This window comes from Aplidium turbinatum, chromosome 12 (genome assembly GCF_918807975.1).
Source record: "Aplidium turbinatum chromosome 12, kaAplTurb1.1, whole genome shotgun sequence".
Taxonomy (NCBI): domain Eukaryota; kingdom Metazoa; phylum Chordata; class Ascidiacea; order Aplousobranchia; family Polyclinidae; genus Aplidium; species Aplidium turbinatum.
Window position 1 is genome coordinate 14,668,277 of NC_137483.1, and position 133,795 is coordinate 14,802,071.

Genomic DNA, 133,795 nt, shown 5'->3' on the forward strand with positions numbered 1-133,795 from the left:
CTGAAGAACATGTGAATCTCATAGACCCTGATATGAAGACACTGCTCTGGTTGCAACAATTGGGAGATGTTACCTGAATTGCTGCCTCATAAGCAAGAAGAAGATAGGGTGATAACGTTTTTTTAAAGTTATGAAATTATGAATGAATTATTATCTAGCCTAATCTGATTGTGATTTGATTAGCAGCATGTATATACAATATTGGACACACTGATGCAATAGTGTTGTTGAGTTCATCATACTTCGTTCAAGCTTATACATTAGTGGACGGTGGTAGTGTTGTTGAAAATATAAAACACCATTTTTATACACTTGATTATATAATTTGGCATTTATCTGAGATATAGAGATTTGTCGAAACAAAAAAAGTATATACATTAGGGTGTGGCTGGTGCCCCCATATAAATATTTTTCTGATTACTTTTTTTTGGTGGTGAGGTTCTACTCAAATAACAAAAATATGAAGTTTCAGCTAAAATAGTTGATGTTTAGGACCACCTCATCCCAATTAAAATACTCAAATTGGAGCCTATACGTCATACACTATATCGTCCCCATATACAATCGTGCAAGAATACCGATTATAGCCAATAATAAAATGGCACAGTAGCCTATACAGTATAGTGAAACTGTATGAGGATATGCAAAGTTTGTTGAAAATACCAGCAAAATACGCGATTCAGGAAAACCTAAAGGATTGACAATTACAAAGAATCAGTGGAAAAAACAATGCCATTCTGGCCCAAAAATGCTCTGAAACACTCCGACATGATGAGGACAGACAATTTCTTATATCAATGCAGACAGACAGATTGGCAGTCATGGCTGGTGTTGACAAAAATCTTAACCAAATAAAAATGCAGCAGTAAGACGCAATGCGGCACAAAAGCGAGTGAACATTGAAGCAGCCATGAGTACGCTGGAAAAAGATAGTAGTTTACAGCTAGAACATTTTAATGAACCCAATGAAGAGGAAAAATTTTCACTTGGGCCTTCAGCCCTTCACAAAGAAAACATCGCCGTATGAAGAAAACAGGTTAGTAATTTTAGTGAATAAGCTCATATACTGCTGTAAATAGAAAATGAATGCAATTTAGCAATATGCCTAAATCATATTAAATGTAATTTCTGTAAAAATTCACACTGTGCTCCAAGTGAATGGCTTTTAATTCCTCATGATGTGCTGAAATGTCGAAAGTTAGTTTCTTCTGCAGTAAGGAATGAACTTGCCCAGGGCTGTAAAACTATCGTCAGTTGTGATATCACTTATTAGTAGCTGCGACGGAGATGTTACCAAATTTAATCTTGATGCAACGCAATCATTCAGGCGAAATTACTTTAACTTGTACTACTGTATTCTGTATAGTAGACAACTAAAGAAATATAGTTTATAATATTCTGAATTATCAATTCTCATCAGTATGGTCACATTAACTTATTTTGCTTCTGCAGATATCGTGTTGAATGCATTGATAGCACAGTTGAGAACATTAAAAAATCATGGGTTCCTCCAACCACAGGAAACTTACAGTACATTGGGATGGAAAGCTAAACACCTCTTTGGTATCCGAATATGATATTGATGATAGACTTCCAGTTCTAGTGTCTGGTAATCAGCTTGTGCATTTAATTTTTCCAGTGATAAAGCTATCTGTAACACCTGTATTCATATATATGTTGTTTTCATCCAGGACAAGGTGGCATAAAACTGCTGGGTGTTCCCAGTTTGCCGAGGCACAGTACTGACCGAGCTGGGAAGTTGATTGCGGATGCAACATGTAATCTACTGGACCAATGGAAATGCACAGATTGTATTAAGTGCATGGTTTTCGACATAAGTTCTGTAAATACTGGGCATTTAACGGCTGGCAGCATTTCCATTCAGGAAAAGTTTAATCGGCAATTTCTTTGGTGTGCATGTCGTCACCACATTAGGGAAGTTGTATTAAGCCACATATGGATTGATTTAAAATTGAAATATCAAAGAGTCCTGAAATTTTGGTATTTGCAAGATTCAGAGAAAACTTTCGATCATTAACAGCCGGTGACTCAACTAACTTTAATTATGCTCCACGAGACGAACGATCTCCTCAAATCATTCAATTATTCAACAAGATACTTCAAAGCAAATCTCCAGTAAGAGGTGATTACAAAGAATTATTGGAACTAGTGATTTTGTATCTGGATGGTGGAAATATGCAATTCACCATCCAAAGTCCTGGTGCCCTCCATAAGGCACGTTGGATGTGTAAAATTTTGTATAATATTGTTTAAAAATGATCATTTTAGAGGAGAAAATTATCACTGAGTTGCGGAAAGGAGCAATATTTGCAAGTCATCAAGTTGAAAAGATCAATCGGTTTATGGAGTTCGTTACTTTTACTTACTTGCCATGGTGGTATACTGCTCAGTTTTTTGAAGATGCCCCACACAATGACTTGACACTGTGGAATGCATGTAACCAACATTCTGATCAAGATGTATCCAAGTTTGCAATTCGTTCTTTGCCAAATCACACCTGTTATCTTACTGAGGAACTAGTAGGGCTTTCTCTGTTCAGCAACCAAGTGCACAATGATGAAAAGAAGAAAACAAGAAAATTGTGGACAAATTAAACACTTTTGAAAAAGTAACTGTTTTTTTCAAAACAACATGGAATTGGATTTGGGAAGCCAATTTTGCCCACTGTCACAGAAAGTTCCACTCTTGTCTCACTTGTTGGCAGTTCAACCTGGCAATTTTTCAACTTGCTGAATATTCCAACTGATTTTTTCAGTTTTCCTGTAGAGCAATGGGATGATATTCCATCGTACTCAGCAGGAAAGGAAATTATTAAAAACATCCATGTTGTTAATGATAGTGCAGAAAAAGGGGTAAAATTGGCCACTGACTTCCTGTCTACCGCAAAAATGGAAAAACGGTATCAAAATGTGCTGCAAGTGGTGGAGAACAATCGAAACGAAGCACCTAATTAGCGACACCATAGCAAGCCCTCAAAGTCTTGGTTTTTAACGTTGTGATTCAAAAAAGTGACTTTATTTGTTGTTTAAAACATGCCAATACACCATTTTCATTGTAATGGTTTTCGTAATATTTTCGACGAGGGGGAGGTGGTCCTAAACGTTACCCGAATTACTTGAAACTTCATATTTATGCTTCTTAAGCATAACCTCACCCATACTAAAAAGTAATCTTGGTTTTTTCAAGTTTTTATAATTTGGGGGGCACCAGCCGCACCCTAATATACATCCCATCACAACACCCCAATAACCCATTTTAAATGGAAAAAAATAATTAAAAAATCATGTTTGCCATACTTTGGCAGAGAAGTTTGAGAATGTTTTTTTCGTCAAAAGTTTGACATTCTTTAACCTGCCTAACATAATAACATAAAAAGTTTCCTATATTTGTTGTACCGGTATTCATAGTATTGATTCTTGAAATTAAAAATACAGATTGTTATCTTTCATTTGACACCAAAACTGAGTATAAAAATGAACATGTCAGAAAATTACACCATTTCATATAATTTTATAAATTTTGGGCCAAAGTCACCCTCAAGGGCCAAAGCCACCCCGGTTTACGGTACTGTAGAGGAGAGATGAAATCACATGGTATCATTCATACATTAGTATGTCTAGCTTAGTGTATGCACAGAACAATATTCACACAGTTACATAACTGATTGAAAACTTTTGTTTGATAAGGATTCAAAACTTGATTTACTCTGGTCTAGCCTAATACCATATTTTTGGGTATAATGATAATATATATACAAATTGTTGTAAAACAGGGTGTTTATTTATCGGCTGTGGCTATGTTTACACTATATAGTGTAATAATACCCTCAATAGTGTTGCCAGATAAGGAATTCTGCCCTAATTTGAGAAAAGTTTAAAGCTGTTGAAAACAAAAATTTGTATTTTGGAAATTTTTGTAGTCCTGGGCAAAGATCAAAACCCTAATCTTATTCCTAACTCTAACCCTTAACTTAACCCTTCCTGATTTTAATCCTAACTCTGGCAACACCTGATTGTAACCATGGCAACAAGTGTGGAAAAATAGCCACTTCCTTATTTATCTTTCAATCACATACAGTATATAAACTAACAGTATAGCAAAAATTGAGAAAGCAACAGTGCCATATAACGTTTTTAAGCCATAGAGTTTTTATGTCATTTTACGGAGCAACTTGTTTGGCAGGCAACTGCAAAACTCTTTAAACAACTTGAAACGTATTTCATGTAATAGGCTAACATAAAACTGACAAAACTTTGTGATTTTTTTTGGATGACATCACTTCCAAAAGTATGCATTCGTTGAAAGTTTTTCGTTTTAATTTGTCTGCTGGATTAAAGCTAAGCCCTGGAAAGCAATCCTTCTTTGAAACAACCAGCAGGTAACATAATTTGAGAATAATTTATTAAAGATGGATTTTTAAATGTTCTTTTTTGCAATCTTTAGGCCAATGTGTCAAGTAGCCCAAGTGCATGACTGTGCATTTAACAGTTAGATTGCAGTTGTAATGAGTGTATGATTTTTAAATTGTAGTTGTATGATATGCAAAACTTTGTGTTTTTGCTTTTGCTAGGTGTGTCAGTTCATCAGATTTCAAAAATTTCTTCATGCCTAAAGTGGCGCCAAGAACTGATTCACAATCTTCCCTATTGACAAAAAAAGATGTGAATCATTTGTACAAACTTCAGTGTAAGTCAAAAAGTTTAATATGGTTTTAATAGTAAATTTTTAATAAAAGTTTGTCAAATATTTAATTGTGCATTAGGCTGGACTCCCACTCGGCATAAAATCATAAAAAATCATAAAATTTGGCTTGATTTGGAAAAAATCATAAAATAGCATAAAATTTAGACACAATCATAAAAAATCATAAAATTTAGTTGATGGAGAACTGAGCATGTAAAAATCAAAAATTTTGTAATAGTGTGATGTGTAATAGTTGTGAAGTTCCAACCATGATGACAGCATAAAATACCGATTGTGATGGCCGTCTGTGGAATGCGCTGATTTAGGATAACATGTGGTTGCGTAATCAAGTCCAGCGTTGCCTGTGGAGCTGGAATTAGATAAGGAGCGTAACGTATACTATATACTCGAGTATAGGTCGATGGCAAAAAACTCCTAACTTCATATTTATGACAAAAACTCAGTCAGCGAATGAACGTTCAGCGCTGGTAGACATTGAATCAATATTAAAAATATGCTAATGTCCGCCAGCAATTGTTTATCTCAGACGAAAAAGCATATCCAGTTGTGCGAAGAAGAAACTGTAACTTCTGACGTGAGCGGTTGAACTCAAACAAAACTAGGCCAGCAAAATGTGCTATCATGGCGTTCTTGAAGCAAAGATACTCGCAATGTGTGAGAATTATTTTGAATTATTTATTGTTCCCTGCATCCTGTTCATACAGCTTTTCGTAAAGGAATATTAAAGCTTTCATTTGATGTGGATGGGTTTTTCCATGAAGTGCATTTCTTTTTCAAACTTTCAAGTGCACGTCGTGAAAATTATGTATCATTGGAAGAGGTAACTAAAGTTACAGCTCAATATGCCATGCAACATGTTCAGACTCGATGGCTCTCCATGAAATATGTTGCTGTCAGAATTGTTGAGCAATGGCCAAATCTAAAACATTACTTCCTGCAGTTTTTGCCTAAGCAAAAAAACTTCAAGTCAAACATTGCATCCACCCAGAGATACAAAAGGATTTCAGAAGCATTAAAGGATCCATTGACTGAAGCTTATATTTCATTTGTATCGTTTGCTTCTGGTGACTTTGACCGGTTTTTAGTCCTATTCCAATGTGAAGAGCCACTGATTCACATTCTTTACTCAGCAATGTGCTATCTGATCACGGCTTTGATTAGTAAATTCATCAAAAAAAAGAGCATATCATTCACAGAATCAGAAAATCTTTTGCTTGATGTCTCAAACAAAGAACTTCAGAAGCCGTTGAACTTGATTGATGCTGAAACACGAGCAAAAGTGTTACTCAGTGATGTTGCAGTCCTTACTGAAGCTGACAAGAAGAAATTTAAATCTGAGTGTACAAACTTTTTTGTGGTTGCTACAAGTTATCTTTTACATCATTTGCCATTACATTCATCTGTTATCAAGCAGGCACAATTTTTGCACCCAGAAAAAAGAAATGATGTTGGAGCCACAACTTCTATCGCCAATCTAACTTGGACAGTCTCCAATTGCCTTGAAAAGTGCCTTGCAAATGCTTTTGCAATTGATGTATTTGTTTCAAGAGAAGAGCTTTGTGATAAGGTAAGACTGCAGTGGTTACGATATCAATCTGAGGACATTCCAGATGAGTTTTACAAGAAGACTGATCTTGAAAGTTGCAATAACACCAATTCTCAATCTTCTTATTGGACTCAAGCGCTAATCAAATGTGGTTTAACACCCCTACCAAAAGTGTCTTCCTACAAGAGAATTGATTATTATTGGACAAAAATTGGAGGCCTGTTAGATGATGCTGGGATAAAAAAAATATGCGCAACTGTTTAGTCTGGCAAAGTGTGTTCTAACATTAAGTCATGGTAATGCCAGTCCTGAAAGAGGTTTCTCCATTAATAAACTTTTGATTGATTCACATTGTTGTACTCTTAAAGAAAACACAATTGTTGCACTGAGAATAGTGAAAGATGAACTAAATCGGTATGATGACGAGGTAAACTTTCCCATTAACAAAACACTAGTTTCAGAAGTGAAGGGTGCTCGTGCAAAGTATGTAGCTGACCTTGAGCAGCAAAGAGTTCTGAAAGAAAAATTGAGAAAAGAGAAAGAAAGTGCTCAGGCTACTGTTGAAGCCAACAATATGGCAGAAAAACAAAAGAAAATCGAAACAATTGAAGATGAAATTCGAAGAACTGAAGAAAGCATTAAAGCTGCGGATGAAATTCTTGGAGATGGGCATGCAAAGCTTCAGGAGGCATTGTCAAACAAAGCGTTGGACCAGAAAGTTCTTCAAGCAGCTGAAGCAAGAATTGACATCGGCCGTGATTGCAAAAGAAAATGTGAGAAATTACTTGCTAGGCTCCAAACTGAAATTAAAAAGAAAAGATCGTAAAAGTGAATTCTTTACCAATTAACTTTGTCTCAACAACTTAAGGTGACTTTGAAATTGAACAAACTTGCCATTTTCAGTCTTATTTTTTTCATTTCTATTTTGTTCGTGAAATGTTTCAACTGCCTTGCTGTGAGTGTGAAGTAGCCTAAATTGTGCTGACTTGCAATCAGTATCTCTCTCTCTCACTTGTTTGCATTTTCTTGATTCACTGTGGTTGTTTGATTTACTTGATTTTTTTAGGTTTTTTGTACTTAATTATATTTCGGTTCTGGCTGATTATTTGAATTTTATGGTACAGTTTCATCCGATTGAAAATGTCTGAAAATTTTGTTTACATCCTATCATTTTCCAATTCAGTGTTGTGAAGGGGCTGCTCTAACTTATACTGTAAATGGCCGCTATAGTTTTCCAAAGGGTCACTTTGGCCACTAGTTGAGTAAGGCCTAGGCGTGACCTACTAGAACACGGCCAAATATGTTGCTATTTGAGGAAATTTCTAAGAGTCTGAATTGATACAATCATAGCTATGATCAAACCTGTCATCTTCCCATTACCAGAAATAAGTAAAATAAGCAATATTTGCACCAAGACATATGTTTGGCTTGTTTAACTGGAGATTAGGTAGCCTATGTACGTTGGTCGTTGGGCACAGTTTACACAATAATAATGTAATATGTAAGACTTTTCAACTGCACCCTGGAAGTAGTATCGTTTGGTGTAATTGCATGTTTCATTTAAAATATCAAGGATTTTTTGTGGATTCTGTGTTGTAAGCTGTTCATTGTTCATTTGATGTGTCAATTTAAATTTTAATTCGTTTGTTTTTCGCCGAGTTTAGTTTTGCAAGTGAAATATGCCTACGGTATTGGCGAAAGATCCTGCTTTATAAAAAAAACCTAACGACTGTATGATGACTGATGAGACTACCGACAGGATGCAGTTGGAAAGTGTTACATATTTTACATTACTATTGCAAAAATTGTGCTTAACATACATATCTAATTTCTGGCAAAACAAGCCAAAAATATGTCTAGATGCAAATGCTGCTTGTTTTACATACTTTTGTAAGTGGAAAAATGACAGGTTTATCATGGCTATGATTGTAACAACTCAGACTCTTAGAAATTTTCCCAAATAGCAACATATTTGGCCGTGTTTTAGTAGGCCGTGGCCTAGGCCTATATTATGTTTTCTACTTCTACACAAAAGCTGTATGTTTGCTTTGACGTGATGACTTGCATTGACTGTTTTTTCTGTAATCGCTTCTTATGCTTAAAATGTAGGCTAATAAGAAAAACTTTAAAAAAATTAAATATAACAAAACATCGAGCTCTGATGTAAAATCATAAAAAAAGCATAAAATTTTGATGAAAAATCATAAAATAGCCCAAAAAAATCATAAAATTTTTGGCTTTTTTGGCATAAAATCATAAAAAAAATAGGAAAACCTTGAGTGGGACCCCTGATTAAGTGAGGTGAAATACAGTATATATATATAACAGTTTTTATTACGGTATTATTATAAGTTTTTAATAATTGTTTAAATTTATAATTTTTAAAGACCTTTCATGTAAAGTTAATAGTGGTAAGTTATTACATTCAATTTCAACTCGCAGAGTGTCTTTTTGTATAAATTAGAAAATAAACCATTTTCATGCAATTGAACTGTTTGCTCCTTAGCATAATGATCCCACAAGCTTGTTATTTTTTCATTTCCAATAAAGACCATGCTTTGCAGTTCATCAAGTTAAACCAGAAGCAATGGATGACTACAAAGCATTGTGGTATGAAGAGATTTTTACTTGATTTTATAACCTTATCTACTGTGCATTTATGCAACCAAAGTGAGCTTTTAAAGTATTCAGATTACTGTGTGATTTGAAAAAGTTTTTTTGTTACCATATGTATATAGAAAACTATTTCTACAACTGCATTTTTGATAAAATACAATTTATCTTTGCAAATTTAAACATTTGTAAAGGTTTTAGACATCTGCAAGACTGAAACTAGTGTACACTGTACAAATATACTATAAAACTACGGAATGGCCCGTTTCGGTGAGTCCGACCCCTATTTGGTGATTTTTTCAATTTTTTTTTTTTTTAAATTATTGGGTACCGTAGCCCAATTATCATTGACGTTTTAGGGTTAGGGGTTAGAGGTTAGGAACTCACCGAATCAGACTCACCGAATAGTAGCAGACCCATAAAACTAGGTAGTTGGTATCAATATCACAGGGGTTGGGAACCTTTTTAGGTAAGAGAGCCATGAAAACTACATTTTTTTAAATGTATTTCCATGAGAAATATGCAATGCTTAAACACTTAATCCAATTACCATGCAGTGGCAGCTGATTTGTTGTAAAAGTGGGGCCACATGTTTGCTTAAGACAAAAAAGTTGACAAAATCATATTTAATTTGGTGTATACTGAGCATATTTTCAACGCTAAATTGTAATGAAAAATTAAGATAAAATTTTCTGCAAGCCAGATGCTGTCATCAAAACAGCCACATGGCATGTATGGCCCACGAGTCATGGGTTCCCGACTCCCGCAATATCACATCATGTACTTGTATTGTATATTGCACTATTACAGTATACAATATACAAAAACAATGAAAACTATCAATACTACAAAAAAGTGCTCAATGCTAAGCAAAAAAGCAAAGCAGAGCAAATTAAATCAAATATAGTTATTACTATCTGAAGCCTTTACAAATTGTTTCACCTAACGGATCATCAGAAGGTTTGTAAAAACATGTAAACAGTGAAGAATCGATAACTATACAATAGCTATACTATACAATATACATATACATAACTATACAATATACTAACTATACAATATACATATATACCTAAATGGTATTCCCTCAACATTCTTGAGAGTGGGTTAATAGTTCTAATTTGTTATCGACTCCAAATTTTCTCTGTGTAATTCAGGTTCTGAAAATGTGTTTTTACTAGTAACTTTGTTGGGTAGCCTACCTAAGTATGTCTGTAAGCTTTGTGGAAGTTGAACTATGATTCAAAACCATGTCTTCATTTTTGTCTCATCGTATTTTAAAGGTTTAGATTAAGTGGATAAAAAGGCAAAAACAGCCATATATGCTCTTGATCGGTGTCGAACTGACACCCTTTTGATCATTCAACCAGAGTTAGCATCACTTGGCTATGCAGGCGTCTTTGAATTAACAATAATGCTGGAAATTATCCTAAATTAGCATTTAACGTTTAACAGCGTCTATGAACCAGCCTTGTAAAACCATACATGCATGAAAGTAATGAATAATGATAAATAACTAGCTTGCTAACTTTGTCCTTTTTAACGTTGATTTTAAATCTGCTGATGTTGAGTCAATGAAGACCAGTTTTGTATCAAACGTGTAGTTTAGATACGGATGGGCAATTCAGAATAATTCACTATTCCAGAATTATTCCGAATTACTAAATCGAATCCACAATACCGAATCCTATTAACTTTCAGGCTCCAACAACGCAAAAACTAAAAAAATTTCATGCAATGTTTATTTGCAATTTTAGACACAAAAGCAACACAATCAAAGTAGATGTTTGTTGCAGTGCAACACATTAAGGCATTCCAAATGACCGCCAGTCAAGCGGGAGCGCAGCTTAGTTGCCGTCAAGCCCGCACTGGAAAAGCATCGCTCGGAAGATGCTGATGTGGCAAGAATGCCGAGATATTTCAGAGTCAACTCCTTTAGCAGCGGCTTCTGCTCAATGTTGTTACGCCACCAGTCAAACTATTGCTGAGTCGCATACGCACGTGGATTCAAGAAAAGCATTGCACGATTGTGCATGTGTACAAAGCGTGAAGAAAATTGCGCGCTTGTTTTCTTTGATTGCACATGCGAGCGAGTAACGTAGGGATGCATGCGCCATGCGTGCACAACGCGTGCAAAATGTTTTTGAAAGTGCGGATGGCGTCAGTGCAAAGAAAAAAGTGAGTAAACCACACTTTTTTTCCACTTCACTGTCTCAAGCTGACAGCTTGCAAAGTTGCAAGACTTGTTTAAAACCGAATCTTGTTACCCGCTTTTATTGCCATTTTGGATTCGGATAGTTTAGGATCCGAATCCTTCTGGATTAGGTATTTTGATTTGCCCATCCCTATGAGCCTCATTGTATGTTCCAGTGCCCAATATCTTCCTCGTGTTTCTGAAAACTCATCTCTTCCAACAGAATTGGTCGGCAGTTGGTCGTGCTGGTATGGACAGCAAGATCAAGTCGGTAAGTGTGCAAACCACTTTCGGTCATTAGACCATTTGTTTTTAATCAATGGATCAAAACCCCGATTAATTTATCAGTAATTTATTTTTCGCAAGCATCACTGGAAAATGGAAATTGAGCGTTGCCAGATAGTTTGCATTGTAATATTGTTTATATGGATTACAACTGTTGTGTTGTGCAACATGCGTAAAATAATTATGATACTTAGCTATCACTGTACCAGTGTACCTACTTGCAAGTTTGCAAATTCAAACACGAAAAGTTATTGAAAAAATATTCAGCAAACGCTGTAACAACTCCATCTGGGACGTATTGACCATCATAAATTAAACTTGTTTACGTCAGAAACAGAAGCTCTGTTGTTGTACTACCTAATTTTTATCGTATGATGCATGTTTGCACAGCGGTCTGCAGCATACCTTCATAATGCAGCTGTTGCTTTAGTCGCAAGCTGCAGTTGACTAATATTTTTTTTTTATTGCCAGCCCATGTTTAATTAAATTTTGTTGCAAATTACAAAAATTTACCGTTCGGTGTTTCCCCAGTTCACCTGTGGCGATACACTGATGGTTTCCCTGGTATCCGGAAGACAAACCTACTGCTCGGTGAGACCGAATGGTACCAGGCCATGAGGCAGGAACGCATGAAGATGCTCACATCAAGAAGCAACCAGTTGTTGTATGAATTCTCATTCTGGAATGAGGTGGTGCCACGTGACGGCCCGAATATTTACGAGCTGCGAACTTATCATCTTAAGGTATGACGCCAGCTTTACTTTTACTACTTTTCGTCATCATCATCATCCAAATTTGGTTTTGTCCTCATTAAATGGGATGGCCGATGCAACAGTTGTCTTTACTCCTATTCTCCCCATCTTATTCTGGAGGCGTTTTTACTTGATTTAAGTTACGTTAAAATGTTAATAATACCAGTCCAATAGTGTCTTTTCTTACATGCTGCTTTATCCAACATTGCTTCCAATGCCTACATTCTGGAAGCTTCGCTGTGAAAACTCCAAATGTATTCTTAGAACTTTGAATGTTAAAGAATATGCAATAACTCCGGAAACTTTATATTGTACATTCGCTTGTGTAAAGCAAAAACATTGACAGTTTGAGCATCTTATACAAGCTATTTTTACAGCCTGGAACAATGATTGAATGGGCCAACAATTGGTAAGTAAAAAACAAAACGTCTAATTAAAGTATTGGTGTCCCTACTTTTTCTTACCTTCTGATACCTTCTTTCAGGGCTCGCGGCATCAGAGCCAGGCAGGAAAATAACGAGGCCGTTGGTGGATTCTTTTCTGAGATTGGAGAGCTCAACGTTGTGCATCACTTGTGGGGTATGTTCAAGAGCACTTTTTTATTGTAATATTTTGTCAATAAATGAGTTTACAAAAATCTTAAGCTCTCTTCCACTCCACTCCATGGAGGGTTGGTAGAGACTATTATCAACCTAGCTTGTGGGCTACATAGTTTTCAAAGCGATGTTTCTAATGTCTTTCTCATTTGCTTTCAAATGACAGCTTACTCAGACTTGCATCATCGGAAAACCACTCGCCATTCCGCTTGGAACAAGCCTGGTTGGGATAACACTGTGTATTATACAGGTCTGTTGCTACACATTTCATCATATGAAGTAACGATTATGCTAGGCCAGGGGTCACCAAACTTTTTTGTCTGAGGGCGGATTGCTGCGAGATTAACAGCTGCGGGCCGGATGCAAATTACGAAAAGATATACATTTATTTAGAATCTCCATTGACTTGAATTGAGCACAATAAATAACAAAGTCAGTTGTGGAATAGCAAAGTTGTGATGAAAATCGAAAGGTTTGCTAGAAAAGTTATCCCCTGCTGTGGTACACTACAGGGCATCGGGCTCTTGAAAAACATTACATCTTTCCAAATTTGGCCTAGGCTGTCCCCATTTGTGGTGGCCTAATGGTAAAAACAGAACACCAACATGTAAAAACTATATGGAAAAATCATTAGCAGGTTGCGTGTAGCTCAACAGCAACGTCAGTCCTTTACAAAAAGTTTGGTAACTTTTTTCCTTAACAGTTGTAGTGCAGCTGTTATTTCCGCAGTACGTGGCGGGCCGGATGAAATCAGTTCGAGGGCCGGTTCCGGCCCGCGGACCGTAGTTGGTGACTTCTGTGCTAGGCTATGCCGGTTGCGTTTGTTATCTCACACGTGTAACCAAACAGTAAAAATGACGGATTTTGCTGTCTGGGTTATGGGATTATTGTAAAAAAATTTTTCTATGGTAATTGCCGCAATTGCAGCAATTGCCGAGTGGTTAGCGCGTTGGGTTCGCAGTCGAGAGCCTGCTTGTTCGACTCCAGCCACCCGCACTTGCTGTTGTTTCTCTGGGCAAGAAACTTTACGATAATTGCCTCTACCCAGTGATCGATTTCGAGTAATGGGTAGTACCAAATTTAAGTCATAAGTAGAGTAGACAACCGGAAAACAGACATTGCCGTCGGCTGCAGCGTGGGTCAGGTGTACGTCGGAAGGCGTACACCGATGCATAGCGCTCAAGTCCGCTTTCCCGCAATGCAGGATAAAGATAAACAAACAAACAAACAAACAAACCACACGTACAGGAAATGGGTCTGTTTTTCACTTTTCCAGACTTGGGACATTTGAACGTTTGTACTCGACTGCGTGTTTTATCGTTGGTCGTCATTTTTGTTTAACTATCCTGATCTTTTATTTCAGTTCCATTGATCCGTGAAATGAACTCAAGTATTTTGATTCCCTTATCGTTTTCGCCATTAAAGTAAGACAAGCTTTTGGAAGATTTTCATGAAATGAAGTATGCGAATTGCTGGGTTTCTGCGAACTCTTTCAAGAAATCCCATCTTGTGTTTTTTCACCATTTTCCTTTATTGCGTTCTTCCCATTTTCAAAATAGCATCGCATGAGAAATTGCTTGAAGAATCGAGGATTAAAGACTGCATCAATTTTGTCTGAAGAGTTTTGTTTGGATAAACATTTGAGATGTCGTTTGCAGTTTACGCTCAAATAAACTCCTGCGGATTATTTCACCACAAAAAATTTCAGTGAATAAATCACAAAGAATAACCTATCAAGGCTTAGTCAGTCCGAGGATAAACATTCAAAACCAACCAGTGCAAACGCCTTTCAATGCAGAGAAAAGCACTCTTGCTGTAAAGATGTAGGGATTTCCAGTAAAAATGAAGGTGTATTGGTGTTATGGGGTTACTTTATGAGTTGAATGCACTGGCAGTGGATTATTATTCACGGAAGAAATGAATCGACTGAATAAAACGTTTAATTAATGCGACTATTTTTCCCTTCATTAACCGACCTTAATCCTCGAATTAAAGTCGATTACAAAAGAATTTTGCACAAAATTATTCTCGATTAGTAAATCAGACGATTAACTTAATCGGCCGTTGTTGGTGTCTTTAACTCTTAAATTGCTAATTGTGGAGCCTCCACTCAGATTTAAGTTGTGTTAGTAGTTTTATCCCTTCGCAGCAGAACTTTTAACTCTCATAGGTTTTCAGTTAAAGTACTGCAGCTTGGAAACTATACCTCCAGGAGAAGTGTGCGTAGGGTGAACTGCAACCTGTGCACTAAGTTTCGTGTTGCTCTGAGCACAAGTCTGTCAAACGTGTTATCTCGTTGTTAATCTTCATGGTACGATACTACATGTGAAGATGAGATGTGCCATCATGCATGGTAAACTTTATTATCCACGAATAAAACTTCCCATTGTAAATGGTTGTCAGTAGCGTGGATGGACGGGTTTAGAGAGCGCTTTGGGTCCCAAACATTACTAACAGGCTGGTAACTTTAAAAAAATATTCTTTTAGAGGTAGGCTATCTCATCTGCTGTCATCAGCCTCGAAAATTTTATTGAATCCTGGCCAAAAGTATGCTCAATGAACCTGATGGCTACGTCCTATGCATAACTGAATCTTCACCCCAGCTCGGTTAAACGTGGGTTCGACACCGCTCCAGAGCGCGCGGCTGTGTCTCAGCAAAGACAATTAATGGCAAGCCAAACTAAGAGGAGCAGCTGCCTCGAAGACTATATGTCACTTCGCTGCTTCCTGTCGTCTGTTGTATCGCAGTGTACTATATGTTACCGCAATGGGCGCAAATAAAAGCATGATTATTATTATTAAACTCAATAGCGTAGCAGCTGATTGCTACGATTTTGGTTGTTCCAACTCCGCCATTCATAAATATGATTTTTAAGCGGTCTGCCAGTGCAGTGCGAAATTAGGTAGAAGTTATTTGGCCAAGGAGTCGTCAAATTGTTTTTACCCTGTTTGCTTATTATATTAGCCTACTTATTTTCAATACACAATCTATCCAAAGAAGCCCTAGTTGTTGCAAATCCTAATGCAGGCAGAGAAAACTAATCTTATGCTGGTTGAAATTAGCAATAGCAAATCATCGTTTTTCTAAAAGGAAAAATTAGAAAATAATCCTGGCTTTAAGAAAATCCTTCCCAGCAGCCTACGCCACTGCCTGTGCACAGTCTGGGAAACGCAACAGCGTCAAGATATTTTGATAGGTAGCCTAGCCTCAAATCTTGTAGGTATTTTTATTGCACTTACCGCAAAAATACAACGCTGTTATTTCGAACAATCTAAAAGCTGCAACGCAGGTGGTCTATAGCAAATTGGGACTAATTAGATAGCCTGAAACTCGTGTCAGTTGAACAAGCTATTTAGTCAGTCAGTCAGTTGAACAAGCTACATTAAGTTTACAGAAAAAAATATCAAGATTTAGAATATTATACGCTTTGATAACAAGAAAAAAGAATAAAAAAAATATACAGTTTGTTGGCTAAGGTGGGCCTATAATAATCTTAAAGTGTCCAAAAGCTCTATTCATGTAAATCAATCCTCTCCTCCACCGAACAAGCGCATCAGCAGCTTCACATTTGTAGAAGTGCTTAAGTGGATTACCAAAATTGCGGGATGGTAAGTTATTGTACTTCTGACATGACGAAGTGACTTCCACTGTTGTGCTTTCGTTCAGATGTCATGTGAGTTGACGACTTGGAAGATGGAGAGTGGTGATGGCTCTTTCGTGTAAAGAATCTTTTGATCGGACTCCACCAAACATTCCTCATATCTTCTCGTCTAATCGAGACGAGCAAAAATATTCCAAATCCCTAAAAAAGTTAAAGTGCGAGTTTGTAGGGTAGGCTACATGAGACAAAATACAGCGTTAATTTATTGTTAGGCTGCTTGTACTGCAATAATACTCTGTATCAGCGCCGTTGAGAAGATAATTTGGGCCCGCTACCAATCAGATCCTCCGGACCCAAATCAAGATACTTCTATGAAAAATGCACTACATCTAACGGATAAGAGGTGGTATCTTCGAGTTCTCGGCCCCTCAGAATGGTCACGGGCCCTGGTCTAAAAGCACCCCCCTCTGTCAACGCTACTGCTCTGCATTGATGACGTAATGGACTGTAAAGTGTGCACAAGTCGAGATATTACGTTGATGCCACACTATCTTGGTGTTAGATTAATTTAATCCAGCAAAACGGTGTTTTCTACCAAGCCATAATTAAGTCACCTGCAGAGTGTTGAACACCGCAAACAACCAGCTCATCACCGTGTAAAACGTCGGGTCCACTGAAATCAAAAGGATGTATCCAAAGACCCAGGCCAATCCAATGATGAACGTCATTGTGGCGGCTATCAGTAACGAGTCCTTGGTGACGCGTTTCAGTTGGTCTGACTGTAGAAAAAACGTAAAACTAAGTCATTTTTTGACAAAACATTTATTGGGTTGACCAGGGGCGAGTTTAACTGATAGGGGGCCCGGGGCACTTTTAGATCGGGGGGTTCCCGTGCAAAAAAATTTTTCGCGCCGAGCGCGCAAAAAGCTTTACAAGGTAACTTGGAAGTTACCCGCAATGTTGCTAATGCATTTACGCCAAGCTCAGTCGCCACCTTGTGACTAAAATTAACCTTGAAAGAAAAAGGAGGCATTTTGCAGAAACTTCAAACGCTGAAAGAAAATAATAATATTAACACAAAATCATATTTTTCCGCGTCGGGAGGACTTTCAAAAGGGGGGCCCGGGGCAACTTCACCCTCTGTCCCCCTTAAATCCGGGCCTGGGATTGACTGTAAAGGTGATTACAACTGATTACAACTGGTCATTTTTCATTGATTCAACGTCTTGCAGTGTTTTGTTAAAATTTATCTGAAATAGCCAATATCACTTACGGCGCTACTCTGTTGGTTTAATTCATAGGTAACAAGAACAAAGGTAACCAGGTTGTAAGTCAACAGCAACCCGGCAGGAAGGAGAAACCCAAAGTAGAGAGGATAACCTTTCAACCAGCACACGTTGTCTGCGTGATATGGGGACTCAGCAAGAGCGTCTGTCACTGTCAATATCAATAAATAAAACATAAATAAAATTAAAAGAACTTTAGGCATGGCGTAATTGAAGCCAATAAAATTTTTAAATGAAAACATATGAAAATTGCTGCCACGGTCAGCTCAAACAGAAATCAAGTAGGCTAGGCTAACAAAGTCAAGGTTTTAAAACAGTTTAGATGACACTGAGAATTGAAGCTTACCTGAGCCACAGAGGTTCGGGTTGCTGGCTTCTTCTGCAGAAGGACCAAGTGATGCACTAGCCGTGATAATTACAATAAGAGCAGGAAGAACGTAGCTGAAGATGTTGCATCGGACCAGAAATCCACTTTTGTGTTTAGCAAATACCTGAAGCAAAATTTAATAATTATTGTAAGTTAATAATAGCAAACGACATGGCGGTAGCAATCATCGGCGTATGAGCAGATCTTTCAAAGCTAGATTGGAGGGCAGGAAATCATTAGACACTCAACAGTCTCGTCGTCCAGGACCCTCAGACCATGTGTACCGTGTGGAGGCCGGTGGATTAGGCAGTGGTGGATGACATTGTCTGCGGTCTTTTCAGTGGCACCACACTCACATTCTGATGAAGGAGCCAGGCCCCACTTGTGCATGTCCGAACGAAAGCGGCCGACGCCAGTTCGCAGGCGGTTGAGCCTGACCCACGCAAGCCTTGCGAGGGACATCCCCGGTGGACGAGGATCGGCGCCTGGTTTGCTCAGGGTATCTTTTCTGTCTTGAAGATATGGTACTGACGGGAGGGACCACGAGAAGGTGTTTGTTCTTTCCGTCCGATTCCCCAAACGGTAGCAATGACAACAGTTAAGACAAAACGAGAACACATTAAAACAACAATGTTCTGTCACTCACCTTCACTAAAGAAAAATACATCTCGAAACTGTAAACAGTCATCCAACACCAAGTTGTGAGGAGAAAATAGTGTAACAAAGCAGTTACTACAATGCAACCAATTGCGTTTTCAACGGCATTTGATGCTCCGGAGATGAAAATGATGTAAACGATAAAAAGGTTGCAACAAATATTCAAAAGAATTTTGCTCGTACGATATTTTCGAAGATCTCTGTAAAAAAAGTTGTTACTATCATGATAATATAGGCTATCTTCGATTATAACGATAACCCTTGTTAAGTCTTCGATTTAATATTTCGATTCGTAGCATGACACATCAATCAGAGATCAAAGATATGACTCAGTTGTAATCTCCAGATATCCTGGCGCAATTAACAAAAAAGCTAAAGCTAAGCATAGCAGTATGAGATGGAGGCGCAGAAGGAGCGGTCGCACCCTCGCTACAAAAAAAAGATCATCGCAAATTTAGGCGAAAATATAAAGCAACTGGAATCAGCTATCGATGTAGGAAGCGATGGCTGCACTGTCTCTTGGGGTGTGCGCTTGAGCAATACACTTTAAGGACAGATCTCTACTGACGTCAAAGAAAAATTTTAAACAATTTCAAACTTTAGCCGTCGTCAGTTTTTAGGTGAACCACTGAAAACATAAAGTACGCAATACAGAAAAATATCTTTTTCGTTTCATAGTGGCCTAATGTAGCCAGCAACTCGTTGGCCTAATGTTATTGGTTGTTCTTACTTTTTCAGTGCCATCACAGCGATAGTTATGAACAAGCCAACGATGGACAATGCGCATCCCACCAAGCTTACTACTTGCAGTTCAAAGTTGGCTGGAACATTTTCGGATCTCTGAAAGCGTCACGAAATTTAAAAACCTTCTCTTGACCTAATCTGACATAAACAACGTTAGAAGATAGAACAGTATGTCAAATTTCAGTAGTTCTGCCAGGCGAGAAAACTTCCTGGAAGGAGCCCCTGACAACACATCTGGGGTAGAGGGCTATGGTTGACATTATATTAGCAAAATGTTAACTAATTTGTACACTTTTCTCGCTATAAATAACTTAGGTTTTACTCACGAGTTCTGTTGTTAGCTATCTTGGAGGTCGACAACCCGTGTGATGCCACCGCAGCACTGGCCCGCCAGGTATGTTATGTTAGCATGTGGCACAAAAGGTGAAACTATTGCTTCATAAATATTTGTAAAAAAATCCTTATGAAATTTATGCGTGGTGACGTTTGTTCTGTCAGTTTTTTTGTCAATTATCTCTACCACATTTCGATGACCTGTCCGAAGATAGGATAGCCTACTTTCTTTGAATCGGTCCCAAGCACTCTTTGGTTAGCCATCGGTTCTACGAAAGTCACAAACAGTTGAAAACGAACAACGCTTAGATTCTATATCTTGTTCTTTTTAGTTTGTCCACTCTACTACATAAAAATCAACAGCTAAGCAACAGTTAAACGTTAAGCCAACAAAACTGATGTCATACCACAATTAAGGCAAAGTTCGTGAGATGACTGCATTGGCACTCAGGGTGGTCTGAGGTATCGTTTAAGCAGCAGCCTTCGGATGACCAATCATTCAGAGAAAAGTTCCAGAAAACGCATTCAATAAATGTTTTATTGACCTGAAAAACCTTCTGTTGTAAGGTTAAACCACGGATGTCGAAATATTAAATATAAGCCGTTGTGATTATAATAACACCAGAAAATATTAAATAAAAAATATGGTCAAAAGCACATTTATTTTTTGCTATTTTTAAGCTGATTGATTGATTGTACGGCTCTTTAGTTTCGGCCCGAAAAAGCTTTTTCGAGAGCTTAATTTTGGCAGTTTTGCATAGCTGTAATAGAAGTCTGAGCCACTAACGCAGGCCAATCAGAGATTGACACAGTACAGTTTCTAAAATGCTCGTGAATAAGAGCTTCATAATCTACAGACTCACTTGTTTAGCATAGGCTAAATTTTTTGTAAATTACTTGATACATTTCACTGATGCAAGTTTATGAAAAAATTCTTACCAAAAGCTGCACTCCTTTCAGCGAAGATTTGCCGTATTTGGCATTCACGTTAAGATGGCTGATTGTCACTGGCTCGTCCAAATCATCTAAAGTCAAATTGTCGCCTAAATTGACCGACAAAACCTAGTAAAACATGTAAAAATTAGTAAATGGATTGATTTTATGAAATAGAATATCCATCTTCAAAAAAAAAAAACAGAAATCTGAAGACCTATTTGCAAGAGATTTGAATCTCTGACGCATTATCATGGACTTAAATTTACATCAGCCAGCAAAAGCCAAGGTTTGAACATAGATTCAACATTTGCAGATGTTTTAAAAGGACATGTTTTTTTCGTACTGTCATTTTTTTTACTGTACATGGCACGGTAGTCATGTTTTCCTACGTCACAAAAAGATTAAACTTTAACATTTTGTGACATACTTTGACATGCCACTGCAGCTCATTAGCTTTCAGTTTGTACTTGCATTTTCATATTCCTTTAATTTAAAAACATTTTTAAGATACGTTATGGTGTGTAGCAGAAGAAAACATTTTTTCTTGTCTAAAACGCTATTCATTATTACATAACTACAGAATTTTCATTATGTTCCAGGACTGGAGAGTGTTGCTCACATAGTTGTGTGGACCACATACTCCGAAATGTAGGCTAACCTTCGTTTCCTGATTGTCTGTTTCTGCGTGACCCATTTTTTTGCTCTTTTATATTACCCCAGCCAACAAAATCCCGTACCCTATCAACATTGATTCAACGTCTGCAGACGTGAAAATATCATAAAAACGACGAGCTTAGTGGAGATCGATTGAGCTATAAGGAATTTAAAAAATAATAATAACCATTGAACGTGATTAATAAACTGGCCCACAGACAAGCCAGTAGCAAGCCACAGACAAGGCTAGCAAGCATATTAAGTTAGGTACATTTGATAAAACAATGATACCTGACTGTTTCGGCAATAACAATTTAGTCGTTTGGTAAATTTTGAAACATAAAACCACAAGTCGACAGGATGTGGCACCAAAGTATAAGGATAAAACAACATTTCCTTTGGTATGCGACTTACGTTAGAAACTGTTGTTTCAGACTCAAACAATTCATCGGTTCTGTAATAAAGAAAAGCTGTTCTGAGCCCTGATGTTTCCGGGCTTACGCTTGCTTGTTGTTCTCTTGCTTTTTCCACAGCAGCAATTGGTACTTTTAGAGAAATTGGTTGAAACGACGAATTTCCGTCCCTTGACGATCGTATGGTAGGAGAGTATACCAGTGATTCGTTCACCGCGGCATTTATCTGATTTGTCTAAAATGATAATTTTATGTCAGACAATTTACTGCCGAATAATTTTCTACTTTCTCGCTAGCATGGCTTTTTTAGGATGACATCAAATCAGGCGGAGTTCGTCACGTAGGGAACTGCTAGGATTGTACTGAGAACTTGTTTCAACTGAAAAACACCGTGGCCATATAAGGGCAGCAGTTCACTTTTGCAAGTGGAAATTTGTGCTTTCATAACACGCTTCTTACATAATTGCACTGAAATATTGTGAAAATCAAAATAAACTTTACCAAGTTTAACTTTAAAATTGGGAACACATTTTGTGTACCTGTACATTGTAACCCATACCGATAAGCCACATAAGCTACAATTTCATCACAATTGCAACATTTTATGCATGAAAACTTCTGCCGTCTTTAGCAAACTCGAAACATGTAAAAGTTTTTAAAATGTAACACGAAAACACAAAAAAAAACTTTAAAAAATCGTGGTTGCAAAAATAGCTATTTAAATTTTGCTGTTTATGGACTTCCAAGAGTAATCCAGAAAACAGCACTCTGATAAATACGAAATTAAATGGATGAAATATCTCTCAAGTCAAACTTGTTAAAATTGAAACGAAACCGTAATGATATGGTAGTTAAATCGTAGCAATCGTGATCAATCGTAATAATACAATAATCTGTCAAAATCATAGTTTGTGGCCATAAGCTATTTTATGATCAATGTTGGCAGGCCACTAACTAGAAACAAAAACTATTTCGAAATTGATTTGAAATGACACAACATTTCGTTTCGACGAAATTTCATCTCATTTGACGAAACGTCATCTCAAACCTAAAAACTGCAGTAAAAATCAAGCCACTTGACCTTGCACAATCATATAAGAAAATCGATAGTTAGAGCAAGGAAAGGTGGTCGAATAAATGCATTGTAGGGCTGTAGGCTACGTCGCAAAATAATGAAAACAAAATTTTGTGTAGTTTCAGCGCAAAATGTTTTTTATTTTCGATTTTGTTTCGTTTCCTTTCGCCGAAAGAAAGCTTGTTTCCAAGAGTCGTAGCAGGAATAGCACTGATGCAATTTTTCAAACTCATTAATTAAGAAAAGGGAACTGCCAGCATTCGCTTTCCTGTACGTGCGTCTATAAACATGGTGGATAGGGCTATACTTCACCTGCAATGCAAAAGCACTTGACTGCCAGCGAAATAAAGTTTGATTTTCACTGAAGGCCGTTCGTAGAGCAAGTTTTGGTAGAGATTGCGCCAATATTAAACTGAGATTTCTTGTTTCACTTGTGTTTGCTTGCCAGTATCCCTGCACCAACTGGGTGGCCACTGTCATCAGGGTCCGGTAAGACGTGTCTGTGGTCAGCTAAAAGATTAAATAAAATGTAGATCTTTTTTATACGCAAGTTGGAGCAACGGCTTTTATGCTGACCTTATTTTGTCACAAACAAGTTTAGGCTATGTATCGATACAAAATATACCAGAATTACCTATATGGAGACGTGCATTGTTCCACTATAAGGTTAAGGTTACTATATGTGGTAGCTAAACAATTAAATGGCGAAGTTGATTTGATAAAATATCATTTAAACTACACTCCGCTAAATACAAAAATACAAAATTTTACTCTAAATACGAAATTTTACATTATAAACATAATGTAAAGTAAGTCATTTAAACTACAAGATAAAAGGTATAACAACCCATTTTTCATATTGCTTTTATTAAATCAAAACTGTGTTCATTAAGTCAAAACTCTCTAACCTTGAATTGCTGATTTGAGGCTTCTCTTAAAAATTCAACAACGCTTGTCACGCTTTCTGTGGACAACGCTGATGAGTTCGCAGTTAGCACTTGGAGATATGAAGCGTATACTTCCAATTGCTCAGGTGTGGTGCTGGAGTTAAGTGCCTAATAATTTAATTTTTTTTGTGAAGGATTTTGTTTGTGCGGCCTGATTTGTCACATTTTGCAGATTTTGATTATCGCTACTACTAGAGCAGTGGTTCTTAACCTTTTTTCTATCAAGCCCCCCTTCAATAATGGTCATGTGCTTCGCGCCCCTCTAGATTTTAAATAAGTATCATACTAGAAAAATTGCATTTTTGTCTGTTTATTGTACACATCAGTGAGATACTTGACACTGCTTCTTAGCGATTAGATTTTTAATGCGAGGTTTAACTCCAGAGAGTGAAAACGTAAGTCTTCTTCAACTCTCAGCCTGTTTCTGTACTTGGTCTCGATAGAAACGAGAGCAGAAAATGCAGCTTCACAAAGACACGTGGATCCAAACATTGTTAGAATGCGAAGAGCCCGAGTTGCGATAAGAGGGTAAACAGGAAGGTAATTGGCTCAGAACGTTTCAAGTTCCAGTTCTTTTTGAAGTCTTCTTTAGCTGTGGAGTTGAACTTCATCTCAAGAAACTCCTCTTGTCCTTCTTCGAAAATATCAACTACTTCGCATTGAAACGGGTTTCTGATGAACTTCCAGGTTTCACGCTTCTCATCCAGATCTGGAAAGTATTTGATGAACTCCGCTTTCAATTCATTAAGGTGGGATTTTATTTGTTTCTTCAACTCAGACTGAAAGTTACCATCTTTAAGAGCAGAATCCAAGTTACTGAAGCTCGCTGGATTTCTTTGTTCAATTCGACTCTTCCAGAGGTCGAGTTTGGCTATAAAAGTTCGAATGATGTCATGATGCTTAATGATGTTGATATTTTTCCCTTGAAGCTTAAGGTTGAGAGTATTCAATGCTTCGAAGATGAAGACATTAAAGTAATTAAAAAATTGAAATTGCTGTAGAGCTCGCGCCTCCCCTGAGAGATGCTTCACGCCCCTCTGGGGGGGGGGGACCTCCCCGGTTAAGAACCACTGTACTAGAGTGTTTGACTGACATTTTCTGAGATGTTTTTACTTTTTGCTGTCTCTTAATGATATAAAAGCTTTTTGCTGGCTTGGGGAAGCAGTATCAAATGAAAAAAAAAGAAAAAGTTGAAAAACGTGCAATCAGACTGTTATTGAAAAATTGACAGTCTGACTAAAATCTTTGAAATCAAATTGTCTTTGTTTTTTAACATCTGATGATGTTAAAACCTATTGTGTCGTCTGTGGAAAACAGAAAAGAAGGCAAAAAAATATAATTTTTAGAAAAATTCATTTAAACAGTCGCCCAAAGTTAGCAAAATCTGGAAATTTCTGCAAAATGTGACAAATCAGGCCCTATATCTTTAGGTAGCCATGGTTCAACCTATTCCACATTTTTGCCAGTAGTAAAAAAAGTATTTCAACCGACTCCGCATACGGTTGAATATCACTTGGAATATTTTGAATATATAATATTTCATCGAGATTAGCGAATGACATGGGCTGAAGTTCCACAGGCCCCAGCGTGTTGATCTCGAAACCGCTTCGAGTTGTCGTTTGTAGATTTGTCCTATATGCTCTATCAAAAACTGACAACTTCATTGTTTGCCCATTTCTCATGCAGGTAGATTTGATAAATCATATTGTTTCATTATGCCATAAACTTTAAAGTTTAGTGGCCTATCGTTTTCAAGCAGTGAGATCAAACGCAAGTCATAAGCTATGTTGCAGTTTCCTTGCTGAATACAAATCCTATCCAAACCAGCAAGAATTGAGTTTTTTGTATCGTTAACTTTTCACAACGTTGAAGCAATGTAAAAATGGCAACGTTTGCTGGCTGGGAATTGGTAGGAATTAATTAACATACTCCTGATATGACGGATTCAACGCTCGTTCCACACGCTATGCTCCTGAAGGTGGTAAACTCATAGTTGGCGCGTTCTTCAGATGTTGCCACTCCTTGGCACAAAACCGAAGCTTTCGAGAAACCTGTAATTTAGTTTCCACGTTTAATTGTATTTGTTTATTGCTTTCGTGTATCGATTACCAGTGGCGTTGACAAAGGGGGGTCCAGAGGGTACTTTTGGTACCAAGCCCTGGAAGATTTTAGGGGTTTGTAACTTTTCCAAGAGGTCTGGAAACTTAAGAAAGTCATAATGTATTCTTTAAATGAAGTGCATTTTTTTAGAAGTGTCTTCATTTGAGACCCAAGGATCTTTTTTTGTTACCAGGCCCAAGTTATCCTCTCACCGGCTCTGTCGATTGCACGAAAACAAGCTGTAGGCTATCAAGTTTGAAATATATACCATTAGCTATCGACTCTTTCAACTTTCAATGCGTATGACTTTAAGATTAATTCTGTATTGCACAGGAAGAGAAAAACAATGACGTTTTAGTCTTGATGTATTTCATCCATGCTTCTTTAAAGGTAACATTTTAGGTGGATTGTATAATTTTAAATTTAAAGCTTTCTGCCCCCAAGTCACGGAGCATAACGAAAAATCGTGGAAACATCTAGAGTTATTCCATAGTGTTTTACCTGAAGGGCATATTTCTTTGGAGGTAGCTATCATTCCGGCCCACGTTTCAGGAAAAGAAAGTCCACAAATCGTCTGAGCTTCGCAAAAACCTAGAAATATATCGTGCTATAATATATCTGGTTATATAAGCTTAACCCAGACAGCAAAATGGTTGAAACGCCCGGTCAATCTAGTCCAAAAACAAAGAAGTTGAAAGAACCAACATGTAGATAGGTTACTCAACTTATGTTTAGCAAGCGTTTCGAAAACTGAACTGTTTTCATCTTTATTTTTCATCGATTTTAAAATAGCAGTTTTTATAACTTATTAATAGCACTGGAGATGAAAACAATTTTGTTTTCGAAACGTTTGTTTAAGATGAGATTAGTGCCAACATTTTGGGTTTTTTGTTTGGTTATGTAAGGTTCGTAAAAAATGAAATGTATCGAAGACATAACCAGTAGACATAACCATAACTAATACGAAATGTAAAATTTTTCATCTTATTGCAAAATTCCGTTGACTAGGCTAATTATTTTTATAACTTCTAGTGAACACTTTCGCAAAAACTCATCACAGCATGCTCAACATAGTGAACATCAATTTGTTCGTGTTCTTAGTGCTATGCATATGTGTTTGGAAATTCCTAGAAAACTATAACCAGACAAATCCATCAGATTGAAAAGCATTTTCCATCATAAAACTGTGCACGCGCTGCACGCTTAGCAACCGATGATTTCACGAAAACAACTGAACAACGTCAGAAAGCATTGATGGCTGTGGTTAATTTCAAGCAGTACTCACCAAAACATTTTTGTAATGGATTTCCTTTATGATTATCAAAGCAGCGGCACTGAGGATTGTTAAGGACTGTGGTGCAATGTGCGTTGTCCTCACAAAAGAGATCTTCTGGGCAGTTTCTGGTAACTAAATTTTGAAGTTGCTATTACAAAAAAAACTTAGCAGTGCCAAAAAATTGTCTTTGAAAATTTCAGAAGACTGATTTTATTGTCATTGCTATCACGAAATTCACAACTAGACAAATTTTCTGTAAATTTTTAAGACTCAAAACACGACTAGGCCTAAGCATAGACATAATCTCACGAATAGAGTGTTATGTTACATGTGTGTGGCTGAGCTCAGAGACATTACTATTTCGACATATGTTTCAATCTGACTTTAGGTTTGAGTTTTCTTGACCCAATGAAATTTTAAGTTTAATATGAGTGCTAATTACACTGCTGGAAAGTGTAGTGCGTCAAGTGTTGGCTTTACATCAAAATATCGCTTTACACTTGTTTGAAATAGGCTACTGTATAACATGTGGTTTTATAACATGTTCCAGGAAAACGCAAGTCTCTTGCTCTTTGCTACATCAGATAGCGGCAACTAGCCTAATTAATTCTTTGTGCTGGGTTGCGAAATTTTTACCAAAGTTCTATGTCAATTGTGATTAATTGGAGAAACAATAATTTTGTTTATCTCAAATAAAATTCATAAGCAGGATCTTCATGTTAAAAAGGTTTTGCAGGCTGAATTTTATTTAAAATTAGCATTGTTCCAAAGATCTCATAACTTTTATTTACGGGTCTTTCGCCTCTGCAGGTTACTCACTCCTGTTGTAGGCCTACTATGTAATTGGACTACGGAAGTATAGGCTATATATAGCCTAAACATGCAGTCGTATTTCCTGTGCTCGACGTGTTTTCGAGTGCAGTAAGTTTAGTTTTCCGGTGTAGACTACATGTGCTTCAAAACAAATTTAGTTTCAAAACGTCCCTCGACTTCTGTTACAAGACAAAGGTGACTTTGAAATTGAGTCGCCGTTTCTACAACTCACCCAAAACAGGGCTTTCTAAGAACGCTTCCACTCGTCCTTTCAAAGCACTGCCGTTCTTCTTGTAATATTTAAGCAACATTTGAGGAGTGATATTGAATTCTTGGTTGTTTATGCTTGTGAGTTCCAACTTAACTCTATAAATGTTGCAAATGCATTAAAATTAGTGTAGCAACCCAGCATAGTAAAAGAAAGCAGGTTAAAATTATGAATTAAATGGTTAAAAATAAAGCTGTAGTTAAATTTTAAGTTTTATCAAGTGTCAAGTGGTAGGCTATGTAGCCTACATTTAAAGTCCCAGCTCAACGTTGGCTTATTATAACAGCTGTGCAGTGCACAGCTGGTAAATTATGTCGGATAGGGAAAACAGGCAAAATGTGTCAACGGGTTTCGATGTAAAGTACAGCAAATGCGAAAAGAGGACCTATTTTAAAATATTGCTTGCAAAAGAGGAGTTACTCATATACCTCAACTAGTCCCATGCATCGTTGTATTGCGATTGAGCATGAAAATTTAGCTCGTCCGTTGGGCTATACTCTATTTTTGTTTGAGTGTCACAATTTTCCGAAAATTTATGGATATTCTACATGCAAAACTCAGTGGAGGATATTTTGGTGAGTAGGCTACTCTATCAGATTAAAATGAAAAAAAGAAAATTCAAAAAACCTCCAAAATCTCACCAAAAACGTAATAAAAAGTAAAATTATAACCCGGTGTTTTCCCATGACCCAGTAGGCTACCTAACTCATGCATGTAAGGCTTGCAGCAGTAAAGCTGTCAGATTTGTTATAGCCTACTGTTGAGAATTTTCCCAATAAGGTGCCTATAAAATAAAATATTACATTTTTCAAACTTGGCCTAGTATGGCTACTTTTTAAATTTTCAAATTTTCTCAAACCGTTTGCTATCAAATTATTTGTTTTCATTGCACAATCTATGCAAAGTATCTCCTTGCTATTGGAAATTGGTATCGTAATTTAATGTAGACTGGATACTGAGTATGGTAATATGCTATGCTGGCTATTATTAGCCAACAGGCGTTTTTCTAAAAAAAAACGCTCAAAATGTTTTTAGAAATGCCTCCTCATGAAAATTATGTGTAACTTAGTAGGCTGCGCAACTGCTTGCATCTAATTATTCAGCTGTGGCTTATTCTCAATTTAAAAATAAAGCACAATATGACACTTAAGTTCAGTTGAAATGAATACATTCAGGTCTATGAGTTAAATGCATCTAAAAATTACCGTAGGACGTTTTCATTTTGAAAAAGATGCAAACATGACTGGCTCACATAAACCGTCACATTGTCCAGGAGGAGACTGGCAACGATGTTACTCCAGAAAGTTAGTAAATCATCATCAGGAGAGTAACCTGAGTTTTCGTCAAGAGACTCAGAGGAGGAGTCTGGGTCGGTTGCCCCTTCCGTCTTCAGTTGATGATCAAAAACAAACGTTCTTTTGTCTTTTTCTGCGAAGGTATTCGCGATTAATTATATATGTCAATTCATGTTTGTTTGTTCAAATTTTTATTGAAGATTGAATATCAACTGGAATCCATCGTTTTGTTTTTCAGAGTTTTTCTAGCAAATTTACAAGCTACAAAGATCCTTTGAGTTTTTTGGATTTTAAGCGGATTTGTTGAGCAGAAAAATAAAGTTTTATAGTTTGGTAGCCAATAGCCTAATTTTTTTTTTAAACATAAGCCAAACACATCTTTAACTTGAATTTATGGCGTATTAATTCATAGTTCCTCCAGCAGCATTTACATTAAATTGTACCTTCGTCAAAAAGACGCTAGGTCTAAAAAATGCAACTTTTTACCATTTGCAAATTTTAAAGCAGCAGGACAAGAAAATAGATTGCGATGGTGAAAAGGCCAAATGGTGTCTTCCAGCGCAGCTTCTTCGCATAACGGCATGTCATCATCTCTTGTGGCATCTCCTGTTCACAAAGTATAATTATAAATCTGAAGAGAATCAGTCTTGCAATTTGCAAATTAAGTAAGCTAGTCCCACAATTGTGCATTTGTAAAAAGGGCAACTTAGATTATATGGTGTTGGCCACAGTAATCTAACCTTAACAATTTGATGTTACACAATGACAGATTAATAGCGTATTAGACTAATATCTTATCAATAGCAATAGTAAGCTACTACTATTAGTCTATAACTCTACAGTGCAATAGCTTATTCACATTATAGGATATAATAGCCTACTTGAACACAGTACAGCATAGAAGCCATCACTTAAACCTACATTTGAAAGTTTTCAAGCATCACAGTCCACAGTTAAGATACAGGAATGGCTCTTTGAGATTCTCAACAAAAATAATAAAAAAATCACTTCAATTACCTCTTGATGGAGGAGACTTTTCAACATGGAACGAGTTTGTTGCGGAAAAGCAGAAAACAAAACAAATGTTTAAGAACAAGTGTAGTTTTATATGCGTCATGATTGCAATTGCATGAAAGCTGTAAATAGTAAATACACCATTACCATTGGAAACTCAGAAAATAAAAGAAGTCGACCATGTGTCCATTGCATTCTTTCGTTTAACTTTAGAGTAATGACCCCGATCGAAAGAAAATGGAAAACACCATACTCGTGTTTCACCCTCGTTTAGGTTCTGGAATCGAACTTCCAACTTGATCAGTTATATTTTATTTTTTAGCAACATAACCCTTATCTGGTTCTGACTGCAGCGTGAAGCCTTAAATAGAGACTTATGTTTTAATATCGTCAAATAGGCAACTTGTTCTTAAATGCCCTTTTTATATGAGTAGGTTAGTGAATTTTCAACAAATGTGCCTTAAAATCGCCTCAATCAAGTTTCATTTTCAATACATACACTTACATACGCCTAATCAGTAGCGTTGACAAGGGGGTCCAGGGGTTACTTTTGGACCAGGAATGATATACGGGTCCGTAAGCTTTCCATTGAGCCTGGAAACTTGGAAAAGCTACCGCGTACTATTAGGAGATATTGATTCAGAAAATTGTTTTAGTGTATTTTTCTCAGAAGTGTCTTGATTTGAGAGTCATGAAACTCAATGATACCGGACCCAAATTATCCTCTCAACGGCCGTGCGCCTTGTGTTGTTTCTGCATAATTTCTCAATTGTGTTTACGATCTTGGCTTCCTTTCAAAACAAAGTCATAGCCTAACTATGTTTGTTCAAAATTAAAACTTGTAATTTGTAATATCAAGACTTCACACAGGCTAAAGCTGATGCAAGATCAAAAATTGTTTGAAGCTGGGAACAAATAAATTAACATTTGTTCTAATATTTCAATTCGCAGTCATTCGATTGCTCCTTTCAAAACGAATAAATTGTACTTTTCGCTACAGCCTAATTTCTTCTCTGTCTTAATAGTTAACTTAACAAAAGCGAGCTAATGAATTTTTTATCTTCTTCACTCCTGATAATAACAACAAAGCAGGCTTATCAAGTAGCCTAATCGTGCTAGCTAACCAGTTTTATCTCGTATGTTTTCCCTTCCATGACACAATCCCATGAAGTATGAGCTAACAATCGTCAGCGCGCGCGTGATAATTTGGATTATTTTGGTACAACCGTCAGCAGCTACAGAGAAAGCATATGTAACAATAATTGATTAGGCTAGCAAACCTCTGGCCACTGCTTCATGCAATATCAAGTAGGTAATTCCCATATTTCGCAGACATTTTGAAATTATTACTTTATTGTTTGTCTAAATAAGGCATTCATGTCCGTTCCATAATTGCATGTTTGACTGATCTGCACTTGCATGACTGGTAAGCAATTTTCTGCCAATTTTTAAAGACAAGCACTCAAACTTCATGGTTATTAGCTGGAAGCGTTTCGTTCTTCAAATCATTTGCTTAAGTTCTTACGTTAACTACTTTGTCAACGTGATGAACTGCACGAGCAATATGGTGTGCTGCAGGCCCGGATTTAGGGGGGGGCAGAGGGGGCAGTTGCCCCGGGCCCCCCGACTTTTGAAGGGCCCCCCTATGTGGAAAAAAATGTGATTTTGTGTTATTTTTTTCCTTTTGACCTTTAAAGTTTCTGCAAAAATGCTGTGCAATACTGGACTGATGCTACTGTAGACGTAGAGATAGTTTTTCGCGCCGAAGGCGCAAAAAATTTTTTTGCACGGGGGCCCCCCAATCTTAAAGTGCCCCGGGCCCCCCATCAGCTAAATCCGGCCCTGGTGTGCTGTTGCTTAGCGACTTTTCCGCTTAGCTTTGCTAAAGCAATCCCTTGCTTACTCAACTCTTTTGTTTTCAATAAATGCTTATTTTCCGAAATTTTTGAACAAGTTCTCAAAACAGTCACTTGCGTAATGGACTCACAAATGCAATAAATATTCGGGAAACCAGAAACTCAACGAACTTAAGTTGATATTTTTGTCAACAACACAAGACCCCCAAATTTCAGCGTTTTACAAAACTCTGGGCGAAAATTTTGGCTCCACTTAACGATTTTTTAAAGGTTAAAGGTTATAGGCTATTAGATTTCCTTATGCCTTCTTTTTGCCAAATTCTGTACCTTATTGAAAGAGAATGACCACACATTTGGAATATTAACCAAAATAACTGTTGCACAAAGGTAACATTGTGGAATCTCAAAGCCAAAAGATGTTTATCGTATGTAGCTAAATAAAGCAGAATTTTAAACCAAGTTTTTTTAAACTCTCCTTTAACAAAATATCAATAAGCTGCACTGAAGATTCTTTACTAATACAAGGATTAAATGCTTGTAAAGAAAGCTGCACATTGTAACATGTGTGAGTCATTGAATAGATTCGTGTTTTATATTTGCACGCCTAAATTTCATAACATTCCCTTGTTTTGAAGGTTTTGACGTCAAGAAGTATTGCCTAACTTCCGTAAATGATGCGTCGACGTCATGGTTCAATATTAATAGAAGAGTCCATGTTTTTGCTAGTATGTTTATTGTGACGGTGAGTAATAGGTTTTTCAAAGTTTGATTGATTGATTGAATCTTTATCCTCGAACTGGGAAAGCTTCTTGAAGAGCTTAATGCTGGCAGTTTCGCATGCTTGTAGAAGCTTTGATTCACTGACGCAGGCCGGGTTACCGAGATTGACTGAGGCTGAACTTGCCTACTTTCCTCAGCGTGAAATTGAATTCCTTTAAAGTTTCGATTTTAAACAAATTATATATCTATATGAAAAAACTATATTCAATATGAAATTCAACAAAAATCATTGGACTACACTTGCAGCAAAATTGCCATCATTGCTCAATTTGCAGTAAAGTTGTATGTTTGCTGATGGATGATGATTTCTTGTCTGTTTGTTGTGTGGAATCCTGGAAGAGCCGCTTTCGGTCGGTGATAAGGTCTCCTCCCTTGACAAGTCTGCATCACTGCGTCTGCGTTGATTCCAGTCATGTTGTGAATCGAAAAATTGTAATAGCAGGTAATTTTAGTACAGCCGACAGTAGATGGAGGAAAAATCGTAAACACACAATGTAGGCAATGGAAATAACTCAACAAAGCATTCAATCCATTTCGCACCTTTGGCAATGCAGAGTTACGGATTACAGCATCAAATAATAAAGATTTTGCTAGGTCTAATTTGATGCAAAACATGTAGCCTATAAACGGTTTTGAGTCATGGTGTATAGAGTATAGTCATTCGGTTTTGAGCCATGGTGAAGCGTAAACAATTCTTACAAATTTCAGTGTGCTAAAACCACGTTTTTAACTTGCAACCGTTGGAGGTAGGCTGCTGGTTTGCGTAGCAAATTTTCAAACAACAAAAGTATTTGAAAACGTGTTTCGAAAGTTGCAATCAATGATCTCTTTAAGTAGATATCATGGGGTGATGCGTTCCGGTTTGCAGCTAAGTTTGCTGGATAGCTTTCTTTCAAAATTAGCTTACCAACTCATCCAAAATGTCATTGTTGTACAACTTGTCTATGTTTGTTCCACATGCCCACAGCTACTCATCAGACATAGCCTACAATGATATTCCCATAGGACTTCAAACTTATCGATAATATCATTGGATTCGTTGATACATTTGATAAACTACCAACAGCTAGCGAATCCTTTGCAATATATAGGGTAGCCTACCGTAGAATAAATTTTGTTTGTATGATTGAGCTGGTGAAACGGAGTTGTTGGAGCGTTCTGTCCCCAGAAAAATAAAATCTTTTTTTTTTATTCATAGTTCTTATAACAACATGAGCTTGCGAGTATAGCCTACTCTTTCCAGCTTTCTGTAACTTTGATTACATCTTCCTTTAACTTCATTAAATTCATCAGCTTTTTGTCCATCCGTCAACGTCGTGTGAGCCTCTGGGGCCGAAAAATATTCAACAGTTCTTTATCGCTGCATAAATACGTTAGTAGAGTGGATGTCGCTTAAGACTGTAATCTACATAATGCAGAGAAGCACAGGTTTGAAACTGCTCAAGTAGGCTGCTTGGAAATGCTGGGATAGCTTTCTTTAGAATTTCTTATCTGGCTTGACTGCAATTGGAAATGACATAAGCCTATAGTCAATCCATTAGGCTGCTTAAAAATGATATAATATCTGTACGACACTGCACCATGAACTTCAACTCTAGTACATTTAAGCAAGGACATCCATAAGCAGAAAATAGGCAGGAAGGGTTTACTTCCTTCAATCTTGCTTGGACGCTTTTCCAGATACGTTGGATTCATTATTATCAATCATATCCTCGGCCAACGCAGTTTTTCATGTCAAAATACAGTTGGTCAAGCAAAAATAGTGCACGCTTAGCCAAAGCAGTAGGTTTTCAAGTTAGAACAACATAAAACGTTCAGTGATACAGAAATCAGCAGGCTTGACAGCATCAGACTGTAGGCTTTCAGGTTGAAGCAGTTGAACATAGCCTGACTTAATACGAGAATGGTTTGTTCTTGATGAGAGACATCTAAAGTAGCATCTATAGTGATCGAAACATATTTGTAACTGTACGCATTTCATTCAAAAATTTGTTTATTTTTAAGTTGATAAATTTTTATTTTAGTAGTAAAAATGACCCCCCCTCAAAAGCTATAAAACGAAAAACTACTCCTTTTTCCTTTACAATGTTATGCTAGAGGGGAAAGTTGCCCGACTTCCCCCCCTCCTCTCGGAGCCCCTGGTTGTATCCACCGACAGCAAAACTTTTAAGCGTTACTTAAGCTGACCATCTCATTGGATGATCGAGAATCACATAGCGTAAGTACATCAGTCGATCAGTAATCGGCCATTCTAATCAGTGGATTAAAGTTGGTGTATAAGGAAAAAATGTTTTCCTCCTCAGATTAAGCTGCCTAAGCAGATTTGCTTAATCGGTGAATGATACACTGTTGGTGCATTTAACCTAATTGTCAAATAATAAGTAGGCCTAGGCTATTATTAATAATACAAAAGGTGCTCAATGGCAAGCAAAAAAGCCAATCAGATCAAATTACATCAAATAAAGTTATTACTTTCTAAATAGAATTTAAAACCTCTACAGCCTGTTTCACCTTAAAAGAGGGATCATAAGAAGGTCCTGAAAAATATACTGCCCAACTAGCACTGAGCTAGTTGATGCTGCAGTTTGGTTATTATTGATCTAGAAAAGATTAACTTCGATTATTCGTTGAAAAATATTGTAATACCAAGTAAAGAGCGATACTTTAAAATGATGTTAGGTAAGGTTGAAAATGTAATTAAACGTTTACGGCGGAAGACCTATACCTTAACCAGGATGATTCTTAGTCTGAGCATTTCAATAACCTTGGCTTTATGACTGAACGGTGGCATCCGATGGAGGTAGTTCTTTGTAATACTGAGTTTTTTTACAGGTTAAATTAAGGTTATAATACAGGTTGGTAATACAGCTGTTAATCCACATTGTGAAGTAAAATTTTAATGTTTAAAATCTTTTCAGGTATTACCGATTTATTGTTTTTGCATATTTTTCAGGACCTACTGATGATCTCCCATTTAGGGTGAAACAGGCTGTAGAGAGTAGAGGTTTTAGAAAGTAATAACTATATATGATGTAACCTAACTGTTATATTTTATTAAAAAGAAATACTGCTCACTTCATATCACATAAAGAAACACTCGCATCTTTGGTGCCTGGGTACTAAACTGCTGGGCTGGGAGTAAAATGCTTGATAAAATAATCCCATTCTCATTAAGTAATATATGACGCGTCGTTTTGTGGAACCTATTTAAAAAGCTTTTGAGAAATCAAGGCATAGCTGCTATCAAAGAGAATGATCATCATACAAAATATTTCTATCGGGAGATGGCAGCAGTGTTCATTAAATAAGTTAACGCTGAAGCAAGGCAAGTGAGCCATAGAATTTTTTAGATTATTTTGCGCTTGCAATTAGAGCTGTTGAGTCAGGCGAAAAATATACGACTCCGACTCCTCGGTTTATAACTGGCTGATTCCGACTCTGGACACGCCAAAATCTCTCCGACTTCGCGACTCAGCCCTGCGTACAATAGTACTTTTTAACGAAACGTGAAGTGTTGAAACATGAAGTAATCAGTGGGCTGTAAATTAATTATCGATATATTTAAAACCATGCTCGCACTGTTTCGAAATAAATTTGATGAATGATGATTTAATTCGATTTCCGATTTCACACCGTTTACAATTGCATTGAAAGCTATTGATTGGATACGAATGGACATTTATCTGGCTCAGGAGCTACTTTGACTTGAGAAAGCTGCATTCGAAAGTGCTGATGCAACAAACCGGTGTGTATAGAACAGAGTCTCCCAAATGTGCCGCGGCACACCGTCGTGGGAAAGTCGCAAGTGTGCCGCAAAAGTCTGGTGCTTTGAATGGTGCAGCCGTAGCGCAAAACTGCAAAGTGTCAAATTTGTTGAGAAGGAAGTTTTTGCTTTCGTGCTGCAGTAGACAGACACTTTTGCATTAATCGCTTGACCATCAGACAAATTCCAACTGATGCCAGGCCCTGAATCAAGACTGTTTCTGCATCAGCCGCATCTTTCGCCTTGCAATAAAAGCAAATATTTCACTGGTATAGCCTACATTGATTAAAATGAAAATAACTTCTTATGGTAAATTAATGCGCCGCGGTAAATGTCGAAATTCTTTGGTGTGCAGTAGTTCAAAAAAGTTTGATAGAAAAGCACTGGGATAGGGATGTACAAAGTGATTACGTTGGAAATGAAATAAGTCTCTGTTCAGGTAAACCTAAGCACCGATATTAAGAAGATGAATTGAAAAAAATGTCAGATTTAAATACTTCCGTTGGCCACTGAAAACGCTGCGGTTGGCTACATGTGGCAAGTTCTGAATGAACCCCAGTGTATGCGCAAATTTTTCAACATTGAGCTTTTAATAAATGTGTTGAAAAAAATCGAGAAAGTATTTTGGAATCATGTTATCTTGGATTGTTCATTCAATTAATTCTATAAACAATTCTTTCAAATGAGGAATTTTTCTATTTATGATGACGTAATGACGATATACATTTTAAACAAGTTCGAATTGTGCGATGAAATTCACAGCGATTGGCGCTCAATATACGGAATGAAGTCATCAGAATCAACACCATTACGAGTGAAATTGTATAATAACATTAAGACGTGTCTGCCATCTGTCCCACTGCGCATAAATTATTTAAAAGTTTAGAAGGGACCGAAGCCTTAAGCCTTTTTCATGAGTCTCGCTATTGATTGTTCTTGTAATTCTTGGGCGAGGCTTGGCAGTGTGCATTTCAAACTATGCTGGTACGTTGGGAATATTTTTCGAAGGACTTTCTCAGCAGGCTACTATAGTTAATAAATTATTTGAACACTTCATGTCAGGATCAATACCTCAATCGATATACGAAAAAGGAAGTCTTCATTTCTTTCTTTGAAGGCAGTGATTTTTATTTGGTAGTTGTTTTGATGAGAAGCATAGGTGGCCTTTTGTTTTACCAAAATTTGCTAGTCAGTAGAAAAGAAAAAAAACAGTGAATTTATATCAGCTTTTGTAACTTTCGTGACAGAATTTGCTTGATATAATAGCCCCCTATATATGCTTTACGTCGGCGAAAGACTTTGCACTGAAAAGTGTGTGATCTGAAAGGCTTGCAAGGAGGTAGTCCACAATAAAGTAATCGTTATTGGAGACTCAGCCTACAGGTTAGGGTAGGGCATGCTTTCCTATTCCTAGCTTGCAAAATTAGTAATTACTCATTTTTTCAATGAATTCCAACGCTAACGTTGGCAATGTTAAATCAATGCAAAATGACAAATTTTGCTGGCTGGTTATGTCTAACTTTCTGTTGTTTAATTTCCCTTTTTGCATGCTAAACATTTTTCCATAAAAACAAGAAGAAAAAAGATTTGAATAGCGAAAAACAACCGAGGTGTTTCATTTACATTGATATCACGTTTACTTACGTCGTTGAACCCAATCAGCAAAAGGTGCTTTTTTCATATCCCTGGACGCAAAGGCTAATGGTAACTTTTGCTGGCTGAAAAATGGCGTCAGAATGTTTATCAGAGATATTAGAAAAATGCTGGAACAAGGGTTTATTACGCAAAGCAGAATTTCAGCATTGGTAATCTCATCCACAATCAAGCCGAATAAGAAATCATGACTGTTGCTAAAAAGTAGTGCGCAAATGCAATTTTCTGAGTCAGTTACATCGTCTTAAAGGAGTGACACTTTGTTGTGAGTTTCGAAAGGGATGGGTGCAGCTTCTGTTTACAAATGGAAACAAAATATTATGTACTGTAACGCACACACAAAATGAAATAAGAAAAAAAATCGATCCAGGAACAAGGGTTTTGTCCTCCGTTTTAACAAAAAGTTTCAGTGGTTTAACGAAGTAGAGCATGGGCGCCGATCGCTCTCTAAGATTGGTGGGGACATTTACTACAAAAGAAAGGGCAGACGAGCGAAGCGAGCTGAAAGATTGGGGTCTGTTCAACAAACAAACAAATAGGCCTACAGTAGATAGGCTACAAGTCTAATGCGATGTATTTTAATTGTCAGTGTCAGCATTGGACAGCAGAAGTCCAAACACTGCAACTCGGCAACGAGTCTCCGGCGAATTAAAAACGAAGTCCTTGGTCGATCTTTGGCTTGTAATGAAGGTTGATCAAGTTCAAAACTTTATTGTGCACATAGCAGACCATTGCATGATTTGGCCGTTTCTGTGTCATGGTAGATCGTAACAAAGTTTTGATACGTCGCAAAGTTGAAAATGAGCGTTCAGCTGAACACGAGCGGGCTGGTGATATGAGCAAAAGTTCCATTTGCGGAAACATTTGCCGAACAGCGGATGGTATCTTCTTGAATATCATTCGAAAATCTTGTGCAAGGGACTCTGTGTCAAAGAACTGAAGATAATCGTCTACCAAATGTGATTGTAGCTTTTCACTAAAGAGTGATTCTTGTAGAATTTTGTAGTGCTCAAGATCGGTCGACTTGAAATAGTCAGTAAGATTTTGCTGCGAGCTGTCAATGACTGCAAAATACTCTGACCGATCGATCTTGAAGTTTAGGAGGTTGACCATGGCCATGTCCATACTGAAGACGATTTGGAACGTGACAAGTCTTTTAAAAATTGGGTAGGGTAAGAGTTTTTTCAATTGAAAAAAAGCTGCCTGCCAGCCTTCCAACTGCTGATTTTCCTATATACAATTTTTTGCCAAACCGTTAAAGACATTTCAGCAGCTCTTAATCTCAATGTAATAATAACTGAAAAAATAGCTTTTTTCTCATACAAAAGTAACACAAGCTACACTTACTGCACTACATGCTTGTATGACTCTTTCAAAGTAATTTAAAACTCTGCACTGTGTGGCCCTGGCGTAACCAAATTAAATACAATTTGCGAGTTACACCAGGGTTTCTCTGCCTAATAAAACATTTCTATTACGGTTGGGGCTTCCTCGCATAAAACAAAAATGTTGTCCCCTCCTTTCAATATATTTTAAACGTTTGACTGGTAAAATTGTGACATTCGGGTAATATTTTCCCTTTTACGTTACAAAAATAATGTAAAAAGATGATGGGGACATGTAAAAAGATGGTGGGACATGTAAAAAGATGGTGGGGACATGTCCCCACTGTCCTATAGGGATCGGCGCCCGTGAAGTAGAGTACAGCATTTAATATGTTTTGGATAGCAGTAGCACTGTCAAAGCAAACAACAATGTTGTTATAGATTGTAGAGTATTAAACTGAACAAATACTAAATCCATGGCTTAATGCCCTACCCCTGCTTACGCAACTGCACACAGCTGACACTGCAGAACAGAATAGGTTTACGACAATATATATTTTTATTTAGAGTATTTTGATGCCGGCGACTTTCCTAGATGTGCTGCAAAAGTTTTGGTACGCCGCAAGCTACGAAAGTTTGAAAACCACCGAGGCTCAGGTTTAGGTCTTTTGCGACAAAACGGTTTAAATTTCCCTGGTAAATGTATTTCACGGTTCAGGTTTATAGTAACTTATTGCTCAATGTATGAAGTGAACTAGCTTACACATTCAAAGTGATTTTAAAGCATCTCAAGTTGAATGTTCGTAGTTATTGTATTTTTATGTGATTTTGTCAAAGCTCAATGAGAATTAAGAGTGCCACTGATATCAAGATAAGCTCATTAGATCATTCTTTACTTATGGCCACTTTGACCCAAAAGTATGTTAATTAGCAAAGATAATCACTTTCGTTTTTTAGTAAACTCAACCTTTTTGCTGTCTTGGCGTAGCCTAAATATTTATGTTTATTTTTTGTCTCTGTTGTAATGTCGATCAATTTTTCTCTGAGTTCAATTTTGCAAACTATTTTTAGGTGCGAGTTTTTAAGTTTAAGTTTTCAACTTTAAGTTCTAGACGAGTCAATATAAGGTTAAACCCCAAAAAATTGATACAAAAGGTTTTTCAACGGATTCTGTTACCTATGGGCCTACTAAATAACATACTAAAAGTCTACCAAAATCGGACCCCCAGAAAGGGGTAATTTTCAAGATGGCGTCCAAGATGGCCGCCGGGATGTTGTATTGCCTATATCTCAATTGCTATTCATACTAGAAAGGCGGTTTAGGTGTCTATCCCTAGGTTTTCGGGGTCAATGAATCGAATTAAATAGGTTAAATTACAATAGGCTGATTATCTGCTGAGATACGTATGATTTGTATATAATATACGACCTGGGGGAGCCCGGGGACATTTCGGACGCAGCGATAGGCCAACATCAGACGGAGCAGAGCACGATATTAGCAAATTCACTTGAGGCTTGAGATAAACCGCAAACAAAATCATCTTGACTTCCATTATGTAACACGAGCTTGAGAAAAGCGGTTTTCCAACATTTCAGTTTCTATACTTTTGGCAGCTTGATAAGCCGAATAGTGGTAAAATTTTCAGAGACAACTCCTCATAAAACCACAGAAGTGCATTAAAAAAACAAGCTCTGGCAGCTCTGAGTGACTTTGCCTGAATAAATCTTTTTGACTTTAACAACGATAAGTTCGCTTGCATTGTGATGCGACTATGCACGCATTCATGTGATTATGATGTCACAAACACAAGAACAATAACAACTTGAATACCACCATCTACCAAATACGCAAAATTATTTAGAAGTATGCCGCATGTTTCCTTGAAAATGACCCCTTTCTGGGGGTCCGATTTTGGTAGACTTTTAGTATGTTATTTAGTATGCCCATTGGTAACAGAATCCGTTGAAAAACCTTTTGTATCAATTTTTTTTGGGGTTAGGTGCCGTTTTTCCGTATATTGACTCGTCTATTCATCAATTTTTCAAGTCCGAATAATAATAATTATAAACAGACGATTATTTCTGAGCTCGAAGATGCTTGAACTTTCATTTTGTATGTTTCGTTTAATCTATAATATGTTTTGAGTTGAGCACAAAGCAAACTTAGTTTATTTAAATTTATACTTTAAAAAAAATACTTGAAGTTTTCTTTAAACATCTTTGTTTCCAACAGTCCGTTTTGAACCTACCCCTGACCTCATATTTAAGAAATCTTCAAAACATGTTAAAAAAATCTTCCCGATTCAACTTTTACTCGATTTTAGATTTTTCTACGTTTTCAATCTTAATTTCACAACGAAACGAAGTTGTGCGTATTTAGAAATGGAGAAAAGAAAAACATTTTTAAAAAACTTATCACGAAACGAAAAGAAGCAGTGCCACTGTGATGCTGAACCTTGGCACTATAGGTAGCCCAATAATACTAATTAATTATAATTCATTTTTCGGCGATAACAACAACAAACGCGTTTTTTTTGCGATGTGACCCCATTTTTTTTCCTCCGCCAATCAAGAACGCAATCGGAATCATTTGGAACGACCTATAATTCGACTTTCATCAGCAGTAGTAATGGTGCCAGCCAGCAAACCAGTCTCTTTTTGCATTGATGCAACGTTTGCAGGTGCTGAATCAATGTAAAAAGGACTGATTTGCTGACTGAAAACCATTTAGCCACAGTCAGGCATCTTTCTGGCGTTCTCAGGCTCACACTTTGCTTTTTTTTTATGCAGTATTGTTAAAACGATGTAAAAAATGGCAGATACTGCTGATTGGATTGTTGGATTCAAGAAAAAAAATCAGCAGCGAGTTTAAGGCAATTGTTTTGTAATCCAATTGATTACAACGCAACAAAGGCCATTGTTTTCTGCTGCTTGTTCTTTCTCAAGTCTCAACGGCAGCATGTTTGATTGTTTTTTTTTCTGGGATTTCAAGGCAGAAAAGAGGCTTAATGCAAACGAAGAAATTGTGTTGAATTTAAGTAATCAATGTTGGCCAAGCCCACTGGGCACTCAGAGACGTTTTAGTTTTGGTAAACTAAAGCAGAAGGCAGCGTTAGATTGCGAAGTAATTTCGAATTGCAGTCTTGATGTGATTAGAATAGAAGTTTTGTGTTGTTTTATCGCTGCATAAGACCATGTGAATCTTTCACAAACTCAGTAAATATTGTTGGCATGAAATTACGAAATGCATAGTAACTGAAAAAATGACGGAAATGAAGAACTTCTTGACATAACATTGTTTTGAACATGGTGTGTTTCAACATCTCAGTTAAAAAGGTGGGTGTTTTCTGTTTTGCATTGCTTTTCTGGTTTTACTTGCAAGTAATTGTTTCTTTCCCAGCTAGGCCACGATCGTTTTATGCAAAAATAGTAACACAATATTTGCTTGTGGCAATTGCTGATAAACAAGAAAAGTTTGCTGGTATACACTGGAAGAAGCAAGCATAAAAAGGTTCAAGCAGCATGATGAAGCAATCAAATCTTTCAGTCGGAATTACTACAGCTATGTTTGCAGTCTTCATTTTTGGAATATCGTCAGGTAATGGTAAATCATTATTTTTATTAAAGTTAGAAAACAAATGCGAATGTAGTGGTAGCCTACATTGATTGAATTACTCAAGGCGTATTGAATAGAGGAAGCTGGTAGGCTAGCCTAGTGGATGCAGATCGCAATGAGATAAAATTTATTGTTCTGTATGTCTTTAACCTATTCTTAAAAAAACTCTATTAAAATTGCGCAGTAGCTTAATTCGCATTGCGGAGTGCTGCTCTTGTAACACATGTTGGATTTGAGGTCAATGCTATATAATTGATGTAAGTTTTTACATGCTGCTGTAGTGGTATTGAAGATAGTTACAAATTTGCTGCTTTTGCTGGTTAATTGCAAAGTTGCATTTTTTTTAAGAATTTTATTAATGCATAGTTGGGAAAGGAGACTTAAATGGCCTATTGAACGTAGAGGTTAAGTAAGATTTCGATATGCTAGCCACAAGTACTTCAATTATACACTAACCAGAAAACTGACTGTTCTTGGCTGGGTTATCTTTGCTTTTATTTCATGCAGCCTGATCTCGAATCACATTAAAATTCGTGTTGGCGAGTGTATTATTGCTTCCTTTTCACAAAATATATCCTTGGCTGAGCGTGGGAACGTTGAAATAGAACAATGTTTTGACAGTTGTATAGTGGAGGGAGGTGTGAAACAGGAAAATCTGCTGAAAACCAATTTAATGCAGATGTACTTGTATTATTTTAATGATTTCTGCATGCTCGATCATTAACATTTTGCCTTTCATATGCTGTATCTTACCATCACACAGCGTTCAGCATTCAAGTGGACCTGACAGCTCTTACTGATGAATCTTTTTGCTTTGGGCTAATTTTTACTCAAATATGCAAAAATGCTGAGTTTTGTCAACAAGACTTCGAAATCGCTAACACAATTTGTGGTTTACATTTTGTAATAGAATTACTGATGGTTAAATACAAAGTTAAATTGGAAATGTTGATCTTTGTATTCTTATTTTTTTTTCGACATTTTTCTTGTTTTAGCTTGTTGGTACATTTGAAATGTATCATGGTTGTATCTTAAAATCCAAGCTGTTTATAATTTCCCTCGAGAACGATGTCATCGAACTGTTGCGAAAGTCTGGGTTACATTACTTGTATGCCGTCATTGATGACCTCACAGCAAATCACAAACGACTGCAGTTTCGGACTAAAACAGTCATTTTTGCAAACAAAAGAAGTTTAGGTTTGAGATTCGTCTTCCGTGTGAAAGTTTTAAAAGTGGTAGGATAGACCACTTAAACTATTTGGCAAGACCTAGTTCATTGTATGCAGTAAACGAAACATTTTCATACCAAAAAGAACATTCCAATCAAGCAAATAACATTTTGTGTTCTTTTCTCTCTAATCAGTTTTCCACAAGTCGCCTTTTAAAGAAATGTTACAAAACTTGCTGATTTTAAAAATTGCTCGGGCAGCGATTGTAAAACGGTCATGATTTTCACTGCAAAACCTGCCACTGATGCAACTCAGAAAAACATGCCTGCATTGTGGTAGAAGCTTAAGTGCTGATACTGTATTTTATAAATATTTAAACTATTTGTTAAAATAATTTAATCGTTTGTTTCGATTGAGGAATCACCAACACAGGGAGAGCGATGGGTTTTTGTTACCCACTTGAACTTTAACGCAATATGCGTGCTAGTTAAATGCGATTGAAGAACACAATACACCATATGGCGTTTTTTCTGCGATTTTGGAATGCCATTTAGTTTCAAGCAATAAAACTACCCTCCGTTGAGATTTGATCGATTTCACGTCGAAACGCGTCAAACCGACGTCATTTGTAGAGAGGATAATGATTTCTTAGAAAAATGAACGGTTGTCGCAAAGGCGATGAGTTTGAGTGTTTTCATTTGACTTGAAAATTTGCAACTTTTACTCCGTTGAAAGTAACTCCTTTTTGTCTTATCGTATCTGTCAAAACAAAAACAACAAATCAGTACATTTAGATTCCGTAGACCCAGAAGAAAAGTAGTTCTTCTTTATTAGTTGAAGTAAGTCCTCTCCAGACGACAACTTTTGTCAGATGAGGAGTCACTACGGTTTTATGTTCCTCAATTAAAATTTGACTTGTGGCCTATTCGTTATTGGGATGTAAACAGTGGTGATTCGCGTACCCCTCACAGAGGCAGATCAGCATTATTCAAACTGCTTGATGTGGCATTCAATCAGTCTCTCTGATTGCTGCGAAATTCCGATTAATGTTTGGGTGGGAAATAAGGTCGTTGAAAGCAAGTTTTTTCCACTTTTGAAAGCAAGATATTTTGAACATTTTGAAATCTTTGAAAGCTTGGACATCTATGGAGTAACCTCTTTGGAATTTTGCATTATTGCTGGATTTTTATATGAAGATAACAGCACTTAGCAGGGCACAGCGATTCAATGAACAAGATTTACAGGAATCCGATTAGGGCAATTAAATTCATCAACTCATTCTCAGCAATAAAAGCTGTTTGTTTCATTACTTTAACGTTGCAAGACGTTTCTAAATCAATGACCGGGAGTTTGTTTCAAATCTTCAACATTTTTGTATCGGCAATGTGGAATGTTGAATCAACGCATCATCTTCGTTTGAAAAAAGGTTATCGAATTTCAGAAACTTACGGAAATGCAACGTTACCAAATGTTAAATAAAAAGGACAAGCTTAAGTTGTATGCTTTTTTTTATTCCAATTTGGATGTTTAATCAGGCGAGAAAAGCTCGTTATCGACTTTTCCAAACCGCTACTAACACATAATGTTTTTATGCTAATTTGAAATTTGTAGTGAGGTGCGGTGGACTGTCATCATGAAGTGTTTCCTGGTGCTATTAACACCGCGTTGTTCGTTTGTTTAATGCAAATCGATCAGAAAAATCGATATCTTTCGAAATTGCGCAAGCCTAAGTTGTGAACAATGTGTAGGTGTTGGACGCAGCGAAAGCTGTACTGTTGTAGCATCTAACTAATAAAAGCGTTTCCGTACACGCTGATGTTGAACGCTTGCCGATGATGAAGTTATAACCTAGCGTAGTTTTGTTTGAAATGCATTGGATGGGATTATTACCCAATTATTGTTGAAGCACATGAGACTAACACTTGACAAACCTAAGCTATTTTTTCATTTGTTCAAGCCTGATCAATGGACTGTTGTGTTAGTTTTGATATCCCGTACAGTAGGCCATGTACAGTTTTTAGAGGTTCTGGAAACAAACACATTTCAAAATAAATTGTGTTTTATTTTCACAAAAAAGAAAAAGAAAAAAGAGTTTGTTTCAAAATAAAATGTTTTTGTTTCAAAGTTCCTCGCGAATATAATTTCGTTATAATTTTTGAACGCCAGGGAAATGTGGTAGCCTACCTTGTGAATCCTGAATAAGCCATTTGATGCTATCCAGCCGCTGAACTAATTTCTAAGTTATTATGATCTTCATCAAACCAAACGGTTCCCATTTGTAGTGCTGCAGTTTTGCATTATATTGTGAGTGATGTCAAATTTAATGCCATTAGTCTTATTAGACCAAGTCGTGTTTTGATCTTCAGCAGTTGAACTCACTGACCCCAGTGCTTGACATGATAAACCAATCGATGTTCATTTGACGCTGGCCAGACTTGTTTCCCGTCGAGCCTTCAGACTTGATGAATTTAAGTTAACCAATTTACACTTCATATTTCCCGTTTAACGTTTATTTGACATAAACAAATTGATGTATTACATGATACTGCATAGTGTAAAATAATGTAAATGATTTGACAGCCCACTGTATATATATTTTTTGATATTTCAATAGATGATAGTACCTCTGTATTCTTCCTCTGCATCCGAAACAGTTCGTGAAACAATACCTTATTAGACAATACAGTGTGTTGAATCTACATTAAGGTATATCTGTTTGGCGAACAGTAACGATGATAGTAATCGTAGTATATTTGTATCAGTAGGAAGTTGATTTTGAACAGTTTGATTTACTTTTATGGTGATCTTGCTGAAGCCTAAGATAAAGCGAAGCAAAATACAATGCGCCTAACATTGTGAAAGCATGGCTTTGGTCTTGCATATGTTTTTTTTTTTAAAGAACACAAGACAAAAATAACTCTAAGTAATTTCCAATGTTAGCAAAACTTACAAAAATTAACATAGTTTAACGTCTAAGAAACCTACAAATGTGTAAAATTAGACAAATATTGCTCATTTTTGAGTGGGGTATCGATTCCTTTATCTAAACGCATTGTTTTGTTTCAGTTTCAGCACAAGTTGAGTTTACGATCCAACCCGCTGTCGCAACGGGAAAGACTAAAGGTAGCACTCTCTTCCTGACGTGCTTCTATCCTAAACATATCACGGATGTTCAGTGGGTTGGCCCCAAAGGCGACGTTTTGCCTGCGGATGAAGTACGTTGATGGAATGCTTGCAAAATTCTGTACTTGCAATGTTAATATTTCTTTGAAACTCAATGTAATATATTGTGAAAAAACGGTATAGGGAAGAGTTTTAATATTTATGTAAAACTATGTTTATGTAACATAAAGTGGCTAGTTTTTATTTAACGAAAACGGAGTTGCTTCCGTTATGCTGCTGATTTATTTTTATTTTTATGCTGATTAAAGTTGTATCTATAATGATGTAAATTGGCATGAAAAAGGGAAGGCTTACGCTCTACAGTGGGCTCTCACAGGCTGAAAATGATGATGATGATGAAAGTTGTATCATTGTCAACTGTCAGGGCAGGTAAGATTTTGCCATATTGTGTACCACAATGATCCTTTATCCAACTTTTACCACAGGTGATAGACAATGGAAACAATGGCGGGGAATCTTCTTTAGATTTGAAAGATCTTTCCGCGGCTAACGATGGATTGTACAAATGCCAAGGAAACACTATGAACAGCAAAAATAACACCGAAGTTGTGGTTGTGTCTAGACAGGTTTCTGTTTTCGGCAAGTGTTTAATTTTGTTCTATTCTTTAGAAAATAATTTCTTTCAATGTTTTGTGATGTATTCAACATAGAAGCACGAAGGGAACCTTCACGATTTAGAGAGGAAAAAACTGACCTTTTTTTGCACACCAGACAAGTGTCCTACATGGCGTTTGTCATAACAAGCCATTTACAAAAAGTACAAGTGCAGTTTTTGTAAAATTTCATTGTGGTGGATTCTTCCCAGTGCAAAGTTAGGTATTCTATTCACCATGGAAGATTTTTATCATGTGGTCTTTTGACCCGGGGCGTTTCTTCCGAATACAGTGCAAGACAGTCGATTTGCTGGCTGACTTAAAGCATCTCACCTACGTTCAATAGGACATCGGTTTGATCCCTGTGCAGGGCGCATGGTTGTGTCTTTTAGATTTCATAAGGTGTTTGTAGACACAGGCGCTGTTGTTTTTCTCTTTGATCTTATTAATCCAATTTTTTAACCACCAGGTATAAGCACTAATACAACTACGGCTTAAATTTTTGCTCACCAGTTGTATTAAATAAGCTTACTTATTAGTTTCTAAAATTCTTTACTCAGGCTGTTTCACCCTTGTTTGGAATCGTCAGTAGTAGTAGTAGTCCAGTTTTAATCCGGTGATGTCCCCGTTACCGTAGGTGGCCGGATTCACCTCCAAGTGCCGCAATCGCCTTCACACCCTGCCTCCACATCGATCTATCTAACGCGTTCTCTCTTGTCAAGCCCACCTTGCTGCTTTCCTCCTCAACTTGCTTTTTCCCGTTTTCTTAGGTTCTTATTCAAGTCAGTTCTTTCAGTTCAAATCAGTCAATTCTTACAAGTTACATTGTTTATCACTGGTGCTGTTCTGTTGCAGACCCATTGAAATTTGTGGACACCGAGAAGGTGCAGGCGTTTGAGCGTGGCACAGACGCTTCTGTGTTTTGCAAAGCTGTGGGTAACCCACCCCCCCGGTATGTTTGGAAACTTGGAAACGTAACGATTAACAGCGAAGATCCTTCAGGTATGTGGTCACCAATGCAATATCGTAATGATTCATATACGCCAAACACATGATGGTTTGGCGGTTCTCTGTTCTGGTGTGGCTATTCCCGGACAAAAAAATCCTTCGTTTTTACATTGATTCAACGTTTGCAGACGTTGATTTAAAGTAAAAATGACGGATTTTGCTTGAGATTGCCTCTGCTATGTATTGCCGAAAAATGAAGGAGGATAAAACAAAACAGAGTTGACATGGCAAAAAAAAAACACAATAAGAAATCAACTAAAGTAATGTCTTGATAAAAGCTACCCTAGTACCCATTGCAAGTTATGCATCATGTAACATGAGTCGTGTTGCACAAAAAAGATAATAAAAGAGCTAGTTCAATGTTTCCGGTCCTGTACTGATCTGGTCAAAACGAAATAGTCTTGAGTCAAGACTCTTGACCTAGTCTTGCTTTCAGTGAAACACCATCTGTTGTCTGCTGTTTGGTACGTTGCATCACCGAAGGCGCCTGAAAATGGATTTTAGGTGCTCTGGCTTTCGCGTGATGGTTGAAGATTTAGACTAAGTTGATCGAGAATGCAAAGCAGCCGACTTGTGTGTCCACTTTCACGTAGGCCAAAGATTATTGTGATCTAATGCACTGGATATCCCAACGTGTAAGCTTTAATTTGACTGGAGACTGATCTGCTGCGTTTGATAGCAGTCAGAATCTCTGGTATAAGGTGCTAGTCTGAGTTGTATTTAATAAGTGTACTATTTTGTGTGATTTTGCATTATTATGCTACTGTTATCATGCAAATTTTAAACCGGAAATTGACAGTTGTGCTGGAAATCCTAAAAGCATCTGGCAACACTGATAACAAAGAGCGGTGGCCAGGGATCTCACCACTAGGCTATGCAGTCGGCTGCTTGCTGTCGTTGTTGATGAGCTACCTTGTCAATTCAAACCTTTACAGTTACCGTAGCCTACACTAGGAAGAATAAATAGTGAAAATTCTCGTATTTGAATTTATATTGAACCATAGGCATACGAAGCCGAGCAACGTTATCAAGTTTAACATATTCAAGTTTATTATATTTACAGAAACACAAAACTACGCAACAAATTAAATATCGAACGTTTTCGACATCACAAGATGTCCTCTTCAGGAATCAGGAATAGCATATATACAATTTAACTACATCTGAATAAAATACAATGGTTATTATTACTATAAACAGGAAAAAACAAAATCTTCACACTACTTCTGACTAGCTCAAACTCAACGATATAGGCTCTGCGAGAATCAAAGGTAACTGCATCAAAAGGTGTTAAACAGATCACATGATGTGGTAGAAAGGCAAGGTGCGAAAAAACTAATTTTAAAATACAAAGAGCAAAAAAGATGAGCCGAAAGCATACAATTGTCTGTTCAAAGGTGGATTGTTACGTTTTATGTACAAGGCTTCTAAGATTTTGGTTTGATACTCAGACCTGCCTCTGGACATAATCTCAAATTGTTTGATACAGGGTGACCCAAAAAGATGCGTACCCATGAAAATTTCAATTGTGACTTTGATTGAAAAGCTATTTATTTCAAATTACAACCACACATTATTCAGTTTATGAAAGTCCATTGACCAGAGTTTCAGCTTTTTCTGTCAATTTTTAGTCAATTTATGGCTTTCCCAAGTGAAAATATCGAATAAAACATAGGTACGCATCTTTTTGGGTCACCCTGTAGAAAAAGATGTAGTTAAATAGTTATGTTATCCCTGAAGAGGACATCTTGTGATGTCGAAAACGTTCGATATTTAATTTGTTGCGTAGTTTTGTGTTTCTGTAAATATAATAAACTTAAATATGTTAAACTTGATAACGTTGCTCGGCTTCGTATGCCTATGGTTCAACAACACAAACTCTCTACCGAAGCTCTATCTTGAATTTATATTCTCTACAGACCGGTTGTTTATTGACCCGTCCAATAACTTGGTGATCAAGAATGTCCAAAAAAGTGATGAAAAAACGTACCACTGCGGTGCAAGAGAGTCCAACCACGGGCAGGCGATCGACGTGGGAATCTTTGTGGACGTTCAGTGTAAGTTTTAGTTGAAGAATTTTTTCTTTGTTTTAACAGTCTTGGCGCACTACATATCAAGTTTTTTTGCCTGTTGAGCTATTGACCGTTAGCAGGTATTTACAGATTTTTTACTATTGTTTTGCGAAATTTGTGATCTTTGTTTGTTAACGTCACTCACGTTGGGCCGATGACAAATCTTGTCAATCAAGTTGTTTTTCAGTCGCTCCTAATGGAATCAATGTTCCAGAAAACAAGGTGGGAATAAAAAACAATGACGTCACGCTGACTTGCCTTGGTTCGGCAGAGCCAGAACCCACATATAGGTAACTCAGCTGGCAAATTTAGTCCGTTTTATATTACGATAATGTAACGTCTGTGGAAGTAGAATCAATCTAAAAAGGACCAATGTTGCCAGCCTGGAAATTGTGATTTAAAAAATTATGGCTTATATTTGTCTGGAACTATAGTAGGTGTGGCGACTGGATTTCTTTTGAAAATGAATCATAACTACTCAGACTTTCGTCTGTAAACGTTGAATCAATGTAGAAATGACGGATTTTGGTGTCTGGGAAGTGTAATAATTTGGCATGAGCTAAGTTGGACAATTTGAATCAATAAATGCGGTTTCTCAGTATGCAAAGGTTTCAATAGTTTTATTTTATTGTGAAGCCTATTCGTTTGGTAAAACAATCTACTGCAGTACAAATTGGCTTTAAAAAGAATGCTGTTCTCAACGTCTATTTAGGCAAACTCAGTGTCATGAAGAATGCTGCTGACATTGGGCAGCTACTGTTATTACAATTGTGTTGATTTTTGCATCCGTTAAACGTTGGATTGCGTTGTGACTACGCGTAAAGAATCACTTCGCCGTCTCCATTTTACTTTCTGGACGGTTTGCCTGAAAAAGTTGTGTTTTATTAAGTATCGAATGTTCTAAGGTAGAACGGTTCTACACTGTAGTGTTCCCAAGAGGAAAGACGGTAGTTTATGGGCCGGCGCTTTTTAATCTTTCCTCTTTCTGTTCTTGTAAAACAATAAAACATGGATAACTCTTCTAAGTTTAATGAAAAGAGGGGAATTTTACCAGATGCTGTAGTTTCATGAACAAAGTATTAGTTTCTCTTTCACTGGCTGCGTCTACATTTCTTGGAAGAAAAGTCCTCTCTCATCAGACCCTTCTTTTAGTCCACATTTAGGGTTGAAGTAGCATTTCTGTTCTCATTTTGAACCTGAGGTCATGAAATATCAGCAAGCATTCTCCAGCCAGCAAATCAATCCTTTTTTACGTTGATTCAGCATCCACATACAAAAAAACACGGGTTGTCTGGCTGGAAAGTCGGCAAGCGTACCTCTATGGCTGTATTGTTGCCGCCAGGGCAAAGTTTCGAAATTCTCTGGACAGCTTCGTCGCTGTGGTTCGTCAACATCAAGAGCAGACAAGTTCACATCGGAAACGAGCTTCATTAGATTTTGATTAAAAAGTTCTCCAAGCAATCGTGAACCTTTGAACTTTCGGTCAAAGTCAATCATTTGCTTATCTCACTCAAGACGGCAAATCAACTGTTTTTTACATTGACGTTGAGTCAAGAGCGGTTGATATGCTGTCTGGGACTCTGTTATGACGTCTGGATGTATAGAAGTTTAGGTTTTCAAATTGTGGTGGAACAGCCAACTTTGGCACAGTATGGTTAGCAACGCGTTGTGATTTGACTTGATTTAAGTGACCATATCGGCTTTTCGTTTCAATATTGGTGTGTACACAAGAGCAGCAATATTGAAAGGTTTTGATAACAACTTAAAATTATTGTGTTAAAGCAAATTATCTATGATCATGTAAAAACTACTCAGCGTCAGCCGTCTAGCCCGCCAAATCATCCTTTTTACATTGATTGAATATCTGTAGATGATAGGATGGTCAATGGTCACTGGTCAGTTTATTTTTGTTTGGATGCGAAACGTACATAAAACTAAAGCGTACAGTGTGCATCCAATGAGAGAGTGCGAAAGACCCTAGCCCTGAAGGCGTAGGAGGCCGTCGAGTCTGCACTCTCTCATTCAAACAGTTATACGAAAGAATGTATTGCGTTTTTAAATAGCAAATTGACACAAAAAAGAACGAAGGAGCTCGATTAATCGTTGTAAAAAGCACCTATTCGTTGGCTTAGTTTAATTTCGCATTTTTTTCTCCAGGTGGCACCGTGGGAGCAGTGACGACACTTCCAACATCACATGGATCACCGAAGGATTACAAGACGATGGAAAAACGCTCTTACTCGGTATGCATCAGTAGTCATCTTGTTTTGTCCAACTTGCATCCGGATGTCTGGAGGATGGATGTCTACCATCTTGTTTCACCAGGTCATCCAGAGTCATGCTCCAGTGTTTGGATGATTGAAACAAAAACTACAAACTTTTAAAACGCTCCGCTGAGTGAAGAATTTCATTTAGTTATCAATTTGAAGCAGTTTTGTTTCGTTATGAGTGCGAAACGAAAGCCTAAACAATCTCAGCTTAGAAAGCACCGCGTAAACTTCCGTTGTATTATTTACGTATTGTTTTGTTTAAAATAATTTCGAATTGTGTTTTCTGTAATAAAAAAAAAACGTTTCGTCGAAAGGACATTGATTTTGAAAAGCCGCTAAACTCCCTGCGAAAACTTAACTTGAACAAACCCAACCAAGTTTTTTCTGGATTTTTTGACCCCTAATGACTTGGAATCAACCAAATCCAATTGTCGTTTTTTGCCATCTGGGAATCTGCCACAGCTATATTTAGCAGTGCTACACTGCTACACAGCTCCTAGCTAGCAAAATCTGTGCTTTTTACATTATGTCGGTTAACGTTGAATCAATGTGAAAGGACTTGTTTTACGGAGTTATGAAAAACACTCACAGTGATTCACCAGCAAAGTGGCCTTATTTTTGAAGTGAGTTAATCGAGCTGAAATTTTAATTTTCTTCTGACGTCACAGATTTAATATTGGCAATTAGAGCAAAATATCGCTCTCAATGATGCTTGACATATTCAAATCGAATTTGTGCACAAACCTGAAATCAAAACAAACTAACACCTTTTTTTTATGAACATGTGACAGCATTGATTGTATTTTAGAAGTAGAATGATGTTTTCCACCTGACAAACAAAGGCGTAGTTGGCATCAGCAACTAAGAGGTTTTTGTTTCATGGAATATGTCACTGTGAAACTACTTCTATCTTTAGAGCGGGGTTTTTGAACAAAGCGTAGCGCGGAGGTAAATTACACTAGTCCATGAGTCGGAAATAATAATATTCAATTAATCATGCTTTTATTTGCGCTCATTGCGATAACATACAGTACACTGCGATCACAGATGTGATACAACAGACGTACCTGTTTTAGGTACGTTTGCGATTCTGGCAGAAGTCTCCGAATATTGTATTGACCTGAACATTATTTACTACATTTGAAGACAAATCCCCGCAAGTTTATTCCCAAATTAAAATCTTATTTCAGATGAACTAACTCGACATTATTTTGTTTTCAGAAAAGGTCACCGAGTCAGATGAAGGAGATTACACGTGCGTTGTGTCGAATGAGAGAGGGAACGACACTGGCACAGTGATGGTGGTTGTTCATGGTAGGTTGTTACCACAGAATCTATTCCCTCGATTTTTTTGGTTGCTCATTGTCAAAATAGCACCACAAGGCGCCACTTCACTGCCACGTTGTTGCATCTACAGAGTTTTCTTTAGTATTTAATTGTAGACCTAACAGTAATAGCCCATATTGAATATTCAGATAAAATCCCGTCGGGTGAAAGGGAAAATTCTGAACTTTTTTAAATGTATTTTGTTAAAAGGTTTAATTTTTACTTCATGTTAACTGGTTAAGACATTATTTTTTTGTGAGGCCATGTCTTTTATCATCACTTTTAGTGTGCATTCTCATGGTTTAACTGTGGCAAAGTATACTTTAAGTTTCCTGTCAATTTTACTTCCAACAAAATAAATTAAAATGATTTCACTGGAAAACTAATCTTACCTTTACATTTCAAAGACCAAAAGATTGTGTGTCTCCATTGTCTGTAGGCTATTACCAGTCACGGTCGACTGGGAATAGTATATGGAAGTTCACTGCAAATGCAGAAGCTACACTGTAGGCTAGTATGGTCTGCAGAATACAAATTCTCCTGGTGCTAGCGAGTTATCCACCTTGTAGTCTAGGTTCTTTCTACCGTTGAAAGATTCTACATCGCAGATATTCATGCATTGTCACTTTGCACTATGCGTTATCAAATATCCTCTTAGGTTTTTTAAGCCTCATATCAAATAATAAAAGCATAAGGATAACCTGTGATGTAAAGTTGCTAATGAATAAATCAATCGTTTCAGAGAAAGAAAGCAGAAGTGCTGTAGCTTTTAGCAAGATAAGCTATTGATGAGAAAACGCTGTATCGGTGTAGCGATTAAATGGCACATTTTGAAGCTGGTCGAAAAAATATACTTTGACATTTTAGCAAATGCGTACTGCGTAGGTTTTTCTATGTTATTCAAATCTGCCATTCTAATTACAGGTAAAAAAATGGCTACGTCAGTTTAACGTTGTATGTTCGCTTGAGTTTTTAAAGGTTGGTTTGAGGTTTGTTGGCGAAAAAGGAATTCGTTGACAAAATATCGTCAACTTCGACGAGAAGAATAGCGGAGCTAAGCGAGAGTATTGATTTTTTCACTTTAATGAAATATTCATGATCCCCTAATGAAATTCAAGCCCAAGACTCGGTCACACCAGCAGCAAAATAGCCTGGGTTTGCTGTCTATTCTCAATCCTATTCTCTAATTACCTTCAATTTTCGTCTTAAGAAGTCCTTCACTTCGATAAAAGCAGCGGAATTTTTTTCGTTAAGTGAAGCTCTCAATCTTTAATATATCTGCAAAACATTCACCTCACGGAAGGCTTTATTTTTTTTTACTCCTGGCCGACTTTCAAGACAAACTTCTACTCTTCCCATGTATGCAGATTAGAATGTGTGGAATTATCAAAGCTTCATTTTTTTAACGCCGGTAAATCTACCCCCTTCTGGATGCAGCCTTACCTATCCCAGAGAAAACTTTACCCCTAGATTGTTTTATGGTATCCAGACTTTACCGCCTGATGGTTGAAATTTGGATTCAGTGGACGGGAAGACAAGGAACCCAATCTTCGTGCACACCTCCAGATGAGAGGCCTTAAGTTATAGTGCTTAAGCAAGATTCCATACAATGCTTTGCACACTTTCCAAAACCAACGAACCATGCAAATTATACATCCATGGTCTATATTACATCCCATGCAAGCAGCAAAATTTGATGTTTTCATCTGTGATGGTCACAAAGGTCTAGTGACGTTAAAACGATGTAAAAACTGCAGCTTTTACCAACTGGGATCATAACAACTTAGCAGTGACGGTACCTTATAGGAGCTGGACAAACGAAGCTCACTATATTACCCACATACGTCATACGTATGTGACGTAGATGCCCTGTCTTTGACGCAGACTTGACGCGAAAGTCGGCTCACTTACTACATTTTCCTCTGAAGAGGACGATTCGACTTGTCAGGCACGCTCTTGCAGCTTTCCAGCTGGCGAAGTTCCCCCCTTTTACATTGGTTCAACGTCAGCAGATGACACAGCAATTCGGGCTTTGCTGGCTGAGTTGATTGTGGTTTATTCAAGGCGGCAATTGAGCTTAATTGCGTTCTTACCGTTTGTTGCATACCTAAGTAATCATCATCTTCAAACGTTGGTTTGGTGCGGTTTGAATTGATTTTGTAACCGCATTTCATTTGTAGTGTGAAGTTAATCTTGTGGTTCTGTCAGTCTCCAGCGCAGTATTGCCGGATGTTTTCAAAATTTTCAGCCCAATTAACATAAAAAAAAAAACAGCTCAAAAGTAGCCCAATCGTTACAAGTGAAATAACAAGCCTAAAAATGGACCAAGTTTGTCGTGCAAAGTATGTGCGGTCATCAAAACTAAAAATTATCAAGTAAGAAGTGAAATTTATTGTATGAAAGTTCTTCGAAATAAAACGAAACCAACAAAACAACTCGACCACAACCAGCAACTGCTAAAAATTTTTCGCAACCTGGAAACAAACCTAGCCCAATTCCACTGGAAAACAGCATAACTGGCAGCTCTGCTCCTATGAGAACTTGTTTGACTGACTGAGGTATTGGAATTGAAGACTTTTTACTGTTCATTTGCTCAAAATCTCTGGGGAATTTTGCCCACTTCAGCTGTTTCAACTAGGCGCAGAGTTAGCATACCGCGGCGGTGCAGTAATTTTTTTTACGTATTACGTATTAATAACGTTATTCGGTGGCTTTCTCCTGTCAGGACGTTACGAGGAAATTTGCATCTCATATGGTATTGCACTACTGAAGGTTTCAAACATGATTAATAAAAAAAAGTTAAATTTTAATCTTAATGGAATTACTTTAAAATCTTGCATTCGATTCTGCAAAGATTGTTTGTGTTTTCCTCAAAATTTCAATCTTAAATTTCCATCCAACTATGGTGATCAAAGTGGTATATTGGAGGTATTTTCGTTTCAGTCCCTCCAGTGATTACCGACCAGGTGAATAAAACCGCGAAAGAAGGGACCTCAGCCACCATCCAGTGCACTGCTTCCGGCGTGCCAGAACCAACTGTGGTCATATACCGCAACGGTCGAAGAATGAACGTGTCTTCGGTACGTTATTTTTTTGTTTTATTTCATCACCAGATCTAACTTGCATTGCAAACGATCGAATATTATTAATCTAATGTGAAGTTAATTTGTAATTTTTTTTATTGTGTCTTGACGTAATTTGCAGGAATGTGATGATGACTCGGCACAAATCAGAACTGACACCTGGCAACGTTTTTTTTTACTTGTTTTGATGACAAAATTTCAATTTCGAAAGCACAAAACTGTTTTTTATAAACACTTTTCATTAATATTTTGATAACGTTAAGTACCATCGACGGAGGTTGTAATTTTTTTCTCTTTCTTATATGTAAAATCGACGTACTTGCGTTCATATGGAATTGTGTTTTACCTGAAAGGAACCAAATTGCATTATTGATGACGTCATATTTCCTATTGTCAGCTTTCAGCTAACTTGGAAAATTAATGCTTACGTCTGCAAACCTTGAAACTATGGTTCAAAAAAGATTGATGTTCTGGCTTGGTTAAATTGCTTATGTTTCAAGTGGCAGCAAATGAATCGTTTTTTGCATTGATTCAACGTTGAACCAATGTAAAGAAACGGCTGTTTTACTGTCTGGGATTGTAGTTAACTTTGTATTTTTTGTGACGAAGCTGGGTGACACCACACCCGTGGTTCCGGACTATGCAAACAACGTGGGAAAAGTGACTTTTCAACCCGCCTCAAGCACAGACGACGGCCCTTATGAGTGCGTCGCCACTAACAGCGCCGGTACCGCAAGTGGGCAGATCGTGCTGACAGTTTTATGTAAGTTTTCTTTTACCTAAACAAGTTGAGTTTGATGTTCTGAGTTATCGGTTGGCTTTCCCAGTTAGCAAAAAGTTGACAATTTTTACATCGTCGCCAAACATCGAAACCATATAGAAACGGTAACGTTTGTTAAATGGATTATATTTGCTTTTATTTTTATTTTGATTGATTGACTTTGCATAAGATTTATATTTCATGATATCGAATCAACCCCATCAAGTTCAAGCCGAGTTTTCTACCGAAGTAAAAATGACCAAAATCTGTGCGTTTGGCCAAGATTTTGTGTAGATCATTAGATTACATTGCAGGTACCAGGTACTTCTGGTACTAGGTAGGTACGGTTACATCACAGGTAGCCAGCCAGCAAATGCCCTTTTTGTCCATGAATTATTCAATGTTCGCATACTTTGAATCAATGCAAAAAAAATGATTGATTTATGGCTGTTGTTTTACCAATGCATTTCTTTCAAACCTTCACAGCAGCGACAATTTAACCGATGCAAAATTATAAGGTTTGAAAGGCGTTTTTTTGCAAGTACCGGGTGTTTGACGTATTATCTCATGCAGATGCTCCCCTCGACACTACCCTGCCTACTGTGTATGCTTGCCCCGACAAAGAAGCAGTACTGTCCTGTCGGTTTGACGCCAACCCCGCGCCTGACCTCCAATGGGGAGTAATGGTCGATGTACCGCCACCAAACGGCTCGTTACAAGCAGCTGAGTCCGAGTTTGTGAATCCCAAAACAAGAATGGTCAAGGTTTTCCAACCTTTCAATTCCACGTCGAGTGATCTTAAAAAAGAAGATGACTTCTTGCAGTTTCGCGTGAGTACTTTTTGCTGACTAGTCTCCGACTCTGCGGCCAACTACGGGTGGTTTTATTTTTTGCCGCAATGCTAGAGAACGTAGGCTATGCATATCACACGCTCTATCATCGCACAAGTTAGACACCGGTTTTGCGATGATTGTTTAATCGTAGTAATTTTTACATTGTTCCAACATCGCCGGTCATAGAAACGATGCAAACAGCTTTTCCCAATGAGCATCAATCATTCAGAAGGTCATAGTCGAAGGCAACAAGTTAAGTGGAGTATTGCATACAATTTGCGGAGGCATTGTTCCATTGTAAAATGAGAATTACTTTTTCTGCCTAGATTTCCCAAGTCAGCGATGACTCTTATGGCAAATATTACTGCATGGCGAAGAACGAACTGGGAAGAAATTCTGCTGCGTCTGAGCTCGTCAAAGCGAGCGTACCCGACCCTCCAACCAATGTGAAAGTAAGTCAGAAGGAAGATTGACCGTGTCGTCATTTTATTGATCTTATGCTCGGAGATGTTGAACAGCGTGTCGCGTTTCACTTTCTTTCGTCTATTACTAATTTCACGCAGTTCCCTAGAGTGATTTCGGCTACAGATTCCTTACACAAGCATGGTAAACTGGAATGTTGTCGTTTTTTTATTCGCGGGTTGAAATTAACTTAAAGTGAAGTTTTAAGTCAATATCCCAGACAACAAAATCCGTCATTTTTACATTGATTCAACGTCTGCAGACGTCTCAGCCTTATACTGTCGTTCGGTATTAATTCTCCGATCTACAAGTGTTTGAAATTGACAAAATGCGTGACGTCTTTTTTGCATGTTGTAAGGAAGTGAGGTTTAGAAAATATCGTTGGCTGCCACCCCATCCAGTGAATCTGCCCCTTTTTACATTGATTCAATGGCTGCAGACGCTGAATCAGTGTAGAAAAGCGACCGATTTGCTGACTGGGACGTAATGAAAGTAGGCCACTAGTGTTCAGCATACGTTCTCTATCCAAGCACCCAATGGATCGCTTAAAACATTTGCAGAAGGTCAAGAAGTGATCATATTATCACAGGATCGTTATACAGAAGTTTTGAGCAACAGTAATGCTGTGGCCCAGCGGAGTCTTCTTTACCTTTACAAGAAGCTTCTCTTGACTGACCTTTCGCAAAACTTGTTCCTTCGAGTCATTTTGATCATGTTCAGGTTGATGTTTAATTCTACATGCAACATCACCCGGCCAAGCCTTTGTCCGCATAAAAAATACTTTTTGAATAATCTTGGTTTATCCTAATTCTATTTGAATAAGCTTGACTAAATGATGTATCTTGTGCGTCGATATCGACATCGAGCTGGACTACTGAAATGTCTCGTGTGAAAATGTAAAACGGTTGGTTTAGACTGCTGGCAACATTGTTGTGCTTTTCATACAATGCAGAAGATGCCTTAACCCTGACTGCTACGACGGTGTGATTGTTAAAGGCAATTATTTTGATTTTTATCCTTACGAGCGTCAAGTAAACATTAAACAAGTCGAAAGGACCTGAGTTATTGTTTTTACTTGCAGCATGTTGGTGTTTCAACTCGTAGTGCTGACATCTTCTATTCCCCGCCTGCCAATATTCATGTAACCATTGATAGCTACAGTTTCGGAATCAAAAACATGGAAACTAATTCTACAGAATACCGGACCAGAGTTGCTGGTGAGAACCTTGCTTATTAGTCTGAGTTCAGCAACAGTGCAAGTTGGGTCCAAGCAGAAAAGTCCTTTTTTTACATTGATTCTAATTGTCGTTTGCGTGCAGACGTTGAATCAATGTAAAAAGATGGGTTTCATCAGCTCGTTTGTGCCATGTTCTTGATATCAATCGTTTGGTGCACAAGAATGATAAATTTTACAATTGTTTCTTGTTTTATAATTTTACTTAAGGTGAAATAATTTTGACTTTTATGGTGTTACCTTTTGTTGGTTGTTCTACTCGGCTAGACTAATTTTTCTATGGACGATATAAAAAAAAGTAGAAAAATAGCATAGTTCGTTTCATAGAAAGTAAAATCGACCTCTTATGTATGTTGGCTGTCAGGACGCGCTGTTCCTCTGTCAGCTGATTTCTGATATCTCAATATCAAGGTTCGTTTTTTGGGCTCAACAACTAGTTTTTGTTTTCATGCAAGATTGAAGTGAATGCTCTTAAAGAACAGAAACAACTTCGTAGCTCTCTTGTTGCAGGAATGCAAGGAAATAGAGTCGGTGAGAAGTTGATGTTTGCAGCGAAAGGTCTGCAACACGACACCAACTATGAAGTTAGTGTGTCAGCGATCAACTGCGTCGGGGAAGGTCTTTCAAGTCCACCCGTGAAATTCAACACACATCCAATAGGTTGGTGGACTTTGCGTGGTGCATCGTCGGCTTGAGTATGAAAGAAATCTGAATTGCTAACTTCGTTAACAAATTGGTCTTTTTTGCTTTGATTCAACGTTTGCTGTCTGGGGTACCACTTTGTGCGATTGAAAAGAATATAAAGCTTTTATACTTTTGCTAAAATGGCGTGTTGTTGCTTAACAAGCTCACAAAATTCCTCACCGAAGAGTGAACGAGTTTCTTCCTTTCCAGTCAAGCCAGGTAAAGTTATCATCGTGACTCCCCGTAGCGCGGCGAGTTCCAACAACCTCACCATCCAATGGGACACGAACGGTGACGGAGGTGGCACCCTGCAGAAGATCACCATCGAATATAATCCGGTACCTGGAAATTTGCTTTAGTTGAACTGGCAACCGGCCGTTAATAGTTGTTGTCGCATAATGTTAAAAAAAGCAGAATCAAGACAAGTTTTGTAAAAAAATTATTTTGTTTCTGAAGGCAAGATGTTGCATCAACCGAAAGAGATGTTGGATATCTATTAGGGTGATTCATAAATTGAAATTTTTTTTAATTCAATGGGGCACCCTCTTGTATCGTGTCAATACCTGAAAAAATAATCCTGTCAAATTTTTAGAGCAATCGAAAGCATTTTTAAGGTTGCTACCGACTTTGAAAGCTGCACATAATACACAAATGGGTCATTCCCTGTCAACTCAACAGGGTGTGCAAGCTCGACCCTCTTAGATTTTCTTGAAATTTACGCTAAAGTTTCATATTGATGTATAATGAACACAAAAAAAAATTTCAGCTCATTATCTCAAGACGTTTAGAAATTACAGCCCTTCAAAAGTCACCAAGGTCCCTCAAAATGTGTTCGCATGTACAATTGTACATTTTCCTCCATGTTTGGGTCTTCATAACTTTTAATCTAAAGCATTTACAAAGCTGAAATTTGGTATTCTGATTAAGAAGCAGCCCTAGTTTTCATATCTACCACCAAAATTGCTAATTTCAAATTAGTTTTAGATATAGAACTTTTTAAAAATTGAATTTTTTACATTTGAAATTTTTTTATCAATTTTTGATGTCCGCTATCTCCCAAACCAATAGTCACAGAACTACCATTTTGCATATCATTAATCTATACTAGTTGATAATTAACCACCATGAGACTGACACCAAACAAATGTAAAATTATTGAAGTTTGGAGGGTGTAAAGGTGGTTCGGGCTTCATCTTTGCACCCTCCAAACTTCAATAATTTTACATTTGTTTGGTGTCAATCTCATGGGGGTTAATTATCAACTAGTATAGATTAATGATATGCAAAATGGTAGTTCTGTGACTATTGGTTTGGGAGATAGCGGACATCAAAAATTAATAAAAAAATTTCAAATGTAAAAAATTTCAATTTTTGAAAAGTTCTATGTCTAAAACTAATTGGAAATTAGCAATTTTGGTAGTAGATATGAAAACTAGGGCTGCTTCTTAATCAGAATACCAAATTTCAGCTTTGCAAATGCTTTAGATTAAAAGTTATGAAGACCCAAACATGGAGGAAAATGTACAATTGTACATGCGAACACATTTTGAGGGACCTTGGTGACTTTTGAAGGGCTGTAATTTCTAAACGTCTTGAGATAATGAGCTGAATTTTTTTTTGTGTTCATTATACATCAATATGAAACTTTAGTGTAAATTTCAAGAAAATCTAAGAGGGTCGAGCTTGCACACCCTGTTGAGTTGACAGGGAATGACCCATTTGTGTATTATGTGCAGCTTTCAAAGTCGGTAGCAACCTTAAAAATGCTTTCGATTGCCTTAAAAATTTGACAGGATTATTTTTTCAGGTATTGACACGATACAAGAGGGTGCCCCATTGAATTAAAAAAAAATCAATTTATGAATCACCCTAATATCTATTAATACGTATTTTTATTATTTTCATATAGATTTTTGTCGCATAATAAAAAAGTATGTTTAAATATGAAATAAAAATGAAAATATGAAATAAGTTTTTATGTGTCTGTGGTACAACAAAGCGACCTCTCTACCAAAGCTCTATATTTATTAATATAGAACAAACATTTACTACTTTGTGAGTACCATTACCATTAGCTTACTGTATGTAATTTTTGCTTCTTAACACGACTTTTTGCCTGCCTATTATTTTTTGATTTTGAATCCAAAGAGTAAATTAACTTGGGATTAAAAACCCTTAACGTCAAACTTTTCTTTAAAGCCTAAATACCATTTGTTGCGCATAAGATGTAAAAAAAAACTTAAAGAACAATTCTTTTGTGTGTAAACAGTGTAGTCCACTCTATAACAACTCGCGTAAGGGCTTTTGTAGCAAGCAAGAGAGAAGTGTTTTCATCTGCAAACGCTGTTTCTTCGATTATGTTTAATAGCGGACAAATCAAGACGTTGTTATAATCTAATCCCTGTGGAATAAATTGACGAGAAACTGCTTTTAGATCTTTAAGTATTTGGTTGCACAAGACATTAATGAAACAAGATTCTCATATGACAGGTTACCCTTGGGAACAACAGCGAAGTTAAAGATCCCCGTGTGGTAACCATCGACAAGTCGAAACCGGAGTTTACCGCTAAGTCTTATCTTCTGAAAGGTACGTTTGGATAGAAAGATTTTTTTACAATATTGGATGTTGGGAGTAAAAATCCTCCAACGCTACAGCTTGAAGTATCGTTTTTATGCAACCCCAGACAGAAAATCAGTCGTTTTTTTACATTGATTCAACGTCTGCAGAGGTTGAATCAATGTTAAAAACGACTGATTTGCTGTCTGGGACAAAGCTGATCTTAAACCCAAGGTTATTGAGCTTGAAATCTTTGCCAGTACAAAAAGGGTTGATGCAACCATTCAGCCAGCACATTCGGTCATATTGCCTAGATTCAAAGTTTGCAGACGTTGAGCCAACGTAAAAAAGGCTTGGTTTTGTGCTTGGGAAATGATACCAACTGTCAATCCAATGTTATCGCTTGATAATTTAATTTGAAAAAGATAATTAATTTCTCAAAATTACTCTGCTTTTAAGCATCAACAAACGCATTAATAGCCATGGTGCATAAATGTTTCAAATGTACGACAGTCCTTGTTTAAATTGACAGACCTGGAGCCTTCGACGAAGTATCAAGTGACGCTCACGATATCGAACGAGGTTGAAACATCGGAGGCTGCCATGTTCATGTTTGAAACTCCAGCCGGTGAGTGCTTTGTGATGGGAAAATTACTGAAATTGTATCTTACCGTGCATGTTAATGTGCTAAAAAATTGAAAAAAAATCACTCTGCCAATCAAGTTTTCAAATAAATGGCTTTGCAAAAAGTGAAAATACAAGAGAGAATCTAAAATATAAATTAATATCTGCACCAAGCATATTGTATTGTAACTATTGACTGGTCTGAACGCAAGTGCTCAGTCATATATTTAGCTTTAAACTATTATGTTTGTTAAAATTTCCGTATATTGTGGATTTGTTGTATCGCATTGTGTCGTTATATCTGATGTCTGCATAATAACTGTTTTCAGACGAGTTTGCTTTAAGCAGAACAACCAGCAAGACAGGTTAGTGGTAGCCGAGAAACCGAGACAACTTTCAACCGTTTGCAAAACCTTTTTCACATTTAACCCAAACTCATGATTGTTGCTTCTGCTGTGCCATTGGAGTGTTTTTCTTTGTGATAGTCTTGATGCACGGTGTGACTTTTCACTAGAGCTGAGCGACTCGAATTTGTCATATTTCATGAAACTTTAGCACGTGCAGACGTTTGACATGTCAGTAGAAACAACGTTCATTTTCTCCAAGCATGCTCCAACCTAAAAGTAATGACTGCTACCAACAGGTGAATTAGGAAGCGGTGAACAAGAAGCAACTAGATATGAAGCAACAGTGACAGCATCAACGCCAGGTACCTTGCAGCATTTGCATCAGATGAAGTTGACTAAAATAAAGTTGTGATTGATTTAGTCGCCAGGTTTTGCAGCAAAGCGTAAACTGAAAGTAGTAAGCCTGTTTCTAGCTAGATGTTAATCTAGCGTGCAATGTGCTCTATTCTAATAGAGGGCCATGGGCAGAGTTTCTTAAAATTTTCCAGTGCGCTATAAATTTTTTCAATGAGAATATTTTGAGGCTGCGTTTGCAAAGTAGCAACTAGCTAGTGATATACGAACTTAGTGAATTGGTAGAAGTAATTTCAAGGTATTAAAAAGTACGAACAAATTACGGACTTAAGTCAAACAGCTTTTCTTTCGCGCTTTTCCGGTAACCACACACTTTGCATTTCACTGTCGTCATCTAATAATTATTTTTGATGTTTTAGTCAAGACAGATTTGGCCATCACTCAGTTGCGGATGTAGAAATAAAAATGGAAGGCAAAAAACAAAAATCTTGTAAGAAAAATGGATAGTGTAAAAGTTGAAATTTAGAGAAATTTAAAAATAGGCTGGGATCATCGGGGTCTTGCCCTCATTTGACAAAGTTTTACCTTATTTTGGTCGTTTTTTTTTACTCTGATCATGTTTATTGTTTTCGACTCTCACTTTATTTGTATTCATGTAGTCTACAATCAAACAGATCATAGATAGATACGTTTTTCTGCAGAAGTTTAACGTAAAAGTTTTGTTCTGACTTAGAAGCGTTGCTCGTGAGCAGGAATCACGTCACATTGCGCAAATGGTTTCTTGTTGCTGTACTGCACATTTACGCACCTTAGAGAGAACACTGACCATGGCTCAGGCTTTTGCATTGTTAGAAGTTTACTAGGCCACCTTAGCATAGACACAAAGCTCGAATGCTTTTAAAAGCAATTGGGGTTTTCCGACGATGACGTCAGCCAATTAAAACTTATTTATTCAACCAGCGTTTTCGGTCATTAAAGATGCAAGTTCGAAGGCTAGCGCGCCACCAGGAAAGATTTATTTCAAAACAGATAGTCCGCAAGTGGGCTTAACCAGTGAAGCAGGTTTGAACAGTCCGTTTTCATACTTGTGTGGTGGCTTTATCTTTATAAAGACACCCAGGCCAAAAGTCATTAGCAACAGCTCTAACATCACTGCATCTAATTTTCAACACCCATTTCTTCTGTGCTGTTAAGTAAAAAGACTCGTGTTTGATATGTTAGCAGAGACAAAGTCTACTGTCTCAACCTAAGCGTAATGACTGCTACCAACAGGTGAATTAGGAAGCGGTAAACAAGAAGCAAGTACTCATGAAGCGACAGCTTATAAAAGACCAGCATCAACGCCAGGTACCTTCCAGCGTTTGCACCAGATAAAGTTGTGTTTGGTTTAGTCAACAGCTTTTGTCTAAGCGTGAACTGAAAGTAAGTAAGCGTGTTTGAACGAGATATCAGTCGCCAGATGTATTCTAATAGAGGGTTGTGTTTCAGACTTTTATATTGTAAGCGTTAAGGTTTTTGCCTTGGCATAGACGCAAGGCTGGAGTGCTTAGTAACTGAGGTTTTTTGACAATGACTTTATTTAATTGGAAACTTCTTTATTCAACCAGCGTTTTCGATAATTAAAGATGCAAGTTCGAAGGCTAGCGCGCCACCAGGAAAGATTTATTTCAAAACAGATAGTCCGCAAGAGGGCTTAACCAGTAAAGCAGGTTTGTAAACTTTTGTGCGGTGAGAGTGTCTTTATATTGACATCCAAATCATTTACAACAGCTTTAACACCATTGCATCTAGTCTACAACATCCATTTCTGATGTGCTATTAAGTAAAATGACCCATAATACAGTGAGTCTTGGAGTGACCTGAGCTATTCTAACTTGGTCGACCACCCAACTACGTGAAGACAAGCTGGTGTAGTTTAGATCGAATGCAAGGTGATAGATTATTCGATTGGATATTTTTCAACGACAAACGCTACAATTAAGTTATGTGTTTCAGAGTTAGTTCGAATCACGAATGTTGGAAATCAAAAAGAAACCGCACAGGAAAGTTATTCTGACTTAGGTTAGTTGCATAGTGATCTGTATATACAGGCCTTGAGAACGTGCGAACTAGAGGCATGACTGAAGGCCGACGTCATTTCGATTTCAAACTCTAAGCTAAATTGACTTTATATCCCTTTGAAATGATAGTTTTGACAATCCAAAGTGTGATCACTGAATCTCAAATCACTGCAAAACTCTTGATTTTATTTAAAAAAAATGACAAACCTTTTCCAATTACCAGTGTTGCCAGATGTTTTTTAGATTTTTAGCACAAGTGCCAAAATGTAGTACTTTAATGCTATTGCTACCATTCAAATACCACAAAATTAAAGAAAATATGCACAAAAACTATATTTATTAACTAACACTTAAACTATCAAATTATAGCGATTTTGGCTACTTAACAGATTGGCCTTCAGTCAAATTTAACGCTGCATGTTGTTATGGCCTGTGTATAAAGGTCGCCATGGTTAGTTGGCAAGTTTATAAGGTGTGGGTTCAATTGTCAGAGCAGAGGATATGACTAGAGTCTAGTTGCTTTTTTACAGAACAAATCGTGCTTTTAAAATCAAGGAAGCAGATTGAATACCAAGTTTGTACCATAAGTTTTGGTGCTACATTGTAAAGGTTTTACTTCCAGAGTTTCATTATCATTTTCATCACATGTTTCAGACAAAAGAAAAAAAAGTTTTAAAAACGCAAAGTCGAAAGAAGAGAGGCTCAATAAAGGTATGCAGTGCAACAGTATAAAGGTTATTGAATTATAACCCGACTTTAAATCATGAAAGCACATGAAGAAGAAATTGTCTAACTAATGTGTTTGCTTTCTGCAAATGTAGCTTGCAAGCGTTTGGAATGCGGTACAATGGTAATGACTTAGGCCTACCCTTCAACTCCAGTTATTTACTTTTATACAAATCCATTCTTCCGAGCTTTTACTTTTATTTTAAATGACTTAGATCACGGCCACCTAAAGATACGGCCTGATTTGTCACATTTTGCAGAAATTTCCAGGTTTTTCCAACTTTGGGCGAACGTTATAAATTTTTCTAAAAATTAGATTTTTACGCTTTCTTTATTCTGTTCCCCAGATGACACAATAGGTTTTAACATCCTCACATGTTGAAAAACAAAGAAAATTTGATTTTGAAGATTTTAGTCAGACTGTTAATTTTCAATAACAGTCTGATTTTGCGTTTTTCAACTTACTTTTTCTCATTTGCTACTGCTTCCTCAAGGCAACAAAAAAGTTTTATGTCATTAGGAAACCGCAAAAAGTAAAAAACATCTAAAAAAATGTCAGTCAAGCACTAAGTAGCTGTAATCAAAATCTGCAAAATGTGACAAATCAGGCCGTATCTCCAGGTGGCCATGCTTAGATTTATCAAAAAAAGCATAAACCAGTGTTAGGACAGCAATAGGCGACCATAAAAACAACTCTATGGTATGGAGACAGGTTATGCAGCTTGATGTAGGTTATCTACCTACCAGGTGTACTTTGCAGTGAAGACAGACAAACATACTGACGCTGTGGAATCAGCAAAACCAGAAAGTTTTATTGACTTTGATACCGACGCTCCAACTGCATTACGAGGTGTGTTAAGCAGTTATTGATGGTTTTCATGAAAACTTACCAAATAGCCTACTGAAGCTACACGCCTTAAAAAGAAAGGTCGATTATTATCAAAGCAGCTGAATGGTAAATACTACTAACAGCATTGTGTTCCAATTTTTACACATCACCACAACTGTTTTAAATAATTGTAGCTTTGTATTTGGGTGAAAGTTTGCAGGTAATCGCTAAAGGTTGGGCGTCGTTGAAATTTACGTTGCTCGAAGCTGCCAATCCCAACAAGAACTTGCTTCGACAAGCAAGAACGAGAAACTTCCTTTGGTTAATGCCGCCGGTTCAAAGTGGTTCATTGACAATCTTATAAAGAATTGAATATTTGGGCTTTGCATCTAATAAAGTCATTTAACTACTGAGAAAAATGGAGCGTTGTCGTTCAAAGCACTTTGCACCTTCTTGTGGCAGTTTGAAAACGTGCACAGTTTGGTCTTGACTAAATTTCTCTTGGAATTTTTATACTCTATTATTTTCGTCAAGCAGTGGAAGCTGAAAACTGTGTCGTCCCGGACGCAACTTTCCAAAGGGCACCATTAAAAAATCCCCTTTGAGCAACAAAGGAAAACGTAAATCGTAGCTAAATTAAGTCATTGGTTTGCCATCGGCTGACTTGGTGCAGAGGGTTAGGCCGATGGGTTTGATTCCCACCACTGCTATTGCTCTTTTTCCTTCTGTAATTACCAAACAAAGCTCAAAGGGGATTTTTTAATGATACCTTTTGGAAAGTTGCGTACCGGACAGCAAACCAGTCGCTTTTTACATTGATTCAACGTCTGAAGATTTGCGTCTGTAGACGTTGAATCAATGTGAAAAACGACTGATTTGCTGGTTGGAGTGGATAAGTGTGAAGGCCTGCTTATCCAAGCTTATTTCGTACAGTTCCAACAGAGCTTCCACTCAGCACGAACAAACAAGCCGAAATATCTGCTGGCAAGGTCGACCCGATCATGATCGGTATCATCGTTGCTGTCGTCGTCATCCTGTTGGTTATTCTTGGTAAGATGATGCGTAATGAGTCAGCGCACGTATTGTAGCAAGCTAAACCAATAGTTGTTGACCTTTTTCATTATTGGCACCACCTGGAAATTACTAATTAGTTCTTGCGCCCTCTTCTAGAATCACTGAAAGTGGTAATTACCTGTATTCCAAAATGTGGTTTAAAAGTCCGATAAACAAGCCAGGGCTTCTTTCGCCATTTCACAACTAACCCCAATAATTCAGCACCCACTAGTAACAGGACTTGCACTTCTGGTGAACAACCTCTGAACCAACATCCCGTATGCTTATGAATGTTGATATTCCCCCAAACATTACCAAGGAATGGCTATCATAACTAACTCTATGGCTTTCATAACATTGCAGATATCATATGCTGTTCTTCTCGACACTGCGGTCTCACGCACTGCATATACATGAGCTGCTGTGCGCCACCTGGTGCTGGTAAGGAAGGAATGAAAGATGCGGAAGAGGGCTCAGCTGAGTTCCGGTACGTTGCATTTTACCGCGTGGTCTTGCATCTTTAACGCATTTGCTACAAATATTAAATTTGAAAAAAGAATTAGCGTTAAGGGAACGTTCAAATATTAAGTAACGCCTTTGAGGGGGAGGGGGGGTTATGCAAAGCGTTACGTTAGCGTCACATCGGGGAGGAGGGGGTGCAAGCAAAACGTTACGTAACGCTTTCGAGTACGGAATGGTAGTTTTTTTGTGCTGAATTTGTAGTGAAAAAGCGTTACATGGGGGAGGGGGGGGATTGAAAAAAGCGTTACGTTGGCGTAACATGGGGGAGGGGGGGGGTCAAAAATTCGGAAAAAAAGCGTTACGTAATATTTGAACGTTCCCTAAAAGCAAAGAAAAACAACAGGAAAGTCTGGTATTTGTTTTCATGGTAAACATTAGTTTAAGGCTATTTATCATTTTTTTTTTGATGGGTGATTAAATGACTTAATTCAATTAAAAGGAGAGGAACAGAAGGGCAATACAGGTGAGTTGAGTTGAATGGTGGTGCCCATCAACCGAATGGCGTGGTTTTCATTTTCATTCATTGCGCATCATATGCTGCTGCAGAAAGGACAGTAAGGCGGACGAAGTTGCGACCACAGTGGCAATTGAGAAGCAACCTTTAGCCGACGACGTAGAACCCGTTGCGAATGGGACAGAGTACGATGCGAGCAAAGAAAATTAACAATTTTTTGTCGACTAGCTTCTGTTTGGTCGATGAAAAATGGCCGGTTTTGTTTGCTTTGATGTTGTATGAGTGTCGTCTTTTGGTTGCGATGTTGTGTTGAACAGTTTACAGCTCAATAACCACTTGTAGGTAGGCCAAGTTGATTCTTTGCCTCGTGTCAGGACTGCTATTCTCTTCATTCTACCAGGCCTATAACTAATCCTTTCGTCGTAAAATCTAACATTTTCTTCTTCACCTCCAATTTCATCATTTTGCCATCCTCCATGTGGAAGAGTGTGGCCTATCCATAGTATCAAATAAATATCTCCTTTCTTCAACCTTTTTCTCATTTGTAAGATGTTCTTTTGAACTAACATTCTCTCCGAGCACATTTCGCACATCTCCAGTGCACGAAATACCTGCCTTTGTGTGCATTGTATTTGACAATACATTTCAAATCGTCTTATTATAGGCTACTCCATTTCGTAGGTCAGCCTACTAGTACTTGGCTATTGAGCTGCTCAGCAATTAGGCTACTATAGTCCATGCTACCATCTTTCACTAGTTACTGATTTCGCTATCTCTTGCTTCGATCTTTAGCAACACTGATCCCGAAGCATGCTTTAGTAAGACATCTGTTGAATTCTTCAAATATTATATTAATTGGCAGTTCTGCTTTGCTGTTACCCACCTCTTTCAACCTACCATCCTACATCTTTTTATCGCTGTTTTCAGTTTATTTATAATTTTTTCATCCTTGCTTCGATGTTTTAGCTTAGCAAAAAGCCTATGTTATTAGTTTGCTTTTGTCAGCTCGGCCATCTTGTAACACTTCTTTTTACATAATATGATAGACAAGAAATGGGTGTGGTGAATGAAGAGACGCCCCTCCATGCTGACCAATCAAATGGCGATACCGCTCCTGAGCAGAAACAAGAAAAAGCACCCAAAAAAGAGTAGGTTGTGGATAAATTGTAATATAAATAAAGTCATAGATCGATTGTAATCATACGCCAAGAGACACAATAGCATGTAGTTCATTTCATTTAAACCACATCCATTAAATCTCACGCCATTTCTCGTGTTTTGCATTGACCAGGGACAGAGAGCTGAGTCCAGGGGACGTGAAAATGGAAGTTTCCGCATCCGAGAAGGAACCACTTGCATGACGTCATCACGATGGCTGGTGTTCATGATGTCAATCATCACGTTGATTACGTCATATTTTTCATGGACATGGCGGAACTGCAGCGAAAAAACACAAAAACGAAACACTTTTTGCACGCTTGGTCATTCAAGCACGGGCAGTTGTGTGTTGTCGCATTCCCACATTCATCATGGGCCGTTTCTTGATAGCATTTTGTTTGCCGCTTTTAGTTTGCGAATGAACTCTTTTCCGTAATTCCATTTGTTGCTGAAACAAATTTTTCTCATCACTGACTTTTTTAGCTTCGTGCTTTATTTAAAGGAACGTTGTGTTAACCATGTCTACACTTTCAGCTAATAAAAAAACAACAGCGAGGAGATTGCTCACAGAGCTGATGGCTTACGAATCGAGCACACTTTTTTTCCAGCGACAGTTCAATTTTATTATTTTGCCGACAAGCCGATATTTTCACATGAACAGCTGGCGCTCCAGCTATGTGTTGCATGCGATATCAACAAATTGTGTTCCGTACCTTTTCAGTCGTAAATGCGTTGTCAAATTTCGTGTTTGGTGCAAATAAATGTAAGACAATGGCAGAGGTTTCTGTTAAAACTGCTCCGTATCTTTTCGTTTGACCTGTCACAAAACCACCACACACCGTAGAGACTGATGTTCATTCTTTTTCTTCACGTTCTGAAGACTTCGTTCCATTGTCCGGATAATCTGAGCCGTTTGGAATGTGGTTCGACTGAAAGAATGTCTTCAGTTACATTGAAGAAAACTTTTTTCGGCAATACGAAACTAACGCAGAACATGTCCTTATTTGGAGCGACATTTCTCACAAAACGTATTTTGCTGCTTTCTTCCGGCATGGTTTGACCAAGATGTTGATGGATGCGAGGTCGCAGCTCTTCTGAAACAAAAGACCAGATGGTTACTACCAGTGTCAAATTTTGACAATACGTATTATATTTGTTCCTTTGCGAGGGGTCTAGGAACCGTCATTAGCAAATCCCAAATCCCTTAAGCATTGATCCAGAATGTGCAGCCATTATTATTCACGTCCTTGTGTGAAATATGCAATCGCGAACAGCAAAGCTGTCGTAATCTGAGCAACGTATTTAAGCACGCAAACAAAATACACGAAGACGGCTGACTTTATTGGGGGCCCCTTCATTGACCGATGTAGCGTACCAAACGATCAAATATCCAGCAATTAACAACAGAAATATGTTGCATCGAGAATGGTTTACTAATATTAAGTCGAGGTTAGCAATCTGCTGTTGGGTTTCAAAGACAATTAAACTTGAATTGAGTCGGTTATTCTCAGCGCAAAGGGTGACTTTGCGCTGAGACAACTAGCTCTTTAGCAATAGATCTTTACAGCAATTAAGAAATATATTATTCGGAAACTCTGGTCCATCACAGAAAGTAAAAGGGGAAAGCAAAGACCTTCGTGTCTACCATATGGCAAACCAGCAAATCTTTTGGCAGACTTTCTCACTGCTCAGCCTAACACGAATCGTTCTGCTCGAGAGAAATGAAAACCAAACACCGTGCAAACCTTCAGCTGTCGAGGACGACGCGAACATATAGAGATGAACAGTGATCTTTGGGATGCAAGTCTCCTCCTTTACAAGTCCTTGAAAGGCATCAAGAAATTCCACAGCGATTGCAGGAAGATTCATCAGCACATGGATGCCAAACTCGCTTTCTTTATCAAACCTTCATAAAAGCAATCACATTTTTTTCTTCGAGCTTAGAACTGGTTTTTAACGACCTTCAAAATACAAAGGTTGTTGTCAATACGGTAGTTTAAGTTTATGCAAAAATAACTTTTGAAAGGAAACACTTCACACGACAAATTTCTTTGAATGTGTGTTGGTCTTACAACACTTGCTGGTATATTCTGCTCCTGACCGCTTATGGTCATCCGCTACCATCCTGATTGTGCCTACTATCGCGCAATGTATTTGTCACAATTTCTTTCTATCTCTTACCAGGAAAGAGACTTGAAAAGGTTCAATGACGTAGTTTAATGGGATATTACCGAAAGGCAGTCAATTAAATGTCGAATAGTTCATCATCATCATAATCCATCGTCGGTTTGTTCCCCACTAGTGGGGGTGGCCGATTGTTTCCGCGCAGCAATTGTTTTAATCCCTTTTCTCCATTTCACCTTTTCCCTTGCATCTTCCTCCTTCAGTCCGACTTTTTTAAATTCATCCTTCACTTGTTGTTTCCACGTTCTTCTTGGAAACAACATTTCACCAGTTCTACTGGTGAAATGATAATGAAAATTCTTGAAGGACTTTAACGAACGGCTTCTCAAATAACTCTAATTTCGAACACAATTTATATCAGCACCAATTCTCATCTACTTGTATTCAATTACTTCAAATCTCAATCAACAATAATCTCTGCACCTATTACCAATTCACAACTCATAACACAACTCTCATAATTAACCCATAATAATAATAATACACAAATTACACCACTATTTATAGCAGGTTGTTTGGTCTAGTAACTTCGAGAAGGTTACGTAATGTTACAGAACTCATTGTTCTGCCAAACTGCATTACACGTAAACACCTTTGTGTGTCATAAACCCTGCACTTGGCAAAACATGAGAAGCAAGCAAAAGAAGCTACTAGATTCGCACGTAGGGTAGTATGTTCTAGAAATACGTCACGTAATAAAAATTTCGCAATCAGAGATCTATTGGTAAACATCCTTATGACGTCATGACAAATGACATTTGGCAATTGTGAAAAACATAAGAACATTCCAGGTTGGTTCTGAATGAATGTTCTGGAAATACATTACATAATAAAGACTTCGCAATCAGAGGTCACTACAGGTCAGTAACCGATAATAACACATCGCAAAAGAATTCCACCATTAAAACAGCACGTTCGTTAGGATATAAAGCAGCTCGTCGCGAGACCTCGCACATTGATTGTGACAGTATTGTTTACTTCACTGTGACGCCACCAAACCAGAATAAATCGACTTACTTCAGCAAGTATTCCCGCAGGTTGTTGGTGATGAAATCTCTTCCATCCACATTGAAGGTTTCCAACGTCTTGACCTTATTTAAAATTTTGTTTCGCTGCAGCCAATGGTACGAGTGTGGATTCAAATCGTTCGCGAACACTTTACAACCTTTCAAAAAAAGTTTAAATTACAACAAATTTAACATTCATTCTTAGCGGAGTGCACATTCAACACGCACATACATATGGTTGAAGATGTTCAGAAATCCGTTGCCCATCTCTATTCCTTAATTTTCTAGTAACCTTATGTGGTGATTGAAAAAAGATTTATGTTGTTCTCGTAATTTAACATATGACTAAGTGAGAATTGCCAGAAAGCTAAAAATAGTAGACCACAAGAAGTAACGGGACATCAAACTTTGACGCAAAACTCACCGTTTAAAAAAAATTATACCTCACTGGTTTTGCTGCTTCCAGCATATTATTACGTTTCATGCTAGATGCATCATAACAAACCATGCGGTACACTACAGGTTAAAGTAAACATTAAACTACATGTTACAGCACCTTTTTTAGCAAGCGGTATGGCAAACGGCCCCACCCCAGCGAACACATCAAACACTGTATCGGAGCTAGGGATGGCGTCAGTTATTCGATTATGTTCGGTGGAAAGGCGGGAATTCCAAAATACCTGCACAACACAAAAATACCCGATCTGCAGTTGAAGGGAAACAAAACCGCATCGTTCGTAATATGCGTCAGTCCTCAGCCATATAATATAATACTGCAAGGTTTAGCATGGGAAAGTTTTTTCTAAGGTTTCTTTACTGGTAAAATCACGCCAGTCTTTTTTGTCAAGTCACCACAGCCTCATGATTCAACAACAATCTAAGTCGAGATCAACAGTCGAAAAAATGGGAGCACGTCTTTTAAGTGCAAACAGTTAGGCGCCCGTCAAATAGGCGCGCACGCTGTGGCGTCAGAATATTTAGGTACGGAGCACTGTAGCGCCCGGTTATTTAGGTGCTGTTCCTAGTAAGGTCTGCAGATTATATCAGCTTGGCAGGTAGAGCAATGCTTTTCACACAAAATGTTACATTGAACAGAAAAATATGTTGTTTTGTTAATGCGCGTGCATTTATTTGTTGTTAGTCATGGCGTCAGTGAGTGAAGCTGCTTTATCCGGCAATACTTTTCACACAAAGTGTTATATAGAACAGAAAAATATGTCATGGCTTCCGTGAGTGAAGCTGCTTAAACTGGCAATGCTTTTCACACAAAATGCTACATTGAACAGAAAAATATATTGTTTTTTTAATGGGCGTGTTCGGCATTTATTTGTTGTTAGTCTACAGTAGGTTTGCGTCGGCGAAACCTTTATCAATAAATTATTCAAGTTTCCGAACATGAGTGAATTCACTTTTAGTTAAGTTAAATAACTACACTAAACATCAGTAAAAAAACATACCGTAGCCTATATTCAAGCGGGTGGTAAAATTTTTGGAGTGCAGTGCCTGACTATTGACTATGTAGTATGCAAGTATAGCAAAGAACCCACTTAGCAGGTTATTTTGTTTGAACAGGTACACGAGGTGTAAGGATGAAGAATTTTATTAAACAATTAATAAATACGGAAAATAAGCAATTAAACACTGCAAATAATAAAACAACCCAGCTAAAAACACAATGCAGACTTTACTGGGAATAGCACCTAAACCTAAATGATTGGGCGCCAAAGTGCTCCGCACCTAAATATCCTGACGCCACAGTGTGCGCGCCTAATTGTCTGCATCTAAAAAACGTGGACCCGAAAAATTTGTAGAGGAAGAGTGATTTTAATTACTGGTACCCGCAGCAATATGTGGAAACGCCCTCAAAAGCTTTATTATTTGTATTCAATTGCAAAGCGCTAAACCCTGCTGTGTGGCTTGGTATAGGTGTGATTGGCACAATGAAGTCGACTTTCTATCGAACTTGCACCGTGTTTTCTTCGTTTTGGTCTCTGCAAACTTCACAATAGGTTGTATCCTGTTACCGGGAGAGGTTGCTTTTCGTAATTTGCATGATCTGCATAGTGCATTACCTTGGAAAAGTCGAACTCAAAAATTCGGTTATGTTCCACAACACGAGTGACGAAATCTTCCTCGCCAGCTAGAACCTCCATTTCGAAATTACGAAACTCGTTGTTAATGTTATTCACCTTGCAAACAACACTTCGTGCCGTGTTGACTTTGTCGATGAACACCTTCAAAGATAATTGTGCTTCACGTTAATCAAAACATAGCTAACTGAATTGAAGCCACATTAATTTATGTCTTGAATGTGAGGTTTTTGGCGAGGACAGGCGCACTTTTCATCCTGCAGGACACAATCTTAAGGCAGCACCTGTCATCGTTCTGTCTTGGTAGATGGAATAAACATTTTAACAGCAATTCATAAGAACAAGTTAAGCATGGAAAAATCAAAGTCACGCTATTCAATAATTACAATGTTTGAATCGAAATAAATATCAGTCTGAACCCCGACATCAATTTTGATCAAACAAAATGCCCCCAAACTTTGCAAGTGTAAATTATGATCAAAAACTGTTTCTTAGTTTAAGATGGGACTGTGTTTACACACATTATTTCAAACGTGACCCTTAAATTTTTAATAAACGCAACACTTTTAAGTTTGAAACGTACATATCATCACATCTACTTGCCTGTCCAATAATGTTTTTAAAAGGGAGTTGGTGATCTCTTAAGTTGAGGTGAACAATGTGACCAATCTGTGAAAAGCCCTTTGGAGCAGCAGATTCGTCAAGATTCCCCTCACTCACAGGCAAAATCGCCTTGATGACGTCCCGTGGCTTGAAATGCTCATATCAACAGAAATAAGACACGGTTACATCCAAATGACCGTCGATGGTTTTGTATATAAAAAGTGCCTGTTTTGTGGCCGTGAATCAAAGAGTGACAAACACTACCTTAGTTCCGTCTCGTGATATGTTAGTTTCCGTTTGATTCCCAAGTTTTCCAAATTTTTCCATTCTTTGGCGTCAAACTCCACTCCAGGATTTAGTAGAATCAGCTTGTGCATGCTGGTTTTGTCTGGACAATCTATGACGCATTTCATTTGAAGAGGCGGGAGCTTGCTGCGCAACATGTTCTTGCATTGCTTAATAGACCGCACCGGTACTACGAGAGCAGGAAAAGTAACCTTTTTTCGAAAAGCATCCCTTTGAAAAAGAAAATGCAACCGTGAAAAAGTAAGCTATACCGATAAAATATATACTACTACGTCATAAAACCTTGTCGTACCAACACAACTTTATCATCCATAAGTGGAACGGTCATTCAACTTCGAAGTTCAAGGTCTAAAAAAATAGCTTTGCTCGTCGTCGTCGTCGTCTGAGCTGAGCTTCTGGGGCCGAGGGTCTATCCTTTTACCACCCCAGATTCACGATGTTCCCGGACTACACTGGAAGGCTGCTAGAGAGCAGCCAGTCTTTAGTTTCATCATCCATGACGCGCAGACCTTCCACTCCGTTAGGTGGCTTGAAGATGGTACAGTCATTGATGATGTGGTCTGCGGTCTGTTCCTCGGCACCACATTCACAGGAGGAGGAAGAAGCCATTTCCCATTGGTGCATGGTTGAGCGGAAAAGGCCGACGCCCGTACGGAGACGGTTGAGGCGCACTCACGCCTGTCTCTGTAGTGTCAGGCCGATTGGGCGTGTGTCGGCGTCGGGGATGAATGAATGGAGTCTGGTGGTGCTTGACCTCCATTCAGAATTCCATTTATGGTCCGCCCAAGTAGCCGCAGAGATGTCTTGTTCATCAGCTTCGTTGATCAGAAGCCGAGCGGCTGGCACGAATGGGTGTCTTGATTTCAGTCGGCGGGGGTGCCCGTTTGGGAAGGCAGAGATCTTGTGGTGGAGAAGATGATTAGGCTCCAGTGCCCGTCGACCGAGGGACAGAGTGGCTTCTTCGCGACGAAGCTCAGCAGGTTGGATGCCAGCGAGAATGGGGAGATTGTCCAATGGTGTGGGACGCAGGCATCCGGTCACTGTGCGCAGGGCGCTGTTTATGGCAGTGTCGATGTTGTGGCAGTGAGCACTGCGGCACCAGACAGGTGCACAGTACTCTGCTGAAGAGTAGACAAGGGCTAAGGCTGCTATTCGCAAAGTGTCAGCCTTCGCCCCCCAGCTAGAGCCTGCCAGGCGCTTCAGTAATGCAGCGCGGGATGTCAGTTTCTTGCGCAGTGACACCAAATGGTGGCGGTATGTGAGCGATCTGTCTAGTGTCACCCCAAGGTACCTTGGCTCGGGGCAGAAGGACAGAGGTTTTCCGTTGTTGTGGACATGTAGCTCACGATCAGCTTCCCGATTGTGTAGGTGGAAAGCTTCCGCCACAGTTTTGGTTTCGCTGAGTTTCAGTCGCCAGTTCTGGAGATAAGCTGAGATGGTTTGCATGTCCTGGCTCAAGGTGTCTTCTAGATTTTCCCACGACTTTGTGGAGTGGAGAATTGCCAGATCGTCCGCATAAGCGTATTTTGCGGAGACCGTGGTTGGCAGGTCGTGGGTGTAGATGTTGAAAAGAAGTGGAGCCAGGACCGATCCCTGTGGGACGCCGTTTTTCAGGCGTCTCAGTCTGCTTCGCCGTGGGTTGCCGGTGGTGAGGGTGAAGCTTCGATTCCTGACAAGTTCCATAATCATATGGACCATATGTCGGTCAGGAAGCAGGCGAAGCAGCTTGTAAGTAAGGCCGCGATGCCATACGGTATCGTAGGCAGCTGTGAGATCTAGAAAGACAGCGCCGGCCTTCTTTTTTGCCTCAAAGCAGTCCTCGATGTCTTGGGTCAACAGTGCGACCTGATCTACAGTGGATTTTCCACGCCGAAACCCAGCTTGCTCTTTTGGAAGGAGCGGGTCGATGATTGGGTTGACGCGGGCATAGATCAGTCTTTCGAGGATCTTGAAAGAAACACAGAGGAGGGATATCGGACGATAACTCCTTGGGTCCTCTGGTGGCTTGTGAGGCTTAGGGATCGCAACTACTAAAGCTCTTCTCCAGATTTTTGGGATTGTGAGGTGGTGCAGGCAGGAAGAGAGGAATCTACGTAACCAGGACTTTAGGGAATGGCCAGCATGGAGCACAAGCTCAGGGCAGATCTTATCGGGCCCTGGAGACTTGTGTGGTTTCACTAGGCGGAGGGCGGTGGCGAATTCCTCTGGAGTGAAGTCTCCAGAGATTGTTTCTTCTGGTGGTGTTTCCACTCGCCATAGGGCAGACACTTCCTTGGCAACAAGGCGGGATGCCTTGCGGTCCTTTGTCTTGTACACCCCGTTCTGCACTAGCTGGGAAGCGATGGCATTAGCAGAAACGGGGCACTGACGAGGGGAGTTTGCTGAGCGCCCAGTGAGGTTGTTGATGATGCTCCATGCTTTGCGGCTTGAGTGTGAGAAGTCGATGGTTTGGACAGCTTCGTTCCACCGCTCAAGCTTCTTTGTGTCCAGCCGCTCAAGTAGTCTGGTGGCGGCGGTGTTTGAAGCAGCACCACTTGTGGCGGCTAGGTATGAGCGGTAGAGAGTTTCACACTCAGAGTCCCAGCATGGTTTATAGCTGGTTCGATGGCCACGTGGTATTGTGGCCTTTGCCGCAGTTATTATGGCATTGCAGAAGTCCTGGTATGCCTCGTCTGCGTTGCATGTTTCAGTCGGTGGTAACTTTGCAGCAGACTCATTGGTCAGGAGGCTGTATTGATTCCAATCGGCTTTTTTGAAGTTCCATCGCTTCACCGGTGAACTCGGGACAGGAGCCACAAGTTTTGGGGCGGTGATGAGGGACGGCCGGTGTTGGGACCGCGGGAACTTCTCAAGCACACGTCTGTCTGGAAGAGAGCTGGTTCGACATTAATAGCTTTGCTAATACCGGTACTGTAGTTCACTCAAATAGACTTTCAATGTAGTCCGGAAAACATCGACAACTCAGTAAAATGTTAAACCTTCGGCCCTAGAAGCGCAAAGAAAGAAGATTCAACCCATAAGCAATTTTATCACAAAAATATAATACAGCTAATTTTAGTAAAACTACAGTAACCGCCCAGATGCAAGTGGTATTTACCGATCCAATACTTTCATCCCTCTGACACTCAGTGGAGGAACCAATAGTTTATCTTCTTCTTGAGTCATATTTCTTAACAGTTTCTTTATGAAGAATTTCAAGCCTTGATGAAACATTACCTACTAAATTGCTGAAATTATAATAGTTCAAGCGGTAACCAGTTGAGTACCACAAAAGAAATGATTGAAACAGCGTAAAAAATGTCTCCAGAAAAACAATTTAAATAAAGGAAACACGTATCGATGTAGAATCACCATTTGATAGAGCAAAACAGCATAAAAAGGTTTGTGGGACATTTTGATGCGGCTATCTAACAGATTCGTTTCGGTACACTTATCACCAATCGTGCTTAATTACTTGACTGCACAATGCATTGCAAAGTATACACGGTCGCATGGCCTAAAAAGGCAACTTTTGCAAGCCAGTAGGTTGAACGTTAAGTTTCCTTGGAGCAATGATCACTCAACCAAAATCAGAGCACTCAAAAACGAGTATGAGAGTTTCCAGAGCATATACCAACACTGTCGTATGAAATATAGTTGGAACTACCATTAGTTGTAATACAGTAGAATTCGCCTATAACAGCACCTCTAGGGGATTTGCAAAAACTGACGTTATAGCCGAATTGATGTTATAGACGAACTACCGCAAACTATTCCACAACTGTCTTTTGATTAAAGAAAGGGGTGTAGGCTATAATCCAATCAGGGTTACTGTGTACCACCAAACTGACAAAAGGCACGCAGAAAATACAGTAAACAAAGAAATTGTTTAAAAAAAATAACCTACAGCAAAAGGTACAGGAAATTTGCGCAATAACTTACAGCTCGTTACATACAGTAGTAGAAAAGTTCATTGTTTATTAGCAAAAAAGGCATTGATCTTGAGCTGTTTCGGTTTTGACACAGCTGTAGAGCTGCATTTACACGTGATAGTTTTTTACGCGCGGGAAAAAAAAGTTAATTCAGTTAATTAGTTTATACAGTACTGCACTAACAACTGTTGCTTTGAGTTGTTTAAAGGTCAGCTGTAGAGCTGCTTTTTACACGTGATAGTTTTACACGCGGGAAAAAAGTTAATTCAGTTAAAGTCCCTGCTGAGAACGACGTAGCAAAACAAAGGGAAGACATTTTGCAAGCAGCAGCGCTAACTGGATTAAAAGACTGACCGTTCGTGGTGAAGATGATGGCTTAAAGTGACGTTATAAACGAACAAAAGACGTCTGGGGACCAATAAAGGGTGCTGTTACATGCGAATTGACGTTATAGGCGATGCTGTTGTAGCCGAATTACAATGTACGTAAAATATAGGAATTCTGCCGGGACCGAGCGAAATGTGACGTAATAGGCGAATTGACGTTATAAACGAAGCCGTTATAGGCGAATTCTACTGTATTTTGAAAACATTGAATTATTTGATTGTTACACAAATCATAAGCCTATACCAGCACCAACAACTCAATTCTATTGCCGATAGCCACAGGGTTTGCTGCATTGCAGTATTATTGCTCAAGAATAGCCTATGTGCAATTAAGAGGACAAACATAACAAATGGAATAAAAATCTTAAAACGACAATCCAATTTGTTTGCATAAGCAATTAACCAAAGTTTTACATAAAAGCATGTAGGGTTTGTTTTATGATACAAAATTGTTCAGTAGAACTTGTCAAACTTTTATCAGTGTAGTACCAATTAATCAATGGCTTATTTGTCAGAAATAGGAACAGTAAATGTTTGAACTTTGAAAGTTATAAATACACTGCATAGTACGACAGGATGAACCAGAGTTTTCAATTAATTTTTCAATGAAAAGGCACAGTTGTTAAACTCTTGAATATACTAAGTTTAAAATCTGAACGTAAATACGTTCTCTTTGTCAGCGTTGTATGTAAATATTGTCTAATATTTTCTAAAAATAAGAAAACAAAAATGCAGTTCAACTCAGCAACAATTTCTCAAGCCCTTCTTTAAATGAAACTGGTAAACTTCCGATTGATTTTTGGGTGTCTTTGTTTATATATACAGTAGCTAGATCTGCCACTGATGCTGCGTCATTGTCATAAAAGGAGCTGAGTGCAGATAGGTCAATTTCATTCCAAAACTTTCCTGAAAACGTCAAACCCGATGCAAGTGGATTCATCCGTCCAATTGGAGATTTGGGTTTGAAGAAGGCCGCGTTGAAGGTAATTGCTGAGTTTCCTATTTTGCTGACGCTTAACGCGCCAAGCGGCATTTCAGGATATGTCAAAGATTTTCTGAACAAAGTTTGGAATAGTTAGAATAATCACTTTCACAGCAATAATTGGCTTATATTTAATTCTATTTGAATAAGTTTGTGCAAGGTGATTGTTAAGGCGTGAAACCACGTGACTCTTTGTTGTGACCTCCAACGAAGTTGTGCAAACCTTAAAAGTTGATTGAAGGCCGAGTTGTATACGCTCGGTAGTTTGGTCAGAGTTGTTGGTATAACTTCATACATATAAGTACTGTAGGTTGATAAATATAGTTTTTGTGTATATCGTGTGTGCTTCAGTGCTATTTTTGTGCTGGTGTACTACTGACGAGCTAAAATTGGACTCGATTTCAGCTCTTGTGCAAGAAATTTGAAAACGATGTGAGAACACAGGTAACAGTGTTGTCATTTTGCGAAAGTGAAACCAGCAGTTTTTTTAATGAGTTGAGATTACTAGGGCAAGTTTTATTTACTCAAAAATTCACTTTGTTTCATGTGTTTTGTATTTGAAAGAAGGCTGCATTAACAAAACAAAAAAAAATCAGCAAAAAAACATATTCGACTGGTCTGAAAGCTATATGAGCATTGAGCAGGCAACTAACTTTACAATAAACATCACGTTCACCAAAAACAAGAGTTCAAAGGTAACATAATACAATGTTTCACATTTTCGGCATTAAATTTTCTGTTCTTGGCCAGAAGTTTGCGAAGCATCGAAAAAAGTTTTTGTACAGAAGCAGACGGGAAACAAAAAGTGGTTAAAGCATCAGCTTTTTTCAGCGTTTAAAAGAAAACATTTGGACTGGACATGTCAATTACATAAAATTGACTTGTGAAGAAAGAGGCGTTCTTCCCGGCTATCAGCACAAGGCTGAGCACTCACTAGTACAGCGAGCAGTTGCGATTCGCTAACCATAACGGTGTAGCTTCCACGCTAGCCATCCAGACCATCCAATCAACAATATGTTTCTCGGCAGCCGATTTGTAGCAAGAATTGACAGCGATAGACACCGTGTTTCGCCCATGAGGCTAACACGGTGTCTATCGCTGTCAATTCTTGCTACAAATCGGCTGCCGAGAAACATAAAATTGACTATTAACCTAAAATTGATTTCCATAAAAAATTGACTTTATATTGATCAAAATAATACTATTTTGGTTGATATATTCGCATTTTGAATGTTTAGTTGATTTCAGCAACATGGCTCTGTGTTTTGTCATGCTAGACAGCTAGTCACTACCTGGTCCAACTCCCAGAGGAAGTCAGTCGTGTCTGATTGACGAAACGTCGGAATAAAAGCAGATTGCCACTTTATGCATCGTGCGATAGTTTAGCTTAAAGGCATACTAAAGGAAAATTTCAAACCGGAGTTAAGCATTAAAATGAGTAAACTGAACATTCAAGAATACATTTCAAAAACAATTACCCAAAAAAATTTGTTTTCAATGGCGCTGGCAAGGCCCAAAGTCCAGTGTTTCATTTATTTTCATTTTTTTCAAAATGACCAAAACGTGCAAACACAGCTCAAGACTACGTCATAAAGTCCAGCAATAACAAAAGCCACGTTACCAATCTGATGTTTTGAGCAAACTGTCTGCTGTTTTGATGTTAAAATGTGCTGTTTTGATGTAAATACATACATAGCCTACAGTCAAATCGCCCGCAGTAACAATTATTGCGTGATCGGTTGATTGCTAGACTTTATGACGTTCTTTACAGTCGCACGCTTCGTTGCTCAGGCCAATCTCGTTTTGAAAGCTCTGACAAAACCACGCGCACAATGGTGGTCAGACCGCAATGGGGCAAAATTTTATTGAAAATCGTTTTATGGTAGCATGTTAAACACAAAGAACGTGGAAAATCGCCAAGTCAGGTTTTTCCTTTAATACCCCTTTAATTTGCACCAGTAGAACGCATTATGTTATTTAACTAAATGCCTGGTGCAGTCCTCATTCAATTTTGGTAGAGAGGTGATTTTTTTAAGCATAGACAAATAAAACCTAAGCAGACGACATTTAACAATGTTAAATACCGTGTGGTTGTTAGGTTTTATTTGACTATCAAATCAAGAATTTGAAACTTACTCATTGCGTCCAGAACTCATGCTTAAAATCATCTCGCAATAACTTATTAAAAAAACTTTCTGGTCTTTCTAGATCTCTGCTATGTTATTGCAAGTAATGTTTTTCTTGTGGTGATCTAAAGATTCTAAAGTATAATCAAGCTGACCAAAAAATGAAACCGACATAGCAAATATTCTAGGGATTTTGTTCCAATCAAATGTTTTCACGCTAAATGTAAAATTGTTTTTAAATTAAACTAAATTGCATTTTGGGTTTTAAAGTGTAATGAAGTCGAGCAAATAAAACGAATCGCAAAAACATCCAAAAATATGTTTGCATACTGTACTGGATAACCACACTGCCTGCACAAAGTGAACATAGACAACAATCTCACACCAAGTTTTCTTTGCACAACAGTAAGATTTAACTGACTGGTAAAGGCGGGGTTTCGATGTTATGTGGAATGAATTAGTGGTGCAATACTGATGAGCCCAGCCTCATAGGCGAAACACGTGTCTATCGCTATCAATTCTTGCAACACCCGACTGCCGTGAAACATATACTCACACCATTTGTTAAGAATATGACTAATTACACCACAGTTTATAAACCGCATTTGTCTATAAATAGATCAAAAGAAAACAGTTTCAATGAGTAAACAGTACTTCAACTAATTACTGAAGTACCTGTAGGAAATATCGGCTTGAGCTGTTACCATTTGGGTGTTTTCCAATTCCAGGTTAAAACGTCTGCACGATAAGAAACATTGAATAAATTAAAAAAAAACTATGTGCTTGCTTTGGTGCAAGAATTTCAGTTTTATAGCACATCATTGCAAAACTAAATTAAGATACAACTGTCATTTTATGAGTATCCCACCTCAAAGTGTATTTATGAAGTATCACTGATGCCCATGATATATAGATGCTATTGGTTATGTGACCGTTGGCATCAGTATCTGTCCAACGACTTTGTATAGGAAGGAAAAATCTGTTAAAATAGATTTTAGTTACACGTATTCAAATCGGACATAGTTAGCCAAATGAAAGTCTCTTAAACTCTGTAATATCTTACAAACTATCACATCTGAGTTCGTGCTACAGGAGGGAAAATACAGAAAGTTGCAGTTTCTGAACCTACTGATTGACTGAATGTTAAAATAAAATTAATTTCAAACAACAATTTTCTGAACACAATCCACACCATTGGTGTCATACTCATAGTACATGCATTTTAAAGCAGCATACAAATGAGACGAGTGAACATATTTAGCATGATCACTCAGTCAAAAGAAAGATTTTTCACTCACTTGTAATTTGATAGTTTCCATGCTTCTTCTCTGTTTTGTTGATGCACGAGTCGTCGCGAAGCATGGCACACTTTAGATCCATTTTGAAACTGCCTACGTAACATTTCACGAAAGTTCAAGTACTGTGATTGCTCCAAGACTGTTGGGTTCCCACCAAGGAAAACCTGTTGTATTCATGTGGCAATATGAAGTTAATGACAAAGAGGAATTCGGCAAGTGGGCTGGAAGAGGTTGTATCTAAGCCGTTTGTAGCAATTTATGTGCATATAATGGTGAAGAATTTTTTTCCAGGTGAGCCTATGAGAGCGAAGGATTATCTTTTACACCAGAATGACAATGCTTTCCAGACCAATACGAAAATATACTAGAGAGTAGCCAGTCTTCAGTAGACCTTCTGCTCTATTTGTTTGAATGAGAGTGGTGCCACACTAGCATGAAGAAGATGGCACTCCCCGTTCCAGTGTGGTTGAGCAGGGAGCAAAAATGCTAAGAATTGAAAAATTAATAAAACTGATTTTAAAACATCTTAATGCTCTTTCAAGCACTGAGTTTCCTAACTGGCCAATGGCCACAAATATTAAATTTACCTGAAAGTTAAGGTGGGTTCCAATGAAGTCAAGTTGGAAATGATTCTGATTATTGATTCACTTTTAGTTAATTACTTGGTTGCAATTTCGCTAATGAGGTAGGCCTAATGGCCTATGCACTGTTATCTGTAAGCTACAATCACTAAAGCAAAGAAATCTGTTTAAAATTTTGCATAACACAGCAGTAATCTTATTAGGAAGTTAATTTAAAAAAAGCAAGATAATGGTCTATTTCAAGGCAAAATGTGCAGCAGCTAAAAAATTAGCAGATAAAAACAAATGCAATATTTTACTGTATTTTAATTACCAACAGAAGAATGGTTGGTTTTCATGCATCAAATCGCTTGTAATTTTATCATGCAAGATTTTTAAAAAGAATGTTTTTGGTGCGCTCTATTGCATATGGCTAGTCAAACTATCTACTTACTAGGTTATTAAAGCAAAACCTCAAGGAATTCAATAGACATGCCTTGGATACTTGCTCAATGACATCACAGTACAGTTAGACTCATCGCGGTTAAATCAGTGATTGTTACTTAAGTAGATATAATATATATCTTTATCTGACAGATCATTTCTATTGAGTTACATTTCTATCAATTATTGAATGATCAGTAAACAGTACCGTACTTTGCTATTCATACATTTATATAATTCTTTTTCACAGATAGATTGAAGTTCATGTTTCTTCTTGACAAAAGACAATGTGTCTGGATTAAAATTAATGTACAGTATATCCAAAAAAGTAAGCCAAGTTATATTGCTATTTGGGTTCTCTAACAATACAACGCAAAAACACAATTGCAATGTTATTTTTACAGGCTAGGTGCTTCATTAAAATGTACAAATCATTAGTGGATAAAATGCGACACAATTTAACAAAAAAAATTTATGCGAAATAAACAACACAAGATTTTCTCGGTGGCTATACTGTTAGTCTTGGGTATAGCAAGCAAATAGAAAAAAAACAAAAAAAACTACACAGATTGTGACAGTTTGTTGTTGATTACATGAGTGGCTTCTAACAAACTCATTTCATTTGCTGTTCTGAGAGACTCAATGAAATGAGTTGCTTTATCGGTGTGCAACAGAGCAGTTATAGGAAAAAGTTCTAACAAATCCTTGCCAGGAGTTGAAGTTAAATTGATAGCATGCACAATTGAATGAACATAGTTCGACACAAGCTTGAATTTTCTTCCGACAAAGAGAACAGCGGAATGGGAATGACCATCTGATGACTTGATCGGAAGAACAACATTTTCTTCAAAGCATTGAGAAAACACCCACAACATTTCTCCACAAATACGTGTGAGTACACTTGGCAATACAAAAATACACGAGCCACCCTTCTTCAAAGCATTGATAGCAAGTAAAACAGCTTTTATTAAGTCGAAACGAATCTTTAACTCCGGCCACTTCATTAGATTTGAGCTAGCCAGTATAAAATTGCAAGTAACAATTTCTGCTTTATGTGATGGTAAACGTTTTTTGTTAAACTCTGAGATGGCAGTTTCAACCAATGTCAGAGCACCGTTTGATATGTTGATTAGATGCTGCAACCAACTCGAATGAAACATGTCTGCATTGTCCATTCTTATTTCAATTGAAAATCCATTATGGCAGGATACCATGCATGACAGTTCTTCCAACAGTGCTTTATTGCTAATTGCATTATCAAAACTACTATCAATAAAAGCTGCATTTTTCTGGGCCATTTGTTCAAATGCATGCTCATATTGAACAATAATGTCAGTGACACAAAAAAGGGAAGAATGAATGTCTTCAACAACTTTTCCAACAACTGCTTGAGTTGTATTCCACCAAAATGGCTTGGTTTGGCAAGGAAGCCACTTTGGTTCCATTGTCCATGAAGCACAATCACTGTTTTCAGACACTTGGACATCCATGTCACTGTCGTTTAAAACTCTTTGGGTAAATGAACCCTCTAGTCTTGGACGTAATTTGATATTTGATCTAACGTTGGATCTTAAAACACCCGATGGAACAATGCACTGTTTAGGATGCACTTTCTTCAATTCACACATGTCAAAAAATCTTTGTGTAACCATCTCTTGCAATGTTTTGATGTCATTTTTAAACTTTTCAGATACTTTCTGATAGCATGCTATATTTCGTTGTATAGTCGTGATTTGCTGATTTGAAAAAAACTTCACACAATCTAAATGCTGTTCTAAAAAACTCACAGGAACATCAGAAAAAAGAGATATACCTTCTTTTATAAAAGACTGAAATGGCATGTGCTTCAAAAGAGTATCAATGAAATTTGCACATTTTTCATGGCCACAAAATTTACGTGCAACAACGTATACTTCAGAATTTCCTGCTTTACTAGTCGCAGGCTTAACAACAGAAACTTCTTTAAAAAGGCAACACAGCACATACATGAAGTTAATAGAATGCTTTTCGAATAAGGTGAACATCTTTACAACAAAATTTCCACCAGCTGACAATACACTGAGTGCACACAACAATTCAGTGTAATGCAATGGAGAGACAATGGTTTCTTGCTCACTCGGGTCATCCTGACAATTCAAACTGCCATCTGCAGTTACCAAATTAACGTTATTCCTATGAAATGTTTTCCTGCAATGGTGTTGGAGTGCTTGTATGAAATCTGAACTTAAAATATTTCCCGTGTTATCTTTTCCAAAACACCACGATCGCAAAGTTCGTGAAATAAGTCTATCGTCTACTATGCAAGAATCTAATGCATTTCCTTCGTAGTATGGATTCAAGGTGTTTGCTACCCAAAAGTGTTTGTTGCTCTTAGCATGCTTGGTCTTCAAGTAATGATTCAGAGCACAAATAAATCCACCAGGCGCTTCACATAAATGAACAGAGCACAGTATATTTTCACATCCTTGTGGAACAACGTTGCTATAAGATAGAAGTTCATAAAACTTACACCATGCTTGGGTTGCTAACTCTGGGTGGATAGACTTCCTTAAATGAGGTAAAACTTTGGCACTTAAGTTTGTTGAGTTTGTGTGGTTACTCCATGATATAATATCAAAATCATTCAAAGAACTTTTAACATCATTAAGGCATTTTTTTAACTGCAACAATTCAGTATTTTTTTGCACATGATTTTCTTTGTCGACATCAGAAACACCAAGTGCCCATGGAACGTCTTTGCCACTGGGACTTTTGTATGAAAAAGTTTTTCTAAATGGTTCATCAACTAACTCAATACTATCTTCTGTCCATTCCATTGAAGTGCTGAAAAAAAAAACATATTTTATAAGTTACAATATTGCAGAAGAAAATTAGCAAGTTAATCATATATCTGATAACAAAACAATTTGTTCTGTTGAATCATATATAATTGATCTTATAGCGGAAAGACCTCATTCGTGAATAGCGCGTCTTGTTGAACTGCATTACTTCTTATTACCCTAAATCAGTGGTTCCAAACTTTTTCAGCTTGTGGCACACTAAAATAATTATAAAACGCTCGAGGCACACTTACGTAAATTTTGAAGCTACTTTCTGGAAATTAGAATGAAAACCGACTTCCTGACGTTTTTTCATCTCAAACACTTTATTTCATTATAATTTGTTGGAAAAAAAATGAATTTCTATGCGCACAATACACATGGCTATCATCTTGTAAAATATTTTGGCTCTGTGACTTTCATAGCTCCCGTCGCGGCACACTCGAGAATCTGTGGCGGCACACAGTTTGGGAATCACTGCCCTAAATAGTGGTTGGTGACTAGTCCAGTTCACATTTACCGGTAGCCAACAACGATGTTCCGGTTTTGTAGGCTACTTGTCGTTTATCGGCTGTTACCATGTGTCACAGAATACAGAAAGTGGGACAAAGAACGCTTGGCAAATCCATGTTGGCTGGGGCAGCTAAGTTGTTCTACTTTGAAATTTCTTCACTGTATGTCAATGCTAATACATATGAGATGAACCTGCAACGGTTCACTATTTATTGCAGGAGCAGGAAACCTTTTCACATGCACGAGTCAAATGAAGTAATGCAGAGGCGGACTGCAACGATGCTTATTCAATAACATAAAACTAGGCAAACTTCACTTCATGTATTCTGTTCATTCTTGCCACTGACCTACTGGAATGCCTGCATAAAATAATGAAAATAACCACAGTCATTCTGAACACTCTGTAGTGACAGTTCACAATGTTTTCAGTCTGGCAGACTGGCACACCACCTTTGTCAACAAAAATAATAGTGTTGCCAGAGAAAACATAAAAAAGTTAATATATAACACACTGTTGCCATATTGATTGATTAAATCTTTATTCTCGGTTGGTTGGGTTTTGAATCTTTATCCTCAGACTGACAAAGCCTTGATAGGTTATTCCTGGTAATTTCTAGGGACGGTATATTACGGGACGCGCAACTCCGTTGTTCCTTCAACATTAGAAGGGTCAATTGCCAATTTGGCATTTTTTTACGCTTTACTGCTGGCTTGCTTTCAACTAAAAACCTTAAATTACTTTAAAACCAACTTCACTCTTCTTATATAACCCATAAAAAGTAAAATATTTTGTAAATTACAAAAAAACGTAACCCTTCTACTGTTGCGGATAAGCCAAAAGCGGATGAAGTTTCGCATCCCTATGATCTACAATCCCTAGGTAATTTCGCATACTTCTAGAGGCTCTTGATGCAAAACCGGTTACCGAGATTGGCAGAGCGAAGTTTTCCGATTTGTTGGAGTGTTGTTGCTGAGGAATTATTCCCAGGGTGGGAAATAACGTTTAGTTGTCACTATTCGATAGCGTTATTCGTTGCTTTCTGAATGCTTATACCCATTTTCCAGTGGCGTACGCAGGATTTTCTCAAGGGGGGGGGGGGGGCTTTGAGAGTAGCGTAGCCAGGAATTTTGAAAAGGGGGCTTTGACGACCGGCAGGCGAAGCCCGACGGTGTTTTCGCTTAATACGACACCCAGCGGCGGGGAGTCTGGGGGGCCTCCCCCAGAAAATTTTGAAAAATTGCTTTGAATTTGGTGCATTCTGAGAGCATTTTCAACAAAAATGTGGGTATGAATATTCCTGTAAAATGGTGCTGTCAGGTGGCTTAGCAAAAATATAAGATCATGTTTTTTTGGGCATTTTTCGGAAATAAAGCTAAGTCTCTATGTTTTCTTGTTGTTAATTCCTGGCTGAGATGTTTGAATAGTTGGTATTGGCAAAACTCGCTCTTTTAATGCAGTTTTGTTTAAAATTAGGCAAGTTTTTTTTAGACTGAAAGCATCATTCCCAAGCATAAAGAGACTGAAAGCATCATTCTCAATATCGTGACGTCACACGCGTGCCAAAGTGGGGTTGTAACTCCCTCCCCCCCTTGGCTACGCCACTGGCCATTGATATCCCAGACGTCTTCATGATATCCCAGTATGGTTTTAGTTACAGTTTTAGTTCTTCATGATATCCCAGTATGGTTTAGGCTTACAGAACACTATTCTACTTTGGCATACCTGGGGTTGGGTAGGTGGATTGGGCCATGTATTTCGTATTGACTTAGTCTATACCAGGGGTTCTTAACCTTTTTTGTCTCGTTTACCCCTTGCCGAATGAAAAAAGTATAATTTACCCCCACCATTTTGGTGGCTCCTTGTGATGTTATCGTGTCCTGTCAACCATGCGAAGAAATGCAAAACATCCTTTTTTGTCTGGATTTACTTTGGCAAATATCAAAAACAAGCTGTTTATTTGCCGAAGACACGATTGTTCTTGAAGGGGTCTTGTGAAAAATAATGTCCACTCAAATGACTTTTGTGCTTTCTTTCCACGAACAATTTTGGAGATTCTTGGCATGGTCGTTGAAAGAGCTACTCGCATGTCGTCTTTCGGAACTAAGCGAGATCGATGTTTTGTTTTAATAGTCAACAATGAAGAGAACCCTGCTTCACACAGATAGCCTAAGTAGTTGAAAAAGATATAATAACTTCAAATGCACGCTTAGTCAGCGTAGGAAACTCTTCGACTAATCCACACCATAACTTGGAAAAGTCACCATTGCACGATAAGAGTTTGGAACAAAGCGTTGTTGAACATTGAAGATCAATCAATTCATTTTTGCAAAGATCATCGTCAGCAAAACTTTCTAACTTGGCTTCGAAGGGAGGAGTTATCCAAAGAGCAGTACCAGTACTGTTAAACTTTCACCTTCGAAGTAACCGTCAAAGTTCCTTTTTAAGGTGCTGGTATATTTCGACTTCGAGGATAGAAATCTCGTTGCGACTTCTACTGACTTTCCAATCATCAAATGCTGGAAAATTTGCGTAAACATGAGTAGTAAAAATTTTCTTTTTGAACTCTTCTACTCTATAGACCTAATTTTGTCTGAAAGCCCTGAATTTTATCATGTACACACTTTTCCTTGCATTTGCATATTGAGCTGGTTCAAACTTGAAAAAAATGTCTGTCAAGTAAGCCAATGCACCAACAAATTTGTTGTCGCCAAAGTGCTTACTCAACGGGGATTTGCGTACTCGAAGAAAAATCTCGATTTCACCATGTAGTACGAAAACTCGAGAGAAAACAAGACCCTTATAGAGAGCCACCGAACTTCGGTGTGATAAAGAAGAACAGAGTGTTCTGATCCCATCTGATCACAAACCACTTTGAAAAGATGATGATTAAGAGCACGTGCCCTGATAAAATTCTCGCATTCAACCACATGCTTCAATACTGCTTTCAAATATTCTGGAAGGGTTTTACTTGCCAGTGCATGTCGATGAAGGGCACAGTGCGTAGAAATGATGTTCGGTGCGCGTTTTTTTCACCAGAGTTGTAAAGCCAGGCTTAGCACCGAGCATAGAAGGGGCACCGTCTGTGCAAAGCAAACCCACATGATTCCAGGATATATTATTTTGTTGAAAAAAATTGTCCATTTTTTCCAGTATCCATTTTTTCCAAAAATGTGGCACACATACCCTGTTGAAATGAAACTGGCAGTCTACTTGCGTGGAGATAAAAGAAAAAGACGAAAACTTACATTAAGCATAAATTTGAATCAAAATCGAGTGCAACACTACCAGTTTTTTAATAACTGAAAAAATGAAGTTTGCTTTAATTTATGATTCAGTAAATTTACCCCCTCGGTAGGTGAAATTTACCCCCAGGGGGTAAATTTACCCCGGTTAAGAACCCCTGGTCTATACAGTAAAACAACATTGTTACAGTGATTGCTTTGACAGAGCAATGCAAAACATATTAAATGCCTTAATCTACGTCGTTAACTACTCAACCATTTTTAAGGGGGGGGGGGCATGGCTCAATGGCCCCCTCCTGCATACGCCACTGCCCATTTCCTTTAATAATGAATATCGAATGCACGTTATTCACTGCTTTTTTATGCAAGCAACGAAATCATTATTTGTTTTTCACTAATCGATATTGAGGAAAACTGCTGAATGCTTTTTTGCTGTTTACTTACTTCGTTGTCAAAACGAATATACGAGATATAGTTTTCGTATTACTATCCGACCTAATCCCCTTCCGGTTTTCCAACTTTAAAGGCATAGTAAATGAAATTTTTAAACGAGAATTAAGCATTAAAATGCGTAAACTGAGCATTCAAGAATACATTTCAAAAAGAATTACCGAAAAAATATTATTTTCAATGGCACTGGCAAGGCCCAAAGTTCAATATTTCATTTATTTTTATTTTTTATTTCAAAATGACCAAAAAATGCAAACACTGCTCGAGAATACGTCACTATCGACAGCAATAACAAAAGCCACGTTACCACTTCTGATGTTTCAACATCAGATCTGACGTTTTGAGCAAACTGTCTGATGTTTTGATGTTGAAATCTGCTGTTTTGATGTACATACTTGTACAATCATACATACATAGCCTACAGTTAAAGCTGTTTTGATGTACAATCATACATACATAGCCTACAGTTAAATCGCCCGCAGTAACAAGTAACAACTATTTAGAGAAAAACAAAGAAAACATTGAAGAATTTATTCAACTTGTCAATCATTCTTCTGATATTCTTGCCATTTCAGAAACAAAAATTGGTCCTTATAACTCGTTCCTTAATTATTCCTTACCAGGCTATGTCATGCTACATAAGGGTTCTTGTAGCAGTGCTGGTGGTGTTGCACTTTACTTAAAACAAGGCAATTCATTTAATGAGCGAAAAGACTTTTCGATTGATATTCCCAATTGTGAAAATCTTTTGGGTGGAAATTGTGCAAAAAACTCACCAAGTATCATTGTAGGAGTCATATATCGTCATCCTAGTTACGCTTTTTCTGCATTCAAAGACAAAATAATTGATTCTTTAAATAAATTAGAAAGCTCTGGATGTAAATACATAATTTGTGGAGACATAAATATTGACTTGTTAAAGGCTGCAAAGTCTCCTGCAGTATTAAATTATAAACACTGTTAAAAAATTTCGTAATTTTACTGTCAAAAGAGCAGTAGAATATTACTATCTTGTTACAGTACTTGAAATTACTGGCCATTTTGTGGTATATTTACTAGACAAAGACGTTTTTTTACTCCAAATATAGTAGAATCACTGATTGAGCAGTTTTAAATTTTACTTCTTTTCGTAGTAGATGATTTCACTTCTTTTTTGGAAGTGAATTTACTGGTCTGTGAAAGTGTTTTGCAATTTTACTGAAAAAAATAGTAAAATTTCACTGACTTTATATAGTTTTTGTTTAACTTGCATTGGCAGTAATTGTAGCCTACTATAGGTACGGTAGGCTACATGGGCAGTAGCATTTTATTAACACCGTTATTTTAGTCCGATTAGGCTACTATACTCTTGTGCAGCAATATATTTAGCACTTCTACTAGGGATAACTTCTACGAAACGTCAACCTTTTTTCCGGTCAACATATTTACGGTCACACCAGCACATTCTCGAAACAGTGGGCTGCTACGTTATGTCATGCCTTTCTGTTTTGATATCTGATATACCTTGGCCGGCAATATAGAGTTCATGGGTTAATTGAAACAATCATGACTTGAAGGGAAGTTTGCTAGAGATCCGAACTCATGGGCCTCCAACAAAAATGTTTTAATTGTTTGTAATATTGGTTCCTTAAATATGCACTGAAAGTACCAGAGAGTCGAACCGAACCCGAGTTTTATAGTCAAACGGTTCGACTCTCTGACTAAGTTAGTCAGTAAAACCCGAGAATTATTATCACTTATCAGTCGTCAGCCATAGGGCCGGCGAATGTTATCCTGATCCGCGCTCAATTTCCCGCCATCCCGTTCAGAATTTGCAGAGTCTGATTAGCGTTGCCAGATGGGGAAATAGGATACCAAATTTAAAAAAATTCTCGTGAAATTCAATATTAGAGGTCTTTGATGCCAAATTTTTTGACTTTGGGACCAGAAAACTTCTTGGTGAAATCTAGTGAAATTTTTCCCCAACCAATTTTTTTCAAGAAAGTTTTTTTCAATTTTTTTAAACTTTTAAGCGAAAAATCCCCGCTCGTATAGAAAACGTTTTGCAAGAGGTTTGCGCATGCGTGACGGCAGTGTCTTATGTCTTAAAAACTATTTGTATTTTTAGACGAAATTGTTTTATTTAGGGTGTTTTACATATCTCGTTAAGTTGTATGCAATCTGGTGAAATTTTATTTACTTTTTGGTGCTAAGCGTCTGGCAACACTGAGTCTGACAACTGAGCATGGGAAGGCACTTTAACATGCAGATATCCAATCCATGGACTTCTGTCCAATCCAACCACGAACCAATCAGATGCTACGTTGTCTGTCCAACTGTGACCATTCAGCCAGAGAATTAATTGAATTATTACTTTAAAAAAGTTTGAACTTTGTTTGGTAATTACAGAAGAAAAAAGAGCTATAGCAGAGGTGGGAATCAAACCCACGTCAATGTAATGACTACCACCGCCCTAACCCAATGCGTCAAGTGAGCCGATGGCAAAGCATTAATTTAATTTAGCTAGAATTTGCGTTTTTCGTTTATTCTTCCTAAACGCAGCCTTGATGACGTCATGAACAGCGTAGCTTCTGATTGGTTCGTGGTTTATTAGAAATCTGCTTGTTAAAGTGCCTACCCTGAGCATGTGCGTGCAAGGCTGCACTGCAAGCATCAAGCATGGTTGCTGGAGTAGTGCAGTAACTTAGTTACAGCTGGTTTTGTTGCAGTCATACCGTAGGTTTCAGATAGACAGAGGAACCGTGTCAACAGCAAAAGTAGCATCGTTAAACCTGTATCACTGAACAGGTAACAAGTTTAATCGTACAAATGGTATCTTCGCTGATTTTTTTATGTTTACCATGGACAAATGAGAACAATAGCGTACCATTGAAATTAATTTATTTCGATGCTTTTAGTTAGTTAACTGCATTAAACTGTTACGAAATTACATAGTTAAGCAATATGCACTGAACAACAATGACTTAGATCAGGCAGGTCTGTCTGTCAGTCAATGCAGTGAGGCTCTGCCCCCTCCCTACAATTTTCTAACCACTGCACCTCTGAGTCAATGTGAAGAACTACCTAACACATCTTCCCGGTTTACTAGTAGTGTAGGGGTGGCGACGATGTCGTCTCCTGCCGATGTCGTACCCCCGATGTCGTACCCTCATACATCGGGACGCGCAATAATATACGCCGCCAAAAAATGCTTCATATGCGGCGCGCTGTTGGATTTCAGCTCGAGCGTCAATGCCCATGTCGTCCCCAGTGAGTGATCATGAATCACGCTGCCGAACAGACTTCATAATGCGGCGGGCTGTTGCATTTCAGCTCGAGCGTCAATGCTCATGTCGTTCTCAGTGAGTGATTGTTATGAATAACGTTGCCGAAAAGTCTTCATATTCGCTGAGGCGTAGGCCACAAAAGTAGAATTGCAAAAGTAGGCTATTACATTTTGAATATTTATCGTGGTGTTTGTTGCGTTATTCTTTCAGTTTGGTACAACTTGTGGAATTAGTTGATGAACAAACAAATTATTTTAATTTCAAAAATAAAAATTAATTTCCAGGTTAATTGTTTTTTTTCGAATGTCCGCTAGCCAGGGATAATTATTTTGTTACTGACGAGTGCACAGTTCTGCACAACCGAGTGAACAGTTTGTTTATTTATTATTATTTCTTTAAAATAACATAGGCCTAACCTCGGACACGGTAGCCTACTGCTACGAGTGGCGTACCTATGCAAAATGGCGCCCATGGCAAAATTTAAATGTGCGCTCTTTTTAACAATTTAAGTTAAATATTGCATACAAGTCCTTTATGAACAAATCATGAAGAAAATAAATGTATTATTGCCGTTTTATAATGTTCAAAGACAGTCACGTGAGATTGTTTCGTCATGCAAATTTTGTTCTCTGCGGAGCTAATCAATTTGATAGAATGCTGCGCTATTGCGCCTTTCCAAGTTATTTCCCACATAAAAACTAGCCAACGCGGCTTATTACTTTTTCATGTGACGCTATGTGTATAGTCTACTGTAGCCTACTACCAAGTAAATTATTGGACATAATAATCGGACATAAGTTTGTCTGCTTGACTTTTCAGCTTCTGCTGCTTGCAGCTTTCGTCTCTTTCGCCCTTCAGCCCCACTTTCCTTTTTCTTTATATTGGTTTGTTGCATGGTCTGCTTTTGTAATTATAAAGGGCAAGTAAAAATTAAATTACAAAAAAGCCTTGGTCTATAATTATAATATATAGCCTAGGCCTACGCAAAATGTTTTCGTAGTCTTTTACGTACGCCTATAGGCCTAGCTAACTTAATTACAATTCATCTCAATAGAGCGTTGTGTTGATGCAACCGTCGGTGACCGAGAGACCCGTATAAGGCTACGGGTATTTTCGTGGGATATCTGTGGATAAAAATAAAACAACCCCAGTCCGGCATTTTTTCAAAAACTATATTAATTAATTTAAATTGTCGCCGACATTTGTTGGCATGTCGGCGGGTTTTGTGACCGTTGGGTTGTATGCTGACTAGAGATTGAAGAAACTGATAGCGAATCAATCCCAACATTGGTGTGTTCTACCACGAATTGCGTTCATTTTATCCGTTTGACAACTTGAGGAAGTTAGGTAAAAGTACGGACGCGTTAATGACGAAAAATAAATGATTGATTGATCTTAAATATGCTTTTTTGATGCGTATAGGCTATGTTGAAGCGCGAGAACGTTTAATTATTTTTCTCTTGTATTTTTCGTCATTTCGGTAGGGTGGCAATTGACTAGTAGACCGTATGGTCGTCTCGTTGTCGGCACTAGCGTACGCAGGGGGGCATTGAGCCATGGCCCCTCCCCTAAAATGTTTTAGTAGTTCACGACGTAGATTAAGGCATTTAATATGTTTTGGATTGCACTGTCAAAGCAATTAACAGTGTTGTTTTTATTTTTTTCCGATCTGAGGAACTATACGGTGAAGCCATTAGCCTACTATACCGAGATTAGCTCGCTTTCAAAAACAGAGAAGTAATGTACTAGCTGACACTCCTTCTGAATACTACCGCAGAAGCGTATTCTATCCTTTCTTAGACGCTTGTCTTCTGCAATTGCGAGAACGATTCAGCTTCCAAACAACTATTGCATTTTCACTTCAATCTCTGCTACCGAAATATTGTTCAAGTCGACCATTTGAAGCCATTGAAAAAAACGTTAGCACGTACAGCTCTTTTCTTTCATGTGGAAAAGATTCGGTCAAAATAGAATAATTGAGATGGCAAATCCATTGGCGATACAGTTCATGGATAGCCTACCTGATAACGTTATTGATGTTTTCAAGGCCGCAGTGGACCTAAAAACGTTCCCCAACATCGCAACGTTGATACAAATATTTGCAACTATACCAGTGACAACAGGTAAACAGCTACGAATGAGAGATCTTTCAGTACTTTAAAGTAGGCTACATAAAGAATTATTTGAGATCTACAATGGGAGAAGAACGTCTCAACGGACTGGCATTATTGTACATTCATCGGGAGTTAGAGCTAAACTATGATGACGTAATAACAGAGTTTAGCAAGAACAATCGACGATTGGACTTTGTCTAAAATTACTTATTTGATTGTGTACGTTGCGTTTATCACCTTGGTGCAAACGCAATAGCCTAGATTCGGGGTTTTCGTTTCTAATCAGGTGAATTTAGTCCCAGCACTCCGGCTTATCATTATTTTGCTCTCACCATTATTGCTGGACGATAATTAAAAACACTATTGTCTTTTTCGTCATTTTATCGCCCTACGTAAGATCTCATGCATTATGGTTTTTACTTCTCCGTTTAGACCTACTATCATGCTTTTCATATTCAAAATCGGTAGCCTATGTGTTGTGTACAGTGACATAGCCTACGGTAGGCAAAGACCGGGAAAGTCTATATTTCACTATCAAATAAGCTACGGTACCTTAAACCTTGGTCAGACTATAGAGTAGCATAAGTCAACTCTTGATAAAATAAGTCAAATTATATCGAATGCCCCCTTCCCCATGGAACAAAATCCTGCGTACGCCACTGAACGTAGCCTACCCTCAATACGCGTAGTTCATTGGGTTTATTAAGCCAACTACGTCGTCTACGTAAGGCATTAAATGCGACGTTAAGAATGTTATATCGTATCGTTTGTTTTCAATAGCCTACAACAGCTATCCAAATGAGTAAACTTGCCGCTGCAAATTAAAACATCCGATAGCTCAGTGGTTACGCGCCGGGCTCAAGATCACACGGCGCTGGTTCGACTCTCGGGGTGTGCGTTTGAGCAACGCATTTCAGGACTGCTCTCCATTCAGCGGCACCTAGTGAATGGAATAATTTCTCGGCAACAAGACTTCAACAATCGGAAAACTTCACTCTGCCAATCTCGGTAACCGGCCCTGCGTCAAGTGCCTCTACAAGTATGCGAACAAGTACCAGGAATAACCTATCAAGGCTTTGTCAGTCCGAGGATAAAGATTCAAAACCAAACCAAAACATTATCGTCAATGCAAGCTGAGTAGGCCACCTATGCCAGCAACCTATCGGCAATTATTAGCAAATGGACGTTTTTTAATTTTTTTTTCGTTTTGATTCAAAAGCATTTTCAATGCCTTTGAATCAAAACGAATTGTTTTTTTTTTTAGTCACACGTTATCTGAGGTTTACTGTAGCCTAGCCTTTTGCTGCTTTCATGGTTTTGTTCTTTAACTGTTATAAAGTAGGCTAACAGTTAAAAGTAGCAGTTCAGATTTTCAAAGTAACACTTATTTAAAAGTAACAGTTAAGCACATCTTTAATCTACATAACCTGATAACGTACGACCACACTTGTTGCAAGTCATAGTTAATGTTTTTTTAGCTGTTTTCTTTTTTTGTCGTAGGTTAGATATGTTTATTTTCGCCCTTTATTGCGTTTATTTATTGTCCGCCCCGTTAGCTCAGTGGTTAGGCTATGCGCCCTGCTCAAGATCACGCGGCGCAAGCTCGACGCTCTGGATGTGCGCTTGAGCAACACACTTTCAGGACTGCTCTCCATTCAGCGGCACCTAGTGAATGGAATAATTTTTCGGCAACAACACTTCAACAATCGGAAAACTTCACTCTGCCAATCTCGGTGACCGGCCCTGCGCCAAGAACCACTGCAAGTAGCCTATGCGTAACTACCAGAAATAACCAATCAAGGCTTTGTCCGAGGATAAAGATTCAAAACCAACCAATTTGCAGTGGGCTACGTTATAGCGATGTCAAAATAAATGTTCATGAAAAAAAATTGAGTGTTTGTTTATCTTTATCCTGCATTGCGGGAAAGCGGACTTGAGCGCTATGCATCGGTGTACGCCTTCCGACATACACCTGACCCACGCTGCAGCCGACGGCAATGTCTGTTTTCCGGTTGTCTACTTTACTTGTGACTTAAATTTGGTACTACCCATAACTCAAAATCGATCACTAGGTAGAGGCAATTATCGTTAAGTTTCTTGCCCAGAGAAACAACAGCAAGTGCGGGTGGCTGGAGTCGAACATCCAGGCTCTCGACTGCGAGCCCAACTCGCTAACCACTCGGCCACGGCTGCCGACTGTTCATTGCAGGAACATGAAATCCATGTTCTTCAGACGAAAAAGCAATGCGAAATTCATGAGGAATCAGAACAGAGCAAGAAAGATTTTTTTTGTTTTCAATTCAATTTCATTTTTCTTTGTAGAAGTCAAGTTGAGTTGAACAATATTGTAACAAGTAAAGCAGTAATGATAAATTTAACAATACTGTAGAGTACAGGAACAAAACCAACAAAAGAAAAAGGTAGCAAAAACTTCGTTTTAATTTGAAAAAGTACGTTTTAAACAACCATAATTTTTACCTACATTTAAATGGACAAAAAAAGTTGAACATCTGGCAACAGGGACGACATCGACGTGGGACGACATCGGCAGGGGACGACATCGGGGGGACGACGTGTCCAGGGGACGACATCGGTGGCATTCGTAGTGTAGCCTACTGAACACACAACGTTGAAGTAGTCAAGCTCTGTTGTAGTAGCTTCTAGCATTCGGACTCTGGATTGGAAGATCCAGTGTTGGAATCGTACTATAAAAAGATTAGGCAGTGGCTAGTGATCTTTTGGCGGTGGCGATTTGACCGGCGCCGGTCTTTGAATCTGAAACACTATTTGACCGGTCATGACATCACTATACAAGCACCTTTTTCTATTTCAAAGCAAAAGACGAGAAGCGCGTATATAAGTTTTAAATTCGACAATTTTATTCAACTTGATCCGTGGCGCGTGCGATACTTCGCCGGCTTTTATTTTAGAGGGAATGAGTTCGATACTACCCGTAAGCGTTCTTTTTTCTTTTTCTTTAACTAAATTTTGACCCAAAGTGCATTTTTATAGTCAATTTTTAATTTGAGTTGCCTGCAGCCCAATTTCTTATGTCTTTTCAAATGTGAGTAATAAAGTTAGAATTTTTTTAATTTGCTGGAATTTGAGAATTTCTCTGGATAATTTTCCGTTTGTGGCCGTGCTAACTACTGATATATGGGTGGCGACGATGTCGTCCCCTGCCGATGTCGTCCCCCCGATGTCATACCCTCATATATCGATTTTTGTACTTAGTATCTTTTTCGTCCCGGACGCGTTAATGACGAAAAATAAAATGATTGATTGATTGATGTGACCGTGTTTGCCGGACGAAGCATTACATTTTGGCAGTGGCTATTTGACCGGCTCCGGTCTTTGAATCTGAAACACTATTTGACCGGTCATGACGTCACTACATAAGCACTTTTTTCTTTCAAAGCAAAAGACGATAAGCGCGTTAAGTTTTAAATTCAACACGTTTTCTTCAACTGAGTCCGTGGCGCGTACGTAACATCTCGGCTGCCATTTTAGAGGCAATGAGTTCGATACTATCAGGAAGCGTTTTTTTTTTTTTTTTTTAACTACAAAAGGATACAAACTGATATGAATGAATCAACAAGTGAATAAAAAAGTTTCAAAACGAATTAAAAAAGTTTTTTCTAGTCTTTATTTTTAACAAATTCCTTTCATTTCTTAGCACAAATTCTCTGAAAAAATCACACCTTCTAATAGGCTGTAAGATTACGTTTCGCTGAAGTCCGAAGTTAAAAATTAAATCCAGTCTCATTGTCGCACAACAATCAGTCAAGTTTCAAATCATCATCTCAACCAACCCTTCAAGACAACTTTCCACTTTCAAAAATTTAATTAAAAAAAAAAAAAGAACGCTTCCGGATAGAATCAAACTCATTCCCTCTACAATGGCAGCCCGATACGTTACGTATGCGCCACGGATTCAGTTGAAAAAACGTATTGAATTTAAAACTTAAGGCGCTTATCGTCTTTTGCTTTGAAAGAGAAAAAGAAAAAAGTGCTTATGTAGTGACGTCATGACCGGTCAAATAGTGTTTCAGATTCAAACACCGGAGCCGGTCAAATAGCCACTGCCTTACATTTTTGCTCTCAACAAGTTAGTTATATACAATGCTTCTTTTAAAAAAATGGTAGGCCTAATGGTATGTAAATGTAATGCAACTCAAATTAAAAATTGACTACAAAAATGCACTTCAGGTCAAAATTTAGTTAAAAAAAAAAAAGAACGCTTCCGGGTAGTATCGAACTCATTCCCTCTAGAATAGGAGTCGGCGAAGTACGGTATCGCACGCGCCACGGATCGAGTTGAATAAAATTGTCAAATTTAGAACTTATATATATACACGCTTCTCGTCTTTTGCTTTGAAAAAGAAAAAGGTGCCTGTATAGTGATGTCATGACCGGTCAAATAGTGTTTCAGATTCAAAGACCGGCGTCGGTCAAATCGCCACCGCCAAAAGATCACTAGGCATGGCTGCTGCGACTGTCTTCAAAATGAGAAAATATTAGGTAGCCTACACAGATTTATAAAAACAAGCTGTGACCCTATAGCTAGAAAGTATATCTGCCTTATCTGGTGCTACGCCTTGCCCATGAGTAGCCAGGGAGTAACGACATTTGAGATGCGACTCGATTTTACCTCTGAGTGAAACCTCTGCCGTCGGTTGCAGTTTATAGGCATAGTCAATGCCCAGGACTGTTAAAAAGTGAGAACTAAATAATTGAGTGGTTTATCCAGCTGTGGTGTTAAAACTTGTGGTAGGCTGATCTTTCGTGTGTGACCACTGACCAGCGTGAATAATTTGAGCAGCAGGTCCAGGGTGGTAAACGATAGACCCTCAGCCCTGTCCAAAGATTGAGAAGGAAAAATCCCCATTAGGCTACAGGAAGAGGACCGGCACTTATTACCAGTATTATTCGTGACAATGTCTTATAATACATGTTTTAAACCAATTTAGGTTTTTTTATGCTTTCCTGAGCATGTGTTGTATTTCATTTCATTGAATAACTTGATACTTGGATATTATCCTTGTGTATTTATGATGTGCTGGGAGACAACTGGCGGCTGGGAGACAACTTGCCCATCTCAGTGGGATTAGTGGAACTGATTACAACATATTTTAAAGAAGATTGCTCAGCGATTTATCAATGCTTTGAGGTAACATACATTTATTATTATTTAATTGCCAACACAGATTTTTTAATACCCAACCTTCCCATTCCCGGAAGAACATCCGACACATACTTTGCAAATTTATATATAGCTTATATATAACTTGTGTGATATGAACACCATGCTACTAGTGCTAATAAATTCTATTTCATTGCCTTCTTAGCGATAAGAGTGCGGCTATATGAGTGTTTGACAATGTTTGTATTATTTTCAATATCTTAAAAATGTTGAATTCAATTTGTAGGATTCAGCTATCTCCCAGTTTGAAGAAACTCGTTTACCAGCATCCAATAATTGTGTGTTTTGGTAAGTTGTGAATGAGCGTTTGTACAATTTTGACTGATGTACAAGTGAACTTTTGAATTGCTCACCTAAATATGAAGTTGGTAAATGTAAATATGCACTGATTTCAGTCGTCGTAGTTTCATTTGTGCCTCATTGCATCTGCAGGGCCCACTCTTGCCAGTGCAGTGAAGTTTCTCGTATTCATCGAAGGCAACCATGCAATGGAAACCAACTCGTTTTTTTGTAGTGCTGGCTTACTTCTTCTGCTCATATTACGTCTGCAATGTCATATCCAGATAGTGCAGCTGCAAGTCTGGAGTTTATACAGAGGTATGTAAACTTGTAATGTGTTTAATTGTTTATGTTTGAGCTAAGGAATAACAATAATGGAACTCCCTCCTTCACAAAGTCATACCAGTGACAAGCTGGTCTGAAGTGGGATTCAAATCCACGAAGTTCTTGACAGTGTCTCTGTACTGCAGCTAGTAAGAACTGCACTCATTACCGGAGGGATTGCGTCTTAGACCACTCGGCCATCCAGACTGATTATTAGAGGTGTTAAACTGTTAATACTAGTTATGTACGCAAGTTCCAAGCCACAACTCCAGAGGATGACGATTATTCTAAGGTTTGTGGAAGTGACAACGCATTCTGATCAATTTGAAGGTTTCACCACACGATGGTATTGTGGTGTAGTTACAAACATTGCTAAATATCATGGTCAAATTTGAAAAGATCCACTGATATAACTTGTGTTGTTTCCTCAGATACTTTGCTCGCATTGGGGTCATCCGTCATGACAAGAAAAAGTGGGATGTGCACCCTAAAGTACTCCGACTGTGCAACGAGGTCATGCTTCGGCAGGGATGTTTGTTATGAAGATTGAAGCAAGTCAAGAAATTCACTGTTCAGTCGCTGCTGCTTCATGCTTCGCCGAAATATAGCCTCGGCTGAACTCTGCAGTTAAAAAAGCGAATCCACGTGTTCGTGAAACATTAAACAAATAGCTATACTTGTAACATCTTGAGAAATATATTGTGAAACATTGTCGCCAGTGAGGTCTGCTGTACACAATAAATTTATATCTGCAAATGCACGTGTGTAATATTTACTTGTAGAGAAAGTCATTTTACTCTCATAATGCCGTTTGTCACAAAAACTATTCGGGAAGTCATTTTGCTGCCTGTCCAGAGCAGTAATTTTACTGATCAGAAACATTTAAAAAATGACTATCCAGAGCAGTAATTTTACTGATCAGAAACATTTAAAAAATGACTATCCAAAGCAGTAATTTTACTGATCAGAAACATTTAAAAAATGACTATCCAGAGCAGTAATTTTACTGATAAGAAACATTAAAAATATGACTGTCAACGGAAGTAAAAATACTTCCATTACAGTAAATAAAATTACTACTTGGGAAGTTATTTTGCTGCCTGTCCAAAGGACAGTAAAATTTTTTAACAGTGAAGAAGCCCTTGAAGCTGCAGGCTGCCAGTCATCGATAACAAAGTGCAACTAGATTTTGTGGAGAATCTAATCCAAGCCTACTAGATCACATCTACACCAACATAACTTGTAACCAAAATGCCTATGGCATTTGCTTACATGACATCTCTGATCATTTACCTATTTTCTTATGTGTTAAAAATAAAAATGTAATGTGTAATTCACCCACCAAAAAAATTCGTAGCTTAAAAAACCTTTGTCTTGACAGCTTCTTATGCGATTTAGAGTCTAATTTGAATGAAGTAAATACTGATTGTGATGATGCAGACAACTTGATGCACTCTTTTATTATGCGATTTCAAGTAACACTAGATAAACATGCACCACTTAGAAACATGTCGAGAACTGAAATTAAGCTCTCTAACAAACCATGGATAACAAAAGGCATTCATAAATCTATTAAAACAAAAAACAGACTATTTAGATATTGGATAAAAAATAAAAATGAATCAGCAAAGAGGAAATACAAAGCATATTGCAATAAGCTGAATCATTTGAAACAATCACTGAAAAATCAACATTATAAAAAAAGTTTCAAGAAACAAAAAGTGACTCCAAGAAAACATAGAAGATCATTCATGAGATGATAGAGGGGAAAAGAAATTCAAATAATAAAAAGCTTCCTTCAACTATGACTATAAATGATAAAAGCTATAAAACAGATTCTATTGAATTCATTAATTTATTAAATAATTACTTCACAAATATTGGAACTTCAATGGCAGCTAAAATTCCAAATTCAAATGTAAATTTTGAATCATTCATGTTAAACAGAAAATGTTCTTCTTTTGGCTTTCCTGATATAAATGAAATAGAAGTATCTGATGCTATAAGGAGCCTCACAGCAAATAAAGCTTCTGGCATTTTTGAAATACCTTCTAAATTTATCAAAATGGCCAACTGCTCTTGGCTGATGCTGAGCTGCGTCGGAGTCTGCCTCGCTTTCTGACCTAGTCTTATTCTGAAACGATCCCTGTTCCATATCTAGAAAGCTAAAACCTCAATTGCTAAGGTAACAGGGATCAGTTGTCAGTAGATGTTACAGAAAATATATTTCGCAATTATTCAGTGCATCGTCAGTTCTGATAAAGGGCAGTTAAAACCTACAAGTAATGTTTTAAACAACATTACAGTGACGCAATAATGTCAAAACATAAGCGTAAAAAAATTGAAAAAGCATAAGCGTTAATATTGAAAAAATGCTGAATAAAAACTGAACCAAGCCGGCAGTAAAGTAAATTACGTATCAAATAAGAAAATATTAACTAAAATTGATGAAAGAGCGATGAGCAAAGCCTGCAAATGTAGCGTTGTGACAAATTACGGCAAAGAAAATAAAGTATATGCGGAACACGGCAGTCAAAGGCAGTGATAAACAATATTATATATATATTATAATATTAAAACAATGAAAACTATTAATACTACAAAAAGTGCTCAATGCCAAGCAAAAAGGCAAAGCAGAGCGAATTAAATCAAATGTAGTTATTACTATCTGAAGCCTTTACAAATTGTTTCACCTAACGGATCATCAGAAGGTCTGCAAAAAACATGTAAACAGTAAAGAATCGATAATTCTGAAAAGATATTAAATATTACAACTGTAAATTAATCTGCCAAAAAAAACTCTAAATCTGTCCTTCCTGAGAAGATATTAATTATTACAGCTGTAATTTAATCTGCAAAAAAAACCTCTAAACCTGCATTCCTGAAAAGATATTAAATATTATAACCGTAATCCAATCTGCAGAAAAAAAAAACTCCAGAATTACTAAGGACAGCCTCCGTCCGCCACGATAAAGTATCAATCAATTTGTCCCAATGGAAACCAAGCAACAATGATGGCAACATCTATGACATCACAAAGAAGCAAAATGCTTGTTATGATCGGCTCAACCTGTAGTAATCTGCACAGAATGAATAAAAATTGTTTTTAAACCTGTAAAAATTAAATGAGATTTATAACCTGTAAAAATCAAATGAAATTTAATTTTTTTCAAAATTATAACCTGTAAAAATCCCAAGGAATTGTGATGATGTAACCTGTAGTGTCCTGAACAAATGAAATAAAATCCGTTTATAAATCTGTAAAAATTAAATGAGATTTATAGCCTGTAAAAATCAAATGAAATTTTAAAAAACCTGTGAAAATCAAAAGGAATTTATTTTATTTTGAAGTACTTGAGTTTAAATTTGTTTCTATGACGACATTTGCCGACCAGTTCCGAACGCTTGTTCAAAAGGTGGCCACTATCAGCCTTCAGAATGGCCAGCTTTTCAGCCAAACATAGGCCACAATTGTTACGACCACCACCACTATAAGGCCGAGCACAGCTGTGGATGGACCAAGTTATTTTAGGGTCAACACCCTTGTCCTTAAGGTCCCAAACTGCCTTAGATAGCTCGGTGCTGTTTCGTTTAGACCTATCCATGAAAGTACATTTATGGTTGGAAAAACGTTTTTTAAAAGTAGTTTCGCAACAACCAATGTAATTAAGAACCTTCGGGCTGTTATCAATGGTAGCTTTGTAAACAATGGCCTTCTGCAAGCATTGCCCATTCAAAGGACAATCTGGCCTCACCCTACAATTGCAACCAGGCTGCGATGGTATATTATCAGCCTGCAATATTGCTTTATTGTGGGAGGATATGACGCTTGCAACATTCGGAGTACAACTGTAGCTCAGCTTAATAGTATTACGGTTGAATATTTTGTGCAATCTATGATGGGGTGGAAAGTGTGTGGAAACAAGTTTGAAAAATTCCTTACCAATATTGCTATCAACCTGCAAGCTGAAAGGAGGGTTAAACCATAAAATTTTCCGGCTCCTTTTCCTAGATGTTCGTAAGTTATTAGCAGGGTTGTAGCAAACACTCTCCGCAAAACCACTTTTCAAAAGGGCATCGTTATAAACAGATGCGGTCTTATCAAATTCATTTTGGCCAAATGATGTGGCGGACAATCGCTTTGAAATCATAGTCGGGATTTGTCTCTTAATGTTGGGTGGGTGATTGGACTGGGCATGAATGTAAATTGGATCATTATTGGGTTTTCTATAAGGCCAGAATTTACCAGATAGCAAATTCAAAGTGACGTCAAGAAAATCAGTTTCAATTAGACCAGTATCCACAGTAATATTTAAGCCATGTTGTTTAAATAATTGAATGACATTCTTTCTCAAACGATCAATCTTAGGGCCGGATAAATTACGCAAAATAGCCAGACCATCATCACGATATAAGCCAAGCATGTCTCTGTCAACAATAGCAGAAAGTTCGTTCAAAAGAAACAAGCCGACCAACTCACAAATTTCAGCACCATCAAATGAGCCCATTGTAACGTCAAACAAACCATCTTTCTTAGCCCAAGTATCACCACCATCAAAAAGCAACGACTTCCTAGCATGGAAAATTGTTTGTATGATACAATCATCCAAATCCATAAATGGTTTGGCAAACTCAATTGCTTTACACAAAAGTTCCTCCGTAATGGATGGATAAAAATCAACAATGTCAAATTTCATAAAGGTGCATTGACGTTTAGATGGAATAGCCTTAAACCAGGATAACACAGAGTCTGTGTTTTTCCATTGATTCAGTCGTGATGCATCACGGATGGTTACGTTAATAGAGTCCAAGTATTGTTTACTTATACGGCCAATCTGGGACTTGGAAGGGTTAATCAACCTGCATTTAGGGTTCGATGTAAAATTTGGTTTATGATCTTTTAGCGTAATAAACGCTGGGTTGCTTGATACTTTTTCAACCCGATCATCAACCTTTAACGCCTTGGCAATCGTTTTAGCCTCAGTATTGATCGTGTCACTGATAGCAGGATTCACCTTTTTGTATTTTGCCGATACATTATCATTAAGCAATTTTTTATAATCCTGGGTTTTAACTTTGTATAAGTTAGTAGTTTTATCTGCTGATATCAACAGATCCGTAGAGTTAATAATATTCTTAATGTCATTAGTTAGTTTTCTCTGAAAAGAATTGTAAATGGGTTTGAACTTAATCTTACGAACCATCTCGTATAAACCATTCTCAAATGGTATCAAAGCACCATGCTGTGGAGGTGTTCTTTCAGTCGTAAAGCCAAAGTTATTAAAATGCTCAGACTGAGAAACATCTTGCTGGTTAAGATCGAAAAAATAGGCCTTCCAACGTAAACGTTTAATAAAATTTTCAAGTTTACCTAACATCGTCTTCAAATATCGATCTTTACTTGGAATAGCAATGTTTTTTAAAGAATAACCGTAGTTAATCTTTTCCAAATTCATAATAACTGGATAGTAGCATCAAAAGAAAGTGCTCAACTAGATCAGTGCTAGGAGCAATATTAAAACAATGAAAACTATTAATACTACAAAAAGTGCTCAATGCCAAGCAAAAAGGCAAAGCAGAGCGAATTAAATCAAATGTAGTTATTACTATCTGAAGCCTTTACAAATTGTTTCACCGAACGGATCATCAGAAGGTCTGCAAAAAACATGTAAACAGTAAAGAATCGATAATTCTGAAAAGATATTAAATATTACAACTGTAAATTAATCTGCCAAAAAAAACTCTAAATCTGTCCTTCCTGAGAAGATATTAATTATTACAGCTGTAATTTAATCTGCAAAAAAAACCTCTAAACCTGCATTCCTGAAAAGATATTAAATATTATAACCGTAATCCAATCTGCAGAAAAAAAAAACTCCAGAATTACTAAGGACAGCCTCCATCCGCCACGCTAAAGTATCAATCAATTTGTCCCAATGGAAACCAAGCAACAATGATGGCAACATCTATGACATCACAAAGAAGCAAAATGCTTGTTATGATCGATTATTAAACGTTTACGTTGGAAGGCCTATTTTTTCGATCTTAACCAGCAAGATGTTTCTCAGTCTGAGCATTTTAATAACTTTGGCTTTACGACTGAAAGAACACCTCCACAGCATGGTGCTTTGATACCATTTGAGAATGGTTTATACGAGATGGTTCGTAAGATTAAGTTCAAACCCATTTACAATTCTTTTCAGAGAAAACTAACTAATGACATTAAGAATATTATTAACTCTACGGATCTGTTGATATCAGCAGATAAAACTACTAACTTATACAAAGTTAAAACCCAGGATTATAAAAAATTGCTTAATGATAATGTATCGGCAAAATACAAAAAGGTGAATCCTGCTATCAGTGACACGATCAATACTGAGGCTAAAACGATTGCCAAGGCGTTAAAGGTTGATGATCGGGTTGAAAAAGTATCAAGCAACCCAGCGTTTATTACGCTAAAAGATCATAAACCAAATTTTACATCGAACCCTAACTGCAGGTTGATTAACCCTTCCAAGTCCCAGATTGGCCGTATAAGTAAACAATACTTGGACTCTATTAACGTAACCATCCGTGATGCATCACGACTGAATCAATGGAAAAACACAGACTCTGTGTTATCCTGGTTTAAGGCTATTCCATCTAAACGTCAATGCACCTTTATGAAATTTGACATTGTTGATTTTTATCCATCCATTACGGAGGAACTTTTGTGTAAAGCAATTGAGTTTGCCAAACCATTTATGGATTTGGATGATTGTATCATACAAACAATTTTCCATGCTAGGAAATCGTTGCTTTTTGATGGTGGTGATACTTGGGCTAAGAAAGATGGTTTGTTTGACGTTACAATGGGCTCATTTGATGGTGCTGAAATTTGTGAGTTGGTCGGCTTGTTTCTTTTGAACGAACTTTCTGCTATTGTTGACAGAGACATGCTTGGCTTATATCGTGATGATGGTCTGGCTATTTTGCGTAATTTATCCGGCCCTAAGATTGATCGTTTGAGAAAGAATGTCATTCAATTATTTAAACAACATGGCTTAAATATTACTGTGGATACTGGTCTAATTGAAACTGATTTTCTTGACGTCACTTTGAATTTGCTATCTGGTAAATTCTGGCCTTATAGAAAACCCAATAATGATCCAATTTACATTCATGCCCAGTCCAATCACCCACCCAACATTAAGAGACAAATCCCGACTATGATTTCAAAGCGATTGTCCGCCACATCATTTGGCCAAAATGAATTTGATAAGACCGCATCTGTTTATAACGATGCCCTTTTGAAAAGTGGTTTTGCGGAGAGTGTTTGCTACAACCCTGCTAATAACTTACGAAAATCTAGGAAAAGGAGCCGGAAAATTTTATGGTTTAACCCTCCTTTCAGCTTGCAGGTTGATAGCAATATTGGTAAGGAATTTTTCAAACTTGTTTCCACACACTTTCCACCCCATCATAGATTGCACAAAATATTCAACCGTAATACTATTAAGCTGAGCTACAGTTGTACTCCGAATGTTGCAAGCGTCATATCCTCCCACAATAAAGCAATATTGCAGGCTGATAATATACCATCGCAGCCTGGTTGCAATTGTAGGGTGAGGCCAGATTGTCCTTTGGATGGGCAATGCTTGCAGAAGGCCATTGTTTACAAAGCTACCATTGATAACAGCCCGAAGGTTCTTAATTACATTGGTTGTTGCGAAACTACTTTTAAAAAACGTTTTTCCAACCATAAATGTACTTTCATGGATAGGTCTAAACGAAACAGCACCGAGCTATCTAAGGCAGTTTGGGACCTTAAGGACAAGGGTGTTGACCCTAAAATAACTTGGTCCATCCACAGCTGTGCTCGGCCTTATAGTGGTGGTGGTCGTAACAATTGTGGCCTATGTTTGGCTGAAAAGCTGGCCATTCTGAAGGCTGATAGTGGCCACCTTTTGAACAAGCGTTCGGAACTGGTCGGCAAATGTCGTCATAGAAACAAATTTAAACTCAAGTACTTCAAAATAAAATAAATTCCTTTTGATTTTCACAGGTTTTTTAAAATTTCATTTGATTTTTACAGGCTATAAATCTCATTTAATTTTTACAGATTTATAAACGGATTTTATTTCATTTGTTCAGGACACTACAGGTTACATCATCACAATTCCTTGGGATTTTTACAGGTTATAATTTTGAAAAAAATTAAATTTCATTTGATTTTTACAGGTTATAAATCTCATTTAATTTTTACAGGTTTAAAAACAATTTTTATTCATTCTGTGCAGATTACTACAGGTTGAGCCGATCATAACAAGCATTTTGCTTCTTTGTGATGTCATAGATGTTGCCATCATTGTTGCTTGGTTTCCATTGGGACAAATTGATTGATACTTTATCGTGGCGGATGGAGGCTGTCCTTAGTAATTCTGGAGTTTTTTTTCTGCAGATTGGATTACGGTTATAATATTTAATATCTTTTCAGGAATGCAGGTTTAGAGGTTTTTTTTGCAGATTAAATTACAGCTGTAATATTTAATATCTTCTCAGAAAGGACAGATTTAGAGTTTTTTTTGGCAGATTAATTTACAGTTGTAATATTTAATATCTTTTCAGAATTATCGATTCTTTACTGTTTACATGTTTTTTGCAGACCTTCTGATGATCCGTTAGGTGAAACAATTTGTAAAGGCTTCAGATAGTAATAACTACATTTGATTTATTATAATATTAAATATAGTTATTACTATCTGAAGCCTTTAGTAATAACTATATTTGATTTAATTTGCTCTGCTTTGCTTTTTTGCTTAGCATTGAGCACTTTTTTGTAGTATTGATAGTTTTCATTGTTTTATAATAATATTATAATATTATAATATATTATAATATTATAATATTATTATATATTATAATATAATATAGTGTTCCGCATATACTTTATTTTCTTTGCCGTAATTTGTCACAACGCTACATTTGCAGGCTTTGCTCATCGCTCTTTCATCAATTTTAGTTTATATTTTATATTTGATACGTAATTTACTTTACTGCCGGCTTGGTTCAGTTTTCATTCAGCATTTTTTCAATATTTACGCTTATGCTTTTTCAATTTTTTTACGCTCATGTTTTGACATTATTGCGTCACTGTAATGTTGTTTAAAACATTACTTGTAGGTTTTAACTGCCCTTTATCAGAACTGACGATGCACTGAATAAGTGCAAAATATATTTTCTGTAACATCTACTGACAACTGATCCCTGTTACCTTAGCAATTGAGGTTTTAGCTTTTTATCAAAATGGCTAATGTAATCATATGCCCTTTTTTAACAAAAGTACTGAATAAATGTGTTTTGCAAGAAATCTTTCCTGATGTACTCAAAAAGAGTCTGATAATACCTGTACCAAAAGTTAGTTCACCTTTACACTTTACAGATTTGCGACCAATTTCTTTATTGCCAACTTTTGCCAAAATCTTCGAAATTTTTTTATATAAACGAATGATGAATTTTATTGACAAATATAATATTTTAACCCCAGCTCAACATGGTTTTCGTGAAAATGATTCAACAAGCTTAGCATTGACAAAAATTTATGATGAATTACTTTCTAACTTGAATGATCACAAACACACATGCTCGGTTTTTGTTGATTTAAGTAAAGCTTTCGATACAGTTGATCATGGCATACTTTAAAAAAAAACTTCACCATTATGGCTTTTGTGGCAAGTTTTTAAACGTTTTAACATCTTATCTAACAAATAGAATGCAAAGTACAAAAATTAACGGTAAGAATCTAATTTCAATGTTGTTAAATGTGGTGTCCCACAGGGGTCAATCCTTGGTCCCTTGCTTTTTCTTCTTTATGTGAATGATCTTCCAAATGCATCTTCATTTTCAACTACACTTTTTGCTGATGACTCAAACTTTCATATGTCAGATAAATGTCTGTCATCTCTCCAAAAAAATGTCAATAGTGAAATAGAAAAAATTGATGTGTGGATGAAATTCAATAAACTTTCATTAAATTATAGTAAAACTACTTATATGATCTTCTGCAACAAAAAAAGTGCAGCAGAAAATTTTAGTCTGTCCATCAGTGGCCGATCCATCGAAAGGAAGAAATGTATAAACTATCTAGGTGTAACTTTGGATGAGCGATTGAAATGGGACAGTCATATTATTAATCTTAGAAAGCAGCTTGCAAAGGTCTGCGGCATAGCATTTAAGCTGAGATACATTGCCCCTTTAACAATATTACAAACTTTATATTATGCTTTGTTTCAATCAAAGATCCAATACTCGATTATAAATTGGGGAAGAGCAAACTCTACATTGTTTGCTCCACTACAAGTGTTACAAAACAAGTTCATTCGATCCTGCTTACTTTTGCCGAGGTCAACAAATACAACTGTTCTTTATCACCAATTTAATGTGCTCAGAATTGACGATATTATTAAATTAGAGACTGCAAAATTTATGTACAAATATGTGCACAAAATGCTGCCCCGGGCCTTTGCTGGCTGCTTTATTTTTGTAAACGAAATTCACCATCATAAAACCCGTCAGAATCAAAAGAATGATTTATATTTGCCTTCTGCAACGTCAAACTCTGGTAAGAAAATGCTATGTTTTAATGGAGTGAAACTATGGAATCAAGTACCAAAAGAAATAAAAGAAAAGTCGTATAATGTTTTTAAATTTAAATATAAATGTTTATTAAAGAATTTGTACAATGATCACTCCTGAAACGTATCACCCGCTTATTTCTCTACACAGTTTTTTTTATGTTGCCCTGTGTTATTCCATTGTTAATGTATTATGTAAAGTGCTGGTATTGTGCTATAGGCCTATGTGTTAATGTTCTTAATTTTGGGTCTTTTGTTTAAATGTTTGAGTGGCAGCCATGGGCGTCCGCAGGTTTTCGGTTAGGGGAGGTCAAGGTGGGTTCACTTTCACCGTCAAGGATTCCAAGTTTAGAATTAAAGCTGGTGATGGAATTTTGAAAGATCACATGGAGCACGCAAGTGACAATGCTAAGTATACATCGGCTCGTATACAAAACGAGATGATAAGTTTGTGTGAAGAAACGTTTAGAGATGAAATTGTTACTGAAGCTAACAATTCCGTTGGCTTCTCAATCTTAGCGGATGAGACCGCTGACATTTCGGGAAAAAAGCAACTGACTATTGGAGTGAGGTTTTTCCACAAAAAAAATCTTGTCATTCAAGAAGAGTTTCTTGGTTTTGCGTCACTGAACGAAATGGACGCAGAAACGATTGCAGGGACAATAATAAATCAGTGTAATAAGTACGGTCTAAATTTAAATAAACTACAGTACGTGGTCAAGGATACGATGGATGCTCCACTATGGCAGGCAAACAAAATGGAGTAGGCTACGCAGGCACGTATTAGAAGCGAGTAGGCCTATCCGTTGGCAATATTTGTCCACTGTTCACCCCATCGCTTTAACCTCGTGGTCAACAATCTGAATGCAGTTTCGGATGTACGGAACACTATTGGAGCAGTGAAGGCTATAACAATTTTTTTTAGAGAGAGCCCGAAACGAAGATGCCTAATACCAAACACGCCATTGTTATGTGAAACGAGGTGGAGCGCAAAATATAAAAGGATAAGACTCTTCGCGGAAAATTTCACCGAAATTCACAGGCAGTTGGAGAATTTAGCGCAGCACGAATCGAATGCAAAGGGACGGCAGACCGCACACCAGCTGCGGACCGCTTCTGGAACCGCTACTTTTGTAGTAACGCTATAGGTGTTGGAGCCTGTCACCCAAGCCCTTCAGGCAGTCCAACTGAACATGTTAGGTGTCAAGAAGCACATTGACGAACTCGTATCAATGTTTTGTGATTATCGGCAAAATGCAGAAACACTTTTTGCAGAAAACATTTATACAGCGGCATTGAAGTCAGCCGAAGAAATTGGTGTCACCATATCTGTCCCACGGCAATGTGTCCGTCAAGTATTCAGAGCAAATACTGGTGGCACCAGTGAGGAATACTATCGCCGCTCCATTTACGTTCCTTACATGGACTCTTTAATCCAGTCTCTGAAAAGCCGCTTCTCAGAGACGAACATGCCGGCATTCATGTTATACCGACTGCATCCAGCGCAGATGGAGGAATTTGACTGTTCAGACTACAAAGCCCTGGTCAAAACCATACACCAATTCTACAACTTTGACAATTTTCAGCAGGACACCATGTCGTGGTATGACATAGCCATAAAAGGAAAATTTCCTCAGTCCGAAGACCAGGAAGAATTGGAATTTGTGGACTTGGTGAAAAACATGGAACTTTTTCCAGCCGTACGTCAAGCGATGATAACATTACTGACCCTCCCCGCCACTACTTGTACGGTGGAAAGATCATTCAGCACAATGATTGCTAGCCTATTCATAGCTTTTTTAAGTATCGATAGCGGAAAGTCATTGATTTTTTGGGCACTATCCAACAGTGAAATAGTCATTGCTTTTTGACTAACGACTTCCAACCCTGATTATTCCATTCACTAGGTATCGCTGAATGGAGAGCAGTCCTGAAATGCGTTGCTTATGCGCACACCCCGAGAATCGAACCAGCGCCGCGTGATCTTGAGCCGGGCGCGTAACCACTAGGCTATCAGGGACTGGGAAAGCTTCTTGCAGAGCTTAATCTTGGCAGTTTCGCATACTTGTAGAGTTTCCCATATGACCATAGGCGTAGCCAGGGGGGGCGAAAGGGGCCATGGCCCCCCCCCCAAATTTTCCAAGTTTAAATTCCGAAGTTGAGCCCTATGTCGAAATGTAATAAAATTTGTAGAAATTTATAACCTTTTCCAACACATCTGGCTATTAACATCCCTCAGGACTTGTTTTCGACACACAGAAAGACACCAATAAATTTTGCAAATCGTAAATCGCGCTAAGTTTACGCGATTTACGTTTCTTTGAACTAATTTGTGGAAGCAATTTCAAAATGGCTTACTCTGTTGGGTTTTTGTGTAGTTATTGAGTTTTTGTGAAGCTGAGTTTTTGGTGTTCTCTAATTTTAGCCGCAGTTTTTGCCCGTTTGTGTGTAAGAGCTACCTTTAATAAGTTAATAGCTGCTTATCTGCTAATAAACTTCATACAAATATTACCCTAAAAGTGTTTCCAGAAAGCGCTGTAATCCATTATTTGAGTGTAATTTTTCAAAATTTTTCCGGGGGAGCATGCCCCCGGACCCCCTTAGAATACGCGTGCATTCGGCACGCTCTAACCCCCCACCACTTTTATTGCTTCCCTTGCTCAACCCACCAGGATACGCCACTGCACATCAGGTGGCGATGGCTTAAATCAAACACTTTGTTGTTCTCCTCAATTCATCAAATATTTGCCCCCTCCCCAAATTTTTTTTCTGGCTACGCCACTGCATATGACCAAATGTAAATAAAAAACAAACTGTTAACAATTTTGGTTTTTATTTCAGATTTTGTCTGTGCGGTAGTCAATAGGCTATAGGCTACCAGCAAGAAGAAGCTTCAAGATCAAGCGGCCCTGGTTCGACTCTCGGGGTGTGCGCTTGAGCAATGCACGATAAGGACTGCTTTTCGTTCAGCGGCATCTAATGGATGGAATAATTCCCCAGCAAGAACACTTTAACAATCGGAAATTTCACTCTGCCAATCTCGGTAACCGGCCCTGCGTCAAGAGCCTCTACAAGTATGCGAAACCCGGGACTGCTGCGAAAGCAAAACTACCAAGAATAACCTATCAAGGTTTTGTCAGTGCGAGGATAAACATTCAAAAACCAAATCAACCAATATAACCTATCAAAGGCTTTGTCAGTCGAAGGATAAAGATTAAAATTAATCAACCATAAGCTAACTATCAGTGATGTACGCGCATACAAAAAATATTGACGCCGTCAGCATAAATGCAAACGTTCGAAAAACCATACGCCGTATGCGTCAACGCAACTTGTAAAAAAGTTGGCGGCGTCAGCGCATACACTAGCGTAAATTAATTTTGTTTGCTAGGTGCCAAACATTCACACGGTATAAACCACTCAAAACAAACAAGTTTCATACTGAATTTCCACGAAGAAACACAAGCATCTGAAAGTGTTCATCTGACATTTTGCTGTGTTTTGGTTCCAATACGTCTTTGCCAATTGAAAACATTCTTTCAACTGCAGCACTGGAAGGTATTGGCGTGTTGTAGCGAAAAAAATACATTAAAATGTATGCGTTGACGCTATGCACTAAAAAACCGCGAAAACTTTACGGCGTAGCCTCAAGCGCAAACTATCCAAAAAAAATGTGGCCGCAAGCGTTAGCGTAAACAAAAAGGCTACGCCGGAAGTATGCGACGTAGAATTTGCGGCGTATACGTACATCTCTGCTAACTATAGGCTACTTTATTACGGTACCTGGGTAAAATTGAATTTCTGCAAGGCTATTAGCCTATATGCTTCATAATGCATTGTTTCATATCTTCAATTTGTAATAATTTTGTAGGCTAAGTCATACATGAAAACTGAAAAGCTTGGGTGTTCATCAGCAGAATCCTCGTTTCTAACTCTAGTTGCAACGTTCGATCCGATGAACGCTGCAACTAGTGCTACAAACGATAGAATAAGTCATACCTGCTGGCTTAGTGCGCTGCGTTTTGAAATTGTTTCACTCGTGAGTCATGATAGGATTTGCTTGTTGGGTTTTCTTTGCCTGCCTTGCAGTGTTGAGCGGAGTGTGGTTTTTGAGACCCCGACTCAACTTTTACTCCGTGAAACCAAACTTCACTCTAATCCGACAAATTTGATGGTTTCCCAGACAGCCACTTTATCTGGTCCAGATTTTTACCAGATCGGGTACGGATCTAATCAGATCTGGGCCAGATAAAGTGGCTGTCTGGGTTTAGACTCCGAATGCACTCCACTCTAAAATCAAATTCTGAGTTAATGTAAATGATGCTATCGAATGCGTAGCCTAAAACACAAAATAATCCAAGAATGCAAAAATCTTTGTAAACTTTAACTTATATAGCCTACCACGTAAATTTTTTGAGTGGCGCACAAAGCATTACCGCTTGGTTGAAAATGGTGAGGCAGTTTTTCTTTTGCAAACACTCGGACCATAGGCTACGGAATATATTTGATTTCACAAAATGCAAAGTTGTTGAGCGAAACTCCGAATCCACTCCACTCCAAAGCTTTTATGAAAAATAAAACTCTGAATTCACTCCATTTTCTGAAAATCGGGCAAACTCTGGTTCCACTCCCGCCACCATTCCATGCTCAACTCTACTATACCATTGTTCTTCTTCGCAAAGAGCTACACAAACTAAGATTTGTTCTCTTCACGACCATCAACTGTCAATAGCCTATACTTATTCTTTTGTGTGAGACGGAAGTGTTCAGAGTTCAGGGCAGGTGATGTAATTCAAATTAATTTATAGCTTCCTCCAGTGCTGCTACACCATGCATTATATTTGGTGCCTTGTAACGGCCAACGGGGATATTCAAGAACCACATGGTCAGCGGTTTGTTTATCCATGCCGCATATGCAGACCAAGGAGGGAGCCAAACCTTAATTGGGCATATGTTATTGGAATGGAAGCGGCCGATTCTTGATATTGCACATGGTCGAAATTTTCATTATAACTGTCTGCTATATTGATACAAAACTTGAAAATATCCACATAGGCCTATATAGATTTTAAGTTACAGATTTTTTGTTTGATAATCCTTTTTTTCACCTTAAATTCTTCTGAAGGTGTTGCGACTGTGCCATTTTTTTTAACTTTTTTTATTTTATGGCTTCTGCCCCTTTTTAGACCTTTGCTATGTAGACTATTGCTTTTTTCTATGGTGGTTGGAAATAAAAACAACTGCAGCAGTGAATACACAGTTATGGTTTTCCGCAATTAAAGTTTTTTCTTATCGATTTAAATTATTGTAGGCTACTTATCGATATCGTAGGCCTAAATTATTTTTGGTTTCGACTCTCGGGCGCGCTTAACGTTCATGTTTTGCCGTTTTTACTTTTTTTTGAGACCTCTGCTATAATATGGCAATTAATTTATTGCTTGAAACAAAATATGCTGAAAACATAAGTCGAAGATTAATCTTAACTTGTCACGCTTATCTTGTTAACTCACTGAATCTTAATTTAGTTTTTTCTTTTGTAAAATAGGCTAACATATTTTGTTGAGATGCTTTTGCATTCTGACAAAGAAAAATAAATTGAATTGACATTCCAGAAAATCAAAGGGATATTTTCTAATCATCAACTTCAAATGGCTTTAAAACGAGCTTTTGAAGACGGTGTGAGGCCTGCGTGAGCATCAGAAAAGTAGCCCTAGAATATGGTGTTCCTCGATCTACTCTTCCGGACTACGGTATTTAAACGCTCAAAGACGTAGAGTGTGAAGTACGTTTCGAAACTTTCTGTAACAACAAAACGGGTAACGCAATGCTGTCTAATGCTTTACGGTGTCGGCGTCTGTAAGTTTAGTGAATATACTTTAGGTACCGTAGCCTACATTTTAACTACCGGTAATTTAAGTAGTAACCATTGCTGAAAGGCTGCACCCTGTTACCCGTTGTTATAAGCATAGGCCTACTTATTATAAGCTTATTTGAAAAAATATTTGTTTGTTATACGCCTATTTGTGAATGATAGTGTATAGCAGGGGGCGAGGGGCGTCTAAAGTCCGGCCGGCAATACGTTTTTGAGTAGCCTTCCCTGTTGTTGCACAATGTGATATTTTCAGCCGGCAAAAACACATAAATCATACCAATTCAACTTGAATCTTTTAAAAACTAATGAACACAGTGCTTTCTCAGACAAGAGAAAAACCCGGCGACAAAAGTTGGATTCATAACTACGAGTTAACCACTATTGTTCTGAAGAGTATTTTCACGAGAAGTAGCGTAGCGTCTAAGGCAGTGGTTCCCAACCCGGGGGGAATTTGGTTTTAGGATTGTAAAGCTTTTAAGCAACTGTGCACTGACATGGATGCATAGCCTACCATCACATACGCCTACTTCTTTTTCATGCAAATACTCAATGGCTTTCAAGAGGAAACGTAACCAAGCGAGTGTTTGAGCTCAGAGACGAGCTTAAATTATTTTTTGACCTTTAAATAAAATTGGAATTTGGTTCATTGCTGAATGATGACAGATTGATTAGATTCCTTGCTTATTTGGTTGAAATGTTTGGTCCATTGAATAAATTGAATCTGGAAATCCAACGGAAAATATACGGTTGTTACGGCCAATCTCTGTACAAATCAAACGTCATATAAAACCGTTCAAGTCTACTGAATATTACGTCATGGAAGTTGCTAGAAAATGTGCCAAAATTGCACCATCGTTCATAGACTTGTGTCAAACTTGTTTGGACTTGTTTGGGCCTGTTTAAACAGGAAATATTACATCAGCTTTAAACACCTGTTGGAATGACTTCATAATTGTCTTTCATTTATTGCGTCACAGTTACTTTCTACGTGAATTTGAGATATTGATATCTATTCTGGTCATTCGTAAAATGATTGTTTGAAAGTTGGCCGCACATTTAACTGTTGGCTTAGTGCTTGCTAGCTGGACAAAAGTTCCGTCTTTTATCCAAGTAATCTGTTGTGTAGTGACAGTTTAAGTGGTGTAGGCGTTGCACCCCCTCGTTTTCGGTAGCCTCGGGCTAATTTTACAGGAATACATTTTTTGAAAAGAAGTTCAAGTGTGTGTTTCTTCGGTCATTATATACAGACGAACGGATTAGGGAACTTTATGTTAAAATTTTCCCAAGAAGAGATTATGGTTTACCGCTGTGACCATAAAAAATAAAAGACGATTCTCTGTCTAGTGTTTGGCACAGAAGCACTTAGAAGCAAAAAATAAAAGACGATTCTCTGGCTAGTGTTTGTACGGAAGCACAGGCAGCATAAAAAAATAAAAGACGAAGTTTGTAGTTGGTAGGCTAAGAAGCACTTAGAAGCAAAGAAAATTAAAGACATTTCTTCTCGGTAGGCAACTGAAGAACTTTAAGCTAAAAAGTAAAGACATTTCTTCTCAGTTTGGTACAGAAGAAAAATAACTTTGACATTTATTGGCAAGAAAGAAGATTAAAGGCAATCCATCTGTGCTTGAAGATTCAAGTGGAAGAATCCAAGCAAGTTTTGTGGACGTTTGGACTTCACATACTCGTACAGCTACGGTATCGTGCATTTAAATTCTTTTTTGTATTTTTACGGTCTTTACAGTTAAGTTTTTTATAACTTAAATTTTGTGTGTTTGTGTAACTTAATTTTTTAATTGTTAAATTTAGCCTTAACATTTAATATGTCTACACTCGGTGGTGACAGGGACTCGACCGCCGTCGACTCGACTGAGTTTAAGCCTAATGATGTTCTTTGCGGTCGGGCAGGCCATTCTGGGGAGGGACCCATTAACGATGAGGCTAAGTCAGTTCGAGAGGCCCGGCATCTTAGACGGGATATTTTGACTCAAATTGGGAAACTTTCTGTGGCCCTAGGTTCTTTGAGTGATAAGCAGGAACTGTTAATTTTTAGATCTAACTTATCTACTTTAGAAGAGGAATTAAGGCATTTCCATGCTCTTTTGAGTAAAATTGTTAACTCTGCAATCTTGGCAGAACTTCGTGATAGGGTAGATCCCGAATTTAACTCGTTAAAAAATAACTTCGAACAAAAAGAAAGTGATTTCTCAGATAGGTTAGATGCTGACATACATCCTGAGGATAGCGCCTCAAATGTAAGCACTAGGATGTCTGAGAGCTCGTCACGGATAGTTGCACAAATTAACCTACAGCTAAGACGAGAGGAGCTCCAGATCCAAGCCGAGGCCGAAGCAAGAGCTGCTGAGGCCGAAGCGAGAGCTGCTGAGGCCGCCGCGAGAGCTGAGACCATACGAGTTGAGGCCGAAGCGAGAGCTGCTGAGGCCGCCGCGAGAGCTGAGGCCGTACGAGCTGAGGCTGCCGCGAAAGCCGAAGCGAGAGCTGCTGAGTTCGCACTCAAAGACGCACAGTTGAGGGCTGAACAACGTAAGGAGGTAGCTTTAGCTGAATATCGTTCTGAGTTGGGCTCCCGGCGTAGCTCTAGGAAGGGCTCTTCTAGGCATTCCAGAAGTGAACATCAATCGCAGTTTAATTTACCTAACCTTTTCCAGACGCCTGTTCAATCTGTAAGTGGACCTGTACAATCCACATGTTTTCCAGCTGTTTCAGGAGGTCTCGGGGCCGCGGCTAAGGGTCTTCCGAAGGCTGTAGAGCCAAGGTCTGCAAATTACAACCGAACTCCTCCCCCAGAGCGTACAGGTCACGGGGCCGCCATTAGCAGTAATGCTTTGCCCCCTTCAAAGTTTTCTGCGCCGCTAGTTGCTGATCGCCCAGCTACACGTAATTTAGGTGGTTGTGAGAGGCGTATCGTGTCTCCTGATTTTAACGTGTTTGAGGATCGTGATCAGGCTGTGCATGTGACTGAGCCCACTCAGCCCCTTAAGGGATATAGCTTGTCTTCTCCCGCTAAATCGAGTTCTCAACAGCAGGATTGCTTTTTTGAATACCAAAATAGTAGGACGTTCTTCGATAAGGCGGCCTTGATTGGTTACGATGGTAATAATATGCCATTTGTCTTCTTTAAAAATCGCGTTATGGCCTTGATGGCAGCTTCGCCCTTTAAGGGAACTCGTTTGACTTTGTTGCAAGCAGCTTGTGTTAGAACAGCTGCACAAACGATTGCTAATTTGGTTTCCGACACTCCTGGCTTGTCAGAGGAAGACAGGATAGAAATGTCGTTATCTCGCTTGTCCCAACGTTTTGGAGTTCGTGGAGGTCTTTTCGCAGAACCAGAAATTAGAAAGTATCGCTATGGTGGCAAATTGACTTCTATCTCTTCCAGTGATTTGAAAGAGTTTAAAGATGAATTGTCGCAGTGTTTGCTTTACGCGAAAGCTTATGGTCAGCGTGATAAATTAGAAGGACGTTTTGTTTTGGATTTGGCTAAACGACTCCCGTTTGACGCTAAGCAGCGTTATCTTGACTTTTTAGGTGATCAGTATGGTAGCACTGAGGAACCTACTTTTCAGAGTTTGTTTGATTTTGTAGTACGGGAGGAAACGCGCAAGTCGACTGATTTTAGCATTATGCTAATGGGCGATTCTGGTGAGTCGCAGCATTTTAAAAAGTTTGGCAAAGGAAAATTGCCTTCATGTCCGGTTAGGCAGACGTCGGTAAAACCCCATGATAATGTGATTTCAGGGAGTTCGCAGTACTCGACTGCTGTTGGCGCACCGCGCGGCGGTGTGGCCAGACATAGTGACATACCGGCGTGTTTTTGTTGTTCGTCACGTGGTCAAGTTGAATATCATTTTTTGTCTAATTGTAAAGAATTTTTGCGCTTGACACCTAAAGATCGGAGAGATGTCATTGTGAAAGCTGGCAAATGCTTGAATTGTTTGCGCCAGCATATGGTTAGAGACTGTAATCATGCAAATAACTGTCGTAAGTGTGGACCTACCAACGATAGGAAACACTATTTTCTTCTGCATGATTTTTATGTGACGTCACGTGATTCTCTGGATTTGGTCGGTAAAGATGAGGCTGGTGCCAGAGTTCCTGTGCGTAATGTTAAGATTGGAAATGTTAAAGCAGCCTTTAACCGCGTTACTGCTGCTCGTGTTTTGAATCCAATGACTGGCAAATCGAAGTTGGTGTATTGTCAGCATGATCCTGGTTCGCAGTTGACCTTTGTTTCGAGTGACTTGGTGTGCGAACTTGGTCTTAAACCGTATGATAAAGCGTCGTTTAAAATGGATACTCTGGCTGGTCAGAAACCTACTTGTGCTGACCTTGTTAAACTCAACATCCAGTCGTTAGAGACTGATGAACTGTTTTGTGATATAACCTCGGTGGTTAACCCAGCTTGGGCTGACGATGTTAAAACTTTACCCCATAAACAAGAGTTAAGTGGTTTCCGTCATTTTCATGACGTGAATATGTTTCATTTGAATGATTGTAGTACTGTAGATGTACTGATTGGCAACGACAACGCTTATTTGATGTGTGCAAAAGAAGAGCGTGTTGGTGACAATCGTAGTGAACCGCATGCTTTGCTCACTCCTCTCGGTTGGTTGGCTTGTGGTGGTAAGTCACCCTTAGTTGAAAGCGTTGCTAAAGTGTGCAGAGTGCAGACGTCTTCAGAGTCGGATGTCATCTCTGGCTTTCAGCGTAAAATTGAGTCTCGCGATATGGAAATAGCAGACCTGAATAAAGTCATTCAGGATTTGACTTTGCAAAATGAAACCTGTGAATTGTCTCGCAATGATATTTTGGCTAGAGAACTTGTCGAACCGAATATTGAGTTGAAAGATGGTCGATTTGAGATACCTGTTCCGTTGAAGGAAGATATTGATCTACCTAACAATTTTGTGTTGGCGTCAGATAGAGCTGCTGCTTTAAGAAAGAAAGCTTTAAAACAACCTGAACTTCGTGATTTCCTTACTGACACCATGAAAGATCTTAAATCTAATGGCTATATTGAGCGCGCGGGTGAAGCAGGAAATGTCAAGGGATTTGAATGGTATTTACCATACTTTGTGACGTCACAATTAAAAAAGCGCATTGTTTACGATGGCAAGTCTGAATTTCGAGGAACTTGTGTTAATGATGTAATGTTTTCGGGTCCTGACTTGTTAAACCCTCTTGTAGATGTCTTGGCAAGATTTCGGCTTGGCAGATTTGGTTTCGTGGCCGATATGACCAAGTACTTTTTTCACATTTTGGACTCTTCAATTCGTAAGCCCAATTTTATTGAACTGCTTACGTACACAGGCAGTGCCGTTCGGATCGTGAACGAACGCCCTTTGGTACCTTTGAGTGACGACCCTAGGGATTTTACTGTCATCACCCCTGCCTCACTTTTGACCCCATACTTAGACCCATACTGTGCTGTTGGGCAACCACATGATCGTGACCAATTAAGAAGGGATTATCGGTTCAATTTGTCACTTTCTCAGCAGTTTTGGAATAAATGGATCGATTTTTACTTGCCAGGTCTTCAGGGCCGGAAAAAATGGCTAAAAATGGCCGAGAATTTGGAGCCTGGTCAACTTGTAGTGGTAGGTTCTCTCCAAGACATTGGTAAACGTGGGAAGTATCAACTTGGGAGGGTGCATGAGGTAGTTCCACAAATTAGGAAAGGGAAGCCTGTGGTTCGTAGAGCCAAAGTTGCCGTCTGCAGCTATGATGAGAGTACGGGGAAAGTGAAAGTAGACTACGTGTTGAGGGATATTTCGTGCCTCGCCCCCGTAAAGAACACCTAAGTGTTAGGGTTTGAGCCTGGTTTTGTCTGCGGTGGCCGATACTTGTCTGAGCCCGGAACAGTCGGTTATTATCGCAACTATTGTATATAGCAGTGGTTCTCAAACTTTTTTTTGTTGCGACGCTTCTGGAAAAGTTTTCTGGACGTGCGACGCACCAGCAAATAAAAGTAAATGGAGAAACTTATGATTAAAGTTTTGTTTATTGATACAACAGCAAAAAGCAATGCATATTATTTAATGTGACGTGTGGGCTAGTTTGTTTTCACAAAGTTCATTGAATCTTTGGAGAATTTTTGATATTGCCACCCGCATTTCTCTTTCTCTGTTTATTTGTGATCGATATTTGGTTTTATCACCGCCAAGGCAGAAAATTTTGCTTCACATAAATATGACGTGGCAAATGAGATAATAATTCGCAGTGCTTTCTTTCACCAAACCTGGATAATCGTCATTCATTGAATCCAAAAATTTGCCGGATTTCCTACTACTAAAGGATCACGAATCCATTCGTAGTTTGAAAATTTTTCCGGAAAGTATTTTGCAAATTTCGACTCGAGCTTGGACAAATGTAAATAAATAAGCCCATACTTCGCAAATATGAAGGAAAAAAAACGCACTTGCAATTTCAATTCTTCATTGTTTTCAAAATGAAATTACACCTAGAAAAATGATTTAGAGTTTCCAATTTTTTTTAGGAGGATAGACATCCAATACTACGTTATGGTATCAGCAGTGGCAAATTGTTTAGTTAATTGCGGTGTAATCGGCTAAATGCATGGGACACATGCGTCCCAGCGGTCCACACAGGGTTAACCTGATTTTTATAATCTTAAACTGAGTTCAGCCAAGAAACGGAATTATTCTGCGACGCCCTTGGAAAAGTGAAACGACGCACCAGGGCGTCGCGACGCACAGTTTGAGAACTACTGGTATATAGCGTCATTTAGCGTGTACCTATGGTACCAATTTCATGTATCGTCGTGTTTATTCTTATTGCTGTTCATTCTTTGCATGCCCTTTGTATTTGCGTATTAACTTAAACGTGAGTGATTCAAAAAATTTGTGTATCGTGTGTTTTATTCATTGGCTCACGATTGTCCTTCAATTCTTTTTTAGTTATGCCATGTTAGACTGTCATAACTAGGGGCCGCTATGTTACGGCCAATCTCTGTACAAATCAAACGTCATATAAAACCGTTCAAGTCTACTGAATATTACGTCATGGAAGTTGCTAGAAAATGTGCCAAAATTGCACCATCGTTCATAGACTTGTGTCAAACTTGTTTGGACTTGTTTGGGCCTGTTTAAACAGGAAATATTACATCAGCTTTAAACACCTGTTGGAATGACTTCATAATTGTCTTTCATTTATTGCGTCACAGTTACTTTCTACGTGAATTTGAGATATTGATATCTATTCTGGTCATTCGTAAAATGATTGTTTGAAAGTTGGCCGCACATTTAACTGTTGGCTTAGTGCTTGCTAGCTGGACAAAAGTTCCGTCTTTTATCCAAGTAATCTGTTGTGTAGTGACAGTTTAAGTGGTGTAGGCGTTGCACCCCCTCGTTTTCGGTAGCCTCGGGCTAATTTTACAGGAATACACTTTTTGAAAAGAAGTTCAAGTGTGTGTTTCTTCGGTCATTATATACAGACGAACGGATTAGGGAACTTTATGTTAAAATTTTCCCAAGAAGAGATTATGGTTTACCGCTGTGACCAACGGTATATATATTCAATCGCCATCTCTGTTTGAAGCAGATTGCGCATCAACATGGGTTATCTGTAACCATGCGCCATTGACCTATTGATATTACAGTGAATTTACAAACTGTACTTCCATGCTGGCTCAAGGAAGGTTGGAAAAGAGTGATTGATTTATGTCACTGTCATTAGGAGATTGTCCTAAGGTACTAGAAGGCTCTGCTGTCCTGATCGCGGGGGGACTACGTTTTGTCTGGCCTCTACCTTTCGACCAGCCTGGCTTGGGTGGCCCTTTCAGAAGCAGATACCAGTAGCCTACCGCTCAGCATTTAAAGATGCTTTGGAAGCTTGATGATTGAAAGAGAAAAGTTAGAATGAACAATTGAACATGTAACCATATTTAAAGAATTATTATCATTGGTGCTAGTTGTTGACGGCAAAGAACAAGTTCTTCCAGAGTTGGAAAAAGAATTGATGTTGCAACATCTCACAGCATTAGAACTGGAATTCATTCGACATTTTCCTGAAATTTATGACGATAAGCTTGATTTAATACGAAATTTATTCACATTGTTGATGGACAAACTTCCCGATAAATTGCAGAATGAATTTTCAGAACTCAAAACGGATTCTTGCACAAGAGACTTACTCAGAGAAAAAAAAACAATCACTGGATTTTGGCCATTAACGTGTAATTCCTATCCCAAAGTGGCAGAGAAAGCTATTCGAAGTAGGCCTATCCTTCCGCTTATTTATGCAAATAAGGTTTTTCAACTCTTGCAGAGGAAAAGAAAACAGAGAAAAAGATTAGACGTGGAGAATGATATTCGTTATGCTCTTTCCAATACTCTTCCATCACATTCATGAGTTGTCGAAACAAAAAAATCACAAGCTTCACACAGACTGTTAAATACCTTGACTCTTATATTTTCAATGTCGTTGGCTCCAGCTCGTGTCCGATCGAATTTGGCTTTGGATGGTAATGTCATATGTGGCTTTGGAGGCCCAGCCCCAGTCTATGATGGAAAAGACGTGTGCAAAAGGCACATTGTATGGAGGGTGGGGGACTTGGTAGTTTTAGCTTTTCTTTTCCAGTGTTTCGTTTTTCATGGGCTTTTTGTATCTTGTTTTTTTTTTCGAAAATTTTCGTGCCTTCCCTAGTTCTTTTTCTCCAGAGTGATATGTCACTAGCAAGTTGTTCCCATGAATCCAGATCAATGATTGCATTGTCGAGGGATACTTTCAGCTGGTCTTTGCATTTCATTTTCCTTCTTTTTTTTTTTTGAAAGAATACTTTTCAGCAACGTTCTTTATTAATTAAATTACTTTAGTATGAAAAGGAATATTAGCCTACAGGCTAAAAAGCTTATTACTAGTGAAAGTTTAGTTTATCTTACAAGACTTAGATTAAAATATTAATAATTAATGTAAACGAATTTTTAACAAACTAAATTTACAGGGGGGAATTTAGAGTTGAATATGGACTAAAAGGGTCCAACGGATAAAAAAGGTTGGGAACTACTTGTCTAAGGGGCAAGTGCCCCTTAATCATTTTGACAATACAGTAAAAACTTTTTATTATCTTATTTAAAAAAGCCATTAATTTGGTTTGGGAATTTTCTGAATTATGAAGTAGGCTATCAGGGGTGTAGGGTAGGGGGTCACCAGTCACTTAAATTAAACAATTTATGCACTTGCAATCTTTCTGTTTTGAAAACTCGAAATCAAAACAATTGAAGAATGCATCATTAATGAATTGGATTTTCGACGAAGCTGCTGGAGAAAACTAGCTTCGTGGATTTCATGAAAGATCAGAAAGCCTGTCTCTTGGTAATCCTGATCAACAAGCTTTGCACGAAGCTGAGTGAGTTGAGAAGGTGATAATGTGCGCATGCATCAATGCAATTGGTAGTGCACTTCCTTCTGTATACTATTTCCCGCGTGTCAACTTTAAAGACCATAAGCTTAAAGGAAGTTGTCGCCTTCAGGAAAATTGTGGCTTGGCATGTTCGTTTGGCTGGATGATCAGTGATCTCTTTGTAAAAGCGATAGCGCACTTTATACCAGGGTTACTCAATTAATGTTAACAAAGGTCCAATTTGACAAGCTGAATAATTTTTAGCGGTCCGTTGGATAAGTTATTTCAGACGCAACCACGAAAGTTAAACTATCTGTACCAAACCACTTTTTAGGTAAAATGTAACGACTTGGATTTCTGAGAAAGTGCAAAAAAATGAAATAATCCAATAAGTTAGTCTGGTAGGTCCCACATTTCCCCTATTGCTTGCGTGAGACAAATATATAAACATAGCGTACTACTGCTATTGGAGTGGCGGTTTAGAAACGCTCTATAGTTAACATGGTGCAGGATAGCTATAGGTGTATAGGGACTCATGTTGCCAACCTCCTCGCGGTGAGTCCTGGTAATTCAAAATTTATGAAGCGAATAGCAACAACCAGAGACCAAAAACCAGAGGGCACCCGAGGTGGTGAAAGGATAAACCCTTGGCCCCGGTGTCCCACTATAGTGTTAACACAGTTAATATACGTCTAGCCTGGTTCAGGCAAGGCAAAGAAGACTAGCTGTAAGAAGACTAGACTTTTTATAAGTTTTTCATTCTTTTTCATCACAACTGATTCAGAATTTTATTGATTTAGGGCAGGGATTCATAGTATAGGGATCGCCAACTCGGCTGGAAATCCGACAATCGGAGTGTAAAAGTGTTGCCAGAAATTTTTTATATTTTTAGAAAAAATGTTATTTTGGCACTTATAAAGAGTAGTGGTCGCCCAAAGCTTGTCCGTTTAAAACTAACCTGAAGTTGAAAGTTGC

The 133,795-nt window shown here is 38.0% G+C and overlaps 6 protein-coding genes and 1 long non-coding RNA gene across 20 annotated transcripts; 3 read left to right on the top strand and 4 right to left on the bottom strand.

Moving 5' to 3' along the window:
• Window positions 1–4,157: 4,157 nt before the first annotated feature.
• Window positions 4,158–14,324, top strand: LOC145780964 (protein NipSnap homolog 1-like). The gene is made up of 9 exons (XM_082592649.1): window positions 4,158–4,399; window positions 4,592–4,707; window positions 8,836–8,881; window positions 11,255–11,349; window positions 11,895–12,106; window positions 12,493–12,524; window positions 12,600–12,694; window positions 12,878–12,961; window positions 14,075–14,324. The coding sequence occupies exons 1-9, from the start codon at window positions 4,311–4,313 to the stop codon at window positions 14,137–14,139; spliced, it is 834 nt and encodes a 277-aa protein (XP_082448775.1). The 5' UTR covers window positions 4,158–4,310; the 3' UTR covers window positions 14,140–14,324.
• Window positions 14,325–15,924: 1,600 nt separating this feature from the next.
• On the bottom strand, window positions 15,925–30,584 carry LOC145781068 (adhesion G-protein coupled receptor G7-like). Of its 2 annotated transcripts, XM_082592803.1 has the most exons (18): window positions 30,495–30,584; window positions 29,964–30,083; window positions 29,388–29,610; window positions 28,147–28,280; window positions 27,111–27,233; window positions 26,327–26,416; window positions 25,655–25,776; window positions 23,687–23,833; window positions 23,091–23,288; window positions 21,705–21,938; window positions 20,640–20,762; window positions 20,108–20,245; window positions 19,354–19,463; window positions 18,613–18,823; window positions 17,946–18,090; window positions 17,587–17,750; window positions 16,928–17,092; window positions 15,925–16,514 (listed from the first exon to the last, which is right to left on the bottom strand). In XM_082592803.1, exons 2-18 carry the CDS (start codon window positions 30,058–30,060, stop codon window positions 16,326–16,328), a joined length of 2,613 nt encoding a protein of 870 aa, XP_082448929.1. In that variant the 5' UTR covers window positions 30,061–30,083; window positions 30,495–30,584; the 3' UTR covers window positions 15,925–16,325. The 2 variants fall into 2 exon arrangements, with proteins under 2 accessions (XP_082448929.1, XP_082448930.1); XM_082592804.1 differs by lacking the exons at window positions 21,705–21,938; window positions 23,091–23,288; window positions 23,687–23,833.
• A 12,693-nt stretch (window positions 30,585–43,277) lies between these two features.
• On the top strand, window positions 43,278–73,519 carry LOC145781044 (neural cell adhesion molecule 1-like). Of its 13 annotated transcripts, none has more exons than XM_082592762.1 (30): window positions 43,278–43,466; window positions 47,720–47,868; window positions 48,262–48,415; window positions 49,285–49,431; window positions 51,357–51,494; window positions 51,697–51,799; window positions 53,667–53,752; window positions 55,001–55,093; window positions 58,049–58,185; window positions 58,798–58,951; window positions 59,522–59,778; window positions 60,108–60,233; window positions 61,325–61,460; window positions 61,988–62,137; window positions 62,372–62,499; window positions 64,652–64,748; window positions 65,251–65,346; window positions 65,672–65,707; window positions 65,986–66,051; window positions 67,004–67,105; window positions 67,316–67,390; window positions 67,651–67,752; window positions 68,039–68,104; window positions 68,758–68,814; window positions 69,590–69,679; window positions 70,592–70,708; window positions 71,075–71,198; window positions 71,673–71,696; window positions 72,734–72,835; window positions 73,380–73,519. In XM_082592762.1, the coding sequence occupies exons 1-30, from the start codon at window positions 43,391–43,393 to the stop codon at window positions 73,381–73,383; spliced, it is 3,192 nt and encodes a 1,063-aa protein (XP_082448888.1). In that variant the 5' UTR covers window positions 43,278–43,390; the 3' UTR covers window positions 73,384–73,519. The 13 variants fall into 13 exon arrangements, with proteins under 13 accessions (XP_082448888.1, XP_082448883.1, XP_082448884.1 ...); XM_082592757.1 differs by lacking the exon at window positions 71,673–71,696 and adding an exon at window positions 71,780–71,872; XM_082592758.1 differs by lacking the exon at window positions 73,380–73,519 and adding an exon at window positions 72,979–73,114.
• LOC145781045 (tRNA (guanine(37)-N(1))-methyltransferase-like) lies at window positions 73,170–84,024 on the bottom strand. The gene is made up of 8 exons (XM_082592767.1): window positions 82,133–84,024; window positions 78,995–79,245; window positions 78,730–78,893; window positions 78,109–78,270; window positions 76,593–76,716; window positions 76,047–76,194; window positions 74,591–74,751; window positions 73,170–73,939 (listed from the first exon to the last, which is right to left on the bottom strand). The coding sequence occupies exons 1-8, from the start codon at window positions 82,246–82,248 to the stop codon at window positions 73,713–73,715; spliced, it is 1,353 nt and encodes a 450-aa protein (XP_082448893.1). The 5' UTR covers window positions 82,249–84,024; the 3' UTR covers window positions 73,170–73,712.
• Window positions 82,264–88,465, bottom strand: LOC145781046 (uncharacterized). Its single transcript, XM_082592768.1, has 5 exons — window positions 88,326–88,465; window positions 87,739–87,902; window positions 87,309–87,419; window positions 87,116–87,178; window positions 82,264–84,387 (listed from the first exon to the last, which is right to left on the bottom strand). Exons 2-5 carry the CDS (start codon window positions 87,840–87,842, stop codon window positions 84,069–84,071), a joined length of 597 nt encoding a protein of 198 aa, XP_082448894.1. The 5' UTR covers window positions 87,843–87,902; window positions 88,326–88,465; the 3' UTR covers window positions 82,264–84,068.
• Window positions 88,466–88,467: 2 nt separating this feature from the next.
• LOC145781047 (cap-specific mRNA (nucleoside-2'-O-)-methyltransferase 2-like) lies at window positions 88,468–91,820 on the bottom strand. Its single transcript, XM_082592769.1, has 2 exons — window positions 91,816–91,820; window positions 88,468–91,565 (listed from the first exon to the last, which is right to left on the bottom strand). The coding sequence occupies exon 2, from the start codon at window positions 91,556–91,558 to the stop codon at window positions 89,303–89,305; it is 2,256 nt and encodes a 751-aa protein (XP_082448895.1). The 5' UTR covers window positions 91,559–91,565; window positions 91,816–91,820; the 3' UTR covers window positions 88,468–89,302.
• Window positions 91,821–106,124: 14,304 nt separating this feature from the next.
• LOC145781438 (uncharacterized) lies at window positions 106,125–107,700 on the top strand. Its single transcript, XR_014290741.1, has 4 exons — window positions 106,125–106,317; window positions 106,577–106,638; window positions 106,783–106,947; window positions 107,385–107,700. It is a non-coding gene; the product is annotated as an uncharacterized LOC145781438 (long non-coding RNA).
• Window positions 107,701–133,795: the final 26,095 nt, after the last annotated feature.

Bases quoted from the DNA above. Each gene is read 5' to 3' on its own strand.
- LOC145781047 (XM_082592769.1), bottom strand. From the start codon at position 91,558: ATGGAATGGACAGAAGATAGTATTGAGTTAGTTGATGAACCATTTAGA.
- LOC145781044 (XM_082592752.1), top strand. From the start codon at position 43,391: ATGATGAAGCAATCAAATCTTTCAGTCGGAATTACTACAGCTATGTTT. The intron at 51,495-51,696 runs GTAAGTTTTAGT...GTTGTTTTTCAG, and splicing joins AATCTTTGTGGACGTTCAGT to TCGCTCCTAATGGAATCAAT. The intron at 60,234-61,324 runs GTAAGTCAGAAG...TTTTACTTGCAG, and splicing joins ACCCTCCAACCAATGTGAAA to CATGTTGGTGTTTCAACTCG.
- LOC145781045 (XM_082592767.1), bottom strand. From the start codon at position 82,248: ATGTTTCATCAAGGCTTGAAATTCTTCATAAAGAAACTGTTAAGAAAT. The intron at 79,246-82,132 runs GTAAATACCACT...TCTTTTTCAAAG, and splicing joins GGGATGAAAGTATTGGATCG to GGATGCTTTTCGAAAAAAGG. The intron at 74,752-76,046 runs GTAAGTCGATTT...GCTTTTATGAAG, and splicing joins CTGCGGGAATACTTGCTGAA to GTTTGATAAAGAAAGCGAGT.
- LOC145780964 (XM_082592649.1), top strand. From the start codon at position 4,311: ATGCATTCGTTGAAAGTTTTTCGTTTTAATTTGTCTGCTGGATTAAAG. The intron at 4,708-8,835 runs GTAAGTCAAAAA...CATGCTTTGCAG, and splicing joins TCATTTGTACAAACTTCAGT to TTCATCAAGTTAAACCAGAA. The intron at 12,107-12,492 runs GTATGACGCCAG...CTATTTTTACAG, and splicing joins TGCGAACTTATCATCTTAAG to CCTGGAACAATGATTGAATG.
- LOC145781068 (XM_082592803.1), bottom strand. From the start codon at position 30,060: ATGCCGTTATGCGAAGAAGCTGCGCTGGAAGACACCATTTGGCCTTTT. The intron at 25,777-26,326 runs GTAAAACACTAT...ACTAAATTACAG, and splicing joins CAAAGAAATATGCCCTTCAG to GTTTCTCGAAAGCTTCGGTT. The intron at 23,834-25,654 runs GTATGTTAATTA...TTAAATTATTAG, and splicing joins TTGAATCCGTCATATCAGGA to GCACTTAACTCCAGCACCAC.
- LOC145781046 (XM_082592768.1), bottom strand. From the start codon at position 87,842: ATGTTACGTAGGCAGTTTCAAAATGGATCTAAAGTGTGCCATGCTTCG. The intron at 87,179-87,308 runs GTGGGATACTCA...CTTATCGTGCAG, and splicing joins CTTCATAAATACACTTTGAG to ACGTTTTAACCTGGAATTGG. The intron at 84,388-87,115 runs GTACTTCAGTAA...AACTTTGTTCAG, and splicing joins CAAGCCGATATTTCCTACAG to AAAATCTTTGACATATCCTG.